Raw genomic sequence first — 140,010 nt, forward strand, 5'->3', positions numbered from 1 at the left:
CATCACCACTGTGGTAATTAGCATATAGAGTGCTGGCTCCGGGACAGGCAGCACTGCAGAGCAAGCCGGGCAAGGGCCAGGGCGAACTGGAGGAGGGTCCCTGTGCTTGGAGAGGGGTGAGAGCGGCAGGCTGGACAATTTGGCTTGGTTTTAGACATCGTTGGGACCTACCTGAAGCTGGGGCATACTTCACCTTTGCGCTTACTCATAGGCTGTGTAGCCCGTGCTGGGGAGACCGTCAATCCCAGGCTGAGGTTTTCTGTGGTCTCGCCTGGAAGCCACGGGTGTTTACCAACACCACTCCCACCCCCATACACACTCCCTACTAGGCATTCACTGCCATTTCTGACTTCCCAGGGCTGCATGGCTGCCGAAATTCCCATGCAAGCCTTTAGCCTCCCAGAGCCTGGCTTTGTTTTCCCTTAGAACAGCACATCTTGGTAATCAGCCAATGAAAGAAAAATGGAATGCAGCATTTTGAGCCTCTTCTCTTCAATTCCCTTCTTTCTGGGATTTTGCCTTTAAATTTCAGGTGCCTAGGCAGCCTCAAATTCTGACTTCTGTCTCCTCAGTCAACTGAAATAATCACTTTTTGCTTTGCTTTATCTCCTGGGCTGCAATTCAGAAACTGTCTTCGAGTAAACCCGGGGCACATGGGGCTTGCCTTATGTGCGTCCCTCCTCCAGAGGACCAGCTCCTCACAGCCAATCCATGCTTGTTGCTCTCCAGTGCATCTCATCCTTTGTTTTCTTGTTTTTGCCTAGCTTTTATAGCTATTTTTGGTGATAGGAAGGGTCCAAACCTAGCTACTCTGCAGTGGCCAGGATCAGAAAGAATTTTGCAGTTGTTATTCCAAAATCTCAATAGAATTGTCAAATTTCTCACATACAGTCAAGGCTACTGTCTTCTAATATGGAAGTAGAGGTGAACGCAAAGCCAGCCAACTTAGAGAATTTCCTTCCTCTTCTATAAACATCACCTTCATTTTGGCAGTGCTATCTAGTAGAGTTAGAGCATGTCAGCCACATAGGTAACTTAAATGTTTTCAGTAGCCACATTATTATTATTATTATTATTATTATTATTATTATTATTTTGGTAGAGACAAGGTTTCATTCTGTCACCCAGGGTGGTCTTGAACTCCTGGATGTTTATGTAGGAACACATATTCATTTTAAGTTTCCTCCAATCTCAGTTTCCTGAGATGCCTGTAGCATCCTGCACATTCCTTCTACAGCACATGCACCTTTTACCCAAGATATAAGCCCTGGGTCTGGAGGGTCGCAATGCGGAGATCTGCCTGTCTTGCAACCGCAAAAGACCACACTTCTATCTGTAAATTCCCCCTAAAAAATCACCCAATACCGACAAACTGGATTTGTCTGCCTCTTTCTTTGGTTTCTTGGATCCTGTGTCATTTGGGGGTCATTTTCCATGCACAGCCTTTTCACAGAACACCCAATCATTCATTGTGATTTGCTTCTAAACACTTCAGTATAGATACTGGGGTGTGTGTGTGTGTTTCTGTGCCATCTATACCCTGTGGGCTGTTGCCCCCATCCCAGAGGTGGTCAATTAGCATTCATTAGCAACTAATTGGGATCCTCACTCAAGAAAGCTGTGCTAAGTTTCAAATATTTCTGCAAAGGGGTCATTGTTAATTTGCATAAGACATATCAGAAACTACTTGTATTGGTGAAATAAGTGATGTTCACCACATGGGGCTGTGCTGGTATCTTCCCCCTTTCCCATGAATGTGGTAGGAGAATCAGAAGTGCCCAGTGGTCCCATACTTTGAGAACCATGCCCTGGTTTAAAATCCTGGCCCTGTGTTCCCCACTAAACAGAGGACACCATAGTCTGACACAGTGTTCCCGCCATCAGAGCACATTCCTGTCTGCCTGGAAGGGGCATATACAGGAGCATGTCTGGGCCACCTGAAAACCCAAAGGCTCACAGACCAGGTGGCATGATAGGGGACCTGCTTGCCAATGACAGTTTACTCCCCTGCAGAATTCTTGGTAGTGAGGTTCTGAGGAAGGCAACTAATATTTGCTGATAAACACAGAGAGAACATGGTGACTAGGGAAGACCAGACCTGCTTGGGTGACTCCAAACACTGGTTAGTGGGTTGGGTTTTCTTATTTTCTTGAACTCATGGAAGTAACAAAATATGCTAATAGTAACACAGGGCTAGAAACAGTTCAAGTTTAACGTAGGAAATGATCTTTTCTTTTTTTTTTTTTTTTTTTTTTTTTTTTTTTGAGACGGAGTCTCGCTCTGTCGCCCAGGCCGGACTGCGGACTGCAGTGGCGCAATCTCGGCTCACTGCAAGCTCCGCTTCCCGGGTTCACGCCATTCTCCTGCCTCAGCCTCCCGAGTAGCTGGGACTACAAGCGCCCGCCACCGCGCCCGGCTAATTTTTTGTATTTTTAGTAGAGACGGGGTTTCACCTTGTTAGCCAGGATGGTCTCGATCTCCTGACCTCATGATCCACCCGCCTCGGCCTCCCAAAGTGCTGGGATTACAGGCGTGAGCCACCGCGCCCGGCCGGAAATGATCTTTTCTTAAAAATAATTTGGTCACTATTCTTCAAGGAATTCCCCCAAGGAGTTTTCTCCTAAAGATTAGTCTTTTATCCCTAAGTCACTCCTATCTCCTTCAGTTACAAGATTTTCCCCTTCTTACGGGCTGAGACATCACTTCCTAAATTCATGTCATATGTGGTTGAGAGTAGCCTTCTGTGTAATCAGAGTTCTCCGCAGAAACAGAACCACTGGGATATACAGATGCTCCTCAACTTATGATGGGGTTATGTCCTGATAGACCCACCATAAGTAGAAATATCGTAAGTCAAAAATGCATTTAATACACCCTGCCCACCAAATATCGTAGCTTAGCTTAGCCTACCCTGGCCCACTTTAACATGGTCAGAATAGCAATAGGGAAGAGTATCTTACTGCCTGTGGCTAAGCTGGGAAAAGATCAAAATTCCCATTTTAAAGTATGGTTTCAACTAAATATATATCACTTTTGCATCATTGTAAAGTGAAAAATAATCATAAATTGAACCATTCTAAGTCAGGGGCCATCTGTATATAGGTTTATAAGGGGAATGTGAAGTCCTAATTAGGGAAAAGGAGTCAGGCTGGTGGGACCAGGGGAAAACAAAGAGATAAAGCAAATGAGCTATAGGTCTGCCTTTTTTTATGGCCCAGGACATATGGCCATATGTCCTGGGCCATAAAGATAAGTCTTTTATCCCTAAGTCACTCCTATCTCCTTTAGTTACAAGATTTATCTGTGCAGGACATATGGCCATATGTCTTGATGACGTACATAACTCAAAAAATTCCTGCTTACCATCAAATGCCTCAATTTATCAAACACTCCGGCTGACAGAAGAATGCAAGTTAAGCTCTCTGCTGCCTTGGCATTATCAACCAGCCCAAGTTCCATTCTATAAAATCTCCAGCAAGCCTTTGTCTCCTTGCAGTCAGCTCCTCTTCTGCTGATCCTGCCCGTTGCCTTCTTGCAATGTATTTTCATACTTTCTATAATAAATCTGCCTTTCTTTACCTACAAATGTTTTGGTAAATTCTTTTACCCCCTCACCACCAGCCCAGATAGTCACCACTCACCTGTGACAGGGATTTACTATGAAATGGGTTCATGTGATTAAAGAGGCCAAAAAGTCCCACAGTCTGCAAGCTGGAGAACCAGAAACCCAGGGGTGTAATTCAGTCTGAGTCTGAAGGCCTGAGAACTGGAGGTGTGGGGCCACACATGTAAGTCCCAGAGTTCAAAGGCCAGAGAGCTCTGGCATTTGAGAGCAAGAGGGCAGGAGAAGATGGATGTCTCAGCTCCAGAAGGGTGGATTCGCCTTTCCTCCACCATTTTATTCTGTCTGCCCACCCACATGGGGGAGGGCAATCTTCTTTACTCAGTCCACTGATTCAAATGTAAACCTCTTTGGGAAACACCCTCACAGACACACCCAGAAATGACGTTTCACCAGCTATAATATCTGGGTATCTCTTAGACCAGCGAAGTAGACACCTAAAATTAACCATTCACACCTTCCTAGACTTCCCTTCCCAGCGTAAGTCTCACTAAGTCCTGAGCTTGTGTTTCATCTCCTCAAACTTACTAAGAGATAAAGAACCGACTAGTGCTTTCACAATTTTCACTCTTCTTTTCAGGGTTTCCCAGGCTATTTTGCTCTTTATTTTCCCATGTGTATTTTAGAATCAACCTGACAAAAAAAGAAAGAAATTTAAAGAAAAACAAGAAAAGCTGAGGGTGTTTTATTGTGATCCCATTAAATTTATATATTAATTTAGAAAAAATTGGAATCTTTATCATGCTAAATCTTCCTATCCAAGAACATGGTACCTCATTCCCTTTGTAAACATCTTTTGTGTCTTTCATATGTGTTTTAAAGTCTTTCGTATGTAGGTTTTGTATATATCTTATCAGGAATATTTTATATTACAAATTGGTTTCTCATTATATCTTCTAGCTGTTATTGCTATGTATAAAGGCCTTTGGCTTCCATATATTATTTTATATGCCACTGTTCTCCTGACTTCTGTTATTTTTTATAGTAATGTTTCAGTTGATTCTCTTGGGTTTCCCAGGTAGGCAATCACATCATCTGCAAAACGTGGGTTTTACCTCCTTTTTAACTTTGATATCTCTGTTTTCTTCCTCTTCTCTAATTGTGTAGTAGTAGTAGGGATTTTAGAGGAGATGTCTCCAAATTTTCCTCATTAGGTACAATGTTGGCTTTGAAAATACTCATCAATTTCTATTTCATTGAGTATTCTGAAACCAAAAATGGGCATTCAAGACCGTTAAAACAAAATGTAAATTCCATAAACAGATAAACAGACTCATATGCATATTTAATATACAACAAAGGCATCATCTCAAATCTGTGCAGAAAGAGTAGACAGACTTTTTAGTAAGTGTTTTTAGGATAATTAGACAGCCCTATGGTAAAAGATAAAATTAGAACCATTCCTCAAGCCATATGCCAGGATAAATTTCCAACAAATTAGAGACTTAAATGGAAATAGTAAAACCTTATAAGTACATGGAAAAAATGAGTAAATTCCTCTGTGATGTGGTTCAATGATGCCCATGTCCTAATCCCCAGAACCTGTGAACATGTAACCTTATGTGGCACAGGGGACTTTACAGATGTGATTAAGGTGAAGGACCTTGAGATGGGGAGAGTGTCCTCCATCATCCAGCTGGGCTCAGTATAATCACATGAGTCCTTAAAGTGGAGAATCTTTCCTGGCTTTTGTCAGAGAGATGTGACTTCAGAAGAGTTAGAGAGACGCAATGTTGCTGGCTTTGAAGATGAAGGAAGGAGGTCAGGAGCCCAAAAGAATGGGGGTTGCCTCCAGAGGCCGGGATGGGCAAGGAAACAGATTTTCTAGAAGAGCCTCTAGAAAAGAATGCAGCCCTGCCTTGATTTTAGCCCAGTGAGAACTGTGTTGAACTTCTGACCTACAGAATTGTACGAGAATACATTTGTGTTATTTTAAACCATTGAATTTGTGGTCCTGTTACAGCAGCAATAGGGAATTCATACCTCTTTAATTTCCCTGCCTGAGAAGCAAAGGGACTGTCTCCCGGCCCCATCCTAAGTCACAATCTAAGCTTCTGACTGCCCTTTCCTAAATTCTTATTCAGTAGGAATGTTGGAAATAGTGGCACAGGTCGGGGAATCAAAAGGGAACCCCACCCCGCCCACCAAACCCACCCCCAGAACCCAGATGGGAAGGATAGCAAGCTGGATTGAGGACCTTTGGTCCAGCAAGTTGCACTTGAACAAATAAGAAATATCTGGTTACTAGACACGTCAGAGATAGAAGTGAGAACTTTAGAAGATTAATATAATCCTCTGTGAAGGAGTGTTATTTTAATTTCTCAGATTAAATTACTAAATATGCAGCCTGCCAGTTGTCTCCTCTCAGCCCCAAGCAATTTGGCTTCTGCAAGGTTCTAATTACCTCAGTTGTAATGTCCCCTTAATTACAGTGTTATCTAATGAACATACCATCCTCTGTTCTATAATGAGAGGATTTTTAAAGTAAAATTGACAAAGGTAAAGATGAGAAATTAGCCCTAAAGTATTCTCACTTGGCTCACTGGAGAGTTGAAACTTAACGCAAGGTTTCAGAGCTTCAGTGCACACAGAATGTGCTTGTAAGCCAGGCTTGACATCTGATTTCACAAAAGTAAGAAAATGCAATTTTTAAAAATTGTGGTAAAAAAACTCATAAATCATGAACCATATTTAAGTGCACAGTTCAGTCATGTAAGTAGATTCACATTGTTGTGAAACAGCTCCCCAGAACTTTTTAATCTTGCAGAACTAAAACTCCATACCCATTAACAAACAGCTCCCTATTTCCTCTCCTCCAAGCTCCTGGCAACCACCATTCTACTTTTCTGTTTCTACGAATCTGACTACATTAGTTACTGCAAATAAGTGAAATCACACAGCATTAGTCTTTTTGTGACTGGCTTATTTCATTTAACTTAACATCCTCAAGGTTCATCCATGTTGTAGTAAGTGTCAGAATTTCCCTCCTTCTTAAGGCTGAATAATACTCCACATGTTGTTTATCCATTCATCCACTGATCCATTGATAAACATCTGTGTTGCTTACTCTTCTTGGCTATTTTGAACTGAGCTGCTATGAATATGAATGTGCAAATATCCCTCGTTGAGACCCTTCTTTTTTTTTTTTTTAATTTTACTTTAAGTGAGACCCTTCTTTTTTTTTTTTTTTTTTTTATTTTACTTTAAGTGAGACCCTTCTTTCAATCCTTTTGGGTATATACCCAGAAATGAGATTTCTGGATCATATGGTAGGTCTATTTTTAATTTTTTTGAGGAACTATCATGGTTTTCCACAGTGATAACACCATTTTACAACCCCACCAACGGTGCACAAGGGTTTCAATTATTCTACATCCTCACAAACACTTGTTATTTTCTGCTTTTGTTTTCCTTTAACATAGCCATACGTATGGGTATGAAGTGATATCTTGTAGTCATTTTGATTTGCATTTCTAGAAAATGCTATTTTATGAAGCACATTCACACTTTCAAGGCAATATCACAAACAATATTTATACATCATAGCACCGATTAAATAAGGAAAACAAACTAGACAATAATTTTTTAAACTTGGATAATTAGAACAATAAAAGAAATGGAAGTTAGATTATTTGTGAGCTCACTGAAGACTACAGCCAAGAACTTTAATCTCAAGAAAGAATTGGAAAGCCCTTCAAAATCCTAAGAAATGCTATTATGTGGTCTAAACTGACTTTGATGACGGATCTTGCCACTGACAAGTAGTGTGGGAGAAGCTGGAAGATGAGATACTAGAAAAAAATGTCCTCCTTATTAATCAGGAAAAATTAGAATCAAGTAAATATTTTAAAGAAAAGAGAAATGAGTAAGATCTGTGGATTTTTTAAAATAGGTAATTTTTCAAAAAGAAAATTAGATAGAATTACACATTTGTAAGACCCATAAAATATTGGTCATGTAACTTTGGAAAATGGAGGAAGAAAATAAACACACCTGTAATACACTTCTTTTAGATGTCAATGGGATTCCCAAGTGGAGCTGCCCTATAGAGGAGAAACCAGAAACAGGTGCCAATATTAAAGGTCAAAGCTGGAGTAAGAAACATAAGTCATCTATGTATCAAAACCAAATCCTCGTTTTAAAAAGGATTAGTACCCTCAGTACAATTATAAAGCACTAAACTTTGGCTCAAATACAGAATGGTCTTTGGGTGAAAACATAATCCATTCTGAGCCAATTAGAATACATACCTCAGTAAGCAATAGGATTGGATATCCACTTCCTCAACCTTTCCCTTTTAAAGTTTACAAAACTGACCATTTTGTGAACGTCTGCTCTAACGACCCAGATAAACACCAGCCAAGCTTTCAGAAGGAGGCATCTCTAAGCCAGAGGAGCTTAGAGATCTCTAAGCTTGCTGGGTTTTTCTACAGAAAAGTGAGAAAGTAAGAAGGAACCATCTCCTACCATATCCAGTTATTAAAATTAAAATGACCTTTTGTCTCTTTCTGTACAAAAAAGACTGCTGTATTCTTCCACAATTCAAATTGGGAGGAATACGGTAGTAAGGATTTAATTCACTACTTTATAGCTTACTAGCTCCATGATCCATTACACCCCAAACAAGGAAACATGTGGGTGGGGAGGGTGGCTAGAACCATCAATAAATTTAAAAGAGATTCTAGTGGAAATAAAATTAAAGCTACAGTCAAGAAACCAGATGTGAGTCTTGCTATTAATTACAATACACTACTTAAGGATTTCACCTAAGTGCCTTTTCCCCTTCACTTCTGATGGGCTTCATTACATTCTATCCCAAAATATGGCGCCTTGGCATTTGAGAAAACTGCAGAAGCAGGAAGGTATCTCTGACTTTCCTCTCAGCCTTCACCCCTGAAGTAGGCCATAACAGAATTATCTGACCTTCCTCCCTGCAGTCGGTCATAAGACCCCCCCTTCCAGAGGTATCCTGCCTGTATCTGAATTATAGGAACATCCTTATCCTCAAAGACACAGGGACACCAAGAAGAATTGAACTGACAGGCCTTGTTAAGTTTCCCCCAGCGTATTGCTATTAGATCACACCGTGTTGTCCTCCAATCATATTTTTCCACAACTATGCACTTCATTATCAAACCTAGTATTAAAAAATGCACTAGTTGTCCAGGCACAGTGGCTCATGCCTGTAATCCCAGCAATTTGGGAGGCCAAAGCGGGAGGATCACTTGAGGTCAGGAGTTCAAGACCAGCCTGGCCAACATGGTGAAACCCCATCTCTACTAAAAATACAAAAATTAGCTGGGCGTGGTGGCGCACACCTGTAATCCCAGTTACTCAGGAGGCTGAGGTGGAAGAATCGCTTCAGCCCGAGAGGTGGAGGTTACAGTGAGCCAAGATTATACCACCACACTCCAGCCTGGGTAACAGAGCGAGACTCTGTCTCAAAAAAAAAAAAAACACAAATTTACCTGTTTCTTTGGGCCTTCATTTTTGAAGGCTCCCATATTGCATAAAACTTATATTAAATATATTTGTATGCTATTTTCACTTCTTAATCCATCTTTTGTTACAGGAGTCTCAGCCATGAACCTAGCAACAGACGAGCAAAAAAAATCTTTTCCCCCCTACACTTCCAACATACAAAAAATAGGTTTAATAAAAAGCTTTTAGAACCAGAACATTTTTCTTCTAAGAATATTTTATTCTTTCATTCATATTACTTTAATATTCATACATGTATTCTGCCATGTAAATAACCTTTCCAAATTATGTATCAGTCTATTTGCATCATGTCAAATTTTCAAATCTCCATATTTTCACAAGATATATATTCTCCTTTGGAATCTTTCTGCACATTTATATGAATAAATTAAATAGTATCTCTACAAACATATTCAAGTAATTATTTGTTTTGGGTTATTATGTAACATGAAATAATTATATATCAATGCAGTATTTTTTTCATATGTGACAGTGAAACAAGGTTTTTAAACAAAAAACTGATTTTATTAAAATAAAATTTACATAAATTATGAACAGTCTATTTGTATGAAAGCCCCTCTTCAGATATATTTTCCACTTGGCCATATGTAACACATACCTTAGCATGACATAAAATTCCAAAATCATTCAAGTAGTAGAGCTAATAAATTTGAATTGTATTTTTAGTGTTAAAAAGAAAAAAATGTAACTATTTAAGATTCAACGAAGGTGATTTCTCATTTTCCTACTCTTTTCATCTCTCTCTCTTTTTTTTTTTTTTTTTTTTTTTTTGAGATGGAGTCTCACTCTGTTGCCCAGGCTGGAGTGCAATGGTGGGATCTCAGCTTACTGCAACCTCTGCTTCCTGGGTTCAAGCAATTCTCCTGCCTCAGCCTCCTGAGTAGCTGGGATTACGGGTGCCCACCACGCCCGGCTAATTTTTTGCATTTTTAATAGAGACAGGGTTTCACTATGTTGTTTAGGCTGGTCTCGAACTCCTGACCTCATGATTCACCCATCTCGGCCTCCCAAAGTGCTGGGATTATAGGCGTGAGTCACCGCGCCCGGCCCTCTTGTCTTCTCTTAGCCTACTTCTCAGAGTTTGTTTCTAAGTGGAAGCAGTCCTCCACCAAAGCACTACCATGTGGTTTTAGAATGCTCTGCCTGTTTTACACCTGTTGAGAATAAAATGTTTGGACTTATGAGTAAGCCCACCAAGACAAAATATTGGGATGTCAATAATAACCTTTTTAAAAATGGCTGGTTCTTCAGACAGAGAAAATAAAAATCACCATACATTTCTACCCCAGATTAACTTCCAAAAAAACAAATAACTAGCTAGACCTGTTCAGGAGTATGGTAGCCACATGTGTGTGGGGTCCCCTAGTTTTCCTCATTTTTGTCTCTGTCCTGACCAAGTAACACATGGTGCCTTGACCCAGCCAGCTGATGTTTTCCTCTGCAGGTCTGAACCCCAGCCTGGGCCTTGAACATTCCTAGGCACTGATAACGGTGCTTAGGTTGTTGCTGGAAACACTGAAAGATCAGCCGTGTTGCTAAACATGTAGAAGCCAGCCCAGCCCCCACCCAAATTCCTTACATCTTCATGTGAACTCCATCCCCCAACCCCCTCGCTGGGGACATGCCCAGGTAGAACATCCCTTGTCTCACTGCCCATCACAAGGACGCTGCAGCCCATGCTGTATGTAAGCTCCCCTCATAAATGCTTTGGACTGATCACCCTGCCATTTAGTGCTTCTTCCTTTAGAATCGCAACTGGCCCCACCTTGGAACGGTTTGGAGCACTCTCTCATGGGAATTTTCCATCAGGTCAAACCCAAGGCTGGAGTTAAATGTGGCTATTTAAATTTAATTGAATTGAAAGATGGGTTCTTCAATCACATCAGTCATTGTTCAAGTGCTCAAGAATCACATGTGTCTGGTTTACCACGTTGGACAACGCAAATACAGAACATTTCCGTCACTGCAGAAAGCTCCACTGGATGGTACTGGGCAAGACCACAGAGGAGATGATTCATATAAAAATATGCCACTATATGCATATTTTCCTTCTTAGTCACAAAAGCTGCTTGTTTTTGTTTTTTTTTTTTTAGTTATAACAATAATAATATTGTTATTGCTGTTTGTTTTGCTTTTGAGACAGGGTCTCACTCTGTCACCCAGGCTGGAGGGCAGTGTCACAATCACAGCACACTGCAGCCTCGACCTCCTGGGCTCAAGTGATTTTCCCACCTCAGCCTCCTGAGTAGCTGGGACCACAGGCACATGCCACCACACCTGGCTAATTTTTTGAATTTTTTTGTGGAGATGGGGTTTCGTCATGATGTCCAAGCTGTTCTCAAAATCCTGTTCTCAAATTCCTGGGCTCAAACAACCTGCTTGCCTCAGCCTCCCATAGTGCTGGGATTATAGGTGTGAGCCACCGTGCCCGGCCAAAGTTATTTGTTTAAGCTTATTTATCTTCAACACCATCAGCCACAACCTGTTTATTTTAGCCCAAGACAGTGGTATAAAAATAAGAGATTGTGTCTAATTTCTCCAAATCATGTGATGTGACATAAGAGCCCAAAGTCTTGTAATGAATCCCACCTCTCCCAAATTCAAACAGCCCATGGGCTCCCTCTGGACTGAAGCATCTTTGCTATGGGCAGAGTTGTCCTGTGGTACCCACAAGGAAGCCTTGCTAGGAACTCCTTATCAGTGTGGACTGGTCATCTCCATTACCCTACATGGCCATCTTGGAGGAAGGGACCCTGAGGGCGTTGCCTTTGCTCTTTACTGAGGTGTGTCCCAGGACCCCCAGGGTGACCACTCAGGACTGGATGGCCATCCATGAAGGCCACTGAAGACTTCCCATGAACAGCCAGGCCCACACTTCCTCAACTAGATCTACCCACGCACCATCTGAGCATCTCATGCCCAAAGCATGGGCAGATATTCCAGCCTTTGTTTCTTCAAGGCCTAGATTGTACCTACAAGTCTCTCCTGGGAGTCTACACTTGCCAAAATATAACTTAAAACATATGGAAATAGCAGTTTATATAAACTCAAGGAAGATTATTCTCAGTAAAAGAAACTCTTTCAAAATAACAAAACACTCTCATCTGATTAGTCCAATATAAATGCTCTTTTCACAATCCCTTTATCTTTTTCTTTTCTTTTTTTTTTTTTTTGAGACAGAGTCTGGCTCTGTCACCCAGGCTGGAGTGCAGTCGCATGATCTCGGCTCACTGCAACTCCACCTCCCAGGTTCAAGCGATTCTCCTGCCTCAGCCTCCTGAGTAGCTAGGATTACAGGCAACTGCCACCATGCCCAGCTAATTTTTTGTATTTTTAGTAGAGATGGGGTTTCGCCATGCTGGCCAAACCAGCCTCGAACTCCGGACCTCAGGTGATCCACCCACTTCGGCCTCCCAAAGTGCTGGGATTACAGGTGTGAGCCACCACACCCGGCCCCTTTATCTTTTGATTCCTGAAAACAATGCACTTAACTTCAGTATTTGGTCTTTTAGTTATAATTCTTAAAAATAAGACATTTTAAAACATATTAAATGTGCATTATTTGGAAAAAAGTATATGCAAATGAACCTGGAAATATCAATATACAAACCAATTTTTCAATTCTCCAGTCCATGGAGGGAGATACTCATGTATTTGACATTTGAAAACCATTTTTTTTAGCAACTATGATAGTGGTTTCTAGACTTTGTCCTTAAGCACAAGCCATTCTTCCTATATGACATGATCATAACAAAGATTTATATATAGCTCCAGAGAATAGTGAGATTTGCAGTCTTCTGATGGATATCAAAGTTGAAGGCTAAAAGACACTTTGGTGGTATAGCTGGGAACAGATTCTGTAACAGAAAGAAAAAAGTATGCTCAATCATTCACCATTTTATTATGAAATCTAGCTACGTGCTATGACATACATAATGAATGTATGTCAATACACCCATTATTGTCACTTCATGTTTTAAGTATAGAGATACTGTATAGGTGATAAATAATGCATTTGTCACCATTAAGTAAGTCATCACAAATGTGCAGTCAAACTTTAGAAATGTTTAGATCTAAGAATCGTTAACTTTCATTCTTTTGCCATCTTTCCAGCCAACTCACAGCTACATCAAGATCTTGGAAGCTATATGACCCTACAGTATTAATAGTTGACAAAATAGAAATAGATGGTCACGGACTTGGGACTGTGGCTAGTAGGTGGCAGAGGGTACCGTTTATAAGAGAAGTTTGGGCTGTTCCTAAACCATACACCATCTTTGAAAGTAAACCTTCTCTCAGCCTGGCTCTTCCCACTAGTTGCTGACCCCTCTTCTCTCTCCCTTCACAGCCAAAGTTTTGTCAAAGGATGGTCTATACCAATGGCTCTCAAAGTGTACTTCTCAGACACAAGGCATCAACATCACCAGCGAGCTGGTCAGAAGTGTACTTTCTCAGGCCCTGCCCCAGGCCTGATGAGTAAAAACTCTCATTCCTATGTTCACTAAAGCTTGAGGACCAGTGAGGGCTTCACATCCTTATCCTTCTTGAATCACACAAAGTTGTAGGCCCTTGTGGGCAGATTAAATCTACTATTTTTTCACTCAGACATTGGTCTGATGGGGAAAGAAGGAAAACAGGGAAGACACCATGATAAAGAAAAGAAAACGAGCAAATTTTTTAAAATTCAGAGCACATGCCTGACCATATCTAGGTCGAAACATTAAAAAGTGTCATTTCTGTAGGACAAAACCAGCTGAATATTAGCAATATCATGTGTTCAATCTAATACATATGAATATATACAGAATAAAATTATTATTATTTAGAAATAAGTAAACAAATTAAAAATCTATCATCTCTAAAGTTAATTTTTAAAAGCAAATTATTTTAAAACAAATTAATTTATTTAAGTAAATAATAACTAATAATATATTATCGATAAAATTAATATTAAATAATATATTTATTAAATGATATTTTATAATAGATAAATATATTTATTTTATTTAAATTGATTAATTTTAAAAGCAAATTATTATTGCTGGCCACATAGATCCAGAACTTAACACCTATTTTCTTTCTTTCTTGGAGTTTTACATAATAGCACTACAATATAATTACGAATAAATAAATGAATAAAATGGAACACTAAAGGCTCTCACAAGAGGAAAACCATAGAACCCAAAGGTAAATTTTGACAAATAAATGGCTCTGTAATTTCAGTTTCACATTTACGATAAATTTCTAATTTATTTCATATTAGTTCAGAATTCAAAATTAGGGATATCCAAAAAGATTAAAAGTAACCATATAGAAATTTTAGTTTAGCTGAAACAATTTTTAATTTGCCCAATAAATGACACTTTTCATCATTTCTGACTATCTGAATGTGACTAATCGTCTTCAGACATCTACTGATGAGGGAGGGGCATGCTCACGCATGCCATTTTCTGAGGGTGGCTGAGGGAGCCTGCCCACAGATGCTCATCATCAGAGGCCCAGGGCCAGTGCGCTTCCTCCCTAAATCCACTTGTGGGACAACTCTCTTCCTGCCAGGTCTGCACCTAGCTCATCAAAGAACTGAAAAATTAAGGAATGACTCTCAGGCATCCACACCCAGAAAGGAGGCAGTGATTAGAAGACCAAAGACTGATGTATGCCTTTTTCCTGGGGAAGCTGTCTTGTGATGGAAGGAAGGGCTTAAGGCTTCCAGAACACCATTAGGATCTCTCCACTCCTTTGGAAACAGCCGCCGGAATCTGGCGCTGGGAAAAAGCCTTCCCACCCTTTCCTGAGGTACTTGACCCCCCTCGCCCCTCTGTATTCTCACCACCCTATGGGAACCAAAACTAAATGCATCTATGCGCAAATTGGCCATCCTGTGCTTTCCCTTTTGTGATTTTTATATGTGTTCTTGATTTATGTGAGATAACTTTTTCAAAAGTTGAATGTAAACGGATTTTGAAACGACATCTTATTTTTCTAGTAACTTAGGATACTATTTTGTCAATATCGTTTAGTTAAAAACTCACGTATGGTTAGTAACGCAACCCTAACATTTTAAGTGCACGTTTCCCAGCCTCTCTGTCAAACAGTGGATGATTCATCAAGCATTCAAATGGACTAGCACAATTTGATATTTTAAGGAAATGTATCATTTGGAGTGTGTTGGAGGGTAAATGGAAAAATAATTTACGAAGTAACGTGCCCCTCAACCAATAAACTTTTTGTCAATTTGACTTCTATTAACAAATGTATTACATAAGTGGACGTCTGTACACTAATTTTAAATAATTTTAAATATGAGTAACCCACCTCTTTCTTTAAGGTCTTCAATATAGGCTTTCATAACTTCTTTATCAAAATGTTGGCGATCCCGTTCACTTTCCATTATTTCATTGCCATCTTCACATTGGGCATTATCAATAGGATTGTCCATAAGGCTTACAAATCTATTCGAGAAAGCATGGGAAGTATCACATTATCACCTGTGCGTTTTAAACTGCAAAATTCCTCACATAAAATAACCTCTGTTATCCCAAGTTCTGGCTTACCTTTAAAAGTCACATTTGACCACATGATATCAGCATCACCAGTGGAATTCCAGTGTGGAATAATCCAACAGTAATATAGAGCCAGTTTTAAAGTATAGACTTTTCAGAGGCCTGATGGGGAAATGAGAGCTCCCTAGTCATAGGCAGAGAGTACAGGAGGCCATGGAGTGGACACTAACACCTCCTCTCAGGCAGATCCTCACAGCTGCATGTCGTCATGCAATGTTTGATGTTACTCCCAGTAAGGGACATCCAACTTTAAAATGACGTGTCCAAATTACAAAGGACTCAAGGAAAATCCCCACAAAATGTGTATTTAAAAGATAGGACATGGCTGGGCACAGTGGCTCACTCCTGTAATCCCAGCACTTTGGGAGGCTGAGGCGGGTGGATCACCTGAGGTCAGGAGTTCAAGACCAGCCTAAACAACATGGTGAAACCCTGTCTCTACTAAAAATACAAAAATTAGCTGGGTGTGGTGGCAGGCGCCTATAATCCCAGCTACTCAGGAGGCTGAGGCAGGAGAATTGCTTGAACCCAGGAGGCAGAGGTTGCAGTGAGCTGAAATCCCGCCATGGCACTCTAGTCTGGGCAACAGAGCGAGACTCAATCTCAAAAATAAATAAATAAATAAATAAATAAATAAATAAATAAATAAACAAACGATAGGACAGGAACAGAGGCTCATGCCTATAATCTCAGCATTTTAGGAAGCCAAGGCAGGAGGATATGCTTGAGGCCAGGAGTTGGAGACCAGCCTGGGCAACATAGAGAGACTCCATCTCTACAAGAAATATAAAAGATTAGCTGAGTGTGGTGGCACATGCCTGTAATCCCAGCTACTCGGCAGGCTGAGGCAAGAAGATGGTTTAGTCCCAGGAAGTCAAGGCTCCAGTGAGCTATGACGACACTACTGCACTCTAGCCTGGGCAATAGAATGAGAGAGATCCCATCTCTGAAAATATAAGAATAAAATTAAATAAAAGATGAACTACTGCTAACACACACACACACACACACACACACACACACACACACACACACACACAAGCTAAAGGGGGGAAACCCAAATGGTATTTGATCTTCTGTCTTCACAATTTTCAAAGATGTATTGATGTGAAAAATATTGTAATTATTTCAATTCAAAACAGTAAATCTCTTAAATAGTTTTTGGTTGCAATTGCAGGCCCTGCTGTCTTGAGATGTTAGCGTGTTCTCATTGGATTATAGATGAGAGCTGTATATATGGAAGATATGAGCCACGAGTGTTGTTTTATTATATATATATATTTCCCACTTCATTTTCCTTTTAATTTTATTTAATGTCTGAACATGGAGAGAGTTTAAAAGTTGTAATGTTTAATGTAGATAGAACCATTCAACTTTTCCTTTATAATTTTTTCATTGAGTTAATGTTTATCATCCTTCCCTATTCAAAAATAAGAAATATACCTACATTTTATCATTCTTAACATTTTTAATCAAGTAATCATTGTACACATTTTTAAACCTGCAGAATGTAATCGTGCTTCTTTGTGAAGCAATAGTCTCTCACCCTCCCTTTAATTACTCTTCAGATCCCAGAAGCAATCTTTTTTCATTGGTCTATCACTGTTTTTCCTTAATCTATTTAAAATACCTTTTACCTTAGGACAAATACTTTCCTGTCATTCAATCAAGTGGTGGTATTTCTCCCCTTCTTTCCAGTTTCCCAACCTTCCCACTTCCAAATTTTTACCTACTATTTTACTTTTTAAACATTTTATTATGAAAATTCTTAAATATTCACAAAAGTAGAAAAAAGTTCATAGTGAACACCCATGTACAATCCCCTAGATTCCATGTTTAACATTTTGCTATACTTGCTTTAACACATATCCACTCATCTGTCCACACACCTATCTGCCCAACTATCCACCCATCTATCCACCCATCCATCCACCCATCCATCTACCCATCCATCTACCCATCTATCCATCCATCTATCCATCCATCTATCCACCCATTTATCCACCCATTTATCCAACCATCCATCCACCCATCTGTCCACCCATCTATCCACCCATCTACCCACCCATCTGTTCACACATCTATCCACCCATCTAACCACACGTCGGACATCTCATTTTTTTTGATGTATCTCAAAGCACAATCACAGACATTGTGTACTTTTACTTTGTTAAGGTTAATACTATACACATTCTGATGTGTAATCACATCTCACTTTTCTTTTGCCTGCAGCTTGATTCTAAAATTGAAAATCAATAAATAATATTTACATTTTTGTGTAATCACATCTCACTTTTCTTTTGCCTGCAGTTTGATTCTAAAATTGAAAATCAATAAATAATATTTACGTTTTTGTGACAACCATCTGGTAAGGCTTGGTAATGCCTTCATATCTGAGAATGAGACAGCAGAATTTGGCTGGTCCCCTGAGTATGTAGGCAGTGCTGGCCAAGGTACCGGCCTCACTGTGGGTGATCACTCAAGCACAGGGCTAGCAGGTCCTCAGGGCAGTCGCCAAACACAGAACTCTGGGGTCTTTTCTCCAGGCTACCTTAGAGAAAATCTCAGGCTTTTGGTCTGGAGCCTGGACTGCTGGTACAGAGTGGTCTGCCCATTGTAATTAAGGAGGAGGTTGGGGGGTGCCTGTTGATATAAAAATTCTTCCGTTTTTCCTCTTGTTTTAAGCACCATATTTCTGTCTACACCTCCCTGTACCGAAATTTCTGGCCACCAACATCTTCAGGACAGAGCGGTGCGCTCCTCGGCTTGTTCTCTGGGATTTGGTTTGTTCCACCTTACTTTCATCAATGACTGCTATTCTGTCTACTTGATGTATCTCATAAAAATGTTGAGATTTCTCATATTTTAAATTTTTTCTTTCATTTTAATAGGCTGTTATAAAGGATAAGTGTATAAGTGTTAAAAGGGATCAAGCCATCATGATTAACATGGCATTTCTTATTCTTTTAATAACTTTCTTTTTATATTTAACTTGTCTCTTGGTCTAGTTTTCTTTCTATATGCTATGTATACCATATATTTGTGATATTAACTATATATGGCATATATAGCGATGTAGTACTCCAAGATTTCTTATGCTATAAAGTGAAGAACAGGCTTTATCACTAGCCAGTTTCTTCATACCATATGAAGTCATTCATACTTTCCCCAGTTGCTTATGAAAATTCCTATATCATGTATTAGCATTGATTTCAGGACTACCTATTCTCTTCCAATAACTCACCTATAAATCATTGCCCAGCATTGCATCATTTTGAGGTCACCCCTTCTAAATGTACTGTAATTCTTTTTTTTTCTTTTTTTTTTTTTTTTTTTAGATAGAGTCTTGCTCTATCATCCAGGCTGCAGTGCAGTGGTACACAATCATGGCTCACTGCAGCCTCGACCTCCCAAGCTCAAGCGACCCTTGCACCTCAGCCACCCAGGTAGCTGGGACTACAGGCACATGCCACCATGCCAGGCCTTTTTTTCTTTTTTTTAGACAGGGTCTTGCTGTGTTGCTCAGGTTGGAATGCAGCAGTGAAATCATGACTCACTGTAACATCGAACTCCTGGGCTCAAGCAATCCTCCTGCCTCAGCCTCCCAAGTACCTAGGACTACAGGGGCATATCACCATGCCTGGCTAATTTCTTAATTTTTTGTAGAGACAGTATCTCGCTATGTTACCCACACCGATCTCGAACTCCTGAGCTAAAGCAATCCTCCTGCCTCACCCTCACAAAGGGTTAGGTTACAGGCATGAGCCACTGTGCCTGGCCACACTATAATCCTTGATAAGGCAAGTTCTGTCACACTACTCTTGTTTTCTAAAATTATTATTACTGTCCTTAGCTTTGTCCTTCCACATATACTGTCAAATGCATTTTTCAAGCTCCAAAAAAGAAATTCCATTAGAGTTATGATTGGAATTATATTACACTTAAGTATAATTTTTGGAAGAAATCACATCTTTACCGCCTTTTCACCCAGAAAAGATACATTATACCTTTTTCAAATATTCAAGACTTCTTTATTATTTTTTGGGAAGACTGTTTAATACTATTCATGTAAGAGGACTATTTTCACTAGAGGTTTTCCTAGATATTTTAGATTTTTGGTTATTATTATTAATGTCATCATTTCTTCCACTATTTTTCTACAGGTTATTTCCTTTTTTTCTTGTTTCTTTTTTTTTCTTTTTTTGATGGAGTCTAGCTCTGTCGCCAGGCTGTAGTGCAGTGGCGCAACCTCGGCTTATTGCAAATTCCGCCTCCCGGTTTCAAGCGATTCTCCTGCCTCAGCCTCCTGAGTAGCGGGGATTACAGGTGCCCGTCACTGTGCCCAGTTAATTTTTTGTATTTTTAGTAGAGACGGGGTTTCACCTTGTTGGCCAGGCTGGTCTTGAACTTCTACAGGTTATTTCTAAGAATCAGTAAGCTATTAAATATTTATGCAAACCTGTATCTATTCTTTTTATTGAAATTTCAATAATTCAAAGAGCTTCCATCTGACTCTCTTAGATTTCTGAGTCCTACAATTATATCATTTGAAATTACTTTAGTTAGGTGACAGGTTTACCCTGACTGCTATGAGACATGAAGCTGCCAAGCCTGCTTCCAGGGGCTGGATGTGGAAGGGGCTCTAGGGAGGAGTCCTGCTACCCCTCTCACCAGTGGTCCTCTTCTTATTCAAACAATATTCCACACACAGCCAAGCACAGTGGAAGACCTATTCTAGTGGAAGGAGCAGAGTAGGGCATGCGTGAGATGTCTTACACCCTGTTTATTTTGTGCTTATACAGATATGGAGTTGTTCTCTTTCTTTCCAGCAGTCAAACCTCTTTATTTGTTTGCCATGCATTTATTGCAAGGACAGGAAGACAAGATTGAACTCTGCTGATAGTAAGCACTTACCACTGAAGAACTAGGAGTCCTGGGGAAATATTCTCGCTAGTGGTTGCGTTAACAGCCACCTGGTGCTCAAGGCCAATAGGTCTCTGGACAGAGAGAAGGTGGCTCTTAATAGAGCAGCCTCGTGTGAATAATGTGGGGAGGGCCCAAACCGCTAGGGATGGACAAAAATGGTCTCAGGTAGAATTAATGGGGCAACCCCAAAGCTCCAGATTCTGGGAGGATGTGCTGCCAGGGAGCCATCAGCTGCCTTGGAGTCATTTCAGGGGAGGGCGGAGCCAGGACTTTTCAATTCCACTTCCACATCCCCAGATTGGAGGCTGTTTGGAGTACATTTGCATGGATGGTTTTTCTTAGTTGTGGGTGGTTTATAGGTTCACTTAAGGAAACCTAAAGAAGGGTGAAGCAACCAGGGAGGGTCCTTTCAACATCTGCTGACCCCTCCAGGCCAGCAGCGATGTGAGCACTGAGCAAGAGATCACAGGCCCTGGACATATGTCCCGCAACACCATCAACCAGCATGCATTTGTGCAGAAATCCTCTGAACCCTATGCCTCTTCCTCGTGTCATATGCCACAAACTCCAAAATCCTGTAAAAAGTCACCAGAACTTCTGTGAGTTGGGATCAGGTTCTCAGAGTACGAGAGCCATCTAATCCGGGTCTTGAGACAGCTGCCCAGGCTCTGGTACTTCTCACTCCTTACCTGTGTCTGAGTGTGTCTACTGGGATTTCCGGGCTACTCACTTTAAAGGTGTGGATGAGTCACAAAGGGCAGTTGGGAGCTCCACCAAATGGTCCCCACTGACGACTAACAGAGTGAGCTTCTTCAGGTTCAGCATGGAATAGGGAAGGTAGGTCAACTTGTTTTTATACAAGAGAAAGCTCTGCAGCTCCTCTAGCCTAAGAAGAGGTAAAAACAATCATAGCACTGGACTTAGCATCATAGCTAAGAAAACCAACATGAATTACAAATAAATTCTAACAGGAAGTCCCTACTTTATTTTATACATGTGACCTTTATGAGAACCAACTTATTCTAAGTTTTGTTCTTCGTTTTTTTTTTTGAGACAAGGTGTTATTATGTTGCCCAGGTTGGAGTGCAGTGGTACAATCTCGGCTCACTGCAGCCTCAACTTCCTGGGCTCAAATGATCCTCCCACCTCAGACTCCTTCCTGAGTAACTAGGACTACAGGCACACGCCATCATGCCCGGCTAATTATTTTTTGTAGAGACAGAGGGTCTTGCCATAGTGCCCAGGCTGGTCTTGAACTCCTGGGCTCAAGCAGTCTGCCCACCTCAGCCTCCCAAAGTGTTGAGATTACAGGCATAAGCCACTATGCTCTGCCTAAGTTTTAAGTAACTAAAGTCATGCCAGGTGACGTGATTTTTTGGAAGTTTTTACTGACTTAATCACCAGTTGAAGACACAGCTATAGCAGCGGGATAAGCATACTGCACAATACACACTAGGCCATGATGGAGCCTCAAACATCAGTATGTCCCTTCCGAGAGTCTACTGCATTTACAAGGGTTAACAGAGCATGGGAAGGCAATCATACTAGAATTGAAATGAGAATAAACAGATTTTAGCAATGTACTTCCTTTGGTACACTTTTTTTTTTTTTTAATGAGAAAGACGGGGTCTCACTATGTGGCCTAGCCTTGTCTTGAACTCCTAGCTTTAAGCAATCCTCCTTCCTTGGCCTCCCAAAGTGCTAGTATTACAGGCAAGAGCCACTGTGCCCAGCCTCCTCTTGTATATCTTTAAACCCCAGTTATTATCCTTCTCTCATTACGTCTTCCAACTTTAAAACAGGAAGGCAACTGCGGAGTGAAAAGTAAATGAGCAAAATATGTTCCAAATATGTCTTATTCTGTTTTCCATTTTATTCTAACTCAGTGGCCTCCCCCTGGGAATTTTTCTTTCATTTATTTCCAAAACTTTGGATTATCATACAAATATTTCATAAAGTTCCCATGTTGCAAACTAAAAGATTCCCTCTTAGCCTCAAAAGCCTAGAAAGCATCAATACACATCACATGTACCAGGAATAAAAAAAAGTCATACAAGATGGCATTCAGGCCTAAGCCATTGCTGGCCTCTGTGTCATCATAGCTTGCTTGTGTTTCTTTATAAAAAAGATTGTAGGCCAGGCACGGTGGCTCATGCCTGAAATCCCAGCACTTTGGGAGGCTGAGGCAGGAGGATTGCTTGAGTCCAGGAATTCAAGACCAGCCTGGGTAATATAGCAAGACCTTGTCTCTACAAATAATTATTTTAAAAAAGTAGCCAGGCATGATGGCACACATCTGTGGCCCCAGCTACCTGGGAGGCTGAGGTGAGGGAATTGCTTAAGCCCAAGCAGTCAAGGCTGCAGTGAGCCATGACTGCACTACTGCACTCCAGCCTGGGCAGCTAACGGGACTCTGTCTCAAAAAAAAAAAAAAATTGTAGATTCCAGGATGCCAGAGATTGTGTTTCATTTACCACTTTAAACCCATCCCGTTCTCTAGGCTTGCCATACAGGAGTCTAATAATATAAGTGAATGACTGAAACTTACATGATAATTCTTATTTTAAAAAACATGAAATAGCTGCAAGAATATAATTTGGGCCAGGCACAGTGGCTCATGCCTGTAATCCCAGAACTTTGAGAGGCCAAGGCAGAAGGATTGCTTGTGCCCAGGAGTTTGAGACCAGCCTGGGAAACAAAGCAAGACCCTGTCTGAACAAAAAATAAAAATTTAAAAATATGTACATTTTTAATTTGAAAGAATATAATTTGAAAACCTGGCTAAGCATATCAATTTTGTTTGAAAGTTTATGTATAACGAATCAATAAATGAAACTAATAAAATTTGTCCTCATTGATATTCTAAACATACAGTGATATGTTTCTATTCTATACTTAATAAATTAACTTTTCCACTTCTGTAGAGTGAAGGAAAGTTAATGGTGCCATTCTACGGAGACTAAAGCAAATTAAAGTTCATCAGGACAATGAAGAGGTGTTCAAATGCACGTAAACACATACATGTATGATGCAGACTGGAAATTGTCTTATTCTATAATTTCCTCGGAAACTGATTTCCTGGAAAGGAAACTCTGGAAAATTAGTTGATTCCAAAGAACATTCATGTACTATACATGTTTCAAATGTTAACAGTGTTTGAAGCGTTAGTAACTAATACATACACCTCACCTTAGAATGCAAGTAGCTACCTGTCTATATCTTGCGGCAGGTCGGTCAGGTTATTGCTGCTGATATCCAACCACTGCAAATTCGACATCCGCAGGACACAGATTGGGACACTGGAAAACTTGTTTGCTGAGATATCTACAAATGTAACTTGCTTCAAATTACTTAACTAGAAATGAATAACAAAATGTTCTAATTACTTTTATAAGAGTGGGAATTAAGTTCAACTAATAATTTTAAGATGGATATTTCTTCCCCAAAGGCATTTCTATGAATATATGCAAAGCAGATCAATACAGTATGTATTTTGAAGCACCTCAGATGTGTCATTCACTGTGCACACGTAGAGAAGTTAAGATAAATAATACACTGCGGCTGCCTTCCAGGATTTTATATTGCTATAAATTATCAGTGCAAGCTGGGCGTGGTTGCTCATGCCTGTAATTCTAGCACTTTGGGAGGCTGAGGTGGACAGATTGCTTGAGCCCAGAAGTTCAAGACCAGCCTGGACACCATGGCAAAACCCCGTCTCTACTAAAAATACAAAAATTAACCAGATGTGCTGGTGCACACCTGTAATCCCAACTACTTGGGAGGCTGAGGCAGGAGAATTACTTGAACCCGGATAGCGGAGGTTGCAGTGAGCTGAGATTATGCCACTGCACACAAAAAAAAGACATAACCAATACTGGGTAATTTATAAAGAAAAGAGGTTTAATGGATTCATAGGTCCACATTGCTGGGGAGGAATCACAATCATGGTGGAAGGCAAAGGAGAAGCGAAGGCACGTCTTACATGGCAGCAGGCAAAAAGAGAGCTTATGCAGAGGAACTCCCATTTATAAAACCACCAGATCTCATGAGATTTATTCTCACGAGAACAGCACAAGAAAGACCTGCTCCCATGATTCAATTACCTCCCACCAGGTCCCTCCCACAACGTGTGGGAATTATGGGAGCTGCAATTCAAGATGAGATTTGGGTGGGGACGCAGCCAAACCATATCACCATATCATCATGTAAAACATAACTATAAGAGAGTTAGAGTGACTATATTAATATCAGACAAATTATATTTAAGAAATAATATCGTTAAGGATAAAGAAGGACATTTCATAATAATAAAAGGGTCAATAGCAGGAGCCCCCCTGACGTATGTCAGGAAGATACAAGAATCATAAATGTATATGCAACTAACAACGTAAAATATATGAAGTAAAAACTGATGGAATTAAAAGGACAAAGAGACAATTCAACAATTATAGTTAGATTTTTTTTTTTTTTTTTGAGATGGCGTTTCACTCTGTCACACAGGCTGGAGTGCAGTGGAGAGATCTCAGCCTCCACCTCCCATGTTGCCTAGTCCTGGGAGTGGGAATGGGGATTCATATCAAAGGAGCAAGAGAGAATTGGGGGTAGTGGGTGGGGGAGGAGTGATGGAAAAGGCCTAAATTTGAATCTGTACACTTGTAATGGGTGAGTCATATGGTATGTAGATTACACTTTAATAAAGGAGGAAAAGGTAGAAGAAGGGGCAGAGAAGCAAACAGGGAGGCTGTTGCCCCATTCCAGATGACAGACAACACTGTCTTGACCAGGGTGGCAGTGGGAAGGTGATGAGAACGGTTAGACAGAATATATTCTGGAGGGCATGCTCAACAGGATTTATTTATGGATTGGATATGGCACATGGGAGAAGAGAGGATGACTTAATTTACTTCCAGCCTTAACATCTGTGTGAAGATTGAGCCATTGCCTGAACTGGAAAAGACTGGGAGATGAGTGGATCTGTGCGGGGAACCATGACCCCTGGCTGTGCACCCTCACCAGGACCCCTGCTGTGCATCTCCTAGGGTGGAATGGGTGCTAACAGCTTAGAAGCAGCCACTTCCTCCTACCCTGCAGCATTCAGGAAAGGAAAATAATGCCCCTTCTAGGATGGCAATCGGTGTCCAGTGCCTTGTCACCAGCAATCACCATTTTTAGCCCATTCATTACCAGTAGGATTGTGAGATCCTTCTCTCGCTCCAGCATGAGATGCTTATTGAGTTTAATTTGGCATTAAAAATTGTTCACTTTTATGTGCTCCACTTTATCAGAAAATGATTTAAAATCATTTGTCCATGAATACAGACCAAAAGAAACTAATGAATATTTTTAAATTAGTGGATTTCTTAAATCCTATCTGTAGGACTACTTTAATCATCTACAAGTTTTGCTATGAGTATATAAAAAATTTTACCCCTTTTATTTTCAATTTTACCATTGTGGATAAATAAATCAGGATCTGCATTAGAGACAACAGGCATCTTATAATACAAGCATCAACAAGCAAAGCATTAAATAAAAATTTCTTGTGTGAAATTTTGCCTGGTTTTCCTTTGATAGCATTTCTGAACTTAAATTCGGGTTCTGACATAGTATAAAATGTTTTTAAAGAAGGGCAGGTGCGGTGGCTCACACCTGTAATCCCAGGACTCTGGGAGGCCAAGGCAGGTGGATCACCTGAAGTCAGGAGTTAGAGACCAGCCTGGCCAACATAGTGAAACCCCACCTCTACTAAAAATACAAAAATTAGCCAGACGTGGTGGTGTGCACCTGCAGAACCAGCTACTCAGGAGGCTGAGGCAGGAGAATTGCTTGAACCCAGGAGGCAAAACCTGCAGTGAGCTGAGATCACACCACTGCACTGCAGCCTGGGTGACAGAGCAAGACTCCACCTCAAAAAAAAAGAAGTTTTTAAAGACCAGTATACGGTGATTGAAATGTCAGGAAAAGGTGATATAATAAAGATAGATTTCATATGTTAAAACTTCTTGCCATATTATAGACCATTCTATGTCATAAACCAAATAAAAGTGAATCGTAGTACAGAAATGTTTATCTCTTACTTCAAAGGGCAGCTCCATTAATTCTAGATTTCCAGAACAATCCAGTCTCTCTAGATTTTCACAATCTCCCAATTCTGGAGGAATGCTCTTCAGATAGTTGAAACCCACATTGAGTTCTTTCAGGTTCTTCAAACAACCTGTCAGCAGAAAAAGTTAACATCCATTGAATAGGTCGTTTAAGGTCTTTTAAGAACAAAAAGCAAAACTAAGAAGTAAACAGCTCTGTAAATAATGATGGGGAAGGAACTAAACATAATTTAGTATTTGGGTTTTGGGGGGTGTATCTAATGAACATTATCTTGTAGCATCATGACCCCGAGGTTCTGGAAATCACAGAGTTTTTCAGTGTGATAAGCGTCCAACATTACAGAATCTGAAACAAAACTTTTAAGGCTCATGCCTTCAGTGTGTCATATTTTTAAATAACTGATTTGTCTATTCTTTCTTGAAATGCCCAGGGATCTTTTCCAACTGAAATGAAGCTGCCTACCTACTCCCTGTTCTCCCAAAGCCCTCAGACCTAATTTCCAGTAAGGGGAAGATAATTGCAACTGGAGCACAGTGTCTATAGCGGCTCCTGGTTTCTAGAGCCCAAGGAGCAGCTTAAGGAATTACCATATCTTACAATATTTGAGTAAAAATGTTTAAATACAGATTCTCCCTAACTTACGATGGAATTACACCTCAATAAGCCCATCATAAGTTGAAAATATCATAAGTCAAAAATGCATTTAATACACCTAACCTATCAAACATTGTAGCTTCACCTAGCCTACCTTAAATGTGCTGAGAACACTTACATTAGCCTACAGTTGGGCAAAATCATCCAACATAAAGCCTGTTTTATAATAAAGTGTTGAATGTCTCCTGTAATAAATAGACTACTGCACTGAAAATGAAAAGCAGAATGTTTGTATAGGTATTCACAGTTTCCTTCCTTCCTTCCTTCCTTCCTTCCTTCCTTCCTTCCTTCCTTCTTCCTTCCCTCCCTCCCTCCCTCTCTTTTCTTTCTTTCTTTCTTTCTTTGTTTCTTTCTTTCTTTCTTTTTCTTTCTCTCTCTGCCTGTCTTTCTTTCTTTCTTCTTTCTTTCTCTTTCTTTCCCTTCCTTTCTTCCTTCCTTCCTTTCTTTTCTTTTTTTTTTAATTTTTTTTGTTTTACTTTTAGTTCTGGGATACATGTGCAGAACATGCAGGTTTCTTATATCGGTATACGTGTGCCATGGTGGTTTGCTGCACCTATCAACACATCATCTAGGTTTTAAGCCCCACATGCATTAGGTATTTATCCTAATGTTCTCCCTCCCCTTGCCCCACCAGCCCCCAACAGGCCCAGTGTGTGATGTTCCCTCCCTGTGTCCATGTGTTCTCATTGTTCAACTCCCACTGTGAGTGAGAACATGCGGTGTTTGGTTTTCTGTTCCTTGTGTTAGTTTGGTGAGAATGATGGCTTCCAGCATCATCCATGTCTCTGCAAAGGACACAAACTCCTCCTTTTTATGGCTGCATAGTATTCCATGGTGTATATGTGCCACATTTTCTTTATCCAGTCTATCATTGATGGGCATTTGGGTTGGTTCCAAGTCTTTACTATTGTAAATAGTGCTGCTCTTTTCTTTTTTGTTTTCTTTCTTTTCTTTTCTTTTCCTTCCTTCCTTTCTTTCTTTCTTTCTTTCTTTCTTTCTTTCTTTCTTTCTTTCTTTGTTTCTTTCTTTCTTTCTAGCAGCCGCACCCTTCTAGGAACAAAGTACAGTTTCTACTAAATGCACACCACTTTCACACCATCAAAAAGCTGAAAAACCTTACATCTAACCATTGTAAACTGGGGATCATCTGTAATTCCAATAATTAGCTATTTTAAATCCATATAATGATAATTTCTTGGGAATTTCACAAAGAAGTTAAGAGCACCACTCATTGTCATTCTTAATTCCTTGATGTCAAATGTCAAAAATAACTGCTCTAATAATGAGAAAAAGAATACCCTGTCTAGTAATCACACCTCCCTGACTCCTCCCCTTCATCAGCCCTCAATAGATCTATAAGACAATATGATAAGAGATCAAACCCCACCTCCTTTACAAAATTCAGCTGCTCAACATAAAAGAGCTAAAAATCCTTTGTTCATTCCCACGTTCCTCACTATGCTTGAGCATCAGATCCTGCAGCTGAGTGTTTCTTCATTTATCCCTAGTTTGTAAGGAGCTATATCTGCTCCTCTAGGAGAGAAACATGCCCTGAACTAATATATTTTCATTTCTTTTCATTTTGCCCCACATGTGAAAATTGATTTATTCTAGATGCCCTCAATACTTACGTTTGGTAAAAAAGAGGATTTGCTCAAAATACTCCATGTTAATAACTCAGAGTATCAAGAAGCAAGTACTAGAAGAAAATTAGGGTGACAACCTTACCTAAATCATTCTAAGAACATCTCCCTTTTTATTATTGTGTTCTTTTCTTACGATTTCCTATATAATGATGAAAAATTGTGATACTCACATGTCATAAGAATTTCCAAACTGGAGATATGATATATGTCTCAGCCATGTGAGAAGGGAATCGTCTGTCTTTGCCTAAGTTATGGATGTATTTGGATAAATTATATTCTGTTGATTTGATATAGACTGAAAATTATAAGTTGGATAAAATATATATATGACTTAAATCTGGTATAGAGAGTATTAAAGCCTCTGAGATTTATTGTCCCCCTCCTTCCCATAGTTTAACTCACAAAAAAATTCAACTAGAGAATTTTAGAGGTGGCAGATATTTTAAAGATCATTCTGACCCCTTATCCTACAAATGAGAATACTAAGATTTAAAAAATTAAAGTATGTGCTCAAGTTACTCAAAGTTAGATAACATCTTTGTCTTCAGAATCTTAGGTCAGTCTTCAGTTCACTAAGTTTAATTTTAAAATATTTTGGGAACAAGTTAAATAAATCATGCCATAATCATCACTCAGCTACTAGGGAGAATGGGGAAGGTTTAGATGTTCTGATACTGAAAAATAACATTAACATAAAGATGATGCTAATAATAGCAATAATAATAATAATGGCTAGTGAATGCCAGGGATTCACCTACTCTAAATGCTTTCTATGTATTATCTATTTAATCCTCACAACAACGCGGTGAACTAGGTACTATTGTTATCCCCATTTTACAGATGAGGAAACTGAAAACGAGTAAATGACTTGCTCAAGGTTACCTTCCAGTAAGTCAAAGACCCAGGCAGCCTGATCCTAGAGTCCACCTCCGCCTTCATGGTGTGATCGGGGGAAACATGTGAGGCACAGACTGAAGAACACAGTGTAAGCCCATGTGTGTAAGTATATTTAACATGCATGGTTACATGTCTGTTTATAAATAGACAGCTACAACGTAGGTCTATAGAAGAGCATGAGTGTATGTACAGTGTGAATACCCAGGAAACTTAGCGCTTACTGAGAGGCTTGATTTTACATTTTACACCTTTCTAGAATGTTTGAATAGTTTTCGTGCACATGAATGAGGTCTGTGGGGATGACATCATGTCTCCAACAGGATTCGAGTGCCTTGGAATAATCACTTGAATAATCGCTTGGAATAACAACTATGTACCCAATATGTTGGTGTTTATTGCCTTATCTAATCCTCACAACCACTAAATGACAGCAACAACTATTATCCCCACTTTACGGATGAAGAAACTGAAGAGCAGAGAGATTAAGTATAGTGTCCCAATCCCACATTGGTCCCCCACGGATACCCCTCACCCACCAATCTCTTCTCCTCCTCCGAGTGTGCAAGGATAACATCCTCACTCCCCCACCAGTGGTCTCAACCATGGCTGCACATGGGAATCATGTAGGGAGTTTGTTAAATGCTGATTCCTGGCCCTGTACCCAGAGATTCCTATGGAATTGGTCTGCAGTGGATCTTGGGCGTTTAGATTTTTAAGGCTTTTTGGGGGATTCTAAGGTGTAGCCAGGGTGAAAACCACTGCTCAAATCAAACTGGCTCACAAGGAAAGAATGAATAGTACATTGGTGTAGTGTGGGAAGTTAAAAAAGAACAGGTGTTAATCTGGCTGGCAATAATTTCAAGGAAGACATTTCAAGAGATGAACAAAGATACATATTAAATGGAGCACCTCTGATGACATTTCAGACAACTGTGAGCATGACTCATCCCATGGTGATGCTCTGATGCCCTGCCTTTTGACAGCTCCATGCTTAATACCCCATCTATCTTGCTGCCAACCACTGGATTCCCAAGCCAAGGTGGCAGGATGGCAAGGATCCCTGAGTCTAGGTCAACCACTGTGGCTTCTCAAATGTATAAGGACAGAACCTTTCTACTTGAAAAGGGTTGTTTGTTTGTTTGTTTTGAGACAGGGTCTCACCCTGTCACCCAGGCTGGAGTGATGGCTGGTGCCATCACCGCTCACTGCAGCCTCAACCTCCTGGGCTCAAGCGATCCTCCCACAGGCACACGCCATCATGCCTGGCTAATGTTTTACTTTTTGTAGAGATGGGGTTTTGCCATGTTGCCCGGGCTGGTCTCAAACTCCTAGGCTCAAGTGATCTGCCTGCCTCAGCCTCCCAAAGTGCTGGGATTCCAGGCATGAGCCACCGCCTCCAGCCTAAAAAGGGTTTTTAAAAGTAACTCAGTCCTCAGAAACTCTATCCAGTTATTTAAATATACCATGAGCTTGCCCAAAAATGACCTGCAAATAGTGAAATCTGGCTTCTAGCCCAGGCTCTGAAGAAGTTCCTTAGTGTAATATGTAAATGATAATGATTCAGTCAGTTAATGATTCAGTCAGTGGGTCTCTCCAATTTGCAAAATAAAGGGGCAGGAGGTAAATGACCCCTTACATGTCAAAAATGGTACTTTTCAGTCATAGAAATTCTAAGGTCCTTTCTACCTTTCCAGAAACTAGGCAAGGAAACAGAAGTACTTATCCTTGTTGGGTCTAAAATTTGATTTTACCCTGCTTAGAAGCTAATAAATTTTGCCTATTCCTGTTTCATGGATACCGACAGAAGACACGAGGCTCCTGGTCCAACACAGCATACTGATGTGAGTTGCACTTACAGCTAAGTTTACCAAGCGTGATGCAGATGGCCTGGATAGATGCTATGCACATATACATCACAGCTGAGAACCCTGAGCTTGGGGAACCCACCACTTTTACAGCAAGTGGTTAGCAAGGCTGCTCTTTGCCTGGGAGCAGGTGTCTCCTCATCCCTCAAGGTTAGTACATGCATATGCATCCCCAAGATCGGCCTGGGTAAGAGGGTGGTCAGAGCCTTGTAGTCTTGACACAGCCAGCAAGACATGTATGAACACCAGAGGCTCCACAAGCCACCTGTCCCACAGGGTCTTGGCTTCTGGTAAATTTTCACATAACTATGCGAAACCACTGGTCCCAGGGCACATGTGTAAGAATGGAGCTCCATGCAGCTCCAGACCTTCACTCCTTGCACCCCAGGAAAAAGAGAAGCAATAATGATCACTGTCATTTTCATTTTAAGATAACACAACTGAATAATGACTGAGAATTATAAAATTTTGATCCATCAAAAAGACATCAGGCTGGTTACTGTGGCTCATGCCTGTAATCCCAGCACTTTGGGAAGCCGAGGCAGGCAGAGCACCTGAGGTCAGGAGTTTGAGACCAGCCTGGTCAACATGGTGAAACCCCTTCTCTACTAAAAAAAAAAATACAAAATCAGCTGGTGGCACGTGACTGTAACCCTAGCTACTTGGGAGGCTGAGGCAGGAGAATCACTTGAACCAGGGAGGCAGAGGTTGCAGTGAGCCGAGATTGTGCCATTGCACTCCAGCTGGGGCAACAAGAGCGAAACTCCGTCTCAAGGAAAAGAAAAAAAAAGACAACATAAGCTAAACTAGATTTATCAATGGACTAATGTATAAGAGCAATACATTACATTTCTAATAAGCATACTGCACGTTTATAGGTTTAAAACAAAAAGAAAATAAACACAGAGTTCCTAAATAAAATATTGCTCACTCATGAAACTTCTGGTTTCTGAGCAATTGGCAAGTGTCCTGTGTGCTGAGTTATACAGGCGAGACGCCGACCTCACCACCCAAAGGGATGCTGCAAACAAGCAGCTCTGGGGAGCCTCCAAACGGCCCTGCCCAACCACTTCCTGGGGAAGCTGGAGAGGAAACACGGTGTCTGCACAGTGTCTGTCACCTGCCTGACAGCTGCCTGCTTAACACACCAGAGGCCCGAAGACCCCTGCTAAGTTGACATACCGATTTCTGCTGGAAGATGTGAGATTTGGTTTTTTGGCAGATCCAGAATTCTCATCGCTTGAAATAACTGAATATATGTAGGAATGATTTGAATCAAGGTATTGCTTATGTACCATTCTCTCAGGTGTGTCTGCTCCTTCAATGAATCTGGGAGCTCCTAAAATAGAAAGAATGACATCAATCAGAACTAGCTCCTCCGTGTGCACAAAGCCGTGTAAAACCAAGCATTTATTTTAAAACAGGAAGTGAGAAAGCAGACACGAGAGCATAAAACTTAACCACCAGCACTCCAGCCATTTCAAAAAGAAACCAAAGACACCGCAGTTGTCGTCAACTTCACAACAGTATATTAGCCCTATTTCAAAACTGCCGTGAATTCATGATGTTATTAAAATTAAATCCTAGTGAACACAAAAAACCAGACTCACACTTAGAGCCACAATGTGTATTATTTATTTGCAACATACCAACTTAACATCCCCTAAGGTCTGTCTATACATTCGATTTCAAAATTTGTGCTTCGTTTCCCTTTGTCTGTAGTTGCTTTTAGAAATACTTGATAAACCTCTAATATTTGCTGTACCACATTTCCAAATATTCTTAAGAGTCTATGAAAGGGAAAAAGCATGAGAAAGACAGTCAGCTGGGACACCTGAGTTCCGGCCCAGGCCCTGCCATTTTCCAGTCACGCCACCTCCCTGGGTCTCCACTGCTGAAATGACATTGATGAACTCAGTGTCCAAGGCCTCCCCTAGCTCAAGTGTTCTGGGATAAAACTGTAAAGGTGTCAAGCAAGAAGCGTTTAAAGACTTTAAGGAGGCTATTTGTCCAGCTGAAGAAATCTAATTCACCGAGAGTTACCGAGCCCCCATTGCAGGTGAGGGGTGCTCAGCACTGAGGGGTGGGGCAAAGACGAGACACACAGGTCCCCTGACCTCAGAAGCTGACCACAACGCACCATCAGCAAAGTGGCTGGAGCACAGGGTGGAGGTGGGATGAGGTGTGGAAAACTCCATGGCAGTTGAAGGGGAGGTGGAGGGAGCAATGGAGTCCATAGTGATCCTTCTTTTTTGTACTTGGTACTTGTAATGTGCTTTACAACCATTGCCCTCCTGTGTGTGGGTTAAGCTGTTAACTTGCAAAAGTGCTTTCACTCTAGTATTATCTCATGCAACAGTACCATAAGATAGGCAAAGTGGGCCGGGCACAGTGGCTCACGCCTGTAATCCCAGCAATTTGGGAGGCCAAGGCGGGTGAATCACCTGAGGTCAGGAGTTCGAGACCAGCCTGGCCAACATGGTGAAACCCCATCTCTACTAAAAATACAAAAATTAGCTAGGTGTGGTGGCGTGCACTTGTAATCCCAGCTACTTGGGAGGCTGAGGAAGGAGAATCGCTTGAACCCAGGAGGCGAAGGTTGTAGTGAGCCAAAATAGCACCACTGCACTCCAGCCTGGGTGACAGAGTGAGACTCCATCTCAAAAAAAAAAAAAAAAATTGATAGGCAAAGTGAGCCCCTTTGGAAGAGGAAAGCTGAAACCCCAAAGACATTTAAGTGAATCACTTACAGTAAGGATCCACTACTGAGTTTGCAGAGCCTAGTGCAAAATGAAAATGCAGGCACCTTGTTAAAAATTAAGAAGTTCAAGATGGTGAGCACAGAGCATTAAACCAAGCATAGGGCCCTGTGCCGCTGCTTCTGAAGCCAACTACCTAGTTACCACCTGCCCCCTTCTCGTGGCCCTGGCAAACTGTCCCGACACCTCTTGATCTGAATGGAACCCACACCACACCAGAGGGTTGCCTCCTGGAACTGAGACAAAATGAGTTGGGTCATCAGGGAGCTGACCACAGGCTCATAATCACAATCTCTTCATTGACACTTCAACGTACTGACTGTCTCATAAATAACCTCATTCCACTCTTTCAATAATGGCACACATGAAAGATTATTAAATTTCTAAAATTATGTTCATGACTATTTTCAACAAGAAAAATATTAGGATAGGCCGGGCATGGTGGCTCACGCCTGTAATCCCAGCACTTTGGGAGGCCGAGGCGGGCAGATCACGAGGTCAGGAGATCGAGACCATCCTGGCTAACACAGTGAAACTCCGTCTCTACTAAAAATACAAAACATTAGCCGGGCGTGGTGGCGGGCGCCTGCAGTCCCAGCTGCTCGGGAGGCTGAGGCAGGAGAATGGTGTGAACCCGGGAAGCGGACCTTGAAGTGAGCCGAGAATATGCCACTGCACTCCAGCCTGGGCGACAGAGCGAGACTCCGTCTCAAAAAAAAAAAAAAAAGAAAAGAAAAGAAAAATATTAGGATATCAAATGAAATAGAAATGAAAAGAATCGAGTAAAAATGACAGATTGAATGTATGCATGTACTTTTGCTCTTCTCCAAAATTCCATTAAAGACAACAGTACAGGAACTTTTTAGGTGCCATAAACCTTGCAGAAGGGCAAAGAGAAAGGGAAAGGAGACATCAGCTGCAAAATGTGGATAACCAGACAGCCGGAAGATGGTAACCTGGCTTCCCAGAGCTGCTCAATCTTAGACTAGCAGCAGAAACAACTGAGATACAACCTGGGCTTCTCACCAGAAGCCACCAGAGACTCGGCAGTAGAAGAGCCTGGTACCCCTGGAAGTGAGAGCTGAAGTCACGGCCCAAAGAAAGAGATCGGGTTCAAAGTCTGAGGACCAGAACCTTGACCCCCATCCATGCCACACAGCAATTACCTCTGCTCCCCACCAGTAGGAAGCTGAGGCTTATTCACTGGAGGAGGTTCAACAAAGTCCCTGAACTGGGGTACCTCAAGCACAGCTGAGGCAGGGGAGGTGGCAATCAGATGATGAGTGATGAATGCTGAGATTCTCTCTGCCCCAGGAACTGAGAAGATCCTTCTCTGTATGCTCCCATAGCTCCAGACAAATCATGAATGTGCATTCATGAACATTCATGAATAATCATGAATAGGAGAGGGGAGGCACCAGTGAGATGGGGACTTTACAGCAACTTCCTCAAAAGCTAAGTGTGCCCGACACACACTCAGAGCTTCTGGTCAGCTTGTTAGTGCTCTGGACAACCCAGTGTCTCCAGACCTCCAAGAAATGTCCCAACATGCAAGATAAAGACACATACCCTAAAAGAAAAAGGAAACTCTGAAACAAGAAAGCATCCCCCCCAAAAAAACTATCCAGCACTTTGGGAGGCTAAGGCAAGACAATCACTTGAGCCTAGGAGTTCAAGACCAGCCCAGACCACAAAGTGAGACTCCATCTTTAAAAAAAAATTAAATTAGCCGAGTGTGGTGGCATGCACCTGTTGGTTCCAGCTACAGAGAAGGCTAAGGTGGAAGGATCACTTGAGTCCAGGAGATAGAGGCTACAGTGAGCCATGTTCATGCCACTGCACTCCAGACAGAGTGACTAAGCAGGGCTCTGTCTCAAAAAACAAACAAAAGAAAAAAAAAGAAGAAAAGAAAAAAAAAAAAGATTGATCCCAAGATAGCTAAGAAAAGCCATTACCCTGCAAAATAAAAACAGAACAAAATTTTAAAAGCTAAGATTAAGAGATATCTGTAAAAGTGGAAAAATAAAGCCACTTCACAGAATTCATCCATTTGAAAAAACAAACAGCAAACAGCTCGGGGAAATTAAACATGTGGTAGTAAAAATGAAAAATTCTATTGCAGGGTTGGAAAATAAAATTGAGGATCTCCCCTATACGAGCAGGGTCCGGGGTCTGAGAGCTTCTGACTCAAAACAGGAGCCCCAGCCCTCAGCCCAAGCTGGCCACACAGCCTCAGCCAGCCCTAAGGGCCGCAGCAGATCTCTCTCTACCTAGTCCCTAAGGCCCCAGAAGCTCCACAGCCCATTCCTTCCCTCCTGACCTCTTGCAGGGGCCAGGCAGGCTGCCAGGTGTGACTTTGGAGGCCACAAATCCCTCACTGCCACAGAGCACTCTAAGAGGCTGAAAAATCCCTTAACACACACAGCCTTTCACTCCTTAGTCAGAGGTGAGGCCGAAGCACAAGCTCTCTGGGGGAGGAAAACGGTAACTGAAATTCACTCTAAAGAATATGTGGGGCCCAGAGTCTTCCTGGACTCTCCTGTACTCAATCACAACAGAGTACGGCTTAGGGGATGGCGTATGGGGACAAAGAGATTGCAAGTTTTGAGGACGCCATCCACCTGGTTCACAATGGAGGTCTCTCCCAGCCTGCTGAATTCTAACCATCTTCCCATTCCCTTTACCATACCGGGCACATTAAACACGCTTTACAGGCCAGGTGCAGTGACTCACGCCTGTAATCCCAGCACTTTGGGAGGCCGAGGCGGGCGGATCACGAGGTCAGGAGATCGAGACCATCCTGGTTAACACGGTGAAAACCCGTCTCTACTAAAAATACAAAAATTTAGCCGGGTATGGTGGCGGGTGCCTGTGGTCCCAGCTACTCGGGAGGCTGAGGCAGGAGAATGGCGTGAACCCGGGAGGCGGAGCTTGCAGCGAGCTGAGATCGCACCACTGTGCTCCAGCCTGGGTGACAGAGCGAGACTCCATCTCAATTAATAATAATAATAATAATAATAATAATAATAAATAATAAATACCCTTTACAATGATTTTCAAAAGGTAGATTGTGAAACATGAGGGCTCGTGACAGGTTCTCCAGGTGAACTGGACACCCTTACAGGGTAAGTGCCACACCCAGGATCGTGTTTACTGGCCAATGGTATTTAATTAACAATCCAGACATGCCTCCCTTCGTGCCCTAGAATAGGCAGCCCGTTACCTACTGATCTCAATGATGGGGATGCAAGGGAAAGAACAGTAAAGAGGTTTACAGTAATAACCTCTTGCATTTTTGGAGAACTGTATACTTTACAGAATATTCATGCACTTCATCCTCTCAATAGCACTCAGATAGGGTCAGGGCAAGCATTAGCAGCATTTTACTGATAAGAATGATAAAAACCCATAAAAGTGATATGCATTTTTATCAAATGATAAAAACCACCTCGGATCACATGGCTAATAAAAGACAGCCCCAGGTCACGCAAAATATTTAGTCTCTCCACCGAGTCCTTTTAGTCACAAAATGGCAGGGTAATAGGCTCAAGCTCAGGAATTCGAGACCAGCCTGGGCAACCTGGCAAAACCCCGCCTCTAGGAAAAAAATACAAAGCCCGGGCGTGGTGGCTCTTGCCTGTAATCCCAGCACTTTGGGAGGCAAAGGCGGGCAGATCACCTGAGGTCAGGAGTTCGAGACCAACCTGGCCAACATGGTGAAACCCCGTCTCTACTAAAAATACAAAAATTAGCCAGGCATGGTGGCACACACCTGTAGTCCCAGCTCCTCGGGAAACTGAGATCTCGCCACTGCACTCCAGCCTGGGTGACAGAGCAAGACTCTTGAACAAAACAAAACAAAACAAAAAAGACACAAAATGGCAAGATACAAAGAGATGGACGGAGGGTCCCAGGGAACCCTGTCCCGATGAAATGGGCAATAGCCCAAGTTATTATGGGACCTGAGGAAAGAAAGATGGAATTGTCTTTGCCCTGGCCTCAGAATCTCAGGACAGGAAAACCAGATAAAGGATCTGCAGAAATTCCTTTGCTGCCCTTCGGCACTTCGGCAAGTAAGTAATTGCCCACTGCCAGGGCGTTAGTTGAATGAAAGGCGCCGTCACTTAAATTGATGTTTTTTAAAGACAAAGAATTATGTTAAGGGTCTAGGGCGGGGAACAGGAGAGGAACGCATCCTGAAAGACTGTGCTGCCCAGGAGAGGGCACGTGCATCCCAGCTGCTCAGCCACAGAGGTATCCAAGTGGGTCCCATCACTGCTTCCAGGACTGCGCTGCGTTTCACTGAGGAAGGGACAGAAGAACCTCCTCTAAAGGCAAAAGCATTCATTCATTCATCCTTGGGCTCAGGCGAGCAGCAGTCATCGACCACAGCACTGCATTGGGCGAGAACTGCCTCGACTCACCGTCCAGTGCTCCCCAGAAAGTTCAAACACAAACGCACTGCTCCGTTTGCCTCTGTCCTTGGGAAGTGAACTCTGCCTTGTGAGAGTGTTCCTTTCAATCTTGTCCAGAAGCCGCACGCTGGTGTCTATGAAGCCATTCTTGCAGTATACAGCCTGGGGGATGCCCTTCCTCCTGCATTCGGCCACAAAGTTCCACTCCTCCTTTATCCTAAAACAGGCAGCAGGGGTCACAGTTACTCTCCTGGGGACTGGCCATCACCTGCCTAGAGAAGTGAGTCAGCCACCTGGGCATAGGTGCTCTCCTTGTCATTCCCAGGCCTACGTAAGCACTCCCTTCCTCTTTCCTCCCTGCTGTGGGGGTGCAGGGGAAACCCTAAACCCTTTTGTGAATTATTAGTAACTTCAACTTTAAAAGTAGAGAAGATGGGTTAGATGGAATTTCTGGCTATGCGTTTAATTATAATTTCCTTTGAAATTATATCATGCCAACCTAAGTTTTAAAAAAGTGCAGGGCCACAGGGATTCACTGATCTTTCAAGGGTATTTGAATAGAAATACAGAGGAGCTTCAGTGTATAAAACACCTGACTTTGGAATGTCACCATCAGCCACCTTGGGGAATTTTATTCCTGTAGATGGACCTGAGGTCCACTCAGACACTGGAGCTGGCTGAGGACTCAGCATCCCCACCAAACCTCACCACCCCACGTGTCGCTAATTTTCTGACCTATCTTTTAGAGCTTTCCACATCCATAGCTTATCCCCCAGCTTGATGCTAAGCTCCATGATGACAGCTAGTGTGTCTCACAGCCCTTCAGATGCCCACACAGCTGTCAGAACAGGGCTCTGCACCTGGTGGGCCTTTCTTCATTTAGGAATTTGTTTTCTGTTTGAGGCCTTTAACATATTCTATGTGATGCAAAACAAGATGTTTTGTGGTTTTCCTTCAAAACCATCAAACACAGATGTTGTCTGACTCAAAATAAGGTAGCCCACCTTTGATAGGGGCTTAGATGCATTCCACACTCAGAAAAGCATTCCACACCCTACTCAGCCCAACTGGGAACCTGGCGGCAGTCAGGATTCAGGTCTTCTGGGGGCTACTTTAGAAACCAGCTGCAGGTGCAGACTTGGTCTTCACGTGGCCCAAGGCAGTATATACACTAAATAAGTGTGAGATAAGCCCCATGGTCAAGGAACAATCCTAGTATGGAAACTCTCTGCTGTTATCTGAAGGAAGGGTGGTTCAGAGTCTCAGTTAGGCTGTAGGGTGGCACTGTGGGGCACAGGCAAGCCTGCCATTGGAGTGGTTAGGAGGGGTCTGAAGGTTTACTGCACCTGGGACAAGACCAGCTTCTAGGACTGGGCATGCGGGAAGTCCCAGTCTGGACCACCAGGCACTGTCAAGTGTAAGGAGAAATTTCAGATTTTGAAAGAAGCAAAACACAGATGGATAGCCTTTTCCCGGAATGCCGGAGCCTCCAGGGGATTCTCTGATTCTATAGGTATGTACCTTTGACTTTGACTAAGCTATTTTATAACTCTGTAGAGAGTAAAGTTAACTTGTAGAAAACGGAAAGCCATACAAATAATTCTTATCCATAAACACACAGAAATTCTATCCAGTGGAGGGACAACCCTCTCCCACCCCCAGAAACACCAATTTGCTCCTTTTTTTTTTTTTTTTTTTTTGAGACAGAGTTTTGCTCTGTCACCCAGGCTGGAGTGCAATGGCACAGTCTCAGCTCACTGCAACCTCCACCTCCCACGTTCAAGCGATTCTCCTGCCTCAGCCTCCCCAGTAGCTGGGATTACAGATGCCTGCCACAGTTTATATCCCATTATCTCCCTGCTCTACACCTGCCCCCACACAGTAAATGAGATGAAGGAAAACTCATAACCTTGCACACTGGTCTGGCTTTGAAAGGAAAACATATTCATGGATCCCATTGTAATCACCTCCTGGCATCCATCCTTAACTCCCTTGCCCCTCTCTTGGTGTCAGTGGCATTTGCATTTGCTGTTATGCCTGCCTGCAACCCTTGTTCTTAGATTTCTGCAGGGCTGGCTCCCCAGGTCTACATGCAAATGTCACCTTCTTAATCAGATGTTTTGCTTTTAAGAAACCATTTCAGATATTGCTGGAGTTTCATGCTTGCCATTCAACTGAGGGAAGCTGGAACATTTGAAGAAAAACATTTTGCTGACAGCACTGGCTGGCACAGCTCTATAGGTCTCAGTCCCAGTGAGCTGCGCTGGGGAAAACCACCCAGCAATCCATGAGTCAGGGCTTCAGGATCTACATATGAAGTCTATAAGTAATATAACAAAAGTGATAAATTTAAAAATATTGCCAGGTGCAGTGGTTCAGGCAGGAGGAACACTTGAGGCCAAGAGTTTGAGACCAGCCTGGGAAACAAAGTGAGACCCCTGTCTCTACAAAAAATACAAGAAAAAAAAAAGAAAGCGGGGCTGGTGGCACATGCTTGTAGTCCCAGCTACTCAGGAGGCTGAGCTAGGAAAACTGTTTAAGCCCTGGAAGTCGAGGCTGCAGTGAGCTATGATCACACCACTGCACTCCAGCCTGGGCAACAGAAAGAGACTTGTCCCAAAAAAATTACAAGAAAAAAAAAAATATATATATAACATATGTGTGTGTGTATGTGTGTGTGTGTGTGTGTGTGTGTGTCAGCACATGAAGGGATATGAATTTAAAAGCAGAAGAAAGTGCTGAAAGAGAAGTGGGCTCCTCTGGGAGAAGTTGTAGTGGCTTGGAATTGTTGCTTTTCCTTATTAGCTTTTCTGTGTGATTTAGTTTTATAACCATATGATAAAAATGAATTTTAAATATCTACCTGTAGATTTAGATCTTACTGTAGCAGTCAGGACAAGGGGCAGACTCTAGGTCAAAGACATGCTGCTAGAACTTCTGTTAGAAGCAATACCTCCAAAATTTTTAAAACCAACAGCACAGCCACTGCAAGTTCTTGTATTCACTGGGCACTTTTCAGATTAATGTCTCTAACTTTTCTTTCCTCATTTCTTAGACTGAACCTGAAGGCAGATCCTAGCAATATAATGAGATGATACCGGCTCATCCCTATGTAATATATCATTCCTATAGCACATATTACAAATTGTTATAAATATTTCACATATTTTGGTACAGCCAATATAAAATGGAGAAAAAAGAAAATTAGATGTACCCCATTAAAAATAATTATATACCAAATCTATTTTGTATTATTTCTTAAATATTTGTTGTCTTATTTTCTTTATGTCTTATTTTCCTTCTTAAATATTTTATGTCTGATTCCCTCTGAAACCTGATGAAAGGAAAGTGAAGAAGGAAATATAAACTATTTTTTTAATTCCATTCTCTTCCTTGAAAGTAATTAAAATAAATAAAATTCGTTGTCTTTTCACTCTATCACCCATATAATTCAATGTGAAATCTTCCTCTCAACTCAGTTTTAGCTGAATGCCAAATATGCAATAAACATACAAAAAAAATGCCATTAGAGTTCTTCTAATTAAATCAATAAATGTGTAAATAAAATACCTTTTCCTTAGGAAAGGAAACCACAATCCCAGCCCAGATGGCAAACAGCCTCAATGGAGAAGAAATTCTTCACTTACAGCCTAACAATAGCTCTTTTATTTCTCCCTCTAAATCAGCAGTCCTCAACCTTTTTGGCACCAGGGACCAGTTTCATGGAAGACAATTTTTCCATGGATGAGGGGTTGGGGGGATGGTTTCGGGATAAAACTGTTCCACCTCAGATCATCAGGCATTAGATTCTCATAAGCAGTGGGCAACCTAGATCCCTTGTATGCACAATTCACAAAAGGGTTTGTGCTCCTATGAGAATCTAATGCTGCCGCTGATCTGACAGGAGGTGGAGCTCAGGTGGTAATGCCCGCTTGCCCCCTGCACACCTCCTGCTGTGTGGCCCAGTTCCTAAAAGGCCAGCCCAGGGCTTGGGAACCTCCGCTCCAAATGATCAAGTTTCATTCGGAGAGAGTGATATTTCATATTTTATCTCTACTTATAATGTTTAAGTATCGGTATATACTTCATAACAACTACAGCATTACAGGATGAGATACCCTAAAGTGAGGTAACAGAACAAGCTAGGAGGTTTTATTTGTTTCAGTAAATTTAAATTAACCAAATAGTTGCCTTTTATAATCAGGCAGGCATTAATTTTTCAACATATTAATTACTCCTTTGAACAGTAAACAGATCCTGAGAAACTAAAAGTTAACCCTCAAATAGTACTAATGATCACAGTATGAATTATATTATGGAAGCTCAAAAACACCTGTAAAGAAGGCAAATTTACTACCCCCATTTCTGAAGAGGCTGAGAAACTAAGTTCCTTTCTTAAACATGCACATTCTTCCCCAGCCCTACCTCACATTCCTCCTTATCTGCCCAGCCAACTTGGTGGCTGTTTTCCTTATCTTGGGCTAGAAAAGCCAAACAAATATCCAAGAAGTTTTCTGTCTTAGGTTAAGATGAGACAGTGCACAAGCTCAATGACACTGAGCCCAAGTCAAGCTCAATCCTATGTACATGAGATGCGTGAAGCTGTTTAACACCTCAAAGAAAGACAGCGTTGAAGGGGCAGATCCCACTCCAAAGCAGATGAGAGAGCACAGTCTGCAGACCCCAGGTGTCTGCAAATGGCTCCTCTTCCAAGAACCTCAGGAAGTTGCATCAGCTACAGGTGCTTCCCTAACTCCCCTCCCCACTGCCAAGGGCGTGGGCCTCCATGCAGCAAGCTTGTTCTGCTGTAGAGTAACCCCAGATGCTAGGTGTGCGGAGGAAATCAAAGCAGGGCTGAGAGCTACTTTGGGCTCTGGGACCTTGTATGATTTATGTGAGTGTAGGTCTCTTGGATGCGTTGCCATGTGGGCTTTCTGGTTTAAGGGTTGTAATTCTTTTTTGTTGTTTTTTTGTAAAGACAGAGTCTCACTATGTTGCCCAGGCTAGTCTCAAACTCCTCAAGCAATCCTTTATGTCATATTGGACAATCTCAGATTAGTGGCAAGAGAAAAGACGTTCTAACTACCTGTGATTACAGCATTATACAGAGGCAAGGGCTTGGCCACATCTTCCACTTACCATCTGTGTGAACTTGAGCAACTTACCTAAGTCCCAACTTCCTCATCTGCAAATTAGGGATGGTGGTAACCACCTGAAACCACTGTGATGAATACAGTAGCAGCTTAATTATCAAGCATGATCAGAATAGGTATTTGTTTAATCCAAAAAGCTAATGAAGGTGGAGAACCAAGAATGTAGACACATTCACACCTTACACATCTTTTTTTTTTTTTTTTTTTTTTTTGAGACAGAGTCTCGCTCTGTCGCCCAGGCTGGAATGCAGTGGCTTGATCTCAGCTCACTGCAAGCTCTGCCTCCCGGGTTCACGCCATTCTCCTGCCTTCCTGCCTCAGCCTCCCAAGTAGCTGGGACTACAGGCGCCCGCCACCACGCCCGGCTAATTTTTTGTATTTTTAGCAGAGACGGGGTTTCACCGTGTTAGCCAGGATGGTCTCGATCTCCTGACCTTGTGATCCGCCTGCCTCGGTCTCCTAGAGTGCTGGGATTACAGGCGTGAGCCACTGCGCCCAGCCCCTACACATCTTGCTTTTAATTTAAAGTGTGCAAATATACCATCATTGGCCAACTTGATGTAGGGTTGGGACTTTCTTTGAGAATGGGTCTGCCAATGAGAATCCCATTGTGTCAATCTTATATAAACAGCACCCCTAATGCATCATCCATGAGTTCCAGTTCTGGTTTCTCCACAGGGAATAAAAATTGCAGACATATGCAAAGCCATCTTCAACCTTTCTACCTTGTAGATTTTCCAAAGCACTCAACTTGGTGTTCATATACATAACTTTCTTTTACTCATATTTCACGGCCGTATATGATAGGCAAATGACACCATTTCATCCAAGTAAAAACGACACCAACACAATGAATCTTACCTAGAATTCAGCTCAATGGGGGAGGGCTGAAGTGCACAACAGAGTAGCCCCAAGCTGCCCCAGATGGCAGTCAGATGGTGTCCAGAGCGCCAGACAGCCTAGTGAGTTAGCTCAGTGAACTCTAGCTAGGCAGCCTGCTACAGCATTTACTGTGGGGGGATTTATCGTGTCATCTCGGTCTTCCTCGTGCCTACCACAAGGGTGGTGGGTAGGTCCTTATAACCATGGGTGTTGCTATCATAGGAACTGCGTATTTGTACTGAGCAACAGTGTAAGGCTCTGAAGTTTAATGAGGAAAATTTTACCAACAGTGAGAAATCCCAGAAGAAAAGCATCCTCCTCCACAACGCAACTGTTGCCTGTCCAAATCCTTATTCACCAAACAAGCTACAAGACTAGGTTGAGAAAACACGTACTTCTCCAAGGCGCTCTTCTCAAGCCTTTCCACCTCCTTCTTCTGCCAAGCTTTGTGCTTCTTGACACGAGTTTCCCACAAGGCTCTGATGACAGAAATGTCGAAGACAACCACTTTATGTCCCATTTTGGGAGCATGAAATTACCTATTTAAAAAATATATAGATATGTCAGCTTGATACACAAACAGAAAACAGTTTTAACATAAACTTTAAAATGAAATATGAATGAATCACTTGGCTTAAGGAATGATGATATGCCTTACTACTTCAAGGATGACAGTTTGCTTTTTTTTTTTTTTTTTTTTTTTAGCTTGTTTGGCTGGTTGGGTTTTGTTTGTCTTGTTTTTATTGAGACAGAGTCTCACTCTGTTGCCCAGGCTGGAATGCAGTGGCACGATCATAGCTCCAACTGCAGCCTCAACCTCCTGGGCTCAGGCAATCTTCCTGCTTCAGCCTCCCAAGCAGCTGGGACTACAGGATCACACCATCACACCCAACTAATTTTTTAATTTTTTGTGGAGACAGGGTCTCACTCTATTGCCGAGGCTGGGAGGATGACAGTTTCCTAATGTTCTTAAGGTTTGGTAGTACTTTGTGTAAGTAAGTCATAGTTCAACACTCACCCTAGGGTCACCTTCTCTAGATGGTCACACTTGTCTCCTTAACCCTCAGATAGACTCTGGGCTCCCAAAGCCCCCTGGGGATTCCTCAAACTTCACGGTTCCACATTGTATTAAATTCACTAGTATATGTACCTAATATTCCCAGTAGGTTGTTACATAATCAAGGATAAGTTAGATGAATTAATCACAGGGCACGGGCATGCACACACACACACGCAGGCAGGCACGCACACACATCCTCTCTCCTCTCTCAAGTAGAACGGAATATAACTTCTTAGTTGTATTTAAATCTAAAAAAAAAAAAAAGCTCACATAGGCGGTGTTATAATTGCTTTTCTAAAAGTCCCCTTTTGTTGGTAGAAATTTATTCTAAAGATATTTGAGTGTTCTTTCCTTCCTTTAAGTATAGGACATGAGGCACGTAACAGCGACTTTCTTCCGTAACCCATCACCTCAATTCTTCCCCTCTGGGATTGCCTTTTCCATCCTCCTCCTGCCTTCTTTCCTCAGTCCGGCTGACCTAACTCATTTCTGTTCTCCAGGGTAGTCTCTGCCACCACCAGTCTCTGCCTCTCCTCCCCAATATCCCCAGCCCTCATCATCTGAGGCCACAGGCCAGCCACCATTAAGTTAAAAAAAAAATGGCACTGAGCCCCACTGAGCACTCTGCCACTTAAGACTGACCACACAGCCTGGAGACATGTCCTCTGAGGTTTCCCTGCAGATTGAACCTTCACAAACCATTGATCTCTGTTTACCTGGTTTTCAAAGAGCAAGGAAAGTCAAACTTGGGTACATTTTGGCCATCACATCTCAGTGGGAATTTAGAGATAATTTAGTCTCTATTTTCAGTGTCACCAAATGAAACATGAGAGGCCCACCAAAACTTTATGTCTATATCCCTGGCACCTAGTATAGTGCCTTGCACATGGTAGGCCCTCCATAAATATTTGTGGAATGCATGAGTGAGTGAATGAATGAATGAGTAAATAAAAGATATTGCTTCACTCTCAGGACACTAAATGAGCTCTCTTCTTTTTTATTTTTCTACTTTACATTTACTTTTTGTTTTAAGTAATTATTTGATCATTGCAAAAAAAAAAAATTGTCAGGACAGAAAAGTACCTTTCAGTGTACATTCCACTAAGTTATACTTATGTCCCTTATCTAAGTAAAGTAACTTTCTAGATATTGTTTTGAAATTCCCTAAGTGCAGCAGCAAAGTCTTGCTAAATCCATGCCCTGATTTGCACAAACACAGATTGTCAGTTGCTAAATAGTAGGGCTGGTGAATACTTTCTCCTCCAATTTCAGACACTTCTATATAGCAGTCACGGATATGAAGCCAAATATTTAATCTTCTTTTTCTTTTTCTTTCAGACAGGGTATTACCTGTTCCCTAGGCTGGAGGGCAGTGATCCAGGTGCAATCACTGCTCATTGCACCTGGATCTGGGCATAGTGGCGCATGTCTGTAGTCCCTCAACCTCCTGGGCTCAGGGGATCCTCCCATCTCAGCCTCCCATGTAGCTGGGACCACAGTCGTGCGTCACCACACTTGGTGAATTTTTTAATTTTTTGTGGAAGCGGGGCCTCGCTATGTTACCCAGGCTGGTCTTGAACTCCGGGGCTCAGGTGATCCTCCTGCCTCAGTCTCCCATAGTGCTGGGATCACAGGCACAAGCCATCATGCCTGGCCAAAATATTTAATCTTCTGACTCAAGAATGTGCTCCCTATAAATGGCTTGCCAATAAGAATGGGAGAACTGGCTTATGTTTGTGCAGCTGAAAATATGAACGTATATAATTTTACTCTAAAGAGCTGACAATGCTGACCTAATTTATTCCCTTCTTTCCTTTGATTTCTGATGTCTGAGACTGCCTTTGTTTGTTGTTGTTGTTGTTGTTTCATTGGTTGTTGTTGTTGTTTTTTTGTTGTTTTTTTTCCTGAGACAGGGTCTCACTCTGTTGCCCAGGCTAGAATGCAGTGACACCATCATGGTTCACTGCAGCCTCAACCTCCCAGGCTCAAGCATTCCTCCTACCTCCACCTCCCAAGTAGCTGGGACTACAGACATGCGCCACTATGCCCAGATAATTTTTGTATTTTTTGTAGAGATGGTGGTCCCACTATGTTGCCCAGACTGGTCTCAAACTCCTGGGCTCAAGCAATCCACCCACCTAGGCCTCCCAAAGTGCTGGGATTATCGGCATGAGACAGTCTGCCCAGCCTGAGACTGCCTTTGCCTCCTTTAGAATTGTTTTACCTAAAGGAGGCCAGGTGCAGTGGCTCATGCCTGTAATCCCAGTACTTTGGGAGGCAGAGGTGGGCAGATCATGAGGTCAGGAATTCCAGACCACCCTGGCCAATATGGTGAAACCCCATCTCTACTAAAAATTACAAAAATTAGCCGGGCATGGTGGTGCACACCTGTAGTCCCAGCTACTCGGGAGGCTGAGGCAGAATTGCTTGAACCTGGGAGGCGGAGGTTGCAGTGAGCCGAGATCGTACCAGCGCACTCCAGTCTGGGAGACAGAGCAAGACTCTGTCTTAAAAAAAAAAAAAAAAGAAGAAGAAGAATTGTTTTACCTAAAGGAGATTTTTGACAAAAGTTAAAATGATGCACAAGTTTTTGTGTGTACATTTGTTGTCTTATCCTTGGTAAATATAAAGGAGAATTGTTAGATTATATGATAACTCTATAGTTAACCTTTCTGTGAACTGTCAGACTGTTTTCCAAAGCAGCTACATCATTTTACATTCCCACCAGCAGTGTATGAAGATTCCTGTCTCTCCACATCCTCACCAACACTTGTTATTAACTGTCTTTTTTATTATAGCCATCCTAGTAGGTGTGAAGAGGTATCTTGTTGTTTTGATTTGCATTTTCCTGATGACTAATGATGTTGAGCATATTTTCATATGCTTGTTAGGCATTTATAGATCTTCTTTGGAGAAATGTCTATTCAGATCCTTTCCCCTTTTTTAATTGGGTTAATTGGTCTTTTTATTTATCGTTAAGTTGCAATAGTACTTTATATATTCTAGATACAGGTCCTTTACCAGGTATATAATTTGCAAAAAATTTCTTCCATTTTGTGAGTTGCTTTTCACTTTCTTGATTCCATCATTTTATATTATCCTAACTATATGCTTATAGTTGATGTGAGATTTTGTAGACAGACTATTGCTGGATCATTTATTTAACCAATTCTGACTATCTCTATCTTTTAATTGATGTATGTATGCCATTTATATTTAATACACTTACTTGTATATTTGGATTTAAATCTGTAATTTTATTACTTTTTTTCTATTTGATCCCTCTTTTGTTTTCCTATTTTACACTTTCCTGCCTTCTTTTCTCTGAACATTTTTTAGAATTCCATTTTAGTTTCTCTATTATATATTTTACTATGTCTCTTTGGGTAGTTTTTTTCTCTTGTTTTATGGTTGCCCTAAGAATTATTATACATACTTACTTTTTCATAGTCCACTTAGAAACAGTATGTTACCACTTCAAGTGAGATGTAAAAATCTTACCACCATATAGGTCCTCCTACATTCCCACCTTTATGTTGCAGTTGTCTTATGTATTATGTCAATCAATGTTATATTTTTGGCTTCCAATCATCAAATTTAAAGAACTCCTGAGGAGAAAACTGGTCCATTATATTTATCTTGATATTTATATGTTCCTGTTCCTTCCTTCCTGCTGTTCAAGTTTACATCTGTTATCATTTCCCTTCTATCTAAAAACTTGCCTTAACAATTATTTTAGAGAAAATATACTGACATATTCTGGTTTCCTTCAACTGAGGATGTCTTTTTCTTACCTCCATTCATAAATACTATTTTTGCTGGATATAGAATTTGAAAGCAATCTTTTCTTTTTTATTAATCAGCACCCTTAGAATGTTGTGCCACTTTCTTTTGGCATCCATAGTTTCTGATTAGAAATCTGAAATAATTTGAATCACACTTTCCTATAGGAGATGCATCATTTTTCTCTTGCTACTTTCTTTTTTTTTTTTCTTTCCCCCTTCCAAAGACAAGATCTCACTCTGTCACCCAGGCTGGAGTGCAGTGATGCCATCACAACTCACTGCAGCCTCAACCTCCTAGGCTCAAACAATCCTCCCATCTCAGCCTCTCAAGTAGCTGGAAACACAGGGATGCACCACCATATCTGGCTAATTTTTTTAAAAAAATATTTTTGCAGCGATAAGGTCTCACTATGTTGCCCAGGCTGGTCTCAAACTCCTGGGCACAAGTGATTCTCCCACCTCAACCTCCCAAAATGCTGGGATGACAGGCATGAGCCACCGCACCTGGAAAAATTTTTTCGTCTTTGGGTTTCTTCAGGTTAATTATTATATCTGGGCATGGATTTTGGGTGGGATTATCCTGATTTAGATTTGTTTAGCTTTTTTAATCACTTGGTTTATATCTTTTGACAAATTTGGGGATTTTTCAGTCATTATTTCTTTTTTTTTTTTTTTTTTTTGAGACAGAGTCTCGCTCTGTCGCCCAAGCTGGAGTGCAGCGGCGTGATCTCCAATAACTGCAACCTCAGCCTCCCGGGTTCAAGCAATTCTCCTGCCTCAGCCTCCCGAGTAGCTGGAATTACAGGCACGTGCCACCACGCCCGGCTAATTTTTGTATTTTTAGTAGAGACAGGGTTTCACCATGTTGATCAGGTTGGTCTCGAATTTCTGACCTTGTGATTCACCCGCCTCAGCCTCCCAAAGTGCTAGGATTACAGGCGTGAGCCATCGCGCCCAGCCCCAGCCATTAGTTCTTGAACATTTTTTCTGCATTACACTCTTCCTCCTCTCCTTCTGGAATTCTGATGACACAAATATTAGACTTTTCAGTATTGTTCCATAGATTCTTGAGGGCTTGTTCATTTCAGATAAATCTTCTCTTCTATTTTTTGTTTCAGATTGGTAATGCCCAGTGTCAGGCCTCTGAGCCCAAGCCAAGCCATCGAATCCCCTGTGACTTGCACGTATATGCCAAGATGGCCTGAAGTAACTGAAGAATCACAAAAGAAGTGAAAATGCCCTGCCCCGCCTTAACTGATGACATTCCACCACAAAAGAAGTGTAAATGGCCGGTCCTTGCCTTAAGTGATGACATTACCTTGTGGAAGTCCCTTTTCCTGGCTCATCCTGGCTCAAAAACTCCCCCACTGAGCACCTTGCGACCCCCACTCCTGCCTGCCAGAGAACAAACCCCCTTTGACTGTAATTTTCCTTTACCTACCCAAATCTTATAAAACGGCCTCATCCCTATCTCCCTTCGCTGACTGTTTTCGGACTCAGCCTGCCTACACCCAGGTGATTAAAAGCTTTATTGCTCACACAAAGCCTGTTTGGTGGTCTCTTCACACAGATGCGCATGAAACCCAGTAATCTACTTCAAGTTTCCTAGCTCTTCCCTATGCCATCTCCATTACGTTTGTGAGCCTATCCAGTATTTTATTTCAATTATTGTCTTTTTATTTCTAAAATTTCCAATTAGTTCTTTATATCTTCTGTTTCTTTGTTGATATTTTTCTATCTTTCCATTCATACCCCAGGGCTGAGGGAGCACATCCAAGGAAGGGCCAACTTGGAAGGGGTTCAGCCCATCAGATAGCAGGTAAGTCCTCTGGTTTGGGCAGGCTAGTCTGGAGTTGCTGGGTAACTAATAGGAGAACCCCTCAAGTGCAGGTAGGGATGGCCAATCAGCAACTGGTGGCATGGGCATGTGATGGAAGTCCAGATGGCCTTCAGAGTGTGTGGACCACACAGGCACTTGCAGAAGGCATCGCAGGTTGGCATGTGACCCTCAGGGGCACAGGCAGCTGTGTGCAGGTAATATGCAGGCTTGTGAAGAAAGTCGAAATACAAGCACAGGCAGGAGTTCTTCAGAGCACGTGGGCTGCACAAGGGCTCTGTGTTCTGGCTCAAGAGAGCTGTAGAAAGGTGACTGCAAGGCCAAGGATGCAAAGTCGCAAAGGGACTGTTCTGAGCCCATGCTTGGGGCAGATTCCGATGGATATTCTCACATGCACACTGCTGATCCCCAGCCCACGCCAAAAAAAAGGCAGGAAGCCTCTTCCTACTACCTTGCCCCTCCAGTGCCTTCTACTGAGAAAGCACAGCACTGCGCTCACTTTAAAGGGCCAATATTTAAAGGAATGCCATTGTATAACACAGGGTATATTTATTGAGTGGCGCATTCAAAGCTGAGAAGCAGTAAGTTGATAACTGACACCGTGGGTAACCAATTTGGTTGAGTTCTGACCTCAAATTCCAACCTGCCTTCTGTGGGGTGTGATCCCCATGTCAGGTCTGTTTTCAGTCTTCGTGGTGCTATTCAGCTATGTTCCGTGTGCACCACCCAGTGGCCCGTCTACGGCGTGGCTGAAGGTCTATTCCAGTGTCCAGGTCTAACTTCTTTGGAGTGCTGGTTAGGGTCAGATCCACGCATGCGCAGCTAGGGGAGGAGCCCAGGAACAAACTTACGGAGCTGTTTCCTCCAAATTCCTCCCTCTCTGTGATCTCCCTGGTCCTTTCCTGATCGCTGGGCTCCCTTTTTCGGGCCTCTGGCCAAAAACTTGGTGTTGTAGTTACCCTGCTCTGCCGTGCACTTCCTACAACTGCACCCACAGTCGCGGCCAAGCAGCGAAGATTTAAGAAAGTAAGAAAGCGTGACGGTTTGCTCCACTCTTTTGGGCTATAGCTCCTCCAATCAGAAAAGGAAGGTTCTCTGCATGTCCCACTTTATGTGAAATCTAACAAAGTTGAACTCGTAGAAGTAGAGTGTAGAAAGAGATTGGGGCCGGGGAGGAAGGGAATGGGCAGTTACTGGTCAAAGGGTACAAAGTTTCAGATAGGTAGGAGGAATGTTTTGAAATCTATTGCATAGCAGGGCGACTATAGTCAATAATAAAGTATTGCATATTTCAAAATCACTGAAAGGGTAAATTTCAAATGTCTACCATAAAAATGATAGGTAAAAGAAGTGCATTTAATTTTTCTTTTACCACTTTTCTTACTCTGTTATCTTCAGCTCAGGAGTATCTAACCTGCAAAGATCTTAATTAAGGCTTTGGCTTTCGACTTAAAAGTCTCCATAAAGGAACGCTACGCATCATCCTGAAAATAAAGATCAAAGTCCACAGCCAGTGGTGAAGAAACATTAATAAGAGAATCAGTCAGCCTAGTTTTTTTGAGGAAATCTGTGCACAGATCCCAAGTCTACACATAAACCAAAAAGCCAAAGTAAAGTTAACTGTATTTGAGCAGTGTGGGCAGCCCAGCCAGCCACAGTAACTGAAGCTGGAAGAATTACTCCCTACACACAGGGCTCGTGTTCTCTAGATCAACCAGACACATCACAGACTCTGTTGTTGAGGTTCTTTCATTTCCTCAGGCCAGTTAGCCCTTGGCTAGTAGCCAGAGCTGTACATTAACTGCCCCTACATTTTTAAAATCATTGCTTATGAATTTCTATGTATTAACTTAGAGAAATGTAATTCTAGTTCCCATCTTAGAGGAATGGTCTCTTCTTAATGTCTTTGTGTTCTAAATATTTGATCATGTCAACAAAAAATGGCTTAATCATCTTTGATAAATTCCTGGAATTATGAAATTTAATTACCAAAGGCCCTGACATATTTTTAAGTAGTTATAAGTCATTACTACTCTCAGTATTTTGGTGGGAAAGAGCATATTCTGTCTGTCATCTAACCATGTTCACCATTTTCCCTGTGTTTTTAAAAAGCAGGAAAAGAAGTTCTCTTATACAATTAAGGGGGCGTTGAATGTGCCAGGATGTAAATCAGCATCTTGCGAAGTTTTGTTTGCAACATGTATAATGAAAACTGGAGACTAAGAACAGTAGGTGATGACCACATTTGCTAGAGATTTACATGTGATGTCCAGAGGTGCTGGGAAGCTATGACATACAAGATCCTAAGTGCCAGGTCCAGCCCAGCCCTTGGCATCCCATGTAGGACAGAGATAAGTCCAGACCTCTCTAGACAACTGGACAAATTTTACCTTAACCTAGAAGGTAGTAGTTCATGGGTGGGTTCTGAGACTGAGAAAGTAGTTCAAATGAGAGTCCATGTGTCAGTCCAGGGTAAGGAGGAGACCCTCCATCCAGGGGAGAAACCACACTGGGGAGCCCATAGGACACAGTTGTCAGGGACAGACACAGGTGCCAGTCCCTCAGCAGCTCAGGGGAGAGATCTCCTCACAAATTTACAAAGCTAATCTCTTCTTTGTAAAATAAACTCTAGTCAACACAATCTTTCAGGCAAAGACATAGAATGCAATGTCCTAAGCATTAACTTTCTTTAGGACTATAGAAATGTCATCATCATCATATGCTACCCCAACACAGAAAAGGGAAAAATTAACCTCTACGGGATCCAGTCAAGAGACCCTCAATACAAACAAAGCAATATCCTCTTATAGGAAACTTTACAACGAAGTAGATTCTACAAAGCAGCCTAAGTGTAAAGCTTCAGCCTGGACCCTCGTTGAATTTGACAGCAAAGTGTCATGGTTCCAAGACAGCATCTGATTCCGGTTCCCTGCTGTGGGTCTGGTTTTGTGTGGTTGTAGCAGAATTATGAGAACAAGCCTCCCTCAATTTGGGCTACACTGTCCACAGTCACAGAGCATCTTCCAGAGAAGAAAACACCTGCAATGATGAGACAGAAGGAGAACGGTGGCATCTCTCACTGTAAAGGAAAGAACACTGGGGCCACAAAGTGTCATCAGCCATGTTCCTCTCCAGTCCAAGGACTCCCAGACACTTAGTGTTCCAGCTCCTGAGTGAAAATGTTAACCATCAGCACACTCTCAAAGGTTAGATTAAGGAAAATAATGCCTGGAAAATCTTTTGTTTTAGTACAGGGCTGAGAAAACTTGATGGTAAATAATAGAGGTTTCCCAGGCCAATAAGCAAAATTGAAGATATATGTAGGCGTTTACATAACAAAGGAGAACCCTCTGGCGAGCCTCTCCCTGCTTGCCCCCAGAGAACCATCCGGAGTAGTTAGCATGTTTCATGTCCAGCTGCTGCTTGCCAAAAACATTCTCAGAACAAGAGGGACTAGCCCAAGAGGGAAAGGGCTAGTAGGTATGGTGAAAAAGGGGCAGGGTGGCTGGGTGCAGTGGCTCCCACCTGTAATCACAGCACTTTGGGAGGCTGAGGTGGGTGGATTGCTTAAGCTCAGGAGTTTGAGAGCAGCCTGGGCAACATGGCAAAACCCTGTCTTTACCAAAAATAAAAAATAAAATGAATAAATAAAATAGCTGGGTGGTGGCATGCATCTGTGGTCCCAGCTACTAAGGAGGTTGATGTGAGAGGATCACTTGGGCCTGGGAGGCAGATGTTGCAGTGAGCTGAGATTGCATCAGTGCACTCCAGCCTGGGTCTCAAAAAAACAAAAAGAGAGGGGAGAGGTTGGCAGGGGAAGGGGCCGGGGAGTGAGCCTGCTGCAGTCCATTTCTTTCTCTGCCCCAGTATCACCCAGACAGGTGCCTGTGTGTCCTTCTCTCCTCCCGTCATCACAAGTTGGATAGCTGGCTGGAAGCAAGGTGACCTACTCAGTCACCAGCTCCTGAACTGAGATTCCATTGCTTGGTTGCTAACAATAGAGTCTCCAATGTGTAGATGGCAACCAGGGTGGGCCCTGGACTGCAGCAAGGTACAGCTGGCCAGGTGGACAGGAGCTGAGAGCAGTGGGGGAGTAGAAACAGAAGAAAATACCCCAGCTTGGTCCCCAGATGCTCCAGCAGTGCCCACATTCCATATGTAAACAGGTGCCAGGCCTGCAGGTTATAGTTTACTGATCCTAGCTTTAGTGGACAATAAAATGTAAAATATTTTGCTTTGGTGGATGTGATGGTTTTAAACTATATCCACAAAGTCTTTCACATTCTTCCCTTTAAAAAGGTAGAACTTAATTCCTCCCCCCTTGAGCATGGGCTAGACTTAGTGACTCACTTCTAATGACTAGAATGTGGTGAAAGTAATGGTGTGTGGCTTCTGAGACTAGGTCTTCACTCTCTGTCAGATCACTCACTCTAGGAAGTCAGCTGCCATGTCATGATGATGCTCAAGCAGCCTTGTGGAAAAGCTTCACAAGGAGAGGAACTGAGGCCTCCTGTCAACAGCCATGAGAGGGGGCTGTCTTAAAAGCAGATCCTCCATCCCCAGTCAAGCCTTCAGATGACGGCAGCCCCTGTGGACATCTTGACCACAACTTCATGAGACCCTAAGCCAGAAACACTCAGCTAAACTGCCCTGGATTTCTGACTCTCAGAAACTGTGAGATAATAAATGTGTGTTATTCTAAACTAACAGTCTAGAATAAACTGTTATGCAGCAATAAATAACCAAGACAGTGGATTTTTATAAAAGACACTTTAAAAATCAGTCTTAACTTCTGGTGCCATCTGGTGTGCATGTTCAGCTGCCTCCTTGAATATGCACTTGGATGTCTCACACATATCTCAAAGAAACATGATGTTCTCCAAACTTGCTCCTTTAGAGTTTGTCCATCCTAGGCCTCCTTTAATTCCACACCTCAGGAATGACTCCATCATAATCTAGAAGATCTAGAAGTTACTTCTTTTTTTTTTTTTTTGAGATGAAGTCTCACTCTGTCACCCAGGCTGGAGTGCAGTGGCACAATCTCAGCTCACTGCAAACTTCACTTCCTGGGTTCAAGCAATTCTTCCTCAGCCTCCTGAGTAGCTGGGATTACAGGCAAAAGCCACCATATCCGGCTAATTTTTGTATTTTTAGTAGAGATAGGGTTTCACCATGTTGACCAGGCTAGTCTCAAACTCCTGACCTCAGGTGATCTGCCCGCCTCGGCATCCCAAAGTGCTGAGATTACAGGTATGAGCCACTGTACTCGGCCAGAAGTCACTTCTTTTGCTTCGTTTCCTCACTCTGCCCACCCACTATGCAGATAGTATGCACACACACACATGCATGCACACACACACACATTCATCCACACCTCCAGTTATCACCTACATCTTAGAGGGCATGCATTTCTCACCACCAACTAGTGTCACGCCTTGCCTCAGTTGGGGAAAGGCCCCCTAATTGGTCTCCTGGCTTCCCACTCAACCCCATCTTCTACTCAATAGTGAGAGTCACTTTCCAATGAGAACTAGATCATGCCACCACCTGGCACAAATCTCCCCAAGGCCTGCCTTTGAAATGAGAATGAGATCCCAGCTTTCCACAGAGGCAGTGAGCCCCTGGCATGGTCTGCCCTCGGCCTGCCCATCCCACCTCACCCCTCCTGCTCCCCTCCTCTGTGCTTATCCACCCCACGCCTCTTCCCCCTCAGAGCTCAGCACACACTGCTCCCTCAGCCTAGAGCATTCCTCCCCAAGTCACATGGCTTCCTCCCCACACCCCTGGAACCCACCTTAAATGTTTTCTCCTGTCTGGCCTTCCCAGCCTCCTCATCTAAAGTAAACCCGCCTGTTATTTTATTTCTCAGTCTACTGTTTATTTGCATCACAATACTTCATGCAAGTTAAAGTATTTGATTCATTATATTTTGTCTGTCCATGGACCAAGCCATAGACGAGCCACAGTTTACTGACAGGAGCAGCCACTTGGGAGTCCCCAGACTTGGGTTCACACACCGGCCCCCATGAGTTCAGCTGAGCAGGTCATACTGTAGCATACGATGGGAACTGGTGGGGCCTCTCCATCACCTTGTCCAAGCCCCTGCAGACAGAGGTGTGCTATGGCCATCAAATGAGGGGGTTTTGAGTAGTCCAAGGGCTACAGATGCCAGTCTCCTGCTTCTGAACCTCAACACAGAAACCGTGTGTACTGAGCCAGTGTACTTAGTTTGTATTTCTGTTTTTCAATGCCTAGGAACCCTAAGTGACATTTATGGACATTCATTAAATGCAGAAAGACAGAAGCCTTGTCCATGACTCCAAGTTCCCAATCTAGAGGGGAGAGCATCAAAGGATATATTTGAGCACAGCACGTTCATTAGACAACAGAGGCTGAACCAACCCCTGTAGAAGCCAAAAGAGAAAGGGTGGGGGAGGGGTTGGGAGAGTCCTGCAGGGACCTTGAGGAAGGGGAAAGGGCTGACAGGGCAGGTTTGGCTGAATAACTTTCCACACCCTCCTCCCCAACCCAGTTATATCAGAACCACTTTACAGAGCCATCCACTTTACAGAGCCATCCACTTTACAGAGCCAGAGGGCATGACTGGAAAAACATGTCCCCTGGCACCAGGGCACTAGTCTCCACTCAGAAGTCATATGCCAGGGGGAGGGGGGGTTTTCCGGTCACCTAGTCCTCTCCCTTCTTGTCAAATTACACTGGGTTGCTAGGTAGGAGGTGTGGAGTGGGTGCAGGGTTAACCTCTCAGAGCATCCTAAGAAGGATCTGGGGGAGTTTGGGAGGAGACTCAACAAAGTCTGGGAGGAGACTCACCTCATCATGCAGGTGCCAAGCCATTCTTGGCACTCCCACTGGGAGGCTGGGAGGGGGACAGGAGCAAGGGATGGAGCAGGAGAGGAGGACGGAGCTGATGCCAGAGGTCACCTTAACCAGCCATGCAGAGAGAGGCTCTCTCCTCCACACCTGCCCCTCAGAACTCCCAGGACCCCTCCACCCCAGGCTGCCCAGCTCCAAGCCCTCCACAGCACCCTTCCAGGCGTGTCATCAATGTAAGGAAAACCTCTATCATCAGCCTTGCTGTATCCAAGAGAACCACTGTAACCCATGGGAATTTCTGGGGGCACCAAGATACAATGGGCAATAATATGACAACCAAGGAGCTTTGGTGACTCACAAATTCCATTCTATCCTCACATAAGGCCACTGCCTGGACACCAGCGTTGGAATGAACGCAGTGAGTTTTCTGATAGAAACGGGGGTAAATAGGAGCTAAATAGTCAAGTAAGGTCAGTATAGTCAGCCAAATTCTGAATTAAATGACATTTATGCCACATGATCAGAGTTTCCCTGGGGACTTCTGATTAATTTTATTGTAATTTGTTTAGCTAGAAAATCCAGCCAGGGGAGGCAGAGGGTCCAGACGGGATTAAGAGGGCAATTCCAAGGCCAAGCTGCCTGGGCGGGAGCCCTGCCTACCCACTCTCTGGCCACATGTCCCTGAGAACACAGCCTAACCTCTCTGAGCCTGATGTTCTCATGTGGACGTGATGGAGCAAACAGCACTGAGCTCACAGGTTGGCGAGAACATCACATAGGATCATTGTGTCAAGAGCTTAAGACAGTACCTGGCACCTAGCAAGATCAAAAAAAAGTTCAATCATTTAAAGAAAAAAGAAAGGAAACTAAGAATCCCTGTCACCAATTAAATGTAAGACAAAAACAAGAGGTATGTGAGCATCCGAGGGTTTTTCCTCCACCTGGCATGATTAGCAGAGGTTCTTTGGGTGAATAATGGGTGAACCCCCCAGTCCCTGAGTTCTGGGAGAGGGTTTGGTCCAGCAGAAGAGCTAGCAACAGGGCAGAGCCGCTAACAAGCCAGACAATTCCTCCTCCTCTGGGTCTCCAGTCACTTTCCGCCCTTGCCTCAGGCCTGTCCCCACCCCAAGCCAGGGGGCGTGAGACGCTGGAAGAAAAGACTTCCCCGCCAGGGCCATGTGTCAATCATACCATTCAGGACACAAACAAAGTTGATTTATCTCCCCTGGACAGCGCTTTGGACCAGAAAGCTTTGGGCTCAGCCTTGGGCGCCGGAGCAGTACGCGCAGGGGAACTGCTAAGCCGGAGCAAGATTCACTCGCGGGGACCCCTGCCTCCCCACGCTCTCTCCTTTCTCGCCTTCCCACCATAGTCCTGGACCTCAGATAACGGTGGATGCCTAAGCCCCAGCCGCTGTCCGGTTAGGGACGTTTACCCCTGTCGCTCCGGCAGATTGCAGGTCACCAAGGCACAGAGGAAGGATTAAACAACTGAGCGCCCGGGGCACCGGCCATCCGCCCGCGTCCTCCCACGGGGAGCGCAAGGCCCCCGCTCCCGCCCCCCGGCCACCTCGGACGCCCAGCGCTTACCTGCCCCGAGGGGCGGGCACTGACAGTCCTGGCCTGCCCGCCGCGGCTGTTTACACCGCAGAGGCTGTTTACACCGCAGAGGCTGTTTACACCCGCTGAGCAGCACGGCCGAGCCGGAAGAAGCCTCCCGTGCCTGTGCGCTAACAGGCTATATTTGTAGGCGGATAATATGATCTGGAGGACATGTGCTAAATCAACTATCTATCTATTCTATGTGACTCAGCCCAGCCTGAGACAAAACAGACTTCGTAGGGGAGGGCTTGGCACCCTGCGCGCTGCAGCCGGCCAGCGCGAGCCCCGGCCCAGGGACTATCTGCAGCCTCCTACCCAGGGCCAGACATTTTCACACTGGAGATCCCGGAGGGTGTGGAATGGAAGGGAGCTGGTTCCGAGTGCTCAGCACGCTAAGCTGGGAACCCAGCCAGACGCAGGCTTTGAAAGCCATATGACCAAGGGAATGTAAAAGTGTTTTCGATGTTGGAAGCAGCAGACATCGAAGGTCTCAATTTCACCGTTACATTTTATCTTTTTAATATCCTAAAATGTATGTGAGTTTAGGTTCTCTTTAGATACTTTACTAATTGGCCAAATATGTTTTGCTGATAGCCGACATCGTGAAAATATGACAAGTTAATAATCAGTAATCAACTCCCTGGCTGCTCCCAGGAGTCCATGTGAACACGTCCTGATCCTTAATGGCAATGGCTCCTCATATCCCTTAGCCTAAACTGAAAAATACCTTTTGTGTGATATATGTGTCATACTTCTAAAATTCATTTCCTTAAAAATCATTATTTTCTTTTCTTTTCTTTTTTTTTTTTTTTTTTTGAGAGGAGTCTCACTGTCGCCCACGCTGGAGTGCAGTGGTGTGATCTCGGCTCACTGCAACCTGCGCCTCCCGGGTTCAAGCGATCCTCCTGCCTCAGCCTCCCCAGTAGCTGGGATTACAGGCGCCTGCCACCACGCGCGGCTAATTTTTGTATTTTTGTAGAGATGGGGTTTCACCATGTTGGCCAGGCTGGTCTAGAATTCCTGACCTCAGGTGACCCGCCCACCTCGGCCTCCCAAAGTGCTGGAATTACAGGCATGAGCCACCGTGCCTGGCCTTTTGAAAATAATGCTTTTTGGTGGGGCACGGTGGCTCACGCCTGTAATCCCAGCACTTTGGGAGGCCGAGGCAGGTGGATCACCTGAGGTCGGGAGTTTGAGACCAGCCTGGCCAACAGGGAGAAACCCCGTCTCTACTAAAAATATAAAATTAGCTGGGCGTAGTGGCAGGCGCCTGCAATCCCAGCTACTGGGGAGGCTGAGGCAGGAGAATTGCTTGAACCCGGGAGGCCGAGGTTGCAGTGAGCCGAGATCGCACCATTGCACTCCAGCCTGAGCAACAAGAGCGAAATTCTGTCTCAAAAAAAAAAGGACTTTTATCTGAGAAATGCAAGTTTTTTTCATTATCAGGCCCAAGGAGACATTAAAATGAAACTGCACTCATGCCCTACTCCCCTCTTTGAGCTATATGTCTTCATCTCTTGAAATTACTTGCTATTGTCACAAGTAGCTGTAAATTAGCCTAATAGCAACACGCCAGACACTATAACCACACCCTATAGCTAAAGGATATATAGCCAATCACTTATCAATGTTATTTCTGTAAACCAATGAAAATTCATAACAAATAACTTTATATCAATCCCTCTCTGTCTCCTTCTTTTACTTTTAAAAATCCACTCATTGAGCAACTGTATGCCAATAAATTGGAAAGTCTAGAAGAAATGAACAAACTTCTAGGTACATACAACCTACAAAGATTGAATCAGGAAGAAATTCAAAACCTGAACAGACCAATAACAAGTAACAAGATCAAGGCTGTAATAAAAAGTCTCCCAGTAAAAAAATGCCCAGAACCTGATGGCTTCACTGCTGAATTCTACCAAACATTTAAAGAAGAGCTAATACCAATCCTACCCAAACTATTCCAGAAAATAGAGGAGGAAGGGATACTTGCAAACTCATTTTATAGGCCAGTATTACCCTGATACCAAAACCAGAGAAAGACACATCAAAAAAAAAGAAAACTACAGGTCAAAATTCATCTCTGATGAATATTGATGCAAAAATCTTCAACAAAAATACTGGCAAGCCGAATTCAGCACTACATTAGAAAGATCATTCACCATGACCAAGTGGAATTTATGCCTGGGATACAAGGATAGTTCAACATACACAAATCAATTGACACAATACATCAGATTAACAGAATAAAGGATAAAAATCATATGATCATTTTAACTGATGCTGAAAAAGCACTGGATAAAATTCAACATTCCTTTATGATAAAAACCCTCAAAAAAACTGAGTTTTGAAGGAACATACCTCAACATAATAAAAGCCATATATGACAGATCCACAGCTAGTATCCTTACTGAATGGGGAAAAACTGAAAGCCCTTCTTCTAATATCTGGAACACAGCAAGGATGCCCACTGTCACCACTGTTATTCAACATAGAACTGGAAGTCCTAGCTAGAGCAATCAGACAAGAGAAAGATATAAAGGGCATCCAAATTGGAAAGGAAGAAGTTAAATTATCTGTTTGCTAATGATATGGTCTTATATTTGGAAAAACCTAAAGATTCCACAAGAAAACTATTAGAACTGATAAACTAAACAAATTCAGTAAAGTTGCAAGAAACAAAATCAACATACAAAAACCAGTAGCAGGCTGGGCACAGTGGCTCACACCTGTAATCCCAGCACTTTGGGAGGCCATGGCAGGTGGATTGCTGGACCCTAGGAGTTTGAGACCAGCTTGAGCAACATGGCAAAACCCCATCTCTACAAAAAAAAAAAAAATACAAAAATTAACCAGGCATGGTGGTATATACCTGTAGTCCCAGCTACTTGGGAGGCTGAGGTAGGAGGATAATCTGAGCCCAGGAGTCAGAAGTTGCAGTGAACCGAGATTGTGCCATTGCACTCCAGCCTGGGAAACAGAGACCCTGTCTTAAAAAAAAAAAAAAAAAAAAAAAAAAGTCAGTAGCATTTCTATAGGCCAACAGTGAACAATATGAAAATGAAATTTAAAAAGTAATCCCATGTACAATAACCACACATAAAATTAAATACCTAGGAATTAACTTAACCAAAGAAGTGAAAGATCTCTATAATAAAAACTATAAAACGCTGATGAAGGAAATTGAAGAAAATACCAAAAAATGGAAAAACATTCCATGTTCATGTGTTGGAAGAATCAATGTTGCTAAAATGTCCACACTACCCTAAGCAATCTACAGATTCAACGCAGTCCCTATCAAAATACTGGACATTTTTCACAGAAATAGAAAAAACAATTCTAAAATTTATATGAAACCACAGAAGACCCAGAATAGCCAAAGCTACCCTAAGCAAAATAACAAAACTGGAGAAATCACATTACCTGACTTCAAATTATACCACAGAGCTATAGTAACCAAAACAGCATGGTACTGGCATAAAAACAGACACATAGACCATGGAACAGAATAGAGAACCCAGAAACAAATCCACACACCTACAGTGAACTCATTTTTGACAAAGGAACCAAGAACATATGCTAGGGAAAAGAACAGTCTCTTCAATAAAAGGTGCTGGGAAAACAGGATATCCATATGCAAAAGAATGAAACTAGACCCCTATCTCTCACCACATACAAAAATCAAATCAAAATGGATTAAAGACTTAAATCTAAGACTTCAAACTATGAAACTACTACAAGAAAACATTGGGCAAAATCCCCAAGACCTTGGTCTGGTCAATGCCATAACCACAGGCCACAACCACACAAATACCCCACAAACACAGGCAACCAAAGCAAAAATGGACAAATAGGATTACATCAAGTTAAAAAGCTTCTGCATAGCAAAGGATAAAATCAACAAAGTGAAGAGACAACCCACAGAAAGGGAGAAAATATTTTCAAACTACCCATTTGATAAGAGATTAATAATGAGAATATATAAGGAGCTCAACGCTATAGGAAAAAAATCTAACAATCTGATCAAAAAAACTGGGCAAAAGATTTGAATAGATTTCTCAAAAGAAGATATACAAATGGCACACAGGCATATGAAAGGATGCTCAACATCACTGATCATCAGAGAAATGCAGATCAAAACTACAATAAGATATCATCTCAACTCAGTTAAAATGGCTTATATCCAAAAGACAGGCAATAACAAATGCTGGTGAGGATGTGGAGAAAGGGAACCCTTGTACACTGTTAGAGGGAATGTAAATTAGTACAACCACTATGGAGAACAGTTTGGAGATTCCTCAAAAAACTAAAAATTGAGCTACCATATGAGCCAGAATTCTACTGCTGGGTATACACACAAAAGAAAGGAAATCAGTATATCAAAGAGATATCTGCATTCCTGTTTGTTGCAGCACTGTTTACAATAACCAAGATTTGGAAGCAACCTAAGTGTCCATCAGCAGATGAATGGATAAAGAAAATGTGGTACATATACACAATGGAATACTATTCAGCCATAAAAAAGAATGAGATCCAGTCATTTGCAATGACATGAATGGAACTGGAGATGATTATGTTAAGTGAAATAAGCCAGGCACTGAAAGACAAACATCCCATGTTCTCACTTCTTTGTGGGATCTAAAAATCAAAGTAGCGCTGGGTGTGGTGGTTCGTGCCTGTAATCCCAGCACTTTGGAAGGCCGAGTCAGGTGGATCACCTGAGGTCCGGAGTTCGAGACCAGCCTGTCCAACATAGTGAAACCCTGTCTCTACTAAAAATACAAAAAATTAGCCAGGCATAGTGGCAGGCACCTGTAATCCCAGCAACTCAGGAGGCTGAGGCAGGAGAATCATCTGAACCCTGGAGGTGGAGGTTGCAGTGAGCTGAGACTGTGTCACAGCCCTCCAGCCTGGGAGACAAGAGTGAGACTCCGTCTCAAAAAAAAAAAAAAAGAAAAGAAAAGAAATTAGCCAGGTGTGGTGGCACGTGCCCGTAGTCCCAGCTACTCGGGAAGCTGAGGCATGAAAATCACTTGAACCCAGCAGCAGGTAGAGGCTGCAGTAAGCCAAGATGGCACCACTGCACTACAGCCTGGGCAACATAGCAAGACTCCATCTCAAAAAAATAAAATAGCCATTAAGAGCTGTATGTGATCAAATACAAAATCCACCACGTAAGAAGCACTTGTTTTTTTATTGTTGTTGTTTGTTTTTTTGTTTTTTTTTTTTTTGTTTTTTTTTTTTGAGATGGAGTTTCACTCTTGTTGCCCAGGCTGGAGTGCAATGGCCTGATCTCAGCTCACCACAACCTCTGCCCCCCGGGTTCAAGCAATTCTCCTGCCTCAGCCTCCTGAGTAGCTCGGATTACAGGCACCCGCCACCACGCCTGGCTAATTTTGTATTTTCAGCAGAGACAGGGTTTCTGAATGTTGGTTAGGCTGGTCTCAAACTCCTGACCTCAGGTGATCCACCTGCCTTGGCCTCCGAAAGCGCTGGGATTACAGGCATGAGCCACCCCACCGGCTTAAGAAGCACTTTTAAATTAGATTGTCCAGGTCATGAAAACCAAGTGAGACCCCAGCTTGCCTCCCAAGTCTAACTCCTGGGAGTCTGTCTGCCCATCTATCTGTCTGCTGGGGCCAAATGGCCTTGACTTGGTTGGTAGGAAATTAGGAAGTGACTGCCTCCTCACCATCAGCAGCTTACTGATCACACTAAAATGGCACTTCATTTAGATTACTGGGCTTGTCTTATCTCGGGGGAGGGGAGATGGGAGCAGGAGCCCTACCTTGGAAATCTCTGTCTACCCCATCGTGCTAAGCACAGATAGCTGATCAGTAAATATTTGTTGAATTTAATTGAAAAAAATTAAGATTTTAGTGTAAAAGAATTCTAAATTATAGCTATGTCTAAAAGTCTAAATCAGGGCTCGGCACGGTGGCTCATGCCTGTAATCCCAGCACTTTGAGAGGCCAAGGCAGGCAGATTGCCTGAGGTCAGGAGTTCGAGACCAGCCTGGCCAACATGGTGAAACCTCTTCTGTACTAAAAATACAAAATTAGCCAGGCATGGTGGCGCACACCTGTAATCCCAGCTATCTAGGAGGCTGAGGCAGGGGAATCGCTTGAACCTGGGAAGCAGAGGTTGCGGTGAGCCAAGATCGTGCCATTGCACTCCAGCCTGAGCATCAAGAGTGAAACTCCATCTCAAAAAAAAAAAGGTTAAATCAGATTTTCCATAGTCTAACATGGTTCCCAGTAAGTACATCAAAATTATCTTGTCTTATATGTGTTAAATGCTCTTTTTTTTTTTTTTTGAGACGGAGTCTCACTCTGTCACCCAGGCTGGAGTGCAGTGGCGCGATCTCGGCTCACTGCAAGCTCTGCCTCCCGGGTTCACGCCATTCTCCTGCCTCAGCCTCCTGAGTAGCTGGGACTACAGGCGCCCACCACCACACCCGGCTAATTTTTTGTATTTTTAGTAGAGACGGGGCTTCACTGTGTTAGCCAGGATGGTCTCGATCTCCTGACCTCGTGATCTGCCCGCCTCGGCCTCCTAAAGTGCTGGGATTCCAGGCGTGAGCCACCGCGCCCGGCCGTATATGGTAAATACTCTTAACAAGTTGCCCAGAATTCAGCCCAGAATATCAGTGGTGGTTTGGGTTACGTATTTCAAATTTGTCTTTTTTCCCTTCTTTGCTGGGGGAAGAGGGTATTCTTTGTTTTATTTCTAGGATGAGGCTTGAGGAAACAAGTTGTTTTCCTGTGGCACTTCTCAAGGACCTTGCCCTCGCCCCAACCCCATTTTAGAAAATAGGGCTGAGATTTAATATGTGTCTGTCACAGATGTGGCTGGTGGAGAAAGACTAAGCCAAAAGAAAATCAGCACAGGTAAACACTGCACTAGAGGTTGGAGAAGCTAAGGTTTCTGGAAGACCAGATTTCTGGACCTCTTAGTCCAAGGGAATAAAGGATAGGGGGAAGAGTTGGTGAAAGACAAACACACACACACACACACACACACACACACACACACAAAGCAGTTTACAATACAGTGAGACCGAGCAAGGTGACTCATGCCTGTAATCCCAGCACTTTGGGAGGCTGAGGCAGGCAGATTGCCTGAGGTTGGGAGTTTGAAACCAGCCTGGCCAACATGGTAAAACCCCGTCTCTACTAAAAACACAAAATTAGCCAGGTGTGGTGGCTCATGCCTGTAATCCCAGCTACTCAGGGGACTGAGGCAGGAGAATCGCTTGAACCTGGGAGGTGGAGGTTGCGGTGAGCTGAGATCGCGCCATTGCACTCCAGCCTGGGCAGAAAGAGTGAAACTCCATCTAAAAAAAAAAAAAAAAAAAAAATATATATATATATATATATATATATATATATGCAGTGAAGACAAGATAAAATCTGGGGACGGTGGTTGCCAGGACAGGGCTCTCAGAACAGCTGGAAGCTGGAGTAGGGAGGATGGTCTCAGCAAGGACTTCCCAGAGCAAATGAAATTTGGGCTGAGTCTCAAAGAAGCCAGTCCAAGTGCTCTGTAAGAAGGACCAGCCAGGTCATAGAAAATGAAATACAAACACCCAATAACCAAGCAACAATGAAATACTACTTTTCACATACTGTATTAACAAAATTTAAGATGCTTGCTGCAGCCAGACCTGGTAAGTACTTGGGAGATAAGCTCTCAATACCAACTCAAGGGGGAGGGAGGAGGGGCGGAGAGGAGATTGGTGCAGGCTTCTTCGAAAATAATTTGGAAGCATCCACCCTTTAACCAAGCAATTCCAGTGCTAGAAATTTACAAGAGGAATATGCTCTCAAGCGTTCACCAAGATATATGTACAAGGAAGTTCACCACAAAACGTGGAAACATGTCATGTCTATTCATTGATAAAATAATGTATACTATGTCTACATAGGAAGAAATATGATACGGCCCCCATGGCGCACGGAAAAAAAATGAAGTCCTCTCTTAAGCCCTTCTCCATTCCTCTTACGCCATTTATGTAACAATATGGCTCTAAAATGACTTGCTTGAGCATGTCTTCCCCACTGAAATTGCAGATTTTTGAATGCAGGAATCTGTCCTTTTATGTCCCACACAGAGACCTTTGGCAAATACAGAGTAAGTTTCCAGTTGCAATTTGTAAGTTTGCCAGTGAAAACAGAAAGCCATTAACTTGTTAATGAAGTGTGGCCAGGACACATTGGGTGGATAATGCTTCCGCAGGAGTGTAGCTCAGGTGTTAACAGAAGCTAAGCTTGATGAAATTAGAGGCCCCAGCATTCCTCAGCTGGAGGGTACATACATATACAGAACTCCCCCGCCCCCTCTGCTCTCTCTTATCTTCTGGCCTGCCTGGATGTTCAAGGGAACAATGACAGAGGTAAGACCTAAGTGCCCTATGATAAAAGAAGGCTTTTACCTTGAAATACTGTCATTGTAGTGCAGACATGGCATTCTTTTGTTAACTCTTTGGTTGGAATTTAGTTCTACGTGTTCTCAACTATTTAAACAAGGTCGAATTGGCTTTTGATAGCTAAAATTGATCCCATTCTCCAAGTTTATTTTCTTCCTTGAATTTTAGGCAGACACAGGAAGTCTGTCCTTTGATTATGATGTATTTCATTCCACCATTCTTGTTTGGATGGTTTTAAGTCAAATGCTTATTTGTGTGATTTTTAAACACAATTCTGCCCCAGTTTTTAATACACAATGTCTCAAGGGCAGTACCAAGAAATGGCCAACACCAAGAGCATTGTTTTTCATTTTCTGCTCTCAGTGCCTTTTGTAAGGGATGAGATGGGCTGCCTGTGATTGGGGAACCCCCGTTGCACAGCACTTCCCAATCCTAGGCCTGACCTTTTGACACAAAGCACTCATTGGCCTGGAGGCTGGCCAGCAGCCCAGTTTCAACAGTGACCAAGCAGAGGTGACCAGTGGCCATCCTAGGGTAGCCATTCAATTCCCCCACCTGGAGGCAGCAACAACTTTTTGCAGTTAGTACAATTAGAATCAACAATTACTGTTCTTTCTCTCCAGCCTCACAGTGGGGTTACTTCTCACAACTGTTTCTCCAGCGCCAAACTCCAGTCTACAGGCCGCCCAGTAGTAGACATCAAATACCTGTTAAATAGCCCTTACATCTCCAGCCCAACGGCAAATATCTAACCTCTCTTAAACACCACAGCCCTTCCCTTCCCCTTCTCCCCACCCCCCATCCCAAAACCTGGCCCAGGCTCTGAATACCCTGGATCCACTTGGCTTCCTCTGCAGTCAGTACCTATGGGGAATGGGAATCTCTTCAGGGGGTTCTGGTCCTTAGAGAAGGGATTTTGTGTGGCTGAAAAGCTGGCATCCTGGGGTTCTGGTCCCGTCAATGACAACATCGCCAGACTGGAGACCTCAGTTACTTCCTCTGAAAATGCAGTGATTTCCAGGGGTCCTATTTAAGCTCTAAAAATTCCACAAGAGCTTTAGATAAGGAAATAGCAACGCAGGGGTGTGTTCTTTTGCCAGTTCTGCCACAGGCCTGCCCAGTCTCTAAAGACAAGACATCCAAATCCCCCAATAGAACTAGTTGTCTTGTCCATAAAGTGAGACTAATATTGTGGGCGCTACTTATCTACTTAGCACCTTGGACTGGTGAGGACTGTGGTGCACAAGCTACCTTACAAATGTACCACACTGAGTAACATCTTTAAACCTCCTTGCAGCTCCAGGGCTAGCCTTCTCCTTTGCGGAGCCCTCCCCCACCTCCGGCCTCCTAGAGCTTCAGGCCATGTTCCCCTGTCCCCTGTGAATCTCAGCATGCTACCTGAAGCATTTCACCTGAAAAGGCCACACAGGGAGGAGGCGAAGCGCAGCAGGAATGAAATAGTCAACTGCTGTGGAGTTGGAAATGTTGCTGCATCCCACCATTGACTGGATGGGGCCTCACTCCCCCAATACAAATTATTTTACGTTTGCTTCTCCCAAGATCATGTGTAAGGCCGGGCGCGGTAGCTCATGCCTGTAATCCCAGCACTTTGGGAGGCCGAGGCGGGTGGATCATGAGGTCAGGAATTTGAGACCAGACTGACCAACATGGTGAAACCCTGTCTCTACTGAAAATACAAAAATTAGCCGGGCGTTGTGGCGGGCGCCTGTAATCCCAGCTACTCAGGAGGTTGAGGCAGGAGAATGAGGCAGGAGAATCACTTGAACCCAGGAGGTGGAGGTTGCAGTGAGCCAAGATCGTGCCATTGCACTCCAGCCCGGGTAACAGAGGGAGACTCTGTCGCAAAAAAAAAAAAAAAAAAAAAAAAAAAATCATGTGTAGAAGTAAATAACACCTCTTCCCAGCACCTGTGGATCCATGGCATTCACACAGGTAGGCACTGACGCTGAAATGGCCTCAGATGCTACCAATTCTTTCTGCCGAGGCCTAAATCCAATAAACAGAGATGGATGGAAACAACTATCTAATAAAAGTTTCGCATTTGTGTGCCTGGCAACATTAAGTAACCGTCAGGCTTTCCTTTAGAAATTGGAATTAAATGCGATTTAGAAACTATTAACGACTTTGGGCGTATTTAATAACACATGAAATAACCCGGAGGATTGAAATGTTAGGTGAGGCGACTCCGGCTCATAGACGCGCCTCTCCATCTGGGGCGTCTGGCACTTAGTGGAACCACTCAATAAACACGTTTACCCCTGCAAGCGGCACATCAGAGTCCGGGGGTAATTCTCGGTGTCGTGGGGCCAGGACGGCGAGGGGCTGGAAGAGGCCGCCCTGTGGGAGCTGGGAGGCTGAGATAAATTCCCGTGATTGGGGGCTGAAATGGCCTCCCATGCCGGACTGCCGTGGTTCTAGAACTTTTTCCTGGAACAGGCCGGCACTCCCACTGGAGAGTCCCAGCTGCTGCGCCTCTGGCCGCCCCTCCCCTCTCCCGGGCACCTGGCGCCGGCTCCCGCGTCCTTTCAGGAATTCACGTCCGCCTGGAATTTGCACTTCAAGTCTGGAGCCCCCAAGGAACCCCTCCTGACCCTGAACTTCTATCTCAGTTTCAAGCTTCCTAGTCTTCCCCACACACACACACCTAGCTCCTCAGGCGGAGAGCACCCCTTTCTTGGCCACCCGGGTATCCCCCAGGGGGAGTACGGGGCTCAAAACACCCTTCTGGAAAAACAAAGGTGGAAGCAAATTTCAGGAAGTAAAACTTCCTGAAATAAAATAAAATATCGAATGCCTTGAGACCCATACATTTTCAGGTTTTCCTAATTAAAGCAATTACTTTCCACCACCCCTCCAACCTGGAATCACCAACTTGATTAGAGAAACTGATTTTTCTTTTTTCTTTTTTTTTCCCAAAAGAGTACCTCTGATCATTTTAGCCTGCAACTAATGATAGAGATATTAGGGCTAGTTAACCACAGTTTTACAAGACTCCTCTTCCCGCGTGTGGGCCATTGTCATGCTGGTGGGCGTCCCGCCCACCTGAAAGGTCTCCCCGCCCCGACTGGGGTTTGTTGTTGAAGAAGGAGAATCCCCGGAAAGGCTGAGTCTCCAGCTCAAGGTCAAAACGTCCAAGGCCGAAAGCCCTCCAGTTTCCCCTGGACGCCTTGCTCCTGCTTCTGCTACGACCTTCTGGGGAAAACGAATTTCTCATTTTCTTCTTAAATTGCCATTTTCGCTTTAGGAGATGAATGTTTTCCTTTGGCTGTTTTGGCAATGACTCTGAATTAAAGCGATGCTAACGCCTCTTTTCCCCCTAATTGTTAAAAGCTATGGACTGCAGGAAGATGGCCCGCTTCTCTTACAGGTATGAGCTAATCTTGAATGTGAACTTTTTTTGATTGCTAGAGATTGCCAGCTTAGGAAGTAATGTTCTACACCTGTCATTTGATTTTTCTCTTGCTCAAGCCTTAAAAGAGCTGCCAACCGCACTGCTGTTTTTCCTGAAAGACCTGGAATTTCACATGGTTACTTCTAACTTTGCCATTGGCTTTTAACATTTTCGTGTTAATGTTAATTTTCATTTTATGTTAATGACTCTGCCTATGAAATAGTGTTTCTTTATTCTTGTACAAATAAAGGTCAGTACTACAACCAAATTTAAAATCTTCCGAAAAGATTAAAGGTATAAGCAGATTCAATACTTGGCAAAACTATTAAGATAATAGCAAAAAAAAAAAAAAAAACCCACATTTTTTACCTAAAAACCTTTTAAGTGATTGGTTAAAATAGTTTGGCCGGGTGCGGTGGCTCACGCCTGTAATCCTAGCACTTTGGGAGGCAGAGGCGGGTGGATCACCTGAGGTCAGGAGACCAGCCTGGCCAACATGGCAAAACCCCGTCTCTATTAAAAATACAAAAATTAGCCAAGCATGGTGGCGGGCACCTGTAATCCCAGCTACTCTGGAGGCTGAGGCAGGAGAATTGCTTGAACTGGGGAGGGGAGGCAGTGAGCCGAGATCGCACCATTGCACTCCAGCCTGGGTGAAAAACCGAAACTCCCTCTCAAAAATAAATAAATAAATACAGTAGTTTGTAAAATGATTCATCGGTAACATGGGATGCAGCTATTTTTTAATCCTTATATGAAAATTGTATGCAGGGGAAAACATGTGAAATAGAAGATAAAAGACATATACCTACTTAAAATTAGGTACTTATGTGAGGACAGGGCCTAAGAAATAATAATATATATTAAAAAGACTTGGATATTGGTGACTTTTTTTCAACATTTTTCTTTGTTACATGAATTAGCCATTAAAAAAAGAAAGATGGTGCTCTACAATTTCTTTTCAGTGATCTGTGGTCTTGTCCTTGTGATGAGAGGACCTGGGTGTTAACTTGTAAGGTTTTATTTCCTTTGTTTGGCTAACTCATGTCTGACTTCCTCTTCCTAGTGTGATTTGGATCATGGCCATTTCTAAAGTCTTTGAACTGGGATTAGTTGCCGGTGAGAGACCTTTTGTTCTTTTGATCACTCTCAATTTTTATGTGGCCTAAAATACAGACTCCATGAATTGATTTTGTCGTTAAGGGCTGGGCCATCAGGAATTTGCTCGTCCATCTCGGGGATACCTGGCCTTCAGAGATGACAGCATTTGGCCCCAGGAGGAGCCTGCAATTCGGCCTCGGTCTTCCCAGCGTGTGCCGCCCATGGGGATACAGCACAGTAAGAACTGCCTGACTTCGATGCTTCTGCCCTGGCCCTTCATGTGTCTCCTGAGTATCTTTCCAACACTCTTTCACCTAAAAGGGCACCTGGTTCTGGAACTGTGCAGGTGCTGGACTGCTTTTGGTTTTGGAAGTGAGACAAGGATTGTGTATTTTACTTCCCTAGAGTGCAGTTTTCCTCCCCTGAGTCCACTTCACACTGGGGAACCCAGAACCACCACTGGCCTATGCATGAAAATGACTTCTCTGCTCAAAGGCACAGAGACTTACTCTGATACAACACATTGGTGTTGTATTAACCTTCGCTTACAGGAATTGCCCTTGCACTTTTCCATCCCTACACCCTCAGTCATCTGTTCTTACCTTTCAGGTAAGGAGCTAAACAGAACCTGCTGCCTGAATGGGGGAACCTGCATGCTGGGGTCCTTTTGTGCCTGCCCTCCCTCCTTCTACGGACGGAACTGTGAGCACGATGTGCGCAAAGAGTAAGCAATTCAGAGGGGCGGGGAGCCGTGGAGAGGAGAGAGAAAGGGAAGTGGAAATTTCAGACCCAAGGCTATCGCCTTACCTGTTCATTCTCAGGAACTGTGGGTCTGTGCCCCATGACACCTGGCTGCCCAAGAAGTGTTCCCTGTGTAAATGCTGGCACGGTCAGCTCCGCTGCTTTCCTCAGGCATTTCTACCCGGCTGTGGTAAGCGGAGGTTCTCCTCTTTCTTTTGCCCTTTGAAGTTACGTAGTTGCCTTGGGGGGTGCTTAGTTAGCAGGCTCTCCTTGTACCTCTTGTCTTGCTAGAGCCTGGCAGCCAAAGTTCTGCTTATAAAAGCATCGCAGACTCCTGATGAGATAGTTGCCTTGGCCTCTTTGATATTTATTTCCTCGGGAACCTGGCTAGTCCTGCTGCCTTTCAGATAGAGATGTATTTCAAGTCTATTTGACATTTTATGGTCTGAACTTCTATTGAGGAAAATAAACAAGTCTCGGTCTCTTGTTAAACCAAGAGATGTTCTCTGGTGTTCCTTTCCTTTGGGTAGGGGGACCCAAACCAGGATGGGCAGCTCATTTAGAGCCCACCCTGACGACAAATTCTATCAGAGGCTTGGCCCCTTGCTAGTCCTTTAGAAACTTCCAGAGTCCTAAAAGTCCCTGGTAACCCCCTCCCCATACCTTACCATGACTGGTCACAGAACCCTTACCATGACTGGTCACAGAACCCTTTCACCTTCTTGATTTTTACTGATTTGAGGAATACAATGAAAAGAAGGGCAGCACCTGGAGAGGAAAAGAGGCGACAGTCCTCTCTCCACCCTAGCCTGAGCCAGGTTTCTAGGGCCCCCCAAATTCAGAGACCTATTATAGTTCTGGGCCTTGGAGATGTTAGAAATGGAAAATATTCAAGTCCAGGAAGTAAATGAAAGCAAACATTTCACTGAGAACAGGAAGGAATTCCCCAATCCAGACAGGGATTGTGTCTTTGCCATTTGCATCCTGGGTGTCAGGCTCAGGATAGGTGTTTGATAAGTGTGGGTTGGGTGATTGGATGTGTAGGGAACATGTTCTCTTCCTGGAACATGGGGCCCAATCAGAATCTAACCAGGTTGTGCTCATTCCTGCAAGTGAAGGCATCACCACTGGGCTAGGTTCCAGGTGTGAGTGTCCTGAGAAGAGCAGGTTCACAGTAGCGTATAGATATGCCACATTTGTGGGCAGCAGGATGAACTGCCAGAGAGGTTTGCTTTAATGACCAAGCATCCCTACCTTCCAGATGGCCTTGTGATGGATGAGCACCTCGTGGCTTCCAGGACTCCAGAACTACCACCGTCTGCACGTACTACCACTTTTATGCTAGTTGGCATCTGCCTTTCTATACAAAGCTACTATTAATCGACATTGACCTATTTCCAGAAATACAATTTTAGATATCATGCAAATTTCATGACCAGTAAAGGCTGCTGCTACAATGTCCTAACTGAAAGATGATCATTTGTAGTTGCCTTAAAATAATGAATACATTTCCAAAATGGTCTCTAACATTTCCTTACAGAACTACTTCTTACTTCTTTGCCCTGCCCTCTCCCAAAAAACTACTTCTTTTTTCAAAAGAAAGTCAGCCATATCTCCATTGTGCCTAAGTCCAGTGTTTCTTTTTTTTTTTTTTTTTGAGACGGAGTCTCACTCTGTCACCCAGGCTGGACTGCAATGACGCGATCTTGGTTCACTGCAACCTCCGCATCCGGGGTTCAAGCCATTCTCCTGCCTCAGCCTCCCAAGTAACTGGGATTACAGGCATGTGTCACCATGCCCAGCTAATTTTTTTGTATTTTTAGTAGAGATGGGGGTTTCACCATATTGGCCAGTCTGGTCTCGAACTCCTGACCTTGTGATCCACTCGCCTCAGCCTCTCGAAGTGCTGAGATTACACACGTGAGCAACTGTGCAAGGCCTGGTGTTTCTTGATACATGTAATTCTACCAAGGTCTTCTTAATATGTTCTTTTAAATGATTGAATTATATGTTCAGATTATTGGAGACTAATTCTAATGTGGACCTTAGAATACAGTTTTGAGTAGAGTTGATCAAAATCAATTAAAATAGTCTCTTTAAAAGGAAAGAAAACATCTTTAAGGGGAGGAACCAGAGTGCTGAAGGAATGGAAGTCCATCTGCGTGTGTGCAGGGAGACTGGGTAGGAAAGAGGAAGCAAATAGAAGAGAGAGGTTGAAAAACAAAATGGGTTACTTGATTGGTGATTAGGTGGTGGTAGAGAAGCAAGTAAAAAGGCTAAATGGAAGGGCAAGTTTCCATCATCTATAGAAAGCTATATAAGACAAGAACTCCCCTTTTTTTCCCAAAGGCATTATAAAAAGAATGAAGCCTCCTTAGAAAAAAAATTATACCTCAATGTCCCCAACAAGATTGCTTAATAAATTGTGTTTCCTCCAAGCTATTCAATTCTTTTAACTGTTGTAGAAGACAAAATGTTCACAATATATTTAGTTGTAAACCAAGTGATCAAACTACATATTGTAAAGCCCATTTTTAAAATACATTGTATATATGTGTATGCACAGTAAAAATGGAAACTATATTGACCTAAATGTGAACTGGTTATTTCTAGGTGGTGAGGTGCTTTATGGTGGTGGGTTTTTGCTCTTGATGCCCTTTTTGCATTTTCCAAAGTACCATGGTGAGGATGTGTTATATCTTTTCCAGGGTCCTAAAAGTCCCTGGCAACTCCCTCCCCATACCCTACCATGACTGGTCACAGAACCCTTTCACCTTATTGATTTGTACTGATTTCATATGGAATATGGCAACTACATCTGGCTCAAAACAAAGGAAACCAGAAGAGCCAAGTCCCAGGTGAGTGCTCAGTTCTGTTTCTAGCTTTGACGTGTGTGTTCTTCTGTGAAGGACAAAATTTGCTTCTATTATTTAGGTACCATAATTTGTGTTTTTCCAAATTAATTCCCTGCAGATGCAAACTGCCAAATAGGTGACATTTTTTACAATGCCCAATGGAAAGAAAGTAAAATGGAATAAGCAGGAAGCAGTGAGGTGTACCAGAAAGCACAAAATCAGGAGGTAGACAGGCTGAATTTGGAAGGTGGTCTGGCCACTTACTGACAGTGGGACCCAGCTTCCTAATCTGAATCTGGATTAGTGCCTACATCACAGTATTAGAACTAAGTGACATAAAATAGTTAAATAGTTAAAACATTTATACAAAATAGATTCTCAATAAATGTCACATTTTCTTCTCTTTTTACCTGCATATTTACCGCAGAGGGTTTAAAAACATTTTTGGGGCCAGAAATAGAATTTATTTTTTTCTGAGACAGGGTTTCATGCTTCCGCCAGGCTGGACTGCAGTGGTGCATTCAGAGCAGTCTTGACTGCAGCCTTGACTGCCTGAGCTCAAGCACTCCTGCCACCTCAGTCTCCCAAGTAGCTGGGACCACAGGAGCACACCACCACACCCAGCTAATTTTGCTTATTTTTTACAGAGATGGGTTCTTGATTTAAGCCACGTCATCTGTGCTTATGCTTTTCTTTATATCAACTTATTTTTATGGTGGTAAAATATACATAACATTTACCATTTTAATCATTTGTAAGTTCAGTAGCATTTAAGTACATTTGCATTGTTGTGCAACAGTCACCACCATCTATTTCCAAAACTTTTTCATCATCCCAAGCTGAAACTCTACCTATTAAACATTAACTACCCCTTTGCCCTTCCCCAGGCCCTCGGTAACCACACTTACTTTGTCTCTGAATTTGACTGTTCTGGATACCTCCAGTAGGGGGAGTTATACGCTATTTGTCTTTTTGTGTCACATCGTGTCTTCAAGGTTCATCCATGTTGTAGCATGTGTCAAACTTTTTTTTTTTTTTTTTTGAGACAGGGTCTCGCTCTGTCGCCCAGGCTGGAGTGCAGTGGCGCCATCTCTGCTCACTGCAAGCTCCGCCTCCCGGGTTCACGCCATTCTCCTGCCTCAGCCTCCCAAGTAGCTGGGACTACAGGCGCCCGCCACCATGCCCGGCTAACTTTTTGGGGTTTTGTTGTTGTTGCTGTTGTTGTTTTAGTAGAGACGGGATTTCACCGTGTTGGCTAGGATGGTCTCGATCTCCTGACCTTGTGATCCGCCCACCTCGGCCTCCCAAAGTGCTGGGATTACAGGCGTGAGCCACCATGCCCAGCCAATGGGTGCTGTTTTAAAGGCCTGACATCAGAGAATGGTTTACTTATCAGAGCTCAGCCTCCACCATGGAATATTACATCACCTTTAAAAAATCATCTTTAGAAAGGATTTTTAATGCTCTGGAGAAATACTTAAGATACTATGTCAGGTGTTAAAGGGAGAAGACAGTATGGTCTCAACTAGAATTCTTAAAAGGTAAGAAACATAAAAACATTAAAGCGGTCAGTTCTGAATAGGATAATTATGGGTAATTTAACAAAAAATTTTTTAAACAACAATAGCATGTTAAATAAAAGAAAATTAGAGGCCAGGCATGGTGGCTCACGCCTGTAATCCCAGCACTTTGGGAAAAGGCCGAGGTGGATGGATCACTTGAGGTCAGGAGTTTTGAGACCAGCCTGGCCAACATGATGAAACCCCATCTCCACTAAAAAAAAATACAAAAATTAGCTGAGTGTGGTGGTGTGTGCCTATAATCCCAGCTACTGGGGAGGCTGAGGCAGGAGAATTGCTTGAACCTGGGAGGCAGAGGTTGCAGTGAGCCAAGATCCCACCCCTGTACTCCAGCCTGGGCGACAGAGTGAGACTTCATCTCAAAAAAAAAAAAAGAAAATTAGAGGAAACGCAACACTGGTAGAAGCAGTTGCTTTAGAACGTGTCTGAGATGAGGTTCCCGAAGAGACTCATCCCAGAGGGGTTTCTTGAGGAGTGCCCTGGGTGCAGCCCTTGCCAGCCAGGGAGAGGGAACACTGATGCTGCAGTCAGCAGACACCTCACCTGCATTGCTGTGTGTGATGGGGAGCTCTGGAGCCATGGGGAGTTCTGGAACTGGGGTGGCCCTTCAGAGTTGTCCCCAGCTGAAGCAAGAAACCAGGTCTTTCTACCCCCCCCACATCAATGGTAATGGAGCACAAGCTGCCCCCGGGAGGGCGCATGGCCTTGGGTAAGTGGACTCCTTTGAGTTAAGGACAGTTCATACCTAACACCCCCAGCCTCTGGGAGAAGGTGGGTCTCATCACAGTCCACCGCTCATGCTGCTGGTTCCATTTCCTCCAGGATTCTGAATGATCAGTTTTCCTGGGTGAACTTCAACAGAGTAGGATTGGTGGGGCAGACTACAGTCCCCTCTCCTGCAGCTGATCTCAGAGCACAACAGAAAACTGAGGTACATGTCCCTCCTGTACCCATTCTGCCTCCCCTTGCCCTGAGCTAGCACCTCTGCTCTTGTATGTGGCTTACCTGGTGGGGGTGACCAAACCTTCATCCCTAGGGGGTCTAAATCCCTGATTCCCATGCCCTTCTCAAGCTCAAATTGGGCAGGGAGTACCAAAATATACCCCTGTGGATCACCTGAGCTGAAACTTTGTACCCCCACAGCATTAGAGTCTTCCCTGGGAGGAAGCACCTCCTTGGCCTCAGCAGTTCCTGTCAGTCAAGGGTGAGTCCCAGACAGACACTAAGCCAGGAGCAGCCAACATGCTCTAATCCACCCCCAAGGAGTGCCCCCATGACCTTCTCACATGTATACTGCCTGGCCCGTGCTGCTTCAATAACTGAACATTTAGCTTCTCTGATCACAACTTCTGTGCTCCACAATTATCCTTCTACCTCACAGCTAACTCCTGAGCAACACAGGGGTTAGGGGAACTGACCCCTCGCTTAGTTGAAAGTCCATGTATAACTTTGGATTCCCCCAAAACTTAACTACTAATAGCCTACTGTTGACCAGAAGCCTAATTGACAGTCAATTAACACGTATTTTGTATGTCATGTGTATTATATGTTGTATTCTTGAAATAAAGTGTTGTATTCTTGAAACTAAAGAAAAGAAAAGATGATTAAGAAAATCATAAGGAAGAGAAAATATATTTACTATTCATACAGTGGAAGTGGGTCATCATAAAGGTCTTCATCCTCATCATCTCCATGTTGAGTAGGCCAAGGAGGAGAAGGAAGAGGAGGGGTTGGCCTTGCTGTCTCAGGGGTTGTGGAGATGAAAGAAAATTCGTGTATAAGTGGATTCATGCCATTCAAACATATGTTGCTCAAGGGTCAACTGTGTATTATTTTATGAAACTATATGTGCCATTTCACAGGTCACCTCAGGACTTAGCTGTTGCAATAATCATGCAACAGTTAATGTTTAACTGCTTCTTTCTTAGCTTAGACATTAATCAGGAGCCATGCACTACTCCCATTTGTCAACATTCTCTGGTAGGGCTCCTCTCTGGCCTCAGCAAAGTCTTAACCAAAAAAACAAAACAAGAAAAAAAGGTTGCGTGGGGAGAACCCAGGGAGTCTGACTCTTCATACTTTTCTGCAAGAACATCTCCCATCTGTAGCGCCCCCAGAGCATGGGTGACAGTCCATGTCTGTCCCCTCTATAAATGCGGGAGCAGGGACACAGTCACTCCAAATTCTACCAGCCAGTGGGGAGTCTCCAGGTGCCTTCTATGAGCAAACAGGAAGAATGCAGTTACCTGTGAGCTCACTGTTTTGTCTTGGAGCTATCATTTTGTAAAAGCTTCACCTTTAAACATTTCTACAGCTGACAAAACCAGTTGGCCCTACATTGATTCTACCAACATTGGAGAGTAGTCAGCTGTACAGATTTTGTCAGCTATTGCACATGCACTCGTTAATTAAAAAGAATAAAAAGAGACTACCAAATTTCATCAAAGGAGCCAACAGGAGGAATGGAGGGGAGGCCCTGGGGAAGGCAGCACTAGAGCCAAGGGCAGGGCTTGGCAGCTCAGGGATGAGCCCTCTATGACTGTTTGCTAAGGAAAGAGCTGAGGGTCAGCCCTGCTGAGCACCTGAGGACCAGATAGAGGAAGGAGGAACAACCCGTGAGAAGACTTGAAGGTGGAGGAAGCTTTACCGACCTGGCGAGTGTGGCTGAGAAGTCAGGAGCTAAAGGATTTGAACCCCCATTTAATCAGAGGCAGCCCACAACACACAATGGGAAAGCATCCTGGGCTGCCACTGGCACCCCAGGGCTGACAACCTCACAGGCTGTTCAAGGAGCACAGCAAAGACAGCCCACATTTTAAAAGCTGGCATGGATGTCAATAGGCCTTACGAAGTGGTTATGAGCCTTAAAATGTAGTGCTGAGATTGCAGCTCCAACTCGGATGGACAGAGTAGCATGCGGAGGCTCACATGGTGAATTTTAGCTCCAGAACGAGTGCAAAAACAAACCGGCAATCCCGAGAGGACCCACAGACCCTCTCAAGGAAGTGGACTGCTCCTGCAGGACCTGGGAGACACCCCAAATACTGTGCTGGTATCCATGGCTGAGAGACCCATAGATGGTTCATATCACAGGACTCTGTGCAGACAACCCCCAGTATCAGCCAGAGCCTGGTAGACTTGCTGGGTGGCTAGATCCAGAAGAGAGATAACAATCACTGCAGCTTGGCTCTCAGAAAGCCACATCCGTAGGAAAAGGGGGAGAGTACTACATCAAGGGAACACCCCATGGGACAAAAGGATCTGAACAACAGCCTTCAGCCCTAGACCTTCCCTCTGACAGAGCCTATCCAAATGAGAGGGAACCAGTAAACCAACTCTGGTAATATGACAAAACAGGCTCTTTAACAACCCTAAAAAATCACACTGGTTCACCAGCAATGGATCCAAACCAAAAAGAAATCCCTTATTTACCTGAAAAAGAATTCAGGATGTTTGTTATCAAACTAATCAGGGAGGCACCAGAAAAAGGTGAAGCCCAATGCAAGAAAATCCAAAAAGGATACAAGAAGTAAAGGGAGAAATATTCAAGGAAATAGATAGCATAAAGAAAAAACAATCAAAACTTCAGGAAACATTAGATATAGAAATGCAAAATGCTCAAGAAAGTCTCAGCAATAGAATTGAACAAGTAGAAGAAAGAAATTCAGAGCTCAAAGACAAGGTCTTCAAATTAACCCAATCCAACACAACCAAAGAAAAAAAAATAAGAAAATATGAACAAAGCCTCCAAGAAGTCTGAGATTATGTTAAATGACCAAACCTAAGAATAATCGGTGTTCCTGAGGAAGAAGAGAAATCTAAAAGTTTGGAAAACATATTTGGGGGGAATGATCGAGGAAACTTCCCGGCCTTGCTAGAGACTTGGACATCCAAATACAAGAAGCACAAAGAACACCTGGGAAATTCATCACAAAAAGCTCCTCGCCTAGGCACATTGTCATTAGGTTATCCAAAGTTAAGATGAAGGAAAGAACCTTAAGAGCTGTCAGACAGAAGCACCAGGTAACCTATAAAGGAAAACCTATCAGATTAACAGCAGATTTCTCAGGAGAAACCCTGCAAGCTAGAAAAGATTGGGGCCCTTTCTTCAGCCTCTTCAAACAAAACAATTATCAGCCAAGCATTTTGATCCAGCAAAACTAAGCGTCATATATGAAGGAAAGATACAGTCTTTTTCAGACAAACAAACGCTGAGAGAATTTGCCACTACCAAGTCACCACTACAAGAACTGCTGAAAAAGAGCTCTAAATGTTGAAACAAATCCTGGAAACACATCAAAACAAAACCGCTATAAAGCATAAATCACACAGGACCTATAAAACAAATATACAATTTATAAAGCAAAAACAAAAAACAAAAAAAACAAGGCACACAGGCAACAAATAGCACAATGAACGAAATGGTACCTCACATCTCAATACTAACATTGAATGTAATTGGCCTAAATGCTCCTCTTAAAAGATACAGAACTGGAGAATGGATAAAAAAATCACCCACCAACTAACTGCTGCCTTCAGGAGACTCACCTAGCACATAAGGACTCACATAAACTTAAAGGGATGGAAAAAGGCATTTCATGCAAATGGACGCCGAAAGCGAGCAGGGGTAGCTATTCTTCTATCAGACAAAACAAACTTTAAAGCAACAGCAGTTAAAACAAAGAGAGTCATTATATAATGGTAAAAGGCCTTGTCCAACAGGAAAATATCACAATCCTAAACATATATGCACCTAACACTGGAGGTCCCCAATTTATAAAACAATTACTAAAAGACCTAGGAAATGAGATAGACAGCAACACAATAATAGCAGGGGACTTCAGTACTCCACTGACAGCACTAGACAGGTCATCAAGACAGAAACTCAACAAAGAAACAATGGATTTAAACTATACTTTGGAACAAATGGACTTAGCAGATATATACAGAACATTTCATCCAACAACTGCAGAATATACATTCTATTCAACAGCGCATGGAACTTTCTCCAAGATAGACCATACGATAGGCCACAAAATGAGTCTCAATACATTTAAGAAAATTGAAATTATATCAAGTACCCTCTCAGACCACAGTGGAATAAAACAGGAAATAACTCCAAAAGGAAACTTCAAAACGATGGAAATACATGGAAATTAAATAATCTGCTCCTGAATGATCATTGGGTCAAAAAGGAAAGCAAGATGGAAATTTAAAAATTCTTCGAACTGGGCCGGGCGCAGTGGCTCATGCCTGTAATCCCAGCACTTTGGGAGGCCAAGGCGGGTGGATCACGAGGTCAGGAGATCAAGACCATCCTGGCTAACACAGTGAAACCCCATCTCACCAACCCCGTCTCTACTAGCCGGGCTTGGTGGCAGGTGCCTGTAGTCCCAGCTAGTCGGAAGGCTGAGGCAGGAGAATGGCGTGAACCCGGGAGGTGGAGCTTCCAGTGAGCCGAGATGACACCACTGCACTCCAGCCTGGGCAACAGAGCAAAACTCCATCTCAAAAAAAAAAAAAAAATTCTTTAAACTGAACAACAATAATGACACTACCTATCAAAACCTCTGGGATACAGCAAAGGCCATGCTAAGAGGAAAGTTCACAGCCCTAAATGCCAGTATCAAAAAGACTGAAAGACCACAAACTGACATCTAAGGTCACACCTCAAGGAACTAGAGAAATAAGAACAAACCAAACCCAAACCCAGCAGAAGAAACGAAATAACCAAGATCAGAGCAGAACTAAATGAAATTGAAACAACAACAACAAAAAAATACAAAAGATAAATGAAACAAAAAGCTGGTTTTTTGAAAAGATAAATAAAATTGATAAATTGTTAGCAAGATTAACCAAAAAAAGAAGAGAGAGAATTCAAATAACCTCATTAAGAAATGAAAAGGGAGATACTACAACTGACACCACTGAAATACAGAAGATCATTCAAGGCTACTATGAACACCTTTACACACATAAATTATAAAACCTCAGAGAGATGGATAAATTCCTGGAAAAATACAACCCTCCTGGCTTAAATCATGAAGCATTAGATATCCTGAACAGACCAATAACAAGCAGCGAGATTGAAATGGTAATTTAAAAATTACAACAATAAAAAGTCCAGGACCAGATGGATTCACAGCAGAATTCTACCAGACACTTAAAGAAGAATTGGTACTAATCCTTTTGATACTATTCCACAAGATAGAGAAAGAAGGAGCCCTCCCTAGTTTATTCTATGAAGCCATCATCACCCTAATCCCAAAACCAGGAAAGGACGTAATCAAAAAAGAAAACTACAGGCCGATATCCCTGATGAACATAGATGCTAACATCCTTAACAAAATACTAGCTAACTGAATCCAACAACATGTCAAAAAGATAATCCACCATGATGAAGTGGGTTTCATACCAGGGATGCAGGGGTGGTTTAACATATGCAAGTCAACAAATGTGATACACAACATAAACAGAATTTTTAAAAATCAATGATCACCTCAATATATGCAGAAAAAGTATTAGACAAAACCCAGCATCTCTTTATAATTAAAACTCTCAGCTGGGCGCGGTGGCTTATGCCTATAATCCCAGCACTTTGGGAGGCCGAGGCGGGTGGATCACCTGAGGTCAGGAGTTCGAAACCAGCCTCAACATGGAGAAACCCTGTCTCTACTAGAAATACAAAATTATCCGGGCATGGTGGTGCATACTTGTAATCCCAGCTACTCAGGAGGCTGAGGCAGGAGAATTGCTTGAACCTGGGAGGCGGATGTTGCGGTCAGCCAAGATCGCGCCATTGCACTCCAGCCTGGGCAACAAGAGTGAAACTCCATCTCAAAAAAAAAAAAAAAAAAAACTCTCAGCAAAATTGGCCTACAAGGGACACACCTCAGTGTAATAAAAGCCATCTATGACAAACCCACAGCCAACATAATACTGAATGGGGAAAAGTTGAAAGCATTCGTTCTGAGAACTGGAACAAGACAAGGATGCCCACTCTCACTACTCCTCTTCAACATAGTACTGGCAGCCTAGCCAGAGCAATATGACAAGGGAAAGAAATAAAGGGCATCCAAATCGGCAAAGAAGAAGTCAAACTGTCACTGTTTGCTGACAATATGATCATTTACCTCAAAAACCCTAAAGACTCCTCTGGAAAGCTCCTAGAACTGATAAAAGAATTCAGCAAAGTTTCTGGATACAAGATTAATGTATATAAAATCAGTAGCTCTTCTATACAACAACAGCGACCAAGCAAAGAAACAAATCAAGAACTCAACCCCTTTTACAATAGCTGCAAAAAATATATAAAATACCTAGGAATATACCTAACAAAGGAGTCAAAAATCTCTACAAGGAAAACTACAAAACACTGCTGAAAGAAATCATAGATGACACAAACAAATGCAAACACATCCCACGCTCATGGATGAGTAGAATCAATATTGTAAAAATGACCACACTGCCAAAAGCAATCTACAAATTCAACGCAATCCCCATCAAAATACCACCATCATTCTTCACAGAATTAGAAAAATTCATATGGAACCAAAAAAGAGCCCCCATAGCCAAAGCAAGACTAAGCAAAAAGAACAAATCTGGAGGCATCACACTACCTGATTTCAAACTATACTACAAGGCCATACTCACCAAAACAGCATGGTACTGGTATAAAAATAGGCACATAGACCAATGGACTAGAATAGAGAACCCAGAAATAAACCCAAATACTGACAGCCAACTGATCTTCGACAAAGCAAACAAAAACATGAAGTGGGGAAAGGACACCCTATTCAACAAATGGCACTGGGATAATTGGCAAGCCACATGCAGGAGAATGAAACTGGATCCTCGTCTCTCACCTTATACAAAAATCAACTAAAGATGGATCAAAGATTTAAATCTAAGACCTGAAACTGTAAAAATTCTAGAAGATAACATTGAAAAAACCCTTCTAGACATTGGCTTAGGCAAGGATTTCATGACCAAGAACCCAAAAGCAAATGCAATAAAAATAAAGATAAATAGCTGGGACTTAATTAAACTAAAGAACTTTTGCACGACAAAAGGAACAGTCAGCAGAGTAAACAGACAACCCAGAGTGGGAGAAAATCTTCACAATCTGTACATCTAACAAAGGACTAATATCCAGAATCTACAACGAATTCAAACAAATCAGTAAGAAAAAAAAAAAATCCCATCAAAAAGTGGGTAAGGACATGAATAGACAATTCTCAAAAGAAGATACACAAATGGCCAACAAATGTGAAAAAAATGCTCAACATCACTAATGATCAGGAAAATGCAAATCAAAACCACAATGTGATACCACCTTACTCCTGCAAGAATGGCCATAATCAAAAAATCAAAAAACAGTAGATGGAATACTACTCAGACATAAAAAGGAATGAATTAACAGCATTTGCAGTGACCTGGATGAGATTGGAGACTATTATTTTAAGCGAAGTAACTCAGGAATGGAAAAACAAACATCGTATGTTCTCACTGATAAGTGGGAGCTAAGCTATGAGGACACTAAGGCGTAAGAATGATACAGTGGACTTTGGGGACTTGGAGAGAAGGGTGAGAAGAGGGATAAAAGACTATGAGTAGGGTGCAAGATATACCGCTCAGGTGATGGGTGCACCATAATCTCACAAATCACCACTAAAGAACTTACTCATATAACCAAATACCACCTGTACCCCAATAACCTATGGAAATTTTTTTTAAAAAATCTAATGCCTACCTTGGCACGAGTATAATACAAGCATCCTCATCTGGGAGGGAGAAACACAGTCTGGGGCTCCCACATGCCCCTCCTACTTTTCCTACCTCCCGGACCCCTGCCCTTGCCATAGGAGAAGGTCCACTCTGTGAGCCCCCACTGAATCCCCTCATGTACCTTTAGTCTCTTGTAGGTTCCATTATGCTCCATCACACTGACATGTTTTCAAGTCTGTCAGCCCGACTGGTCTGTACGCATCCTCGGTACCTGTGTGCTGGCTGTGAGAATCCTAGGGCCATTTCATAGAAGCTTGATAAGTGGCGGAAGGAAAGATAAAAGGAAGAGAGGGAGAGAGGGAAGGCGGAAGAGGGGAGATGGGCAAGAAGAGGGTCTTCCTCATTAACAGTGACAAGACCCTCTTACGTAATAATTAGCACTTCTTAGACTGTCTCCTACATCCCCCAACACGGGGAAGATGGTAAAGAAAGAACAAGGCAGTGCAGAGGCTGAGCTCCTTCAGAGGAGAAGCAGGCCCCGTCAGGTCTGGTCACCCGCTAGGAGTCTCTGCGCTTCCCTGCAGACCTGGCCAGCCGCATCCCCGGGGTCAATACTGGTCTAAAAGGAAAAAGAAGGGAGAGAGCGAAATGAAAACAGAAGAGGGAGCTCACATTCTTCTCCTTGGTGATACAGCACTTCTGACCTGCACAGGTATTTCTGATGCTGATTGTGTGGTGTAAACCAGTAGTTCTCAGATTTGTCCCAGTTCCATATAGTGAGCTCTCCATGGCAGACGCCAATGCTAGGAATCAAAGGCAAATGGGAAATTATAAAGTCCCCATTCAGATTTATTTTCAATTGGAAAAAAAAAAGGAAGAACTAAGGGTTAGATAAATCATTACATTATATTAATCAGAACAATTGACATTGCTATTGTAGCATTTCATCTTCAAAAAAGTCAAAATTGGCTTTTGGTTGAAAGCATTCCTTCCCCCTGAGAACCAGAACAAGACAAGGATGTCCACTCTCACCATTTCTATTCAACATAGTACTGGAGGTCCTAGCCAGAGCAATCAGACAAAAGAAAGAAAGAAAGGGCATCCAAATTAGTAAAGAGGAAGTCAAACTGCCTCCAGAATAAACACACAAAAACATAAAGCTAAGAGAGGCTGTCAGGCTTGACTATAATGAAATAATTGTCCCATGTTGGGTGTTTACAGAAAAACATTTTATGAGTAATGAGTAATCTTTTATGTCTCCTTTTTTTTATTTGCTTATTTTTGTTATAGATACATTCTTGGGTAACAGCAGACCACAGGCTAATATATTTTTACTACAGAAAAACTAATCTGCCAGTGCAAGACCTGGGAATATCTTTAACCATCTTTGTGAAGAATACAATAGACTGGTTTCCATAGGACATTAATTGAAAATTACAGGAATCTGTAAAAATAGTGATTATCTGACATCAGTCACCTACTGTGAAAAAAGAATTGTGTGAAAGTCATGCATATATACTGCTTTTCATGTACCAATTTTCCCATAGCTCTTAATAAAGTTTCATTATTAATGATGTAAATCATTGATTTATTGCAACTGATGCATTACAATTAACTTATTACCGATGATTTTAATCAGTATTGATGGTTTAATTATTAGTGATTAAGTCAGCACTGGTGATTTAAATCGGAAGAGGAATTTAACCTTAAAACACCTTGTTAGTCTTTATAGCATCTCCTCAGGTGAAAAGAGAAGGTTTTTATCAGATACAAGAAAAAAAAAAGAAAGACCATTGCTTACCCACAGGTAGTAAAGTGGACAAAAGCTTGGGCTACAGAGCCCAAATGCCCGCTGTGTGACCTCGGAAAAATCACTTACCCTCTCTGTGCCCCTGAAGGCTGAGGTGAGGACTGGATGTGAGTTCATTCATTTGAAGAATGAGAATGGTATCTCCCTAGAATGCTCTGCCAGTATCATTGTCACCGAGCCCTGTGCAGATATGAGCACACAGAGATGAGCACATGTAGGCTCAGAGGGTTCATGGGTCCCTTGAAACCCATCCATGGTCCATGGACCTCGGCTTAGGAACCCTCTCAGAAATCACTGTGTGTTAAATGTGTGGAGATGACCTGAAATCCCCTCATTTCACAGATGAATCTAGAATGATAGGAGGGTTGAGAATGATAAGCGTTTCCAAGGCCACAACTCCACCAAAGCATGTCTTAACTCGGCCCCTGGACTCTCCCAGTCCCCTAGGCTGTCCCCTGATGACACTTTGTTCATCAGGAGATAACATAAAAGGCCTTAACTGACAGAAGAGTAATTAGACCCTAGTAGAACAGCTGGGAGGAGCCTGGAAAGAACCGATCCTGCATTAATGGTGGAAGTCCTCAAAGCCCTCAAGTCCAACTGCTGGCACCCCCCATTGTCCAGCAGCGCCCTGGCTGGTGCCATGGTCACTCACAAATCACAGGCTGCACCCCAGACCCAGGATGTCAGCTCGCGCCGTGACCTGAACACGTTTGTTCACCCACCCCTGGGCTGCAGAGTGGAGCGGGTTCCATTCCGTGGTCACTGCAGCCTGATCCCTTCTCCATGAAGCCCGCCTTGAGGCTGACAAGAGAGCTGCTCTGTGATCCACCTCCACCCTTTCCAAGCTGTATACTTTGAAACCTAAGGACGTGCCCAGGCAGACCTGACTGGACTCAGTAGCCTCATTCTCAGTGTCTGGAAAGACCCCAAAGAGTCTCTTGCTCAAAATAATCTACCCAACAGTACTGCTGGAGAATCTTCCCCTGATCTCATGTTTTCTTCAGAGAATGACATGGAACACTCCAGTGAAAATGCTAGTGTAATCCAGGGTGGCTTACTAACTAGTATCCACCTCAACAGCCAAGCAGGAACTGCTTATCTGAAAGTAATGGAATACGGATCCGATTTATAAAGGGGTTGGAAAATGTCAGGCCAAGTGAGACACAAGCCCAGGCCATGTCAATTTCGCAATTCGTATCCATTGCCATGCACAATTTTAAATGAGGTCCTTGAAGATAAATCGCCAGTGGCACAGACTTCCAATTACTCACAGATTTCTGCATCACAAAGTGGTACAGTCTTCCCAGAACACTCAAAGACACTTAAAGCCTCAGAGGGAGGCTTCTGTCAGAGTTGCAGAGGATGCTTCTCAGAGGAGCTCCAGTTCCTGGCACTGTATCAGTTGGGGTCTGTGGCGGGCAGGGGGAGTGGGGTATGCAGGTCGGCGACTCTGCCCAATCCCTCTGTCAAGTCCAGTGCCCTGCCCAGGTGGCCCAGCACACATGGGCCTGCTCCCCTGCAGGCCTCCTCCTCTTCTCTCATCACCCCCTCTGAAACAGGAGCAGCATCATTTGGGGGCCTTCCCCTGCCTGTCTATGTCTTTTATTATATTTGTTGCATTTCTTAACACTTTTTCAAAATCCTCATTGATAACTGATTAAATTAGATAATGTAATTGAAAGCACTTTGTAAACTAAAAAGTGTTCTACAAAGTCTGTATTAAATTTTTATCGTTGCAGACTCACAATCACGACTCAGGACTCTTGACCTGTCCATTAGGAGCCCAGCCTGGTAAGGGGCTTGCTGAGGGATGGAGGGAGACAACAGATGCTCAGCTGCTTCCTATTTAACAGTCCACCATGGTCTTGGTGAAAGGGGCCCAAGATGGCCCAAGGTGAAAGCCACCCAGATATGGCAGAGTAAGGGACACAGCCCCTTGGTCAGTCACTGATGTTATTTCCTGACTTCCCTTGGATCTGGCCTAGCCATCCAGAGATTTTTTTTTTTTAAATGGAGTCTCACTGTGTGTCCCAGGCTGGAGTGCAGTGGCGCGATCTCAGCTCACTGCAGCCTCCGCCTCCTGGGTTCAAATGACTCTCCTGCCTCAGACTCCCAGGTAGCTGGGATTACAGACGCCTGCCACCCCACCCAGCTAATTTTTTTTTTTTTTTTTTGAGACGGAGTCTCACTGTGTCACCCAGCCTGGAGTACAGTGGCACGATCTCGGTTCACTGCAACCTCTGCCTCCCGGGTTCAAGCGATTCTTCTGCCTCAGGCTTCCAAGTAGCTAAGACTACAGGTGTGCACCACCACGTCTGGCTAATTTTTGTATTTTTAGTAGAGACAGAGTTTCACCATATTGGCCAGGCTGGTCTCGAACTCCTGATCTCATGATCCGCCCCCTCGACCTCCCAAAGTGCTGGGATTACAGGCATGAGCCACTGCGCCAGGCTAATTTTTATATTTTTAGTAGAGTGGGTTTCACCATGTTGGCCAGGCTGGTCTTGAATACCCGACCTCAGGTGATCCACCCACCTCGGTCTCCCAAAGTGCTGGGATTACAGGTGTGAGCCACCTTGCCCAGCCCAGAGATTTCTTTATTTATGGTGACCATCTTTTAGAAACCAAGAAAAAAAGATACCATGATCTTCAAGTAGTAGCATCCTTCAGGGATAAGAAGTTGGAATATCTGTAGTTAAGTCTGTCCTCAAAGTGCTGGGTGGAATGGTGACCATACCTTTGTCATCTTGGTTATGTGCATCTTCTAATTGTCTATATTTGGTGATGTGGTCTTTTGGGCTGTACATTCATGAGGGTTTCTTGCTTTCCAGTCAATCCCAGGCCACATCGTAACAGAGATGAAGCCCTTGCTGTGCATTTCACAGCTAGTGATGTTGAGCTGTCAAGAGTTGCATGGAGTAAATTGGATTCCAGAACCTACACTTGCAGACTCCAAGTTGTAGACTCCTTCACTTTCTGTTGAGCAAAGCTCAGCCATCCCATTTTAGTTGGCCATTTATTTGGTCATCTGTTTTTAATTGACCACATTGGCTAATAGTTATTTTCTATTTAAGTATCAAAGATTTAACTTTGAATTTCCTACCTCCTCCCTGTTAAATGATGACTAGAAATGACAACATGTTTTTGTCAAGTCTGGTTCAAATTACACAATGTTAATAAGGTTTTATGTGGATATTTACCATTGATATTTAGTGTGTTTAGCATACGGATCAATTTCAACAAGATACAAGCATAACAGCTTCAAGAGCACTTGCATGCTTTGAGATCAGACAGATTTGAGTACCAGCTCTGCCATTTAAGCTGTGGCATGTGATTCAGTTACAGGCATGTGATTCAGTTACAGGCATGTGATTCAGTCTTTCTCAGTCTCAGTTTTCATGCTTTTAAAACAGGGAAGATAGGCCAGGCACGGTGGCTCATGCCTGTAATCCCAGCACTTTGGGAGGCTGAGGTGGGTGGATCACAAGGTTAGGAGTTCAAGACCAGCCTGGCCAAGATGGTGAAACCCTATCTCTACTAAAAATACAAAAATTAGCCGGCGCGGTGGCAGGTGCCTGTAATCCCAGCTACTTGGGAGGCTGAGGCAGAGAATTGCTTGAACCTGGGAGCTGGAGGTTGCAGTGAGCTGAGATTGTGCCACTGCACTTCAGCCTGGGCAACAGAGCAAGACTCTGTCTCAAAAAAAAAAAAAAAAAGAAGAAGAAGATAACCTCGTGTAAAGACTTTCAGAGAAGACTACAATATAACATACAATGCTTCACAATACAATGTACATAAACATTAGTTTCATCTTCCTCTTTCTCCCTTTCATAGAAAATTTATCTCCTATGCTTAAATTTAAACATTCTTTTTACCATTTTTACTCTCCTTCCAACTATGATGTGATGGGGTAACTAATATGTCATGTGTAAATGTCACGTCATCATAGGGTCCTGCAGGGAACAGAGCTCACCCTATGGAGCCTTAGGAAGAAAGACCATTGTTAGGTTAATAGTAAGGTCCATGCTACCAACCCTGGGGAGGCCTTTCCTGGTCTGGTCAGCCTATGCCAGAAAAGCAGCCAAGTGAAGGCTGGAAACACCGTGTGGCTCGTATAGATACTTCCAGTGTCACAAAACCAACACTACTAAGAGGTGGGAATCAGCTGAAGAAGTGAGTTGGCTCCTCGCACCCCCTAGCTTCTGGCATATTGACCTTGAACTTGCCTATGAAAGGTCTAAGCACTGTTGAGGAGCTGTCCTGGCATCTCAGCAGTGAACAAAGGCCTCTTCCTCTGATGAGGGATTTCTCAGAGCCCCCATCACAAAGGATAGAGATGGCCCTTCCTGGGGCTGTTTCAATGTCCACAGACTAGATGGCAAGCATGTTTCCTGCCAGCCCTTTCTGACCAACGACTTCTAACTTCTTCTGCTCCCACTCAGTCCCTATACTCAGTCCAGTCGCCCCCTGCCATATGAATGGGATGACTTGCAAAGTTTCATTTGTGAATCTGCCAGGTGGACCAGCTTCCTACTCTCTTGCAGCTGAATCAACTCTCGATGGTTAGGATTCCTGGTTTGCAGGCTGGGTTTTAGTTAGGTGATTTGGTGGAGGGTTTTTACAACCTGGGTTCTTATCTTCCACAGGACAGGCATCTTTTCATTCCATTTATTCCATTCTCCCCCTGCCCGCTCCCACTACCACATCTAATCAGTCAGCTCTGAGAGCCAAGAGTATATGCCGTGCTGAACGCAATGCTTCAAAATCCACCTGGGCCTTGGCAAACCCTGGAATTTTCTTCCATTGTTTGGGGACAGCCATGGTCAAACATTTAAGCAGCATAAATCTCTCATTTCCAAGAGAAGAGAAAGAAGAAAGGCTCTGTGCAATGACAATAGTAATGGTAATAGAAGCAAAATCTCCATCTATCAGGGCCTCCCGGGGACAGGAGCTTTATTTTCCAAATGTTCTGCCTGTGGGCATTTTACAAGAGACCCTCGGCTATGGCCCCTGCTTCTCCCCTGTCCTCCAAGGACTGCTTCAGCCACACAGCTCTTGCAGCTGCCACTGGCCTAACAGAGCCCACGATAGGAGTCAATGAAACCCTCAACCCAGAAAATGTCCCATGCCCGTTGTATTGGGCTGCCCCAGTAGTAAATGTGACTAGAAAGCAACCACAGCACCAGGATCTACAGTGTCCCCATGACTCACTTCAGAAAGCCCGAGACCCAAGCACTGAAAGGACTTGGAAGCTAGGACCCCTCCATGGCACAGGCACACCCAGTGTCGGGTCTTGTTTATAAATTCCTCTCTCCTCTAAAAGGTGCCAGAGCTCCTTGGAGAAATGGCTGATTCCAGGGCTGGGACAGGGAAAATACAAGATAACACTAAAGCATCTTGTGCCAAAAGTAAAGATGTGCACAAAGAATGATGGGGACACCTCAAAGGGACACAGAAACCAGCTTGAAGTGACTCCCACTGGCCAAATGTGAGACAACTTGAGCATCAAAATTAAAAGCGATATGGCTGGGAGCGGAGGCTCACTCCTGTAATCCCAGCATTTTGGGAGGCCAACATGGGAGGATCACTCAAGTCCAGGAGTTCAAGACCAGCCTAGACAACATGGCAAAAACCCATCTCCACAAAAAATACAAAAATTAGCCGCACATTGTGGCTTGTACCTATAGTCCCAGCTACTCGGGAGGCTGAGATGGGAGGATGGCTTGAGCCCAGAAGACGGAGGTTTCAGTGAGCCGAGATCGCACCACTGCACTCCAGCCTGGGTGACAGAGTGAGCTTTGTCTCAAAAAAAAAAAAAAGTGATAATGACTTACAAGCTATTAAATGAAATAATAATTTATAAGTTCATACTGATAGTAAATTGATATCTAGGTAAAGAGACCAATAGGCTGATGGTTGAGAAGAGGAAACTTCTCTACTGTAGGATGTCAACTAATAAATGAAGAGGGAAAGATTGAGTTAGAAAATTACATGTGTGGACAGGTACAGTGGCTCATGCCTGCAATCCCAACACTTTGGCAGGCTGAGGCAGGAGGATCACTTGAGGCAAGGAGTTTGAGCCCATCCTGGGCAACATAGCAGGATCTTATCTCTACAAGAAAAAAAAAAAATACAAAAATTAGCAGGGTGTGGTGGTGCACACATGTAGTCCCAACTACTCCGAAGACTGAGGCAGGAGGATCCCTTGAGCCCAGGAGTTCAAGGCTGCAGTGAGCTATGATAGTGCCACTGCACTCCAGCCTAGGTGACAGAGTAAGATCTCATCTCTAAAAAATAATAAGTTAAAAATAAAGGAAAGTTGCCAGGTGTGGTGGCTCACGCCTGTAATCCCAGCATTTTGGGAGACTGAGGCAGGTGGATCACGAGGTCAGGAGATTGAGACCATCCTGGCTAACACAGTGAAACCCCGTCTCTACTAAAAAATATAAATAATTAGCCGGGCATGGTGGCGGGCGCCTGTAGTCCCAGCTACTGGGGAGGCTGAGGCAGGAGAATGGCGTGAATCTGGGAAGCGGAGCTTGCAGTGAGCCAAGATCGAGCCACTGCACTCCAGCCCAGGTGACAGAGCGAGACTCTGTCTCAAAAAAAAAATAAAATAAAATAAAGGAAAGTTACATTTGTAACCATCATAATAAAAATTGGTAGTGGCAAGAATCATCAGTGGATGCTAAAACTAGAGTCTGAAAGTTTGACGGGCAACAAGATGTTTGCTGAGTCTCACAGCATCTCCCCACAAGATGCTTATTCATTGTGAAGGGAGAAATAGTCACTTTACAGTGAGAAAACTGGTAGATTCCACCTTGATCAAGTGATCAATGTTGACACCAATATAGGAACAAATGGCTATCTTACGCCTCCTGTGAGGATGCCCCAATGGGAAACATCATCACTTCAGTGGCACTCACACCCAAAATCCACAGGCTGAGTCTAGTAATGATGAAACATCAACCAAAACCAAATTAAGAGGCATCCTACAAAGTGCTGGCCTGTGATCTTTAAAAATGTCAGTGTCACAAAAGAAAAAAAAGGCCGGGCATGGTGGCTCATGCCTGTAATCCCAGCACTTTGGGAGGCTGAGGCGGGTGGATCACGAGGTCAGGAGTTCGAGACCAGCCTAACCAACATGGTGAAACCCCATCTCTACTAAAAATACAAAAATTAGCCGGGCATGGTGGTGTGCGCCTGTACTCTCAGCTACTTGGGAGGCTGAGGCAGGAGCATTGCTTGAACCCGGCAGGCGGAGGTTGTGGTGAGCTGAGATCGTGCCATTGCACTCCAGCCTGGGCAATAAGAGCGAAACTCCATCTGAAAAAAAAAAAGAAAAAGAAAAGAAAAAAAGGGTGCTGAGGAAGTGTGCTAAGCTAAAAGTGGCTAAAGAGACATGACGAGTGAATGTTGTGTGTGATCTGGGATTGAATCCTAGGAAAAAGAATTGCTATAAGTTGCATCAAATCTGAAAAGTATTTGTATATTAGATAACATTTGTTAAAATTCCTAATTTTGATCACCATATGGTAGTTATATAAGTTATGACAGTGAAAGAGATCTGGCCTAAATTTCTGGGAGAAATTTATTTTACAGTTTAAATGATAATACCCCTTCCCAAAACTAAACCTCTTTTATAAAACTCATGAAAGGCTACCAGATTACAAGAGGAGCCTGAATTCTTCTAAGATAGTTAAATAATTACAAGCCATTATTCTAGAGGTTCTTAAGAAATACACAATGAAGAATTTCGTGGTAAAAAGGCATGTTGTTTGCAACTTACCTTCAAACGACTCAAAAACAGAACTAGATGGATAGATAGGTGGTGGGTATAGCAAGAGACAGAGAAAGAGTCAGGAAATGCTACAGCAACGGTGGCAAAATGACATTTGGTTAATCTTGGTGAAGGATATTCCATGTACTATTCTTGAAACTTTGCTATTAAATGTGAAATTATTTTAAAGTAGCAAGTTTATTAAAAAGCAAAGCAAAACATGACAAGTGAAAAGGAAGATATTAAGTAGGATATATGCAGGGTGGGAATATAAAATGGTACAGACACTCTGGAAAATAGTTTGGCAGTTTCCTAAAACACTAAACATGTGCTTATCATATGACCCAGCAATTGAGCTCTTGGGTGTTTATCCCAAAGAAAGGAAAACTTATGTCCGCTAAAAACCTGTACGTGAATGTCCCTAGCAGCTTTATTGGTAATACTCAAAAACTTGAAACAACCAAAACATCCTTCGACAGGTGACTGGTTAAACAAACTGGTGTATTCGCACCGTGGAATACTACTTAGCAATAAAAAGGAACAAGTTATTCGTATATGCAACGGTTTGGATGAATCTCAAGGAAATTATGCTGAGTACAAAAAGCCAAGCTCAAAAAAGGTCACACACAGTAGTATTCTATTTATATAACGTTCTCAAAATGTTACAGAGCACAGATTTGTAGTTTTTGTGCTCTGAAACTACTATTAGAGGATGTGGAGAAAGGAAGGGAGGGAAGAGGATAGGAGTCTAAAAGGGCAATCAGAGGGACCTTTGTGATGGAATGGGCCTGTATCTTGACTGCAATAGATACACAAATCTACACATACTGCAACTGCATTTGCAAATCTCATAACAGTGAGAAAATTATGACAGTGAAAGAGATCTGGCCTAACCAATTCCATCTTGCCTTTGTCCTTCAAACTGCCCTTGTTCATTCCTGGACATGGGCCAAGCTAACTCTGGGAGAAATTTAGTTTACAGTTTAAATGATAATACCCCTTCCCAAAACTAAACCTCTTTTGTAAAACTCATGAAAGGCTACCACATTACAAGAGGAGCCTGAATTCTTCTAAGATAGTTAAATAATTACAAGCCATTATTCTGGAGGTCACAAGATTTGCAGCTTCTCCAAATACTCCTGTAATTAACATCACTATTGTCGAACCTAACATTGGCCTTTGAGATATCTTTTCAGGCTTTTGCATTCCAGTGACTGGATGGCTCCTCCTGGACTGGCAACTCCTCTGTGGCCCCACCCAAAAGCAAACTCAGCACACCAGGACCATTTTCCACACCTCTTTAATTGCATTCCCTACCAACCAGTATTCCTCTTTTCTTATCCCCCTGCCCACAAAAATATCCTTGAAAATCCTTGAAAATCCCTAGCCTCCAAATTTTGGGGGAGGCTGATTTGAGTAATAATAAAATTCCAGTCTCCCACTTAGCCAGCTCTATGTGTATAAAACTCTTGCAATTAAACTCTATTGCAATTCCCCTGTCTTGATAAATCAGCTCTATCTAGGCAGCAGGCAAAATGAACCCACCGGTTGGTTACAATATGACCAAGTTGAATAGAGCTATACAGGCACACAAACACACACAAACAAGTGCATGTGAGAAACCCGAAGAAGCCCTATGGATAGTACAAATGTCCATTTCCTGCTCTTGATACTGTGCTATGGTTATGCAAGAAGCTAACACTAGAGGAAGGGTGCACAGGACCTCCCTGTACATTTCTTTGCAACTTCCTGTAAATCTATAACTATTCCAAAACACAAAGTTGAAAACAAACAAACAAAAAAAGCAAGTCTAAGACAAAGCCTGTCTGTACTCCCCTGCTATACCACTGGTGACTCTGCTCCCAAGAGATGTCCTGTGGGGAGTCTATCCTTCAGACTGTCATCTTGTCTTGTCTTGTCTCATAACCCCTGTCTTAGTCCATTGTGTGTTGCTATAAAGGAATATCTGAGATTGGTTCATTTATAAAGAAGAGAGGTTTATTTGGCTCATGGTTTTGCAGGTTGTACAAGAAGCATGGTGCCAGCATCCGCATTGGGTGAGGGCCTCTGGCTGCTTCTCATGGTGGAAGGGAGCTGGTGTGTGTAGAGATCACACAGCAAAAGAGAAAGCAAGAGGCGGGGCAAGAGGTAATCAGGCCCTTTTTAACAACCAGCTCTTGTGGAAACATAGAGTGAGAACTCACTCACCTTGGAGAGAGGGCATTAATCTATTCATGAGGGATCTGTCTCTAATACACAAACACCTCCCATTAGGCCCCACCTCCAACACTGAGGATCAAATTTCAACATGAGGTTTTCGGGGGACAATCATCCAAATTATAGCAACTCTCAAAACTTTGTATGGGATCTCATCCCCCTTCTTCATGTATCTTAGCAGTAGGAACAGATGGTGGAAGTACAAGGGCAGAGACACACAAGAGTCTGGGTGTAGCCTTTAAGCACAGGAACAACTCTAAATGCTGGAGCTCACATTGGATTACGACTTTGAAGTCAGGCTACTGGATTCAAAGGCCAATCTGTCACCATTCACAAAATCTTAGATACAGTGCTTACCCATTTGTGTTTCAGTTTTCTTATCTATGAAATGAGGATGATAATAGTACCCATATCATAGGATTATTCTGTGTGTGTGAGGTGTGCATGTATATGTAGCTTAGAACAGTACCAGACACCTAAAAAGAGTATTAGTTGTTATTTATAATACTCATAAAAACAACTGCTTAATATTATTATATCTCTCTACAAGTTTTAACATTCCTATTTTACAATGAAGAAGCTGGGTCTTGGCAAAACTAATTAACTAGCATGGGCCCGCTAGTCACATGTTCATGCCCTTTTCAATATGCCTATTTGAACATAGTTCATGCCCTTTTCAATATGCCTATTTGATTAAGTCTCTATGGATACCTTACTAGCAAAAGAAGAAAAAAAAATCCAGAAAGCAGAGAAAAGGACAAAGAATAAATTCTAGGCTGGGTGCTGTGGCTCACTCCTATAATCCCAGCACTTTGGGAGGCCGAGGCGGGTGGATCATGAGGTCAGGAGTTCAGGACCAGCCTGGCCAAGATGGTGAAACCCCGTCTCTACTAAAAATACAAAAATTAGCTGGGCGTCGTAGTGGGCGCTTGTAATCCCAGTTACTCAGGAGGCTGAGGCAGAGAATTGCTTGAACCTGGGAGGCGGAGCTTGCAGTGAGCCAAGATCGTGCCACCGCACTCCAGCCTGGGCAACAGAGCGAGGCTCCGTCTCAAAAAAAAAAAAAAAAAAAAAGGAATAAATTCTATCTCAGGAAGAAAGATTGTACAGTTGACATTCAACAACACAGGAGTTGGGGTGCTGATGGCCCATGCAGTCGAAATCTGCCTATAACATTTGACTCCCCCAAAACTCAACTACTACAAGTGTACCATTGGCCCAAAGCCTTACTGGTAACATAAACAGTATATTAGCACATATTTTGTGTGTTATGTGTATTATATACTACATTATTACAATAAAATAGAGAAAAAATGTTATTAAGAAAATCATAAATAAGATAAAATTTATTGGCAAGGCATGATGGCTCATGCTTATAATCCCAACACTATAGAAGGCCAAGATAGGAAGATCACATGAGGCCAGGAGTTCAAAACCAGCCTGACCAACATAGCAAGACCCCATCTCTACAAAGAATACAAAAATTAGCTGGGCATAATGGCACATGCCTGTTGTCCCAGCTAGTCAAGAAGCTGAGACAGGAGGATTGTTTGAACCCAGGAGTTCAAGGCTGCAGTCAGCCATGTTCATGCCACTGCACTCCAGCCCGGGCAATAGAATGAGAATTTTTTTTAAATCTTTATAAAATAAAATGTCTTCATAAAAAACAATAAATTTTTAAAAGTTAAATTAATGAAATACAATAAAATATATATATTTGCTATTTATTAAGTGGAAATGGATCATCATGAATGTCTTCATCCTCACTGCCTTCATAATGAGTAGGCTAAGGAGGAGGAGAAAGAGGAAGAAATGGTTGGTTTTGCTGTCTAAGGGGTGGCAGAGACGGAAGAAAATCTATGTGTAAGTGAACCTGCACAGTTCAAACCCAAGTTGTTCAAGGGCACACTGTAAAAAAACATCTCAAGTGACTTAAACTATAAAGTAAGTTAATTTTCATACTTACCATGAACGTCCAAGTTTGGGAGCCTCGGGGGCTGGTGAATTCAGTGGCTCAGCAATGTCATCACTAACATGGGTTTTTCTGTCTCTCTGCTCTGCCAGTTTTAGCGATGGTTTAGCTCCCACTGTGGTCCCAGCGTGACTGCACTATTTCCACACAACAAAATCCAAAGGAGAAGGAAGACTACTCCCAACATGTGTTTTTTAAGAAAGGGAAATCTTAGCCAGCGCCTTAGTTTGAGTTGTGTCACCAGCCCATGGACTGTCATGACTGGCTCAGTGAAGCATCTGGCTGTGTGGAGAAGGGTGGGTTACCCAAGCAAAACTGAGGTTGAGTCACAGGAAAGAAGTGGACAGTGGCTCTTGGGTAGTAACCAGTATCCTCCTCCCACCATGAAAAGCACCCTTCTCCTTTGACACTCCCTTATCAACAGGCAAAATAGTAGTCAATTTTAAAACTAAGCAACAATACAAATCTATTTTATTTATTTATTTATTTATTTATTTATTTATTTATTTATTTATTGAGACAGAGTCTCACTCTGTCGCCCAGGCTGGAGTGCAGTGGCGCAATCTCAGCTCACTGCAACCTCCGCCTCCCAGGTTCAAGCGATTCTCCTGCCTCAGCCTCCTGAGTAGCCGAGATTATAGGGACCCACCACCACGCCCAGCTAATTTTTGTATTTTAGTAGAGATGGAGTTTTGCCATGGCAACAACACAAATCTTACAAAGGTTCAGCCAGAGCATACTTAGTTTTTGACAATTATATTTGATATATGTGTGTATCGGTCAGAAAGGCTGGTTTATGATGCCATAATAGGCAACACCAAGTTTTCTGAAACATACAACTGTGGCAGTTTATTTTTTGTTCCCGAAACTTGCAGTCAACGTTTCAGGGCCATCCAAGGTCTTACTCAGTCCCAGGCTTATGCAATCTTCCAGCAACCTGAGGCTTTGGGGTTCACAGCAGTAGGAGGAGCAAGCATGGAAAATCTCACACCAGGGGACAAGTTGCCTCCTTTCCAGGCCTTTGCTAGAACCAGTCCCATGGCTCTGTACGTAATTCGGGTAAAGCAATCCTCTTTGTGTCCAGAAGAGGGAGGGGAGCCAGAAATGTCCGTGAGTACTAGCAAAGGCAACCACATCCCCTGTCCAGGAAGCGTGCCAGGAAGGGGCTCCTGTTCCACATGGGTCTGGGCATCAGGGAAGGAACCTTGACACTGCCAGGACTAGCTGGGGAAGAAAAGGGCCTGTCCACTTTGTTTATCACAGCTCCCTCCTCTAGTGGGATGCCTCTCATTAGGTAGGAGCTTGGTTTCCAGTGGGGTAAATAGCTTGAGCTAACCAGAACTATTTGAAATCAAGCCATGAAGTGGCAAATACAAAACTTTGCAAAAATTAAAAAACACACACACACACGCAAAGCTAGATGGGAGCTTGCTAAATTGGGAAATGGTCATGCCCTATTATCACCCAGGCCCCTCCCAAGCTGTGAGATCTTTAAGTACAATTTTAAATGCTTCCTAGCCTATAATGTGAACAACGCTAGTGTCAGAGCAGGAAGGACCTGGCGCTAAACATCTCTCCCTCCATCCCTATATGACTGTAAACCCTGAAATGTGAGAGAGCACCTCAGGAACAGGTCCAAGGGAACGACTTTGGCTATGGAGACACAGAATCAGCCACAGCCCACTCCCACCGCCACAGAGAAATTTTCTTCTGTCTCTGGAGTCTTCTTAAACTTCTCAGAGAAAGTCTGTGGGTAACATGGATTAAAGACATACTCTAACTCTAAATAAGATACTTGGCTTCAGTCTGAATGAGAAGACCCTTGTAGGAGTCTCTGTCCATTAAATAAATTATAAACAGAATGAAAATTTGGAAATTCAGAAAGTTGTTGATTCAAAATTCAGCTGAACTGGGAAAATTGTAAATGTTTGTGCTTTGAAGTAAACAAATTATGAAGGCTATGAAATTCCTGCTAGTGGATTAGGGGTTTTTTTTGTTTCTTTGTTTTTTGTTTTTTTGTTTTTTTGATCATTTGTGAGCCCAAGAGGAGTAGCAACACTTAAGCTTAATTTTATAAGCTTTTTTCCTGGAGGACTTGCTAATGGCTTCAATAAAGTTTAAGGAATCTAATGTAATGAAAAAGACTTTCTCAGCATTTAGCATGTCATTGAATAAACAAAAACAAAACAACCCAATCCTTCAAGGTGATCTTCTACCTATTAAATATTCAGTTTCACTGTTAATTTTTTAAGGAGGAAATGGGAATTTAAACTTACAATAGAAATATTTAAACATGTTTATCCTCTTCTGTCTGCTTGTGTATAACATTTATCAGCAGAAAAAATCAAAAAGCAAAGTGGGTATTTGTGTTGCCTTTAATTATATTCCAGTGATATCAGTGTTGCCCTTAGTATCAACACTGTGACTCCTGTGACCTAAGTCAGAAGCAGGCTTATTAGTGGCAAAGCAGGGTGTGATCATGACCTGAACTGGGTCTGTTTCCAGACAAGGCACCACCCCAGAAGTTTCATGCAAGAACATACCATGCTCCCTGAAATGCCTAAAGGGCATTTTCAACTGAGAAGTGAAAGTTTGGTTCACTTTTTGGTTTGATGCATTTTACTGGAAAATGGTCACTGTTCCTGCCCCCACTGGGGGAGGACTGAGCATATTGTGAAATGTCCTCACCCAGCTCTATCCTTGGATTAGCGGCTCCAAAGAAAAACATGCCTCTCTAAGTCATCCTGTAAGGTGACCCCGAAGTGTGACTTGTCACACCATCCCGCCTTCTTTACCGCCTGAGCCGTGGAGGGCAGCCTGGCCTGATGCACCAAGGATTCATGCTCACAGATGATCCAGGGCATGTTCTAAACATTAACTTTACTTCCAGCCAAGTCATGGCCTCTGTGGAACGTGCCAGAGCAGAAGCTTACCTGCCCCCGGGGTGGGCAGAGGGAGCAGGGGATGGGGACTGTTTAACACTTTGTCCCTGGAATAAGATCTCTGTGAATCTAGTGCTAATTTCGTGTGTGTAACCTTGTCAGGCGAAGGCATTTCTGTAACTCCTCCGCTCTGCATATAAAAGATTAAGACCCTGAGGTTTCAGGACCAGGTCGTGGCCTCTGAGAGCCCCAGAGCTGAGGAAACAGGAGTTACAATACTTGCCTTCCGTTACAACACATCAAGGCAGCAGCAGATTCATCTCAAAGGTAAAGGATGTTGAACTTGATGTGGATGGGAACCTGGCGGAGGTTCATCTCACTCTTCGGCAGGGAGGGAGGTGGATGGGCCCCTTGTAAGCCTGTAAACCTGTCTTTCTCAGCGGCTGGGATTCAGCTTTCCCCCGGAACCCCCTTGCTTGCATCTGCTTGGGAATGACTCACAAATCCTAATGGGGCTTTTCCATATCTAATTTATATAATTAGATGATGCAATCAAAACAAGTTAAACTGTGAGAAAGCCAGAAATCAGTGCCAGTGTCCGCTTAACCAGGCTCTGAGAAAAATAGTACATATGGATAGTGAGATGCCAATACCCCAAAGAAATGAACACCCTCAAGGAATGTTCAAGTAGAGATGCTCGACCACAGTGGGCTTCTCGGGAGACTAGCACTGAGGAGGCTGTACCTTAGCTTCGGCCTTTGTAATTCTAAAGCAGAGCTGCTTAAACTGCACAGGAGTCATGCACAGGAGTCATCTGGGGATGAGATGAAAATGCAGGGTTTGATTCCTATCTGGGCCTTGATAAATTCTGCACTTGTACCAACTCCGTGGTGATGCCAGTGCTGCTGGTTCACGGGACAATCGGGTGGCAGGGCTCACTGGGGTCTTAGTGACAGTATATAATCTTTGAGACTTTTCCATGCCTGAATCTTATCAAATCAGCAGAGTCAAAATGCATTTTACCAAAAGCATTTTCTGTTCTGTTTTTAAAGTTTTTATTTTTAAATTAACACACAGTAAAAAATGATTCTTTTGTGTGTACTCAGTTCTATGAATTTTAACATACATACAGCTTCACGTAACCACCGCCATGAAGAATGCAGAACAATTCCATCAGGTTCTCCACAGTTCCTTCATGCTTTGCCTCTGCAGTCATACCCTCCCCAACCTCTAATCCCAGGCAGTCATGATAGTTTTGTCTTTTCAAGAATACCATATAAATGAGGTCACAGAAAACATATACCAACCAGCCCGGGCAACATGGCAAGACCCCGTCTCTACAAAAAATACCAAAATTACCCAGGTGTGGTAGTGCACACCTGTAGTCCCAGCCACTCTGGAGGCTGAGATGGGAGGATCACCTGGAGCTGGAGGAGGTCAAAGCTGCAGTTAGCCGTGATCGTGCCCCTGCACTCCAGACTGTGCAGCAGAGTGAGACTCTGTCTCAGTTTAAAAAAAAAAAAGGAAAGAAAAGAAAAGTAAGAAAGAAAATATATACCATTTTGAGATTGCCTTGTTCTACCGAGCATAATGCCTTTGAGATCCATCCAAGTTATTGCATGTGTTGAAGTTTGTTCCCTCTTATTGCTGCACAATATTCCATTGTATGAATGTCTGACAGATTTTTATCCATTCATCCATTGAAGAACTATCAGGTTGTTTCTTTTTGGCAATCACGAATAGAGCTGTGTACAGGTGTGCAAGTTTTTGCTTGAATACAAGTTTACATTTCTCTAGTCTAAATACCTAGAAGTAGAATTGCTGTGTCATATGGTGAGTATAGTTTAACTTTATAAGAAACTACAGCCGGTTGGGCGTAGTGGCTCACGCTTGTAATCCCAGCACTTTGGGAGGCCTAGGTGGGTGGATCACCCGAAGGTCAGGAGTTCGAGATCAACCTGGCCAATATGGTGAAACCCCGTCTCTACTAAAAATATAAAAAATTAGCCAGGTGTGGTGGTGGGTGCCTGTAATCCCAGCTACTTGGGAGGCTGAGGCAGGAGAATCGCTTGAACCTGGGAGGTGGATGTTGCAGTGAGCCGAGATTGCACCATTGCACTCCAGCCTGGGCAACAAGAGGGAAACTTCCTCTCAAAATAAATAAATTAATTAATTAAATAAAAAAGAAAAGAAACTGCTGCCAAACTGTTTTTCACAATAATACCTGTACCATTCTGCAGTCCTGCCAGCAATGTGTGAGAGTTCCAATTCCCTTTCTCCCTGGAACCAGAGGGCTTCTCAGAGCTCTTTCTACCCTTGTCCCCACTTCTGGGTTGCCTTGAGTCTAAACTGGGGATACCACAGTAAAAATAGAAAATTTAGCACTGTTCAATGGTAATTGGAATTCTGGGGTTTTTCCTCTAATCTACCTGCTGCTGTTTACTTTTCAGAGTCCTGAAACAGCTGCGCCACACATTCTGTCCAGGCTGCATTCTTTGGAGGGACAGGTTAGGGTATGCTTCCTCCATCTTACTTGGAACTGGAACCCTTCTGTTCTATTTCAAGCCCCAATCATAAAGAAAAATGTAAAAGGCGGTTAAACATACTTTTGGATATGTGAAACATAATCATGAAATACTTGCTCTCAGGAGGTGTTGAATAGGCAAGAAGTACATGAGCAGTGTGCACAGTCAGCTGGTGTGCATTGAACCTCCCTAGCCAAGAGCCACAAGCACGCTCAGTGTAAGCCAAAAGCCTCTTTTAAAAAAGCAACTCTCAGATTTCTCAATTTGAGTTTAATACTCTGGGTAACTGAGACTTGGGAAATCAAATTGCTGGCACAGCGTTAAGGCTTGCGAGGGACAAATGTTCCTTTGTTCTTGTTGATTTGCTGAACGTGAATTGGCTCCTGGGGCAGCACAGATGCCTCACAGGCGGTCAAGTGCGACACATTTGGTTCGACTGAATCGATGTCTTCACATCCCTTCATGCGGTTGTTCTCTGTAAGTGTTAATTAATTTGTTGATTTTGTGAAGTAAAATTCCTAATGGTTATGGAGGTTATGGTTTGTCCAAGTTGGTGCTGATTCACTGGACGCAGCAGCACGAATTCTCTCAAGTACAAGATTAGATGGCGTTTTGGGCAGAGGGGATACAGAGGAATAGAGCTATTTACTTATCAAGAGCTTTCCAACTATGGACAGTCTCCTCATCACACTTCTACTAGGAGGAGCAGTTGTCCTCATTGTAGACACCAGGAAACCGAAACACAAATACTCACGGAAACACGTTACCTGTGAAGGAATGGGCTAAACCCTAATGACAAGATGCTAACAGTCTCCCAGTAGGTTAGAGCCAGGGAACTTGAACTTCTAGTCCAAAGACAGAAGAAGCTTTTTACCTATGTTTACTGAGGAATAACTTATGTGTAGTGAAATTCACTCATATAAAATGTAGAGTTTGGTAAGTTTTAGCAATTGTACACTGCTATATAATCAACACTATAAACAAGACACAGGCTGGGCACAGTGGCTCACACCTGTAATCCCAGCACTTTTGAAGACCAAGGCCGGTGGATCACCTGAGGTCAGGAGTTTGAGACCAGCCTGGCCAACATGGCGAAACCCTGTCTCTACTAAAAATACAAAAATTAGCCCGGCGTGGTAGCAGGCACCTGTAATCCCAGATACTGGGGAGGCTGAAGCAGGAGAATCACTTGAACCCAGGAGGTGGAGGTTGCAGTGAGCTGAGATCGTGCCACTGCAATCCAGCCTGGGTGACAGAGTGAAACTCCTTCTAAATAAATAAATAAATAAATAAATAAATAAATAAAAAACAAGACACAGAACATTTCCATTACCCTAAAAAGTGCCCCCATGCTCCTTTGCCCTCAGTCCCCTCCCCCAACTCGACCTCAGCCAATCCCCAATCTGTTTCTGCAACTCTTTGTTCTGCAAGATTTCCACTGCAGGTCTCTGCACAGGTCACTTCCTGCACCCTGGGTGCTCCTGCCCGCTCATCCTGCAAGTCCCTCCCCCTAGAAGGAGCCCCAAACCCTCGGCCAGGTCAGGGCACCCTCCTTGTGTGTCCCATTTCAGTGCCTATCACGTGAAGTGCCAGTGCCTCACTCCCTGTTATCTGAAGTCCCCTGAGGAGGGGCCCTGTCTTATCCCAGTGTCAGCCGTTTAGAGTGAAGAAGGATGGGGTATTAGATATTTGTTTGTTTGTTTGTTTGTTTGTTTGAGACAGGGTCTCGCTTTGTCCCCCAGGCTGGAGTGCAGTGGTACAAACATGGCTCACTTTAGCCTTGACCTCTTGGGCTCAAGCAATCTTTCTACCTCAGCCTCCTGAGTAGCTGGGACCACAGGCACGTAGCACTACGCCCAGCTAATTTTTTATTTTTTATTTTTATAGAGACAGGATCTCTGTATGTTGCCCAGCCTGGTCTCAAACTACTGGGATCAAGTGATCCTCCAGCCTCAGCCTCCCAAAGTGCTGGGATTACAGGTGTGAGCCACTGCACCCGGCCTAAATATATTTAATCCCCTCTTTCTGCCTTATCTTTTCCTAAAAGTGTATTTCTAAAGTTATCATTAATTGTGTTTCTTTGAAGCTACAAAATTGGTGATAGTAGCCACTACAGTTCTGCTCATAGTGAGGACAATGACTAAAACAAGTTAAGAAGACAAGGTAGTTTGTTTAAAAGTGAAATGCATTTTTTCTTAGAGATTTTACTTGTTTTCACCATTGTGTCAGCAGCATTTTCCAGCAAAACATACACACACAGCTGGTTAGTTTGTAAAATAACGTTATGCGGATGGAGGTAGAGATGGATGTCACTCTTCAACCCAAAGGGAGCTCTGCTATTTCTTAGAAAAACATGTATCTCCCATTTTACACATGTGGGACACCTCCCAGTGAGTGGGCATGGTGAGGCTTATCTCTGACGTATCAGAAGTGAAAGAACACAGGACAAACGCTCTTACCCAGTGCTCCTCTGGGCATGGCCCTACATAGGACATGGTTCAACTTAAGAACTTCTACTGTCATCCAAGCTTTCCTAAATGGTGGCCAACAGACCAAGGATAGAGATAAATGAATCTGTCATATACCCAAGAAGCCATACACTCAATATTGTGTGTAAATAAAGATTCACACTTATTCAAAGTTGTCAATGACATTTAATTAGCTCAGACTAATGATGTCCCTATGCCAGACTAATGAATCCCTATGCCAGACAACAGTCAGAAAAATGAGTGGGCCAGGACCAAGCTCATCAGTTATATTTATTCAGAACTTTATAAATTGCAGAACACTTTCACTCTTAGGGTCAAAATCGGTCTTCAGAGAAATTTTAAAGATGAGAAAACTGACGCCAGGAGAACCCATGTGACAAACAGACGGCGCATCAAGGCAGTGGAAACACGGGTCTGGAGTGAACATCTGGCTTCAAACCCCTTTCTCCTTCTACCCTGCCCCACTGTCCCGGTCTGTCTTTCTGAGAGCTGTGGCCCAGACCTCTATGCTGAGTTCCAGACCCATGTGTCAGGCACCCCTCCAGTGCTTCCCCCTGGGGGTCGGCACCCAGAAAACTCAAACTCCATCCATCCAGCACAGCCTGAGCCCACTCCCCATAGCCCTCCTCCTCCATTTCCCATCTGTGCACAGGCAGAGCCAGGGCAGTACCCACTGACACCCCTTCTCCTTCATTTTCCACACAGAGTTTCCTGTGAATCTGTCCACTCTTCATCATCTTTGCCCCTCCCGTCCTGGTCACAGCATCGCTCTGGGCTCCTCCAGCAGCCCAGTTCCTCCTCCCCCTGCATCCGCTCTCACCTCTTCAGTCTCTGCCCCCAGAACATCTGGCAAAATGCCTGTCTGGACCCACCATTTCCCCACTGAAAGCCCTTCCTGGGATAAGGTCCAAATCCTCTCTGGGGCATGCCAGGCCAGCTTCTCCAGGCTCCCATCTCCCCACACTCTTCTGCAGGGGTTCCCACCAGCAGACAGGAACATCTGCAGCCCCTGCTTTTGAGCTTTCTACTATATCCACTCAGCTGGTCTGAAAGTTAAGCAGAGTTTCTGCATGTAATAAGTGAGCATTTTGAGTGTCTGATATGTATAATTCCACACACAAGAGCCCACATGTGTGCACGCACACACACACACACACACCTCAAAGCAGCTTGCTCTGGGGTGTCAGGCACTGGAACCATTTTCTCTGATAAACCCCTTTAGTAAAGGGCCTGGAAACTTTCAGAAGTCTGAAGCCTGTCACTCCTCAAATATCTCACCTAAAAGATGAAGAAGGTCATGGCCATCTCATGTGGATGTTGTGATAACGAAATGGACTTAGGTGCACAAAATTCCTGGTGCATGTTCCTGCTACTGGAAGTTGAGAAACGATTCTTCTGTGAGGAGGAAGGAAGGGCAGAGGCGTTTGCCAGGTGCCAGCTTGTGGAAGGTCTGCACTCACATCTCACTGTGTCCTGACAACCAGCCAGCAGCAAGCACTGAGGCCACCATTGTCCTCCCACTTGCAGAGGTCCTGTGGCTGGCCAGGTCTGTCTCATGTCAACAGCAGGGTCAGGATGCCTATACCCTGCAGAGTCTCAGGGATCATGGTTTATGGGGGTTCAGCTTCTATTTTTTTTTATTTCAATAGCTTTAGGAGTACAAGTGGGTTTTGGTTACATGGATAAGTTGTATAGTGTTTAAGTCTTGGCTTTTAGTGCACTTGTCACCCAAATAGTGTACATGGCACCCAATAAGTGACATTTTATCCCTAACCTCTTTCCTTCTGAGTCTCCAATGCCCATTATACCACTCTGTTTGCCTTTATAAACCCGTGGCTTAGCTACCACTTATAAGTGAGAATATGCAGTATTTGGTTTTCCATTCCAGAGTTACTTCATTAGGATAATGGCTTCCAGTTCCATCCGAGTTGCTGCAAAAGACATTATTTTGTTCTTTTTTAGGCTGAGTAGTATTCCATTACACACACACACACACACACACACACACACACACACACATAAAACATTTTCTTGATCCAGTCATAAGTTAATGAGCACTTAGTTTGACTCCATATCTTTGCAATTGTGAATTGTGCTGTGATAAACAAACACATTCAGGTGTCTTTTTTATATAATTACTTCTTTTCCTTTGGGTAGGTACCCAGTAGTCAGAATTGCTGGATCAAATGGTAGATCTACTCTCAGTTCTTTGAGAAATCTCCATACTGTTTTCCAAAGAGGTTGTACTAATTTACATTCCTACCAACAGCATATAAGTGTTCTCTTTTCTCTGCATCTGCACCAACACCTATTAGTTTTTGACTTTTAAACAGTCAAATTGGAGTAAGGTGGATTGGAGTAAGATGGTAGGTATCTCATTGTGGTTTTAATTTACATTTCCCTGATGATGAGTGATGTTGAGCATTTCTTCATATGTTTTTTGGTTATTTGTATGGCTATTTTCCTTTTTAGGGGATGAACAATCAATACACCCGTCGGGAGGTCTTCTGCCGGAACACCTGCCATGATCTCAAGCATTTCTGGGAAAGGGAAATTGGCAAACAGACTTACTACCGAGAATCAGAGGAACGTCGTCTGGGAAGAAGCGCACTGAGAAAGTATGTGGCTTGTTTGTCTACTTTTTAGAATTAATTAATTTTTAAAATACATCGTATAATTTAGAACAGTTTTAGGTTCACAGCAAAATTGAGCAGAAGGTACTAAGAGTTCCCTGAGCCCCCACGCAATTGCCCCACTGTCAACATCTGCACCAGTGGTACCTTTGTGACTGTCGATGAGCTTTCACTGACTTTCAAGTCATGATTATCTTGTCTGTTTTGTAAGAGCAAAATTAATTTCCCCAGAAGAATGCCAGATGGGCATCTTAGAGGAGGTAATTATTTTAATTTTCCATGCTTACATTCCTTTAATTCTTATCTTTATGAACTGGAAAACTCTCTCCTCTCTGTCACCATGTCACCTTCTAGCACATGAGGTTACACTAAATGGGGCAGGGGTGGGGGTACAAACACTATGTCTGTGAAAAGCAATCAAGCAAAGGAAGCAGTGCCCAGTTCTCAGCACCCATTTAGGTGAAAACACAAGATGGCCTGCGTGGTTCCTGGAGGGGAAGGCGGGGTCTCCCCTTGTGTGCATCCCTGTTCTGGCCCAGTGAGTCTGCCGAGCAGTGGAGTACAGTGACTCCCGTGGGCAAACGAGGGTCACCTTGCTGTGGAAGCAGTGCAGGCTCACTGCCCTCACACACACACTGCAGAAAGCCATCATGGGCTGCAGGGAGGGACCGCCCTTTTGAGCTCTGTCCCCTCAAAAGGAACAGCTCAGCCAGCTGTCTGACGAGGCCATGGCTTATGTGTGGTAAGGGAGTATGAGACCTTGTGTGCTGTCCAGACAGCAGGGCCCATGACTCCATGGCCACTGGACTGATGGCATGCCTTAATTCACAGGTGGTAAACTTACTGCTGCCTTCCCAAAGCCTCTCCTGAGCCCTAGAGGGGAACCCAGCCTCCCACTTATAGAGACCTGCTCAGCCTTATTCCCGACTACCATCCCACCTGCTGAAGTACAGAAGTAGGGCATAGAAAGCTGACTTGGGTGGCCAGTCATTTCTGCAGTTCCTGCCATCTTCGTCCCCCAGGCTATGCCACTCAGAGTCCTGTACCATGTGTGGGTTCCCTGGGGAGCAGGCAAAAGGCTTCAGGTGAAGTGAAATTGGCCCAAGGAAGATGCAGAAACCAAAGGCTCCAAGAGAGGCACAAGCCAAGGGGTGAACAAAACAGCCTCTGAAGCAAATTGTGCAGGCTGTTAAAACATTAAAAATATATACATGCGGCCGGGTGCGGTGACTCACGCCTGTAATCCCAGCACTTTGGGAGGCTGAGGTGGGCGGATCACCTGAGGTCGAGAGTTTGAGACCAGCCCGACCAACAAGGAGAAACCCCATCTCTACTAAAAATACAAAATTAGCTAGGCGTGGTGGTGCATGCCTGTAATCCCAGCTACTCGGGAGGCTGAGGCAGGAGAATCACTTGAACCCGGGAGGCAGAGGTTGTGGTGAGCCGAGATCTTGCCATTGCACTCCAGCCTGGGTGACAAGAGCAAAACTCTGTCTCAAAAAGAAAAAAAGATATATATATATGTATATATATATATATACACACACACACACACACACACACACACACACACACATATGCAGTATCTATCTATGCATATAATAAAAGAATGCAAGAAGATAAACTTTCTGGTTGATAGGGTGGCAGAAGACTTTAGCTTATTTGTTCTCCTCACCCTCTTCCGATTTGACTCTGGGTAGCCAGGCTCCAGAGGCTCTGCTCTAATTAATACTCTGTGTTGTCCCTTCACAAAATGGAATGTTAGTTCCCCTCCCTCTTCTGCACTCCCATTTAACAATCCAGGATCTAATAGGGCAGCAGCAATACGCCAAAGGAAGACATTCCTTAGAGGAGAAAAACAAGATGAAAACAAAATTGCAAGAGTGGGCAAGGGTGGGAACAAGCTCAGAATAGTGGTGAACAGCAGAGACTTTGCAGCTGGTTGCCTGGGCTCACCCTTTTGGGTCCCTGGGGTGAGCAACCAAATCTCCCTGGGTCTCAGTGTCCTCATCATTATTTTCATCATAGAGAAACAGACACTAAGAGAAGTAAGAGGGATGCTGGAGAGTTACTGCCCTTTGAGTGTGGGCAGAGGGAGTGCAGACTTGATCTTCTTTCATTAGCAGATGGAGCACCTGGGCTACTGATGCACACAGGGGTGTGTACAAACCTCCCCCATTTTGGAACTGGTCAGGGAGGTGACACAGATGCTGCCGTCTCCCGCCTGTCCACTACAGGATCTGAGCGTTTCTTTCTGCAGTCTTCTGGGGGTCCCAGCTTCAGAGCTGGTTCACTTGGCCCTTGGGCACCAGCAGCTTGTTGAGCTGCTGTGCAGATGTCTTGGCATGCTGGTTGGCAGCCCGCACTCTGAGGTCCAGCCCTCCAGGTAACTAGCATGGCACCCTCCAATCTCATCTCTCAGGGAAGAGAGAGTTGGGCAAATGTAGGAGAATGGACAAGAGCATTCTAGGCAGAAGAAATGCCATGTGCAAACACCCCGAGGCAAGGGAACAGCTTGCCCTATTTGTGGAATGGAGAAACCACCATTTTTATATATTGCTCGTGTATTCTCCAAAGTCCCTACTGCAGTGCTGAACATATAATAAGAAGTGCTCAAGAAAAGCATGCTTGACTGGATCCAAGAAAACCACGGAACTGGCTCTTGGATGGGTCTTTGCTGCCTACTTACTTTGGCCCAGCACTCACTCCCATTCCTGGCTTCCTTGCCAGGCTGATCTCCTTTGATCCCCACCCCCATCAATTCTCCTCCCTCAGCTGACCCCTCTTCCCATGCTAGTCCTTGAATCGCCAGTCCTTCAGCTTCTGGCTAGGTTCTGTCAACAGGAGATGAGAGGACTGGAGGCTAAGTCTGCCTATTTCTTCCCCACACCCTTCCTGCCCTGGGTCCTGTTTTCTAGCAGTGACTTCATCTCTCCTGGACTACAGCTCCTGCTGCAGAGCCCCTCCCCCATGACTCCAGGCTCCAAACACAAGTGAAAAGGGATTGGTAGAAAGAAGCTATTGACATTTGGCAACACCTAATGAAAGTAAATTGGATCTAATGATCATTAATATCTGCTAACATCAAAAAAGGTGATCTATAACCAGACAGATTTGATGGCCGTCCATTATATCACCCGTACTGTAGTTTTGTCAAAAAAAAAAAAAAATCCGGATCTAATCAAACTTCTAGTGCTAGCCACTAATTAACAGCATATACAGGAAACAGAGGAATGGGTTACAGTCACACAGGAATACAGTCAGCAAAATTCAAACTGTGCATACTCTGGCAGAACAAACAATCTGGTTTCAAAAAAAGAAAACAAAAACTGCAAGGGAAGGGGAAAGATGAGGGAGAATTTCCAGATTAAAGAAATCCTAAAAGATATAGCAACAAATAGGAATGTGTGCGCTTTATTCGGGTCCTGATTCAACCAACCTAACGTTCAACATTAAAAGACAATCAGAATTGTGAACCAATGGAATATTTATTTGATGATATCAAGTACCTCTGGTTAATTTTTTAAGTGTGATAATGGCAAGGTAGTTTCTTTTTAAAGGAGTTATTATATTTAAGGACAAAATAGCTAAATGTAGTTATTTTGTTTAACATGCAGGAGAAGGGAGATATGGGAAACAAGATCAGCCTTAAGCTGAGGAAGCTGGGGAGTGGCTATAGGGGAGTTCTTAGATTACTAGTTTCTCTACTTTTTTGTATGCTTGAAATCTTCTACTACAAAGGTTTTCTAAAAAACGTTATCTTGAAAAAAAAGAGTGCAATTTCCCTTTCCCTTCTTCCTCACCACCTCTTCACAATCCAAGTAGTTCCATTAATTTTTTCTGTATGTACTTTGAGGCTACTTTATTAGGTGCATGCATATTTAGAAGTGTAATATCTTCACAGTGAGGTGAACCTTTTTATTATTTGGCAGTGACTTTATCCCTGATGATTTTTTGTTTGAAGATCTTTTTATCAACAGACTTTATAACTGTATTAACAGACTTTATATTGTCTGTTAATATAGCCAAACCAACCTTGTTTTTATTAGCATTTGCCTTATATATCTTTTTTCCGTTTTCTTATTTTCAACTTATCTCTGTCCTTATAATTTAGATGTGTCTTTTTTAAACAGCACATAGTTGTCTGAGCACGGTGGCTCATGCCTGTAATCCCAGCACCCTGGGAAGCCAAGGCAGGTAGAACACTTGAGTTTGAGACCAGGCTGGGCAATATAGCAAAACTCTGTCCCTATAAAAAATACAAAAATTGGCCAGGCATGCTACCACGAGCCTGTAGTCCCAGCTACTGCGGGGGAAAGGGGGAGTGGGGCTGAAATAGGAGGATCACTTGAGCCTCGGGAGGTCGAGGCTGCAGTGAGCCATGATCGTGCCACTGCAATCCAGCCTGGGCAACAGAGACCCCGCCTTCTCAAAAAAAAAAAAACTACATAGTTGGATTGGATGTTTTTCTAATCCGACATATTTTAGTATAAATTGGTGAGTTTAGTCCTTTTTCATTTATTGTAACTGGCTTGTTTCTACCATCTTAGTTACTTAGAGTGCTTTATGATTTCCCTTTTCTGTATTCCTTTCTATTTTTTTCTTACTCTTTGAATTGATATCCATATCTCCTTAATAGATAAGAACTATTTTACTAGTTTCTTCTCTCATCTTATCATTGTCTTCTTTTCATTTTCTTTGGGTTTATTCTTTTGCAGAGATGTTCTCAATTTTGATCAAGTCTAATTTACGAGAAAATTTTCTTTTTTTTTTTTTTTTTTTTTTTTGAGACAGAGTCTCACTCTGTCGCCCAGTGCAGTGGCTCGATCTTGGCCCACTGCAAGCTCCATCTCCCAGGTTCGCGCCATTCTCCTGCCTCAGCCTCCCGAGTAACTGGGACTACAGGCGCCCGCCACCATGCCCAGCTAATTTTTTGTATTTTTTAGTAGAGACGGGGTTTCACCGTGTTAGCCAGGATGGTCTCAATCTTCTGACCTCGTGATCTGCCCGCCTCGGCCTCCCAAAGTGCTGGGATTACAGGTGTGAGCCACCGCGCCCGGCTGAGAAAAATTTCTTTTACAGATTTTGCTTTTGTTGTATCTAAGAAGACTTTGCCTATCCCAAGGTCACAAAGATTGTCTTCTGTTTTATTTCTAGAAGTCTTATGAATTTAAGTTTTACATTTAGATTAATAATACCTTTTGACTTAATTTTTAATATAATGTGAGGTATAGCCTGCAGTTCACTTTTTTTGCATATCCAGTGGTTCCAGCACCATATGCTGAAAAGACTATCCTTTCTCCACTACATTGTCTTTGCACGTTTGTTGAAAATTAATAACTCATCTATGTGTAGGAATGTTTTTGGACCTTTTCTGTCCCATTGATCTATTTGTCCATTGGCCCAATGTCACACTGCTTTGATTACTTAGGTTTATAATAATTCTTGAAGTCAGGTGTTGTAAGTCTTACAACTTCTTCAAAATTGTTTTAGTTATCCTAGGTTATCTGCATTTTCATATGAATTTTGGAATCAACTTGTCAGTTTCTGTTATGTAAAACAGCCTGCTGGTTTGATTGGGATGGAATTGAATCTATAGGTCAATTTAGGGAGAAATGACGTCCTAATAATATTTAGAGTATCTGATATATGAACACAATATATACGTCCCTTTATTTAGGTCTGTTTTAATATCTCTCAGCAATGGTTTGCAGTTTTCAGCACATAAGTCATATATATCTTTTGTCAGATTTACCTCTATTTTGTATTTTTGATATTATTATAATTGCTTTTTTTAAATTTTAATTTATGGTTGTTTCTTTGATTTATGGGTTATTTAGAATTTGTTATTTAGTTTCAAAATGTTTAGGGGACTTTCCAGATATCTTTCTGTTATTAAGTCTAATTTAATTATCGCAGACAGGGAACATATTGAACCCTTTTACATTTATTGAGACTTGTTTTATAGCCCAGAATATTTTCTATCTTCGTAAATATTCCATGTATGTTTGAAAAAGAATGTGTGTTCTGCCGTTGTTAGGGAGAATATTCTATAAATATTGATTATATCAAGTTGGTTGATAGTGTTGTTCAAGTGTTTTATATCCTTATCATTTACTGATTATTGAAAGACAGGTATTGAAATCTCTGCTATAAATACAGATTTGTCTACTTCTCCTTGCAGTTCTATCACATTTTGCTTCATGTATTTTGAAGTTCTGTTATTAGGTACAAAAATGTTTCAGATTGTTATATCATCTTGATGAATTGACCCTCTTATTGCAAAATGACCCTCTTTCTCTTTGGTAATATTTTTTGCTATGAAATCTACTTTGATATTAATATAACCACACCAGCCTTCTTTGATTAGGTTTAGCATGGACTATCTCTTCGTCCTTTTACTTTTAACCTATTTTGTCTTCATATTTAAAGTGGATTTCTTATAAGCAGTATATATTTGGATATTGTCTTTTAAAAATCCAATTTGACAGTCTTTGCATTTTTATTGCGTTGTTTACACCATTAACATTAATTGGTATGATTTGTTTTAAATCTACCATCGTGCTATGTGTCCTCTATTTCTCTCATCTGTTGTTTATTCCCTTTTTCTCTTTTTATGCCTTGTTTTGGATCAAGTGAGTATTTTTTATGATTCCATGTTATCTCTTCTGTTGGCTATTTAACTATTGTTCTTTGTGTTTAGTGGTTGCTTTAGGATATATAATACACATCCTTAACTTATCACAGCCTGCCTTCAGGTGATATTTTATCACTTTTTGTGTAGCATAAGAACCTTAAAATGGTATATTCTCATTTCTCCCCTCTTGGCCTTTATGCTATTGTACAAAGTACAACTTTACTTCTACATATGCTATAACCCCACAGTACATCATTAATAGTTTTACTTTCAACGGTGGGCTATTTTTTTTTTTTTTTTTTTTTTTTTGAGACAGAGTCTTACTCCGTCACCCAAGCTGAAGTGCAGTGGCACAATTTCGGCTCACTGCAACCTCCTCCTCCCAGGTTCAAGCAATTCTCCTGCCTCAGCCTTCCGAGTAGCTGGAACTGCAGGCACCCGCCACCATGATCAGCTAATTTTTGTGCTTTTAGTAGAGACAGGGTTTCACCATATTGGCCAGGCTGGTCTCGAACTCCTGACCTTGTGATCTGTCCACCTTGGCCTCCCAAAGTGCTGGGATTACAGGAGTGAGCCACTGTGCCTGACCACAGTGGGCTATTTTTAAAGCTATTTAAGTAGTTTTAAAAAGTATTAATATATAACCACATCGTTGCTTTTCAGATGCTTTTCATTCCATGTGTACATCCAGATTTCCATCTTGTGTCACTTTCCTTCTGTTTGAAGGAATTCCTTTAACATGTCATGTAGTGACAGTCTGCTGGTGATTTCTTTCAGTTTGCATACGTCTAAAAATATCTTTATTTCACCTCTGCTGTTGAAAGATAGGTTTGCTGTGTAAAGAAGTCTAGACTGACAGGTTTACTCTCCCTGACTGCAAATATATTTTCAAAGGAAAATCCAGAGAATTAAGATTAAGTACTTCTAACAAAAATGAGAGCCTGTTTACTCTTACTTATATAAATAAATAAATATGAATAAATTATATATATATATATATATTTAAACTTGCATGTCCTCTGCATGCCTTTTAAAACCTGAACACATACATGCAATTTCAGGGGCTGGGAGGACAGGAAGAAAGCTCTCCTGAACCAAGAGCCATGGAAATGAATGCTCCATCTGTGTGTTTGGTTTCTATTTTCAGGCTCAGAGAAGAATGGAAGCAGAGGCTGGAAACAAAGCTGAGGCTGCGGAACAATCCAGAGGACACTGAAAAGAGGACAAATGTTGGCTGAGAGCTTCCTGCTTCATTGACACAAGAAGATGCAAAACACTGAGGTCACTTTGCTAGAAGTCAGTGCAAATTCCTGAGTCCCTTTGCTATACCAATCAGCTCTCACACTATTGTTTCCCCACCTGGGAGAGGACTTACCTGTAAATCCTTTCCCAGTGTTTGATGGCAGTTATTGGCCAAGTCAGTCCTCTGTGCATGGGCGCCAGGTTATTATCCCAAATGTCTCTAAAGATAGCTTATTTAATATCGAAGCTCCATGCAGCATTCCTTGCTTCTATATAATTATCTTCTAATTTTGAAATCCAAATATTTTAAACTCTAAACACACCAAGAGGAATCCTCAACCTTCATGGTCAAACTTTAAACACTGTACAGTGGTATTGCCCCACCATTTCACCTAGGAAACACAGCTTTATGGAATTCTTGTTTTCTTTTTATGAGAAGAGAAATGCACCTATCTGCAGAAATTAAAAAACAATTATCAATAGTCAAAGTACAATTTGAAAATAAATTGATCTAATATTCTTTTTTCTTCATATAAATTTAATTAGCTTTTTCAAAAGTATGTTTACCAAGAATAATATCAGAATAATTTTAATAAAACTTGGTTGTCCTGTCATCACTATGCACATGCCTTCATTTTATTGCTTTATTTTAATCTCTGCATGTTTACACTGGTTGGCTCTCTGTCAGCCCAGCCAAAGCATATCTGGCCATTCCACAGAGTGTTTACCACACAGATTCTGGATTTTGAAATGGTATAGTCACTCCCTTGCCATCTCTCAAGTTCAGAAGCACCAGGGTTTGATGCTTCCAAGAGTGCAAACTGTAACTGGGCCTGAGGCAATTATTTTAACCAAGGGAAGGGAGAAGAGATGCAATGATATAAAGTCCTGGGTACTTGCTGGCTGTAAGCAGCACCTGCAAGGCCTTATATACTATACACAGAGGCACTGTATGGCAGACGCACCTGACAGCAATAACAAGATAATAAGTTAAGCAAATACACTGAGAATGACATTATGGTCTAAGAAGAATGTGTGTTCGGAGTCCCAAGCTAAGGAATCCGGGAGTGGCCAACCGGGAGTTTCATACCTTAATTGTGAAGGACACCTGAACCCCCAGCCATCCTTTGGAACATAGGTTGTACAGGGGATCAAAGCCTTCTGTTTTGGGTTAGATGGTGGTTGCTAGGTGGAGGGTGCTAAGTGAAAATGCTATATAAACTGCATGCTTTTTACAAACAGTAGTGGTTCTCTTGTCCAGCCCACTGCTACTGGACCATCCCTATGTAAGTTCCCCCAATAAACCCTATGTCTCATTCACTGTCTCTGAGTGTCTTCTTTGTCTTCTCAGACATGGTGCCATTCCACTGGAGTCAATAGGAGCCTGGCTTGACATAACATTACTAGGAGATGCAGAGAGTCAGGCTGGCCAATTCTGCCAGTGGTGAGTGTGGTGTTGCAGTCTTCTAAGTATCCTAATACAGCATTAAGTATTTCCATCCACATCCCTAGGGAACCCATTAGGCTTTATCAGGCCAATGGGAACCTCCCAGAGGAAAGCAGGACTGGGGGAGTATTTCCCCAGCTTCCACACTTAATATGATCCAAGGAACAGGGCTTAGAGCCCTCTCTCCCTCTATGGTCTCTTATTCAATCTTGGATTCAATTCAACTAATAAATTACAAATTCAAGCTGGGGAAATTTGAGAATGTTTAGATGAAGAAGGAATTTTTGTTGGGTGTAGGAGGAACGTAGGAATTAAATAGAGGTCGAAAAAAAGTCATAGCTTGCGGGGCTGAGAGGCTCTCAGAAGCAAAGGCCTGCCTTCACAAACTGCAAATGCTGTTGCTGGGATTGAAATGCAGTAGAGTGAGGCGGGAAATACAGGTGAAGATTCATTGTGCATTTACTCATTCACCATATGCCAGGCACTGTGCTAGACAACCAGAATCCAGCAGAAAAAAAAACAGAGGTGTCAGCTCTGGAAGCCACAGTCTAGGGAAGAAGCCACTGGGAGTCACAGCAGGCCATGGTGCCCACACCCTGTGGGAACACACTCTGGACTAAGGAAGATCATATACACATGATCCAGGAGCAGTGAGTATTCAGAGCTGGCAGGTCCTGGGTACTTTGAGGAAATACATTCAGCAAAGTTAGAGTGGGACTGTGGAGAAGGCACAGCACACAGGGCCTTGCTGGCTGATGGATTTGAGCTTTGCCTAAGGGCACAGGGAGCCCCTGAAGGGTATTAGCAAGGAGACGGCTGGAGCACTGCCCAGAGACAGGAGGTGAGAGGACAGAGGTGGGAGGCCAGTCACGAGCTCCTGCAGATGGCTCTGGAGAGGCCTTGGTGCCCTGGAGGGTGGGGTCAGGAAGGTAAGGGGTAGACAAGGAGGAGGACCATCTTGGAGGGAAGCGCACAGCTCCCTGAGTGATGGGGTGCAGAAGGAGGTGTGTGTCCAGGCAGTTAGAAGTGGCAGACGTTCTTGGAGGCTGTGAAAAGGTAGGGAATATGAAGGAAAAATATGATGTGGGAATAGAGGTGGTGGGGACACATCAGAAGCATGATGAGTGAGACGGCCCAGGAGACATGCAATTTGCGCCAAGGAGCATGGAGGAAAATTCTATTCCCAGGTTGCTGCCCAGCTACTCTAGAACACTACCTCCTCAGGGCGCTGCTTAGATATAGTATAGAAATGGGTATCTCAGGGCCTGACTGATTTCCTCATGGGGGATAGAGACCTGATAGAAATCTTGGCTGGTTCCAGGCCAATATCCAGGGCAAGCACATGAATCCATCAGAGTCAGCCTCAGGGAGAATGATGAGCCCATGGCCAAGGAGATAGTGAGCAGTTTTGGATTTGGAAAGCCAGTTTTCTTGGGAAAGATTTTATTACAGGTGTGCTGACAGGTGAAACAGTTTATGGGTGTTCTGTCTCTGAGTATTAAAAAGGGCATCCTGTTTTTGAAATACCCAAGCATTGCTGACTTCTCAGAGCTCTATATCTGTCCCAACACCTGAATGTGTATTGAATAGATTTTTATTGATTGGTATGTTTTGGTTACAAATGTTTTAGGTGCTTTTCTGTAAAGTACCTAAATACAAATAGAATGAAATTACTCGATTAGGACTGACATATAAAGTTAAATTTTCATATTCACTGATATGGATGAAACTCATCATTTTTAAGGCTCCAGTGGTTCTGTTCTAGGAACATATGTTTCTGTGGAACCTGGTAGATGCGTAACATAGGATTGATCTGTTCACAGTCTCAAAATAGCCTTGGAGGTTGACCCAGGCCTTGAAGCCCTGCTCTCAGGCCACTCTGCACCATTGGCTCGGTGACCTCCCAGAGATCTGAATAGGCCTAGTTGCTGCTCCTTGGAAACCTTGACTCCCCACAGATGAGCAGAAGCTGCTTCCTTTTCCCTAATCTATGGAAGGGTCACCAGGATAAAGCCCCTAGCGGGTGTGGAAGCCAGCTTTGGGAGAACCTAAGAAGTGCAATGGGAGCAGCTGTGAAAGGAAGATTGTGACTATACAGTCAAGCTGTGAGGCCAGGAAGACCCGGGACCCCCTCAGGGCTCTCAGAGGCTGAATATGAGGGCAGAAATCTCAGCTGCTTTGGCAGCAGAACAGCCGTGGGGACAGGAACACTCATATATTAATGAGACGCAAATTATCTTTCGGGTGCTTGTAGCACAAGCACATAGTCTTATAAGAAACACTTGAATAACAACTCCATTCAAAGCAGGGCTAGGCAGACTGAATAGATCAGCTCGGGGCTTATTTCCTCCCTCATTTAGCAGAGAGCTGGCTTAGCTTTCTGAATTGCTCAACGTAAAACACACTGAGACTAGCTGCTAAGCTTCAGAGGCTTCTCTCCACACAAGGCCACTTCCTGACCGGGAAGCTTCCAGTGTTTTCTAATTGCCCAGATGTTGCCATTTGGCCTATAGAGTGAAGGGCTTTACAGGGCGTGGTGCTTCTGGAGCTTTTCCACCCTGCGCCCAGCACAGCTGTGCCAGCCCAGGCCCAACTCCGGGCTGTGTGCTCTGCTGCTTCTCTGCCTGCAGTTTCCCCACAACAAACATAATTTTGTCTTTCTATCGAGCGATGGCTTTAGTGACGGGTGTCCCATGACCATGTTCTCAACAGCGGCTTCATTCAGGCCCTCCCTAGACCCAGAAGGCTGTCTTGGAGGACAGCTCCCAAGTATCCACGGAACTTGAGGCAAGAAGAGGGAAAGATACAAAAAAGGCAGAGAACAAAACTGAGGAAAGTAACACCCGCAGAGGGAGAGAAAATACAGCTTTCTGGAAAGACTGTTGCACGGGGTTTAGAAAAATTCATTCTTGATCATGGCTGTTTTGGCCAGGGGCCAGTCAGGAAAAAAAAAAAAAAAAGCCAGGAGGAGGAAGAGGAGAATGAGGATGACGAGGAGAGGGGGAAGAGGAGGGGGTAAGAGGAGCAGGGAGAGGAGGAGAATGGAGGAGGAGGAGGGGACGAGGAGGAAGAGGGGAAGAGGAAGAGGAGGGGGAGGAGGAGGAGAAAGAGGAGGAGGAGAGAAGGAAGAGAGGAGGAGGAGGGGAAGAGGCGGGGAGGCAGCCCCTGCCCACTCGAGGTGGTTCGTCAGAGTCGCTGTTGCATAGATCTGGTTACTAAGGTACTGGAATAGCTGAGACACCAAACAGGAAACAGCAGGCAACCCAGGACTCCTCAGCACCAAGTTGCTGCTCAAATCCCTAGCACTGCAGGGACAAAGGAGAGTCGCCTGGTGGGAACTGGAACCACATGGAGAAGTATCCCCAGGAAGCTCTGGGCCTGCGGAGGGAGGCGGTGCGGGCGACGCTGAAACCCAGCAGCTGCGCCGCCTGAGGCGGAGGTGAGAAGCGCCCTGGCTGGGCCTCCCTCCGGCGCCTCCCAGTGGCCGCAAGCTGGTCGGCGGCAGGTGCTGCGCAGTCAGCAGGACCCCGCGATGCGAACGAGAATGATGGGCATAAGGACTCCTCTCCATTTGCTGTGACATGTCAGGACAGGCCTTTCTTTCCGAGTTTCCCTTCTGAGATGGAAAGCGGTCTTTAGGCGTTTGTCCAGATCTGAATTTCTATGAGACAAGCATGAACTCTATCAGGAGACGTTGTGGTGGAACCACACCTGGTCATGGGCCTGGTGGGTGTGTCCTTCAAGAATGGGGTCTTCGGCCGGGTGCAGTGGTTCACGCCTGTAATCACAACACTTTAGGGGGCCGAGGTGGGCAGATCACCTGAGGTCAGTAGTTCGAGACCAGTCTTGCAAACGTGGTGAAACCCCATCTCTACTAAAAACACAAAAACTAACCAGGCGTGGTGGTGGGCGCCTGTAATCCCAGAGACCTACTCGACAGGCTGAGGCAGGAGAATCGTTTGAACCCTGGAGGCGGAGGTTGCTGTGAGCCGAGACTGCGCCACTGCACTCCAGCCTGGCGACACAGCAAGACTCCGTCTCAAAAAAAAAAAAAAGAATGGGGTCCTCATGCTAATATTGACCCGGGAGGAGCTAAAGTCTCTCCCACCACAGAGGTGGCCCTAAATCTAGGCAGAGTCTGGGAATGACAGAGTGGAGGTGTGATATGTCACCTGACATTCTGTTTCATGATGACAGGTACCGCATTCCACACTGACTCTTGTACCCCACGCAGGGTTGTGGCCTGGCTATTCTGGGTGTGTGGCTCCTGAGACAACGGTTGTGCTGCAGGTCCTTTCAGTGTAGCTTTCTCAGGAAAAAGTATTTAGGGCATGAGGTGAACCAATGGGAAAGGCAGACATTTTACTTGTTTTCCAAATACATTTATCAAGCATTATCAAGTCTGAGATTTTACCCTGCTTACAAGTTAACACACTAGCCTGCCATCGTTTCATGGATGTGGCAGGAGGCGTGAGGCTCCTGGATCAGGGACAGGATGGTTTAGCACTGACAGCAATAGCAGTAGTCAGGGTATCGGCACCTGCACCCATTCCTCAAACCTCAGTTCCCACTGAAAACATGAGGAGGACAGGTGAAGAGCCCTGAGGTTAGGAAACTCAAATCTTGAATAAGGGGTAGTAAGCTTGCCTGACCTTTGCCCTGGTGGAAAACACTATCCCTACCTTCAAATTCTGGAAGAAAACCTGCCCTCTCCCATATTGAGATTCCATACCTGTCAAGGCTGCTTATCATACAAACATCCTTGGAAAGGTAGCCTGGAGCACAGGCAGCCAGTGCTTCTGCTCAGAAGATGTGCAGGAATTCTAGAGACCCAGGAAAAATGCCTCCCAACAACATCCACCCCTTATTTCTATACTGTCTTGGCTTCTGGTGAATTTCCCCAGAGGAGACTATTTATCTGACTGACAGAAGCTGGGACCAAATTCATTTAGTGTGTCTCATACAGCATTGAATTGAGTCAACTATGAAAGGACTTCAAACAGCAAGATGAAGCCAACCTGCAGTACTGACCACAGCCATGCCTCCAAGGGTCCTTGATCCAAATAGCAGAACAAATCACATAAACTCTCAGGGCCTACTTTAGAAAGGCATGTGACTTGAGTTTCTGTATCGACTGTTCCTCTTGTCCAGAGGCCTTAATTAATCCAGGAATGGCGGCATGTACTAGTGATTGCACAGACTCCATGTTGGCCTGCACGGAGGAAGTCTAGAGAGATTCCATTATCCGTAATAACCCTGAACCAGTGAGCTGAGGCTGCCCTGAATGTCTTCCATTGCCAAGGTGGTGATCACTTCAGCTAAAACCAGGGACAAATTTCATACCATTAATTATGTGGCTTCCATTATAAGGGAAAATATCCTGAGAGTATATATGCATAGTGAGTCCGAGTAACTGAATTACTCATTTTGGAGCAATTTTAGAAGTTGTCTGAGGGCCACATGATCCACTGGCGGTATTTCCTTAAGCACTCAGAGGTCCCTCGTGGCCAATCCTAAGGTACAAGTCACCTAGAGGCCTGATAGGATGGAGAGTTGGATGTCTGCATCCAACAAAACCATGAAAGATGAAGTCCTTCCCTTCTCTGAATTTCCCCAGCATACTTGGATGGGTGTGTGCACCCATCTTGGGGAAAAGGAGACCTCCACCCCACCCCTAACAAACTTTCTCCTTAAAGGAGCTGAGGTTAAAGTAGAGGGGAACAGAGGGATGGATTTTCTAAGCATGGTGTGAAAGGGTGAAACTCTAAAGAAAAATATTGAGAGATCTGACATTATGATGATTTTTGAATATCCCAACTTGTGAATACCAAAAATGAAATAGATTTAAATTTAAAAGCAAGTAGAAAGTCATACGAAAAGTTTGAAATATTTTAATATATCCCTTTTTATATCATATAATAAACTTAATAGACTATGCTTGTACCAATCAATAAAACAATAATCAACAATCTAATATGTAAAGAAGCAATAGCTATAAATCTGCAAATTCACAACAATGGAGATATCATGAGTAATAAAATAGTACATTGTAATATTTGTGAATTATAAAAAGGCACAATAAGAGAATTTGAATTTTTAAAAACAAAACTGGCAAAGATTTTTAGAGATCATTGAACCTATATATTTTTTACTATATTAGATAGTTGTTCAATGAGTATCCACTTTCTCACTCTCTATCTCCGTGGGAGGCTGGGCTTGGCCCCATGACCTGTTTTAGCAAACAGAGCATGAGCAACAGTAACTGGCCAGTTCTGAGCAGAGGCCTCTCTGCTCAGAGACATTGTGAAATTCTTCTTGCCCTTCTGGAAGCTTCTGACCTCTGTGACAGAAACACATGCTCCAGGGAGCTGCCCCTCTCCAGCCTTGGCTGCAGAGAGTGGCATTGCAGTGCAGATCTGAACTCAGCCTGCAGCCTAAAGCAAGCCACCCTAGCAGACTCAGGGCCCCACAGCCTGAGGCAGAGCTACCCAACCAACCCTTGAACACTGGAGTGAGGAAAAAAGTTTATTGTATATGCCATTGAGATTTGGGGGTCAGGGTTTATTCTGCAACAAAAGGCTGACTTAAGACACAAATTGGTACCTAGAAGTGAGTATTCTATAACACAGGCCTAAGACAGGTAGCAGTAGTTTAGGTATCAAACAGTACAACAAAACATAATAGGCTGATAAACGTGATAAAACGGTTACAGAAAGCTAGAAAAAAGCGGCCAGTGTTATTGTCATGAAAAGACAAAACTCCGTTCAGTTGTTGTCTGTGATAACCTGGAAGACTGAACATGTCTTTTGTGTTCACGGCTCTATGCCTGGCATCAGACTTTGCTCAAAGCAGATATTCAAACACCAAGGGAATGGCTCAAATATTTTGGGCTAAGATGAGCATAGGAAAGAGGTTGAAGGTCTATTAGAGGAAAATAACTCGATTTCCCTATCCACCTTAGTGGTGGTGTATGGACTTTTAAATATCCATCTCCGGCTGGGCATGGTGGCTCATGCCTGTAATCCCAGCACTTTGGGAGGCCAAGGCGGGTGTATCACTTGAGGTCAGGAGATCAAGACTCTTTACTAAAAATACAAAAATTAGCCATCTCCTGAATGGTTAATGCCAGCCACTTGATCAGGCTTGACTCATGGCTGATGCTGCTGAAACGTGTAACAGGAAGCCCTGCAGGGCTCCCGAGGGCATGGTCAGGACTGCCTGGGATATGGGGAGCATGAGGGCAGCTTGACCAGAACGCAGGGCTTGCCTCAAGGGGGTGGTGATGGGAGCTCTCCGCTGACCCTGGAACTAGGACTAGAAGTTTCTAGCCATGGCCCCTCACACAGGCTTCATAGGTGCTCAGTTGCCAACTTATTTCATGTGGTTCCTCATTTCACATACCATTGGAGGAAGGGTGCCATCTCGGGCTATTTCTGAATATTGCTGCTCGTAGAACTTGCTGAAAATCAAGGTCCTTGGGGGTACAACGAGTTGATTTTCAAACTTATGTTAAGTTGGTGTTTGTACCCAGGCACAGCCCAGGGCTGCAAAGCCCAGGGCAAAAACAGCCCCCTTGGTTTCCCATGAGTTTCAGCAGAAAAGAGGGAAGAAAGGGAGGCCAGAAGCCTCCCATGTCCATAACAGAAGCTTCACGGGACATCTTAAGGCGATAATATCTATAAATCTGTGCTCCAGCATTGCCCTGTCCTGGAATGGGCCTGATTCAAATCCCATATTGTTTCCACAGGCATTTGCAGAGAGAGTGGACCACTGACGGAACACTGCATTTGCTGGTCGCCACCCTGCTGTGCCTCAGTTACCACATATTTAGGGCATCGACTGTGTTTCTGGGAGACGATGCTCTGATGGCTTCTTTCTGTTTCTTCTCATGCAGCTTCCACCATCTGTGGAAAACAAGATCTGCTTCTTTTCCCCTGAAGCACCATGTCTGCAGGGATGGTGACCCTGTTAGCGGTGGGTTTTCCCGTTTATACAATAGATGAACTATATGGAATTGCACTGGGAGCATTTCCGAATCAGCCCGATTTAAAATATTGAGTTTGACAAGTTTTTGCCCCTTTTAAAAATGTTTATTTTCTCCCCAGTGTTGAAGGAAGTGGTTAAGGGAGATGTGAGGATTCTAATCTATGAAATTTGAATTTCTGGGCTTCCACATCAGCCACACTCACTCCGCATCTTCTGTAACCGATTTCTCTTCAAAGAAGAAACTCCTAAGTATCATTTCCTCTTCCTGCTGTTACTGCTACAGTCCCACCATCAAGAACACCCCTGCTTGGAAAGAGGCAGAGAAGCTCCAATGACCTCCCACTGTCCCTGCCCAACCCCACTGCCCTTGCCCTCCGTCTGCAAAGAGGAAAAGGCCCAACCCATGGCCCTCAGCCAAGGTCAGTGCTGAAAGGCAAGGCCAGTGCTTTACCAGCACCAGGTCCAGGACCAACTCATGCTTCCCTTCCCAGGGTGAGAAACTATTGATAAATGAACCCCAACAGGGGCCAAATATGTCTCTTCCTCAACTGAAGGAAAAGACACTTATTTATTTATTTTGGGGGGACAGGGTCTCCCTCTGTTGCCCAGGCTGGAGTGTAGTGGTGTGATCATAGCTCACTGTAACCTTGAACTCCTGGGTTTAAGCGATCCTCCCACCTCACCCTCCTGAGTACCTGGGACTACAGGCAAGAGCAATTGCACCTGGCAGACCTTTATTTTAAATATGTGAGTTTCCTGTGAAATAGCCACACTCAATGATACTGTGCCGGGGTGTGCCAGGCCTCCTAACTCTTGGGGTCAAGCCACAAATTAGCAATACTCTGAGGATCCGTTTCCAAAAATTTCACTTTGTTTACAATAGTAACTCGGGCTGCTTTTGCCCCACACTTCACCAAATTGTGTTGATCATAAATGGACTTATATAGTTACTGTACGATTTGTAGGGGGATGCAGGAGGTAGGGCTCAAAGATTTGCTCTGTTCTCTGTGAGTGCTATATAGGATCAAAGAGTGAGACGGCATTTCTGGTTAATAACAGAGCCTGAACCAAGTGTAAGTGAGACACAGTCTGCCCATTATGGTGTGTCCCCTTCAAGCAGATGCATTTTCACAGCTAAAAAGTCATTGTAACCCCAGGTGGTTTTGTATTTGAGGAATTTATGTGTGATGCCTCAGCATCCTCTTGTCTCCTCATTCCTGTATCAAATATTCCTGTTTCCTGTATTCCTGTTTCTTTACCCATCTGTCACTCACACCATCTGTATCTTATATTTTCATAACAACTTGCCATAGCTTGGAAAGGACAGGTTTTGCATGTCTGTGTACTTGTGGACATCAAGTGCTTGATTTAACGCCCTTCCCTTATGAGTGCAGCAGGATCTGAAGATAAAATAGTGATCCCTGTTCTTGGGCCTAGTGGAAGGTGAGGAAGGTTATTCTTGTCTGTCACATATATTCATATGCCGGGCAGTGTGGCAAGGGGAAAACATCACCAGCCCAAAGCATCTGAGAAGTCAAATGCTTGCTCTATGTCTCCAAGGACAGATGACTGTGCCCAAAAGGGCGTGATTCCTCCTACGTGATAGTGCCAAACCCTTAAACATTCATTCCTTCATTCACTTATATAAAATAGAATCCGTCTATATCTGTTTTTGTAATCAAGCAATTTATCCTAAGCAAATGTCTAATGTACAAACATATTTGCATGTTAATGACCTCAAGGTAGTATAAACCAATGAATCGTGATTTATTTAATCGCACTCCATCTCAAAAAAAAAAGTTTCTTAAAATTCAAGTGCTAGGTAAAAGCATGTGGACATTGAGACTTTGATACGTATTAAAAACTGCACAGCAAAAGTGAAACAATTTGCCTTTCCAGCAGTCTTATGTGAGAGTATACAGTCCATGTACTTTACAGAGCTTTGTGTTAGCATTCTTTGTAACCTTAGTAAATTTGGTAAACGAAAAATTATATTGGATAATTTAAATGCTGGCTTCCTTATATAACAATGTAAGGAAGTAACAATGATCTCACTTTCTTTGTTATCCATTTTTATATACACTATTGTTATCGCCTGTGGTGTCCATTTGCCCCCTTTTCTACCATGAAAATTTTTGCATTTGATATACGATAGCTTTCTAAAATATTAATTGATGATTAATATAATTAATAATTATTTTAATATTTTACCTATAATATTGTCAAAAATATTTCCCAATAATACTTTTATATTTAATTCACGGGAATTTTACTGTAAAATTAGTGCTTTTTATTTGTTAAATCTTTAATTTTGTCATTCTTTTACTTATGTTTTCTGAATCTGATATCATGACCTCTACAATGTTTGTTTACAAAAATATTTACTGATATATTTTAATATCTGTTGTTGTAGTTTGTTATGTTGAACTCATTAATATTTTGAGATTAACTTGGGAATGCAAAAGTACAAATGATAACATGAATTTTAATTTCCAAACAATTAACATGCATCGACTCCTGAATAAACCATTCTTTTCTTATTGCATTCAAATCCCACACATGGCCGGGCGTGGTGGCAAATGACTGTAATCCCAGCACTTTGGGAGACCGAGGCGGGTGGATCACCTGAGGCCAGGAGTTCGAGACCAGCCTGGTCAACATGGTAAAACCCTGTCTCTACTAAAATTACAAAAATTAGCCGAGCGTGGTGACATGCATCTGTAATCCTAATTACTTGGGAGGCTGAGGCAGGAGAATCACTTGAACCCGGGAACTGGAGGTTGCAGTGAGCAAAGATCGCACCACTGTACTCCAGCCTGGGCCCAAATTGCAAACCATACGGCCCAAATTGCAAAACCATCATCTGGACCTGCCATAAAGCCTTTGTCTGTTCTAGATCTTACTCAAGGCTTTCAGCCTTCCCTGTCCCTAGTTATATGGAATAGAGTGGTATTCCTAGGTGTGGAATGTGTTGCCACCAGAAACCAAAGAAGATACGAGATGCTGTATTTCCTTCCCTGTGGTAGCAGATGCATGATGCCCCCTATATGCCTATCTCAGTATTCCGGGACCACAGGACACCAAAGAACTTCACTGAAATGGCAGGTCCCTGAATCTTCATAGGGTTTATCTCTCACTAAATGTGGAACTAATGTGTCTTAACAAGGCTTCCTCTGTACTAGCCCTCTTTTGTTAGTTCTGACTGATCAGCATGATGTTTTATCGATATAATGAATTTCATGTGATGTTCTCTGGTAGATCTGGACAATCCAGATCTTGTTACACTATATTATGACAGAAGGCAGGAGAATTCACATGGCTGTGAGGCAAAACCATAAATGAATATATTTGTCTAGTCTACCTAAATGCAACCTTTTTTTAATTCCTTTTCCTATTTGGAAAGGAAAAGAATGAATCCACCATATTAATAACCACATACATGTTCATGAGGTCTTATTAATACGCTCTAGCAATGATATCACATCTGGCACAGCAGCTGTAATCAGGGCTACTATTTGATCAAGTTTGTAGAAGTCTAAGTTTACAGAATCCACTCAGTTTCTGCAGGGTCCAGACTGATGAGTTCAATGGAGATCTAATAGGGAACACCACCCAGGTCTTTAGTGGTGACACTAATCATCATCCTCAGGATGTGATATTATTTTTTATTTACTCTTGTGGCTGGGAGGACTGTTTTAGAGATTTCCATGTGGCCTTTTTCACTAAGATAGTTCTTATCCCACAGGCCAAGGACCTTGTGTTGTGATTACTCCAACTGTGAAGAGACCAATTCCAATTAAGCCCTCAGGAACTGTAGAAATGACCACTGGCTGGCTCTCCAGATCCAATAGGCCTACTGTAAACTAGACTTCATTTATTGAAGCAAGGACTTCACTTATTACCTGCACCTCACAAGTCCCCACTCTAACAGGAAGACCATAATGGTGCTTTGGGTCCCTGAGTATTAATGTCAACTGAGACCCTGTATCCAATAGCCCTCAAGATGTCTAGGGATTCTCCTTTCTATACAGCCATCCAAGAAAATGCTCATATGTCCCTTTGAGAAGAACTGGGACAATCATTACAGTATATACTTGCTTTGGTAAACGAAATCTTCATCCTAGAGACTCGGCCATCTCTTGAGTCGACAGAATCTGAAAATTAGCTATTGTTGTTTTTCAGTCTTCTAAAATCCACCCTAGCCATGAGTTTGACCTATCCCATGGGATCTTTGCCAGGGTGTTAAATCTCCTCTTTCAAGACAGTGCCTTCAAGTCAATGAATTCTTTCTTACCCGGCCTACATTCCAACCTTCTTGAATAAGCACATTCAAAATTCAATACTAATGATAATCCTTGGTCCCAGCTAGCTAGCTAATTCTTTCAACTCCTTTGGTGGGTAATTTCTTTCTTCTCTTATCAGACACACCGCAGCTCCAGTCAGGTTATGCTGGGATTTAACACTAGTCATTGGACTGGCAACCAGGAGAGAAAGTAGGATAGATAAATAGGGAAACACCTATTGTCTTGTTGGGGAGAAGGCTCTTTAGTATCTTGCGCATAGGGGGAAGTGCTAGCTCTTACTAGGGAAGGGTAGGCCACCTCTGCAAGCTCTATGTGTTTGGGGATGGGGGTGGGGTGGGGTGGAGTAGTCTTCAGAACTCACATCCTCAAAGACATTAATCCAGGTACCCCCATCCCATATTTCAGTACCAGGATTCCCCAGCCAAAGTCCTCACCTTAGCCTAAGGGAGCTGCTTTGGCAATCAAACATTCCTGGACTTCTGTGGCTCTATCAGATCCTTGGTCAGCCACTCAGCTGTGTCTGGTGTCCTACTGCAGGAGATAAGGCCTCTCTGTAAGCTACTAAATATGTCCTTTAACTCTAACACTTAGCCTTTAACTGCTAGTTAATGACACTCAGTTTCTCCTTACCCTCTATAGGACATCAACACAACTCAACAATAACCAGACAATGCCTGTCTTTGTAGGCACTTTCCCCCATATATATCAACCTGAAAGACTCCTTTTAGTATTTCATTGTCATATCTGGGAATGAACTATCTCAGTTTTTATTCATCATCTGGGAATGTCTTAATTTCTCCTTTATTTTTGAAGGATAGTTTTGCCAGATATAGAATTCTGGACTGATAAGGATTTTTTTCTTTTAATACTTTAAATATGTCATCCCACTATCTTCTGGTTGCCATGATTTCTGATAAGAAATTGGCTGTTAATCTTATTGAGCAGCTGTCCCCAATCTTTTTGGCACCAGGGACCAGTTTCATGGAAGACAATTTTTCCACAGACCAGGGTGGGGGGGATGATCTGGGGATGATTCAAGTGCATTACATTTATTGTGCACTTTATTTCTATTATTATTACACTGTAATATATAATGAAATAATTATACAACTCAACATAATGTAAAATCAGTGATAGCCCTGAGCTTGTTTTCCTGCAACTAGATGGTCCCATCTGGGGGTGATGGGAGACAGTGACAGATCAGCAGCCATTAGATTCTCATAAGGAGTGTGCAACCAAGACCCCTCATGTAGATTTCCCACTCCTATGAGAATCTAATGCTGCTACTGATCTGACAGGAGGCAGTTGGTAATGCCAGTGATGGGGAGTGGCTGTAAATACAGATGAAGCTTCACTCACTTGCCTGCTGCTCACCTCCTGCTATGTGTCCCATTTCGTAACAGGCCACAGACAAATACCAACTCGTGGCCCCAGGGTTAGGGACCCCTGTTATTGAGGGTCTCCTGTATGACAAGTCACTTCTCTCTGGCTGCTTTCAAGAGTCTCTCTTTAGCTTTGGCTTTACTTAGTTTGATTATAATGTATCTCAGTGTGACTGTCATTGAGTGTATTCTACTTGGAGTTCATTGAGTTTTGTGGATTTGTAGATTTATGTTTTCCATCACATTCAGGAAATTTCTGACCAATTATTTTTTCAAATACTTTTTCTTCCCTTTTCTCTCTTTCTTTTATTTCTAGGTCTCTCATAGTGTATATGTTTGTATGCTTGATGATATAACAAAGTTGCTTAGGCTCTGCTCATTTTTCTTAATTTTTTTTTCTTTTTCCTCCTCAAACTGAATAGTTTCATTGTGCCATATTCAAGATCACTGATTCTTCATTCTGTCTGCTCAAATCTGCTGTTGAAACCCTCCATCAAATTTTTCATTTTAGCTATTGTACTTTTCAGCTCCAGAATTCCTATCTGGTTTCTTTTTCTTATTTCTATCTTTTTATGTTTTGGGGGGGATTTTTTGAGATGGGGGGTTTCACTATGTTGCCCGGGGGCTAATCTTGAGACAGACAGACCAAGCCTGGAGACCCAGCTGCAAAATTCCAGAGATTACTTCAAGGCAATTAGTTAACAACCCAGCCATAGTTGAGATGGCACCAGCCCACGATCCAAGTAGACTGGGACCTAAATAGCCACCAGAACAAGACACACAGGCATTCTACTCAGCACAATTCTTGCATGCCTTCCTTATCAATGTTTCCCTTTTTAAACCCTGCCTTCCCCCCAACCCCCACCCAAAATCAAAATGGTTGCTTCGGATGGAATCCAGCCACTTCCCCTTTATTAGTTTTGGTTAATAAAATCACTTTCTTTCTACCAGACCTTGTTAATTGGACTCTGCAAGCAGTGAGCATCTAGACCTGAGTTCGGTTACATGGGTAACATGTATTTAAATGTTTTTGATAGACAGATACCTGCAAAGCCAGACCAAGGGGATTAAAACAGAGGTTAGCCTCATATCAATCCCTCACAGACTGCCAGGTAAGTCAAAAAGCACAACCAGAATTTTTTAAGAACAAGATCTGTATTGCCACCCCTTCCAGCAGCAGGAGGCTGCCCTAGGAATATGGGTCACCTTTCTTGTGGCTGTGGCTGAGCTGGGGATAGTAGACACTTAAGTAAAAATGCCACAACACTCTGTTGCAAAAATTTAGCAGCTTCCTTCTTCATTAAGCACTCACCTGGCTGTTCTGTTTTTGATTAGATTCCAGAATTCAGAAAAAAAAGTTGATTCTGATAATTTTTGCTACTTGGTAATTGCCTCACTGAAGGGACCAATTCTTGGAGCTCCCTACTCTCCCATTTTCATGTCACTCCCTTAACATATATTCACATTCCTAAGTGATCACACCTGCAGAGTATTCCTTTCCACAGGATGTCCTGTCAGGTCACCACCAGGGAAACCTTTAGCAATCGAGCTGTAACATTTTTCCACGAATTACCTGAGCCTTTCTCACCACAGAGAGTGGCATTCTCCTTGCCTGCCAGAGGGTGAGTGAGCCAGTTCCAAATCCCCAGCTCACTGCCTGCTGTCTATACATTAATTTGTGTCTGCCAAGAAACAGACATCAAAATGGGATTAGATATAACAGAAATTTTTGGAGGTGAGGGAGCAGAAGAAGGTGGGAGAAACTTCAGACCATACATCAGATCTTAAACCTGTGGGACAAAAGAGAGAAGGGAAGATGATTGGATAGGAAGAATCTTTTTTTTTTTTTTTTTTTTTTTTCATTTTCCTAAAGACAGGGTCTGGCCCAGGTCTGTACATAGGCTGGAGTGCCAGTCCCGATCATAGCTCATTACAGCCTCAAACTCTTGTGTTCAAAGATCTTCCTACCTCAGTCTCCTAAGTGGCGGTGACTACAGGCATGAACCACTGAATCAGAGACAGAGTTTTGCTGTGTTGCCCAGGCTGGTCTCAAACTAATGGCCTCAACGCATACTCCCACTTTGGCCTTCCAGAGTGGCGGGATCACAGACACGAGCCACTGTGCCCAGCCTTTAGGAAAAATCTTATACTGCAGCACTGTTTCAGAAATATGCACCCAGGGTGATGAGGAGTCTTCAAGCCAAAATCGCCCACTGCATGGGTTCAGCATCTCACCAACACAGGCCTGGCTTAACACTCCTGCCACATTCAGTGCTTTGCTGGGAGCAGCCAGCCAAAGCGTGACCTCAGCACAAGTGGAGGGGTTTATCTTACTCAGAGGGGCAGCAGGCGAGACCATCAGTCGAGCAGGCTGTCCTCAGAGGAGATCACAGCAATGCATTTTCAGGGTCATCATAGACTTAAATGTTTGTTTTTGGGTTTTGCTTTTTTGTTTTTTGGTTTTTTTTGAGATGGAGTCTTGCTCTGTTGACCAGGCTGGAGTGCAGTGGCGTGATCTCGACTCACTGCAACTTCCGCCTCCCAGGTTCAAGTGATTCTCCTCCCTCAGCCTCCTAAGCAGCTGAGATTACAGGCACCCACCACCATGTCCAGCTAATTTTTGTATTTTTAGTAGAGACAGGGTTTCACCATGTTGACCAGGCTGGTCTCGAACTCCTGATGTCAGGTGATGCACCCGCCTCAGCCTCCCAAAGTGCTGGGATTACAGCCATGAGCCACCACACCCGGCCTAAATGTTTTACTTTTTATCTCTTTCTAGCAACAACGAAGTCATAGAGAACGGCCTTATACCTCTCTCAAAGTAGACCACAGAATTACGCAACTTTCTTGGTCTGGTGGGTATATTTTGAAGTACAGATAAGAAGTAAAGTATTGAGCTTCAGGATGAAGACATGGTCCAGTTGAGTTAAGCCTCAGGCATTTCTCAAAAATTGCTTTACTGTGCTCTCTCAGAAGTCTGATGAAAAATCAAATATGGAAAGGAAAAAAAAGTCTTCTTCCTCCCATTCTTCTTGTTTTAATTTAACATGCCGTATATCCACTGGGTTCTTCCCCTCTTGGTAATGGAAGTTTGAATGTTTATGATGTAAATTTCACATTGTTCTCCCTTGAATTACTTCTAGTCCACAAAAAAATTGATCATCTTTCCTCTCACATTCAGAATACATGTAGTCCTTTTGATCTTCTCCTGCGTGAAGAAAGCCAGTTTCTATCTGTTTATTAGATGGTCCCCAGGGAGGCCTCTCAGGCTGTAGGCATGGTGTTGTTACTGCTGCATTTTGGCTGGACCTGGGTGAGTCTGTTGGTCTCAGATGACATGAAAGGTGAGCAGTGCCCCTGGGAGCTGAGAAAAGAAATGACCTGGAGAGATATCTGCATAGCCTTCATGAAGAAGATGCCTATTAATGAGATATATCAGAGTCCTATGGATATTAAATTTTTCATCAGCCTCATAGACCTACTAGCAACTGTAACTACTGTTTATGGTAATACCAACTTACTACAAAGCCTGTTTTACTGGAAATGTAGTTTCAACCACGAGGAAGGTGTGCAGCATAACCTCACATTGGGATTTCACCATCAATGAGAAACCAAACTTGCTTAATATTTTCCAGGGAAGTTTTGCTTTTTCACACACACAAAAACCATGAAATTCCAGGTTTCAAACAATTTCTACAAACAGTTAACTCCTTAAAATACCCAGATGATATTTTCCTTAGTCAACAATGGAGCTTTCTTTTTAGTTGCACATGTTCTGAATTTGACTGTGAAGTTTTGGGGGGGATGTTCACTAAATACTTCCTTGGAGGCCATGCTCCTGAACCTTCTTGTCATGACCGTGTCTGGCTCCAGACACCCTGTATACAATGCTGTGTGTGCTTTCACCCATGGCTTCCTACAGACCCTGTTCATAGTGAGAGAAATGGAATCTATGGCTACGGCAGAAAGTTTAGTGTTTCCCTCTGGCAAGTAAAGTTTTTCTAAATTGTTTGATTCCCATTTTTGTCTAGTTGGCCAGAAAGCCTATAGGTTTTCTTTTTTCTTTCTTTTTTTTTTTTTTTAAGAAGAAATCTTTCTCTGTTGCCAGGCTGGAGTGCAGTGGCGCAATCTCGGCTCACTGCAACCTCCACCTCCCAGGTTCAAGAGATTCTCCTGCCTCAGCCTCCCAAGTAGCTGGGACTACAGGCGCACACCACCATGACTAGCTAATTTTTTTGTATATTCAGTAGAGATGGGGTTTCACCATGTTGGCCAGGATGGTTTCGATCTCCTGACCTCATGATCCACCCACCTCAGCCTCCCAAAGTGCTGGGATTACAGGCATGAGCCACCATGCCTGGCCAAGAGCTTATAGTTTTTCAACAAAATAATCATTTGTAGGACTTTCTCAGAGCTCAAAAGATCAGACTGATGCAGGGCAAGTGAGCCCCAAAACTGGGGCTTAGCCTGGATGGGTTATTGGCTTTGCCTGGGAAAGGATTCAAGGGTGAGCCAGTGGTGATAGACAGCAACTTTTATTGAAGCGGCTGTGTATAGAAGCAGCAGAGGTATAACTCCTTGTGGAGCAGGGCTACCCCATAGGCAGTGTGCCCAGAGTGGCAGCTCAGAGACAGGTCTGTAGTCATATTTAGACCTATTTTTAATTATATATAAATTAAGGGGCGTGTTATGCAGAAATTTCTAGAAAAGGGGTGGTAACTTCTGGGTCATCAGGTCATTGCCATGGAAAGGGGTGGTAACTTCCAGGTGTTGCCACAACAATGGTAAATTGACATGGCACACTGGTGGGCATGTCTTATGGAAAGGTGTCTCCACCCCATTCCTAGTTCCTATTTTAACTAGTCCTCAATTTGGTCCAATGTCTGAGCCCTGCTTCCAGAATTGAGTCCCACCTCCTACCTCAAGATGAAAGGGTAAGTTTTCTTTTTTCTTAGTTATAGGAGGATCCACACTTGTTTCACTTTTTAGATGAGCTCTAGGTCTATGCCAACGTGGTAGCTATGAGCCACATGTGGTTCCCTAAATTTAAACTTAAATTTAAATTAAATAAAAAAATTCAGCTCCTCAGTTGCAGTCGCCACATTTCAAGTGCTCAGTAGGTAAAGGTGGGAGTGGATGCCATCCTGGACAGCAGAGGCACAGGACCTTCCCATCACTGAAGAAAGTTTCGCTGGACAATGCTGCTCTAGAACATCAGTCACCTTGATATGAACATTTTCAGGTGGGAATCTTCATCAGAAAGAACACGGTTCTTCTAAATGATTTAGAAGACCAGGGTCAGGGTCGTCTCTGCCACACACAGCATTCCCACACTTGCCTGCACTACTCTCTTCAGGGTGAGGATGTCTCTGACTTTACCCATGAGATCTTCAGGTGACTGAGTTAGAGGGATGAGCTCCTTAAGCTTCTCCTTTGTGTAAGACATCCTTTGGAGTCCTTTACAAAATGTATCTCAATTAATCCTGTACCATATTAGGAAGTAGTTATTATTATTCTCATTTTACTGATGAACTATCATCTGACTCTGAAAGAGTGCGTCAACTACGTCAATTGCAGGCTGAGGTCAATGGTTAGCCTTAATTTCAATCTCGATGTTGATAAATACAGACTGTTCACCCAGGGCTACTTATCCGCAATAATGAAGGTGCCACTGACATTTAAATAAACATTTACATATCTATAAATATGAATATTTATGTATGTAGTAACATATAAGGTTTTCATTTGAGT

At 43.1% G+C, this 140,010-nt stretch overlaps 3 protein-coding genes and 1 long non-coding RNA gene across 5 annotated transcripts, besides 24 other annotated features; 3 read left to right on the forward strand and 1 right to left on the reverse strand.

The window, feature by feature from the left end:
* Nucleotides 9,303-60,220, reverse strand: LRRC2 (leucine rich repeat containing 2). The gene is made up of 9 exons (NM_024512.5): nucleotides 60,095-60,220; nucleotides 45,385-45,528; nucleotides 38,964-39,171; nucleotides 32,963-33,119; nucleotides 26,691-26,827; nucleotides 23,823-23,968; nucleotides 21,344-21,499; nucleotides 15,440-15,576; nucleotides 9,303-12,981 (listed from the first exon to the last, which is right to left on the reverse strand). Exons 2-9 carry the CDS (start codon nucleotides 45,507-45,509, stop codon nucleotides 12,932-12,934), a joined length of 1,116 nt encoding a protein of 371 aa, NP_078788.2. The 5' UTR covers nucleotides 45,510-45,528; nucleotides 60,095-60,220; the 3' UTR covers nucleotides 9,303-12,931.
* Nucleotides 10,917-11,211: a silencer, noted in NCBI's record as "tiled region #6156; HepG2 Repressive non-DNase unmatched - State 24:Quies, and K562 Repressive non-DNase unmatched - State 7:EnhWF". NCBI's record gives its function as "represses a minimal TATA promoter and a strong SV40 promoter by Sharpr-MPRA in HepG2 and K562 cells {active_cell/tissue: HepG2 | K562}" and the evidence as "EXISTENCE:reporter gene assay evidence [ECO:0000049][PMID:27701403]".
* Nucleotides 14,427-15,626: an enhancer, noted in NCBI's record as "BRD4-independent group 4 enhancer chr3:46561999-46563198 (GRCh37/hg19 assembly coordinates)". NCBI's record gives its function as "activates an origin of replication core promoter dependent on BRD2, P300/CBP, MED14 and CDK7 cofactors, and independent of BRD4, by STARR-seq in HCT116 cells {active_cell/tissue: HCT116}" and the evidence as "EXISTENCE:reporter gene assay evidence [ECO:0000049][PMID:35650434]".
* Nucleotides 32,980-33,039: an enhancer, noted in NCBI's record as "active region_19797". NCBI's record gives its function as "activates an Ori minimal core promoter by ATAC-STARR-seq in GM12878 lymphoblastoid cells {active_cell/tissue: GM12878}" and the evidence as "EXISTENCE:reporter gene assay evidence [ECO:0000049][PMID:35858748]".
* Nucleotides 38,380-38,924: an enhancer, noted in NCBI's record as "H3K27ac-H3K4me1 hESC enhancer chr3:46585952-46586496 (GRCh37/hg19 assembly coordinates)". NCBI's record gives its function as "activates a minimal SCP1, AML or CMV promoter by ChIP-STARR-seq in naive H9 embryonic stem cells {active_cell/tissue: H9 hESC(naive)}" and the evidence as "EXISTENCE:reporter gene assay evidence [ECO:0000049][PMID:30033119]".
* Nucleotides 50,609-51,210: an enhancer, noted in NCBI's record as "OCT4-NANOG-H3K27ac-H3K4me1 hESC enhancer chr3:46598181-46598782 (GRCh37/hg19 assembly coordinates)". NCBI's record gives its function as "activates a minimal SCP1, AML or CMV promoter by ChIP-STARR-seq in naive H9 embryonic stem cells {active_cell/tissue: H9 hESC(naive)}" and the evidence as "EXISTENCE:reporter gene assay evidence [ECO:0000049][PMID:30033119]".
* Nucleotides 51,316-53,606, forward strand: LRRC2-AS1 (LRRC2 antisense RNA 1). The gene is made up of 3 exons (NR_073385.1): nucleotides 51,316-51,349; nucleotides 51,592-51,653; nucleotides 53,070-53,606. It is a non-coding gene; the product is annotated as an LRRC2 antisense RNA 1 (long non-coding RNA).
* Nucleotides 56,835-57,336: an enhancer, noted in NCBI's record as "H3K4me1 hESC enhancer chr3:46604407-46604908 (GRCh37/hg19 assembly coordinates)". NCBI's record gives its function as "activates a minimal SCP1, AML or CMV promoter by ChIP-STARR-seq in naive H9 embryonic stem cells {active_cell/tissue: H9 hESC(naive)}" and the evidence as "EXISTENCE:reporter gene assay evidence [ECO:0000049][PMID:30033119]".
* Nucleotides 58,008-58,918: an enhancer, noted in NCBI's record as "H3K4me1 hESC enhancer chr3:46605580-46606490 (GRCh37/hg19 assembly coordinates)". NCBI's record gives its function as "activates a minimal SCP1, AML or CMV promoter by ChIP-STARR-seq in primed H9 embryonic stem cells {active_cell/tissue: H9 hESC(primed)}" and the evidence as "EXISTENCE:reporter gene assay evidence [ECO:0000049][PMID:30033119]".
* Nucleotides 58,919-59,829: an enhancer, noted in NCBI's record as "H3K27ac-H3K4me1 hESC enhancer chr3:46606491-46607401 (GRCh37/hg19 assembly coordinates)". NCBI's record gives its function as "activates a minimal SCP1, AML or CMV promoter by ChIP-STARR-seq in primed H9 embryonic stem cells {active_cell/tissue: H9 hESC(primed)}" and the evidence as "EXISTENCE:reporter gene assay evidence [ECO:0000049][PMID:30033119]".
* Nucleotides 60,097-60,391: an enhancer, noted in NCBI's record as "tiled region #12028; HepG2 Activating non-DNase unmatched - State 4:PromP, and K562 Activating DNase matched - State 4:PromP". NCBI's record gives its function as "activates a minimal TATA promoter and a strong SV40 promoter by Sharpr-MPRA in HepG2 and K562 cells {active_cell/tissue: HepG2 | K562}" and the evidence as "EXISTENCE:reporter gene assay evidence [ECO:0000049][PMID:27701403]".
* Nucleotides 67,920-68,692: an enhancer, noted in NCBI's record as "OCT4-NANOG-H3K27ac hESC enhancer chr3:46615492-46616264 (GRCh37/hg19 assembly coordinates)". NCBI's record gives its function as "activates a minimal SCP1, AML or CMV promoter by ChIP-STARR-seq in naive H9 embryonic stem cells {active_cell/tissue: H9 hESC(naive)}" and the evidence as "EXISTENCE:reporter gene assay evidence [ECO:0000049][PMID:30033119]".
* On the forward strand, nucleotides 68,453-76,375 carry CRIPTO (cripto, EGF-CFC family member). 2 transcript variants are annotated; one of them, NM_001174136.2, is made up of 6 exons: nucleotides 68,453-68,501; nucleotides 73,013-73,065; nucleotides 73,150-73,284; nucleotides 73,657-73,771; nucleotides 73,869-73,978; nucleotides 75,050-76,375. In NM_001174136.2, exons 2-6 carry the CDS (start codon nucleotides 73,026-73,028, stop codon nucleotides 75,166-75,168), a joined length of 519 nt encoding a protein of 172 aa, NP_001167607.1. In that variant the 5' UTR covers nucleotides 68,453-68,501; nucleotides 73,013-73,025; the 3' UTR covers nucleotides 75,169-76,375. The 2 variants fall into 2 exon arrangements, with proteins under 2 accessions (NP_001167607.1, NP_003203.1); NM_003212.4 differs by lacking the exon at nucleotides 68,453-68,501 and adding an exon at nucleotides 71,706-71,922.
* Nucleotides 68,693-69,465: an enhancer, noted in NCBI's record as "OCT4-NANOG-H3K27ac hESC enhancer chr3:46616265-46617037 (GRCh37/hg19 assembly coordinates)". NCBI's record gives its function as "activates a minimal SCP1, AML or CMV promoter by ChIP-STARR-seq in naive H9 embryonic stem cells {active_cell/tissue: H9 hESC(naive)}" and the evidence as "EXISTENCE:reporter gene assay evidence [ECO:0000049][PMID:30033119]".
* Nucleotides 70,239-71,010: an enhancer, noted in NCBI's record as "NANOG-H3K27ac-H3K4me1 hESC enhancer chr3:46617811-46618582 (GRCh37/hg19 assembly coordinates)". NCBI's record gives its function as "activates a minimal SCP1, AML or CMV promoter by ChIP-STARR-seq in naive H9 embryonic stem cells {active_cell/tissue: H9 hESC(naive)}" and the evidence as "EXISTENCE:reporter gene assay evidence [ECO:0000049][PMID:30033119]".
* Nucleotides 70,239-71,040: a biological region, named in NCBI's record as "NANOG-H3K27ac-H3K4me1 hESC enhancer GRCh37_chr3:46617811-46618582".
* Nucleotides 70,871-71,040: an enhancer, noted in NCBI's record as "experimental_70373 CRE fragment used in MPRA reporter constructs". NCBI's record gives its function as "activates a minimal promoter by MPRAs in K562 erythroleukemia cells, with activity observed for both the introgressed and non-introgressed 3:46618528 variant alleles {active_cell/tissue: K562}" and the evidence as "EXISTENCE:reporter gene assay evidence [ECO:0000049][PMID:34662402]".
* Nucleotides 71,011-71,784: an enhancer, noted in NCBI's record as "NANOG-H3K27ac-H3K4me1 hESC enhancer chr3:46618583-46619356 (GRCh37/hg19 assembly coordinates)". NCBI's record gives its function as "activates a minimal SCP1, AML or CMV promoter by ChIP-STARR-seq in naive H9 embryonic stem cells {active_cell/tissue: H9 hESC(naive)}" and the evidence as "EXISTENCE:reporter gene assay evidence [ECO:0000049][PMID:30033119]".
* Nucleotides 72,557-73,329: an enhancer, noted in NCBI's record as "OCT4-NANOG-H3K27ac hESC enhancer chr3:46620129-46620901 (GRCh37/hg19 assembly coordinates)". NCBI's record gives its function as "activates a minimal SCP1, AML or CMV promoter by ChIP-STARR-seq in naive H9 embryonic stem cells {active_cell/tissue: H9 hESC(naive)}" and the evidence as "EXISTENCE:reporter gene assay evidence [ECO:0000049][PMID:30033119]".
* Nucleotides 72,557-74,101: a biological region, named in NCBI's record as "hESC enhancers GRCh37_chr3:46620129-46620901 and GRCh37_chr3:46620902-46621673".
* Nucleotides 73,242-73,411: an enhancer, noted in NCBI's record as "experimental_70374 CRE fragment used in MPRA reporter constructs". NCBI's record gives its function as "activates a minimal promoter by MPRAs in K562 erythroleukemia cells, with activity observed for both the introgressed and non-introgressed 3:46620899 variant alleles {active_cell/tissue: K562}" and the evidence as "EXISTENCE:reporter gene assay evidence [ECO:0000049][PMID:34662402]".
* Nucleotides 73,330-74,101: an enhancer, noted in NCBI's record as "NANOG-H3K27ac hESC enhancer chr3:46620902-46621673 (GRCh37/hg19 assembly coordinates)". NCBI's record gives its function as "activates a minimal SCP1, AML or CMV promoter by ChIP-STARR-seq in naive H9 embryonic stem cells {active_cell/tissue: H9 hESC(naive)}" and the evidence as "EXISTENCE:reporter gene assay evidence [ECO:0000049][PMID:30033119]".
* Nucleotides 73,558-73,727: an enhancer, noted in NCBI's record as "experimental_70375 CRE fragment used in MPRA reporter constructs". NCBI's record gives its function as "activates a minimal promoter by MPRAs in K562 erythroleukemia cells, with activity observed for both the introgressed and non-introgressed 3:46621215 variant alleles {active_cell/tissue: K562}" and the evidence as "EXISTENCE:reporter gene assay evidence [ECO:0000049][PMID:34662402]".
* Nucleotides 98,581-99,082: an enhancer, noted in NCBI's record as "NANOG hESC enhancer chr3:46646153-46646654 (GRCh37/hg19 assembly coordinates)". NCBI's record gives its function as "activates a minimal SCP1, AML or CMV promoter by ChIP-STARR-seq in naive H9 embryonic stem cells {active_cell/tissue: H9 hESC(naive)}" and the evidence as "EXISTENCE:reporter gene assay evidence [ECO:0000049][PMID:30033119]".
* Nucleotides 106,443-120,461, forward strand: FAM240A (family with sequence similarity 240 member A). The gene is made up of 3 exons (NM_001195442.2): nucleotides 106,443-106,616; nucleotides 111,101-111,246; nucleotides 119,046-120,461. Exons 1-3 carry the CDS (start codon nucleotides 106,602-106,604, stop codon nucleotides 119,134-119,136), a joined length of 252 nt encoding a protein of 83 aa, NP_001182371.2. The 5' UTR covers nucleotides 106,443-106,601; the 3' UTR covers nucleotides 119,137-120,461.
* Nucleotides 111,913-112,413: an enhancer, noted in NCBI's record as "H3K4me1 hESC enhancer chr3:46659485-46659985 (GRCh37/hg19 assembly coordinates)". NCBI's record gives its function as "activates a minimal SCP1, AML or CMV promoter by ChIP-STARR-seq in naive H9 embryonic stem cells {active_cell/tissue: H9 hESC(naive)}" and the evidence as "EXISTENCE:reporter gene assay evidence [ECO:0000049][PMID:30033119]".
* Nucleotides 123,547-124,295: an enhancer, noted in NCBI's record as "H3K27ac-H3K4me1 hESC enhancer chr3:46671119-46671867 (GRCh37/hg19 assembly coordinates)". NCBI's record gives its function as "activates a minimal SCP1, AML or CMV promoter by ChIP-STARR-seq in naive H9 embryonic stem cells {active_cell/tissue: H9 hESC(naive)}" and the evidence as "EXISTENCE:reporter gene assay evidence [ECO:0000049][PMID:30033119]".
* Nucleotides 123,984-124,033: a silencer, noted in NCBI's record as "silent region_14290". NCBI's record gives its function as "represses an Ori minimal core promoter by ATAC-STARR-seq in GM12878 lymphoblastoid cells {active_cell/tissue: GM12878}" and the evidence as "EXISTENCE:reporter gene assay evidence [ECO:0000049][PMID:35858748]".

The sequence above is a fragment of the Homo sapiens genome, chromosome 3, assembly GCF_000001405.40.
Source record: "Homo sapiens chromosome 3, GRCh38.p14 Primary Assembly".
Classification (NCBI taxonomy): Eukaryota; Metazoa; Chordata; class Mammalia; order Primates; family Hominidae; genus Homo; species Homo sapiens.

Excerpts from the sequence above, each read along its gene's own strand:
- LRRC2 (NM_024512.5), bottom strand. The coding sequence starts at position 45,509 with ATGGGACATAAAGTGGTTGTCTTCGACATTTCTGTCATCAGAGCCTTG. Across the intron at positions 33,120-38,963 it reads TTTCTGGGGAGCACTGGACG|GAGCTCCCAGATTCATTGAA; the intron begins GTGAGTCGAGGC and ends TTTCTATTTTAG. Across the intron at positions 26,828-32,962 it reads ACATCTTCCAGCAGAAATCG|GTTGTTTGAAGAACCTGAAA; the intron begins GTATGTCAACTT and ends TTCTGCTGACAG.
- CRIPTO (NM_003212.4), top strand. The coding sequence starts at position 71,888 with ATGGACTGCAGGAAGATGGCCCGCTTCTCTTACAG. Across the intron at positions 71,923-73,012 it reads ATGGCCCGCTTCTCTTACAG|TGTGATTTGGATCATGGCCA; the intron begins GTATGAGCTAAT and ends TCCTCTTCCTAG. Across the intron at positions 73,979-75,049 it reads GGCATTTCTACCCGGCTGTG|ATGGCCTTGTGATGGATGAG; the intron begins GTAAGCGGAGGT and ends CCTACCTTCCAG.
- FAM240A (NM_001195442.2), top strand. Across the intron at positions 111,247-119,045 it reads GGAAGAAGCGCACTGAGAAA|GCTCAGAGAAGAATGGAAGC; the intron begins GTATGTGGCTTG and ends TTCTATTTTCAG.